This window comes from Mauremys mutica, chromosome 10 (assembly GCF_020497125.1).
Source record: "Mauremys mutica isolate MM-2020 ecotype Southern chromosome 10, ASM2049712v1, whole genome shotgun sequence".
Lineage (NCBI taxonomy): Eukaryota > Metazoa > Chordata > Testudines > Geoemydidae > Mauremys > Mauremys mutica.
In genome coordinates this window covers 80,247,109-80,391,287 of record NC_059081.1, presented here as the reverse complement: position 1 = coordinate 80,391,287, position 144,179 = coordinate 80,247,109, and the positions used below count along the sequence as shown (strand labels likewise).

General features: G+C 46.9%; 1 long non-coding RNA gene across 1 annotated transcript; it reads right to left on the bottom strand.

Annotated features, from left to right (window-relative positions):
• Positions 1 to 45,978: 45,978 nt before the first annotated feature.
• On the bottom strand, positions 45,979 to 137,393 carry LOC123378828. The gene is made up of 3 exons (XR_006582751.1): positions 137,338 to 137,393; positions 124,746 to 124,851; positions 45,979 to 46,135 (listed from the first exon to the last, which is right to left on the bottom strand). It is a non-coding gene; the product is annotated as an uncharacterized LOC123378828 (long non-coding RNA).
• Positions 137,394 to 144,179: the final 6,786 nt, after the last annotated feature.

Genomic DNA, 144,179 nt, shown 5'->3' with positions numbered 1-144,179 from the left:
CTAGCTTACTTCCAGGTCCCCATGGTGCCCGGTCATTCCCTAACTCTGGAAGCTCCAACAGAGACCAAGGCCCCATTGTGGTAGGTGCTGCACATACAGAGGGAGAGAGAGTCCCTGCTCCACAAATCTTCCAATCTAAACAGCGAGCTCGGACAAAGGAAGGATAGTCCCTGCTTTACAGATGGGGGAATGACGGCAAAGTAGAACCAACCCTTACTCTTCACGTAGTCCCATTAATTTCAATGGTCCTACTCATGGAGTGAGGCACTGCTCTCACTTAGCCTGCACTCATCACTTGGTGGCTTAGAGGCCCTTGAACTGAAGCATCTCCCATGGATTATAAAGTCAAGACCTGCCCTCTGCAAATATGGAGACTGCCTGCTGTACCTACTGCTGAGAGGAAGGCTGCTCCAGCAGCTAGGCCTCTGGCCTGAGACTCAGGAGCCTTGGTTCAGTTCCATGCTCTAACCACTAAGAAATACTACCTCCCCAAGCTGTTTCCATGCCAGAGGCTTCCCATTCTAACTCCTTCTAGCACAAATGCTGCCTTCCCACAATGTAGTCATCGCTCTCCCCATCTCTAGCTCCGTGTTAACAATGATGCATGCAACCCCAGCCATACTGGAGTTTTTAAATACCCTTGAGGACTCTTATTAACTCACGGTATTTTGTCACATCATGCAGTTTAACCGGCATGAGCACATCTAGTCTGAGAGCAGGATATCAGCTGTCTCCACTGCTGTCCAATTTGGGATCAGTGCCAGTTTTGGATGAATGTTCAGGTCGCTTCTTATTTGACTTGAGCTGTTTTATCCATCACTGCGACACAAAGCGACACCCCCTCGTCCATCTCCCTTCCCTGGCAGTCATTCTTCACTGTCTTGTCTGATTACTGTACGATAGCAATGAGCTCTCAGTCACCAGCAGTAACCTCACTACGACACAGTCAATTGTTCCTCTGGGAGCCACCGCTCCTCTGGAATGAAAGCATTTCACTGATCACATCTCTCACACACACACGCTAACACATTTCTGCTGAGTGAAGTCTTGTGTCATTGTTAGAGCTGCTCAGTGCTGCGTTACTAGCAAGGTACCAGCAGCAGGCCGGGAGGCGAGCACTGCAGGTGCTCCAGCAGTTCGGCTGCACAGGGTATGTCTACACAGCACACTAAGTCTGGTTCTGGACTTGTGAAATCGGTGTTTCCAAGCCAGTGTTTGAGCATCCACACTGCACTGTGAACCTGGGTTTACAGCTGCTGGACGCGGGTCTCACAGCCATGCTAATGTGTCCACACTTCACTACACAGACCTTCTGACTCAAGTTTGTGGATTGAGTGCGTCCACACTGTACAATGACAGGGTTTGGACCTGAATCACAGCAGGACTCAGCATCTGACCTACTCCCATTAGCAGGGTCCTAGGACCTGGGTTCTGAGTGCTTGCTGACCTGAGTCAGACTGATTTGTGTGTGGACAGAAAGGGAGTGGGGAGGTTGGGCTCAAACCTGAGTCAGCACCTGGGGTCAGTGTGCAGTGTAGACATATCCACAGGCGCTAGCCCTGATGGGTCCTATAACCACACAGACACAAGACTAAGAGAAAAGGTATTTTGTTAGGGTTGGCAGAAAAGGGAGAGGTTGGAAATGCCCTAGCACAGATGCTTAAAGGGTGCAAATTCAAAGTGAGTAACAGCGGTTCTTGTTTGGCCCCAGGGGGGAGCCCACTTGAGAGTCGGGGCTTTTCAGATTTAGTGCCTGGAGGCCCACTCAAGTCCGTCTCTATCCAAAGAGAATAGGAGTTGCAGGTTTACAGGCCAGGATCACTTGGTGGTGTCTCTCTCACTGCACTGCCTCTCTCCCCAGTCACTGCTGTTCCCCCATAAGTCCCACCCAGACCTGCCCTCAGCTGTAGTGTCCGGCAGTCACAGCCTGTTCCCAAGTGGCTCTGTACACGTCCCCTGGGTGTCCCTGGCTGCATCCAGCCTCTCCGCAGCTCCTGGCTCACCATGCCGCTGTTTCTTTCCAAACATGCCCGCTGGGTGAGGGTCTTTTCCAGGACTTGCTGCCTCCTCCTTTTCCCTGGCCAGGAGGACGGGGATACGGAGTGGGGAGGGGACCGATGGGGAATGTGGAAAGTCACAAGCCCTCCCAGCTGTCCGGGAAAGGCAGGGCGTGCTGTGAGACAAGAGCCTACCAAAGGAGCTGGCTATTTTATGTGCACAGTTTTCTCAGCTTGGCCTTCCCGGCAGTCCTTTGCGGCCCTCCTGCTCCCTGCAGGTCTCTCTCCCAGGCCTCCTGCCTGGGAGCTCAGGAGAGCTGCCAACTGCCCTTTCCCCAGCAGGCTCCCACCCCTGAGCTCAGGTTGCCCTTAGAGTCCCAGAAGGCCGAGTTCTAGTCACACGTGACACCTGGTATCGTTCCCTTCTCCAGGGGAGACGGAATAAGGCTGGCACAGGTACAGAGGAGCTCCAGCCCCCTTAAAGGGCCAGCTCACCCTGTGACAGAGGCAAGGGCCCTCACACCGTGTGTGTGATTTCAGCGGACAGAGAAGAAGTACAAACAAAGGATAAGAGATGGACTGCAACTAAAAATACGGTCGTGCAAAACTGCAGGATCACTTGGAAGCACAAAAGAAAGTCTCGGCGATTTCACTCGTTTTAATAAAATCACTAGAAACGACACGATCGGTATTGTAATGCTGCTCACTCTGCACTATGACAACACCCTGTTAAAGAGAAAGATCTGCTGACTGCTATATGCCTGCATAGCCTCTCTTTAAACAAAAGCCCCCCAGTGCAATGATTGTTTTGTTTCTGATATTTCCATGGCAAGGATTTGTAAACCTGTTAAAACTTCTAAAGAAATGAATAAATAGCTAAAGCAAATCAAGTCAAGGCATTTCCTAGGTCCTCCCTGTCTAGCGACATATCGTTTTAACTTGAAAACACACACACTGGCCTACATGGTCTACAGACACACACCCAAACGTGCCAGCTGCCCTGTTAAATGTGAGCATGCACAGTCAGGGTGCACGTGGCAACACGCTGTCTGTGGGTACAGATGGGATGCTGCCTTTCCAAAGGCTGGCCGTGGATGCTATGTTAGGGATGGCAGAGGGAGCTCAGGTTAATGTACCATAGATCTTCCCGGTCACAGAATCCATCTAAGTATTCAGACTACAAAATCATTTCGTTTTTAATACCTCTCTCTTGATTCTGACCAACAGTGAAATACTAGGTGGAAGGCAGTTCTCAGTGCTTCTGGTCTAAGTGAAAGCCCCATCAGTCCGAGGAGAGCCTTTTCTTAGGAGTTTTCCAGTCTGGTTTTGTCAACTCCAGGGTTGAAATGTTGGCCCCCAGAGATGTCCATGACAAAACTCCCACGGACTTCAATGAAGACCAGATTTCACCCCCTACGCCTCGGTAATCTGGCTCAGTATTCAAACCCTGAAGTGTTCATCGGAACCAAACCTTGAAATCTTCTGGGCTTTGCTCGTGACTTGTCTGTTCACACATGCGTAAGGGAATGCAATAAAAATGGACCTGTTAGGTTGTGCATGTCTAGTTTTATTAAACAAATGGGTCTCACTTGAATTTCCAGAGTCGGACAACCAAACTGCTGAATTTTCTCTAAAAAGAACAATTAATTGTGGCTTTGACTCTTCGCCAGAAACAAACCATCATGTGATGCCTGTGTATAGGGCTACTGCAGGGAAGGGCTGAATACACGGAAATGGAGAAGGGCTTTTCCAGCTGTATTAGAGTGAGGGAAGGAGTAGGTGGAAAGTAGATTCATTAGTAAACAAGGAGGGAAGTGAAGTTAATGGTGCAAAAATAGTGGAGATACTGAATCCCTTTTAAAAGAATGTCCTGGGGTAGGCAGAGAAATGAAGTTTAGACAATTAGGGAGCGACCACATGACGGAGAGCGAAAGTAAGGGGATATTTGCAAAATCTGAAGATACAGTATACAAATCCTCTAGGCCAGATGATAAGCAGTCCAGGCTGCCAAGGGCCTGATCCAAAGCCATCTGCAGTCAATGGAAAGACTCCTACTGGCTTCAATGGGCTCTGGATCAGGCCTCATGCAAGGAGTCCTCTCTGACTAACTCAGATCCCATAAAATAGGGTAACAAGTATTAAATCAGTCATAGGATTTAGAGCCATATTTCCTGGGGTTTTCAAAGTAGATTTCCCCACCTCCCCCCTTCAGGAAAATAGAGCAAACTGTACCCCATTCAACCCACCATGTGAGCAAGGGAGAAGTTTGCTCTACTGCTGTCCTGCACCAGCCCCCTGGCTAATCCGTCACCCCCATCCCACTTTGCGAAGCTGATGTGGGGCACATCTACGCTGCGAATTGAGGTGTAATCATAGCAGGGGTTTTAGCCTGTGGTAGCCAACCCAGTACAAGCTTCCGGGATCCTGGGTACGCGCTCTGGTTGTTGCCTCATGCCAGGGTCCATGCCCCGCTATTGTTTCCCGTAGTAGCTAGATTAAAGCAAGTGTGGGTTTGCCCACCTGTGCGCCAATTACACCTTACTTTGCGGTGGAGACGTACCCTTAGAGAAGACTAGAACCATAAGCTATGCACATTGAGGGGCTTGTAAGGGCTCGACCTTGTCAGTAGCCTCTTTCAACGGAGAAAATCACAGCTGTAGAAGATTTGCATTTTAGAAAAGCCTGCGATAACAGGCCCTTGGCATTCTAGTCACAAGCTGCATTCAAATCAGTTCCGATAGGAAAACCGTTGCACTCAGTGAAAAGAAAACATCTAAAGTACTTATCCAGCCCTCATTTCCTTGGTACCTGAGCATCTCATGATCTTTACTGTTTGTCCTCACAACACCTCTTATGAGATAGGGCAGTGCTATTATTACCCATGGTACAGATGGAGAACTGAGGCACAGAGAAACTAAGTCCTGGTCTACATTAAAAAGTTAGGTCGACCCAGCGACCATCCACAGAATAATCCACACCTGAGACATGTAGTTGAGCCGACTTAACCCCCTGCGTAGTCAGCACTCAAATTCTTCTGTCGATCTAGCTATCATCTCTGGGAGAAGCAGATTACCTAGGCCAACGGGAGAACCCCTCCTGGCAGTGTCTACACTGATGTGCTGCAGCTGTAGCGTTTCAATTGTCAACAAGCCCTGAGTGACTCGCCCAAGATCACATAGGAAGTGAACCTGTGTTTTCCAAGTCCTAGCCTGGCACTGGATCATGCTTCCTCACCAAGCTTCGTGATAAAGGCAAATTGAGTCAAACGGAGGTGTCTGGTGAGGTACTTCAGGGATCTGCATTAGGCCTGGTTTATTTAGCATCTTCCTTCAGTATCTAGAGGATCTGTTAATGAAAGGTGCAGGTGATCACTACGGTGGAAAGTGTTGCAAACAGCAGTGAGAACAGAGAAGAAGAAGTGTGATTCAGCTTGGAAAATGCAAGATGGGGGGTTCAGAACCCAGATTTACAACAGGAGGGAGAAATCTGGAAAGTGTGCAAGTTAGGGCCCAACCCTCCTCCACTGAAGTTAACAGGAGCTTTGCCAAGGATTTAAATGGGAGAGGGATCAGGTTTCTCAGAGTTAATATGCAGTGCTGTTGTAGCCATGTTGGTCCCAGGATATTGAAGAGACAAGGTGGGGAAGGTAATATCTTTTATTGGACCAACTTCTGCTGGCGAGACAGACAAGCTTGTCAGCTCTGTGTAGCTCAAAAGTTTCTCTCTCTCACCAACCAAAGTTGGTCCAATAAAAGATATTTCCTCACCCACCTTGTCTCTCAGAGTTAATAGTAGACAGCACAGGGGATATGTTTTCATGGCACCTTGCACCAATGAACCCTGTTCTTGGCTCAGGCATTTCCTGTGTATCTGTTGAACAGTTCTGTAAACAACACACCCGATGGGGAAAGGTCTGCCTGGAAGGCCATGGCTTCTGGCTGAACATCCCAAGCAGTGAGGATTCCAATTGCCCTTCGTTCACGTCCTCTTCTTGGAGGGTGAATGTTGTCACCTCCTTGGGGGCCATGGCAGGACATTCCCAGGGAATGAATCCTGTTTCACGCCAAGCCTTGTGATTTTGGGCTATTGCCTAGATGGACTCAGTGGTGACCCAGACTGGCAATGCCAACGTTCTTCACTGGAACAAAACACCCCCTGTGTGGAATTCCTCTAGTCTCATACTCTGTCACAGCTAAGCCAGCTATTCCCTTGCAACTGCCCCGCAGGGCACCTAAGCAAATTGGCTGTTTCTTGTGTTCCCTTTCATGCCTCGGTTCATTTGGCTGGCAGCATAAAAGCAAAGTGGATGAGGTAGTCGTAAGCCGTATTATCTCTGTCTTTGTTCTTTCTCCCCCTGCCCTGGCCAAGGTGAGCAGCAAACAAAAAGGTGGCGGGGGGGGGGGGAAGCAATAGGAATGAGTACAGCTTTTGTATACCCATTTCGACATGCAAAGCCTGCTAATAGTGTGCTCCTTGTCTCCCTCTAGTGGCTGATCCCTGTATATAGGTTTATTAGTCTACAGTCATTGATTTATAGCACTTGGGATCTTTAGCTCAGCCAGGCTCACACTTTTAGGTGCAGGGTTCAATTCCTGCTGCTGACAAGCCAGTCAGAGGCATTACATCATAGACACATGCACCGTGTACGTCTCTAAAAGAGGTTATCAAATACACATCTCAGCTGTACCCACCAGCCACACAGCCTCTGTTACTTGGCCAACATCTGGGAGACAGGAATCATCACGACCAGAAATGTTAAACCAACAAGCTGCCTGACTTTATAACAAGGTAAGCGCTGTCTCGTCACATTATTTCTGTTCTGCATCAAATATGAGTCATTGACAGATTCGGGCTAATCTATCACAGTGTAGTGCAATATGGCAGCCACCCAAAGGCTATTGCAATTCTGGGCTGCGCAGAGAGAGACATCAGCCCACGGAGCAGGGAAGCAATCATTTGTCTCCACGTGACTCCCGTGTAATTGCATCTGGATTGCATTGAGTTTGCGGCAGCTCATTCCCAGGAAGAACAGCAAGCCAGAAGGAGTTCAGAGGATTAACAACAAGGATCAGGGGTGTGGAGGGATTGATTTATGCGGCAGGATCCAAGAAGAGTTAACAAGGTCTAGCTGGGCCAAGTTATGATGAACGGAGGATATGATAACAGGCTGCAAGTATGTGAGTGCTGCAAATGTGATGACCATTAATGTGGTCGTGACCAAAGATTGAACCAGGGTTCTCGAGACCTAAAAGTATGAGCCGCAACAGACTGAGATAAAAGATTAATTGTTGTGGTGGGGAGCTGTCAGAGACCCAGATCATCTGTGGACTGGGCACAGAGCGGGATGCAAGCCACACACTGAACAGCAAGGAGGACGTCACCAGACAGGAATTAGTGTGGCACAGTGGGATGTAACTGAGAAAGGGAAACATAGGCTGAAAGAAGATGTTGCCTGTATCCCCGTGAGATGTATTTGTCTCTCAAGGGAACCCCACTGCTGTGCTTGGAAATGAGAGCTGGACAGAATATAATGACGACACATCAAAACGGACCAGATGCTCTCATAGGTCTTTTCTATCTCTAAGCTCTAGGGCTGTGAGGCAGCATCTCTCTCCTGATTGAACAAGGAGCCTGCAGAGGAGCAGCAGCCAATCCACAAGAGCAATCGTCACGCCTAGGTCTGCTGCTCAAACTCAACCTCAAGGCTGTCCGCTCCCGGCCATCGCCCTCCTTTTCACATCGTGCCACCCAGCATGGCTAGCCAGCAATAGGCCAGCAGCGCTCTGCTTTAAGCCGTTAATGTCAGTGAGGCTTGAAAGATAATAACAGTAAATGCTGTGCCGGGCTCCCCCTCTCCACAGCAACCGATTCAATTTGCAGCGTGATTCAGCAACGTATTGATTTAACTATCTGCCGACAAATGACCTCTCTCTGTGCCATGCATTTTAGCGGAGGGCTGCAGTCTTCAGCATTAATATTTTAATAGATTTATTGCTCCATTGCTTCAGCAGAGGGAGGGAGGGAGAGCGGGGCTTGGCCTGTGAAACAGCGTTCCGCAGAACAAGGCGCAGAGGCTGGGTGGTTAGACTTTGCAGCCGCAGACACTCGGCTTTCGGCATCAATCTCCAGCCCTCATCCCCATTTGCTCAGACGTGTCCCACCTCATCTCATGCTGGGCTCGAGCTCAGCTCCCTGGATAAAGGCCACCCATAGGACAGTGGGTGCACAGAGGGACCTGTCTGGGGCACCCAGCTCACACACACGCGGAGCAAAAGGGAGAGAGCACACTTCCCCAGAGCAGCCAGCACTGCATAGCATAGGGTGCCAGGTACTGCACATCCAGCTTTAGAAAGAGGAAAGCTTCTTCCCAACCTCTTCATCTTGTCAGAGATTGGGGTGGCATCAAGTGTCAAGCAATCATCTCAGAACTGGGTCTCTAGGCCTTCCACTGAGGTCTCAGGGATGGAGCAAACATCTAGGCATTCCTGTACGGCACAGAGGCTTATGTAGTTCCCAACTTTAAAAAAAGGGAAGAAGGAGGATCCGGGGAACTACAGGCCAGTCAGCCTCACCTCAGTCCCTGGAAAAATCATGGAGCAGGTCCTCAAGGAATCAATTCTGAAGCACTTAGAGGAGAGGAAAGTGATCAGGAACCATCAGAATGGATTCATTAAGGGCAAGTCATGCCTGACTAACCTAATTGCCTTCTATGAGGAGATAACTGGGTCTGTGGATGAGGGGAAAGCAGTGGATATGTTATTCCTTGACTTTAGCAAAGCTTTTGATACGGTCTCCCACAGTATTCTTGCCGGCAAGTTAAACCAGTATGGGCTGGATGAATGGACTATAAGGTGGATAGAAAGCTGGCTAGATCGTTGGGCTCAAGGGGTAGTGATCAATGGCTCCATGTCTAGTTGGCAGCCAGTATCAAGTGGAGTGCTCCAAAGGTCGGTCCTGGGGCCAGTTTTGTTCAATATCTTCATTAATGATCTGGAGGATGGCATGGACTGCACTCTCAGCAAGTTTGCAAATGACACTAAACTGGGAGGAGTGGTAGATACGTTGGAGGGTAGGGATAGGATACAGAGGGACTTGGACAAATTAGAGGATTGGGCCAAAAGAAACCTGATGAGGTTCAACAAGGACAAGTGCAGAGTCCTGCACTTAGGATGGAAGAATCCCATTCACTGTTACAGACTAGGGACTGAATGGCTAGGAAGCAGTTCTGCAGAAAAGGACCTAGAGGTTACAGTGGACGAGAAGCTGGGTATGAGTCAATAGTGTGCCCTTGTTGCCAAGAAAGCTAACGGCATTTTGGGCTGTATACGTAGGAGCATTGCCAGCAGATCGAGGGACGTGATCGTTCCCCTCTATTAGACATTGGTGAGGCCTCATCTGGAGTATTGTGTCCAGTTTTGGGCCCCACACTAGAAGACGGATGCGGAAAAATTGGAAAGAATCCAGCGGAGGGCAACAAAAAATGATTAGGGGGCTGGGGCACATGACTTATGAGGAGAGGCTGAGGGAACTGGGATTGTTTAGTCTGCAGAAGAGAAGAATAAGGGGGGATTTGATAGCTGCTTTCAACTACCTGAAAGGGGGTTCCAAAGAGGATGGGTCTAGACTGTTCTCAGTGGTAGCAGATGACAGAACAAGCAGTAATGGTCTCAAGTTGCAGTGAAGGAGGTTTAGGTTGGATATTAGGAAAAACTTTTTCACTAGGAGGTGGTGAAGCACTGGAATGGGTTACCTAGAGAGGTGGTGGAATCTCCTTTCTTAGAGGTTTTTAAGGTCAGGCTTGACAAAGCCCTGGCTGGGATGATTTAGTTGGGGATTGGTCCTGCTTTGAGCAGGGGTTTGGACTAGATGACCTCCTGAGGTCCCTTCCAACCCTGATATTCTATGATTCTAACCCTTACAGCTGGTGGATTTAGCATTACGCCCACCAAAATCAACAGCCAGGCACTGAACTCCAACCTGCTAAATAATTTCTCTGAGGCCATTGACATTAGTAACACACTAGTCAGTAACAAAAGCTCCTAGCCAGATCCTTTCCTTTCGCCTTAGCTGAAGTACCCCGAACCAATGGAACTGCATGGGGAAGAAATTGTGTGAGGATTTGGCCTGAGATTTGTAAGCTGCTGGATATTTTAGTGATGGAAGAGCTACAGCATGTTCCTCTCCAGCTACAACAGCTGAGTTACGTTCCGCTGAGGTGCATTCAGGGTTGGGCATTAATTGGGTTCCATGAATAATGTATTTGTATTAACCATACTTTAAATGACTTTAGTGGAGATTAAAGAGACTAGAGATGGGATTTTCAAAAGCACCTAAGAGATTTGGGAACACAAATCCCATCAACATGGCCCCTAAATTCTGTAGGGGCTTTGGAAAAGCCCACCCTCCGTTTGAAAGCACTGGTGACCAAATGCATCCATGAAACATGGCTAGCTGAGGCAGTGCACATTTACCCACAATGCCTCGTCGCTGTTCTGGAGAGAGCACCTCTAGGGTTCATAGTTAGCGCCGTACCCAGGACTGTTTAATCTTTGGTATTCACTTGCCCTTCGTGTGTTATCAGCCTCGCTAATCATGACGAAAGGGTTTTTAGAGGGATGCTTGCCGCCTTGGCACAGGGCCCAAGGCAGCCGATTCATTTCAGACAGAATCATAGAATATCAGGGTTGGAAGAGCCCTCAGGAGGTCATCTAGTCCAACCCCCTGCTCAAAGCAGGACCAATCCCCAAATAAATCATCCCAGCCAGGGCTTTGTCAAGCTTGACCGTAAAAACCTCTAAGGAAGGAGATTCCACTGCCTCCCTAGGTAACCCATTCCAGTGTTTCACCACCTCCTAGTGAAAAAGTTTTTCCTAATATCCAACCTAGACCTCCCCCTCTGCAACTTGAGATCATTGCTCCTTGTTCTGTCAGGCCACTGAACAGCTTGTAGATAGTGACTGAAAGTCGTAACTAACGTCCCGGGATGGATTTGATCCCGGAACATAGATCTGAAAAGCTCAGTACCCCATTACCAACACCAGAACCATCTAGCCTCCACAGTCAATTAGTACACATATTTTAAAATTCCAGTCAATTCTTTTTTGAGCCAAACACTATGCATGGTTATAACAAACAGGATTCTCGGAGGTTGATCTCCTTAGATGCAGCTGGAACTTGCATCCTGGAATTTAGTGAGATGTGGCTGTCCATCTTTTCAGCTGTATGTTACGCATTTGTTGCACACCTGCAGTGTATATGACCATGAGCCAGACCTTCAGCTGCTGTGAATCAAAGTAGCCTCACTGAAGTTTATTGCACCATGTTGATTTACACCAGCTGAGGGTCTGGCTTCATCCATGTTTCAAATATTACACTACTGCCTGTCTCTTGTGATTGGCCCACTGGGATAGCACATGAGAGATCATCTGTATTAAAAGCCAAAGTATATTTTCTATAGGTTCGAAAGGATTTTGTAATAAAATGAAATCTAGGCCTATGTAACCGAGAAGATACAGGTAGTTTTATCAATACATTCTGTGAGGCATCACGGGGGGAGTGAGCGTTTGTGGGTATCTATCCAAAGCCACTGTGCCTCAGTTTCTCTCTTTAATCACACAGATACCACATTTCAGAGTTCAGAACTGAATCACTCTTCCTGGGACCTCGTCTGTTCACTCTGTGAGTCATTGAAGAGAACGCTCTGTCCTGAGCTTCACTCCACCTCTGGTTCGACTCCTATCAAGTCAGTCAACTCCTGAAGTCCTCCACCCTCCTTTATTTCCCATAAGCAAGGAGCCACCACCAGCCCTTCCTCAGACCCTGCAGCCCCAGACTGGTCCTCCTCCCACATCCGTTGCCCACTGAGGGCTGGTTGCTTCCGATCTCCCTGCAGGCCTGGCCCTCAGGCACAGGATGTGGCTGTCCCATCGGCTAGGAGAGGAAGCTAAGCACAGGCCGGAGCCAGGACCAGGATGCCTTAATGGATCAGTGACAGGGAGAATGCCCTCAGCAATGCCTGCGCAAGCGCTGACTTTGGTGGGGTTGCACAGAGGTGAGGAAGGACAAACTTTGGCCAACCGAGTCCAACCAGAAGAGTCCACCCACAGACAAAACACCTGCTGCTGAATGGTCCTGATCCACAGTCACTGATGTCCATGACTGTCTCTCAAGCAACGGGGAGTCACTTCCATTCCACCCTCGTAAGCCAGCCCAACCATAAAACAGGACCACAAACCACTTTTTGGATCAAAGAAAGCGAGAGGCTGCTGGAATCTCATCATGACCCCACACTCTAAAAACCTGACAGGCCCTTTGCCAAATCTGAGGCCTGCTTTGTTTATTTATTTATGTTAATTCCTTCCTTCCCCTGGAACCATGTAGTCAGGTTTGAGGCTTTGCCATTGGACATTCCAGTCCTGGACCCATTCAGCCTGAATTTGCCCCAGCGATCAAGTATAATTTTTGCTGTAGAGAGCACCAAATGTGGGTTACACACAGTTTTGTGTCCAACCACAGCCGGGAATGCACAGCTCAATCACTTGTGAAAGTGTTTCCAGAAGAGGGTCCGTTCTGGACTAATGGAGTGGAGGGGTGTATAATGAGAATTGATTCTTTTAGAGTGAATCGACAGTTAGGAAACACGCTAGAGCTACAGAACTAACCCCAGGGCTCCAACGAGTGAGTCACTTTCTTCTTTTGTTGTACTGCAAATGTTGCTCTTTATTGACTCTACCTGTTAATCCCGTTTTCCTTTCTTGTGCGGAGCTGAAAGATTAAATGGCATGTGTCATCGCAAACAGCTCATTTAATGCAGTGGAAGTGTTCTCTCTCCTTGAGTCAGGTGCTCATTATGGCAACCCCTTTCTCTCATGTCAGGCTGGGGTTGCTGAGGGAGGCGGGGTGAGGCTTCACTGGTATTTTAACCAGTTGAACTAAGCATGGAAGGATTGCAGGAGAGTCCTCAGTGTCCAGCAAAAGAATGGGAAGCAGATACCTTTCCCAACTGGCCTGAGAGCCAAATGCTGTGTGCAGACAAAAGCTTGTCTCCTTCCTGGGTTTTGGCATTATTAATAAAATAGTCATAACACCACCCTACCTTTTCCTTATCACTTGTCATCGGTAGACGGTAGGCCTTGTTGGAGCCCCAGGCATAACTGAGCGTGAACCAGAGTAGGCCAGGCCTTGGCAAAATAACAACACACTAGAATCATAGAATCATAGAATTCAAGATCAGAAGGGACCATTATGATCATCTAGTCTGACCTCCTGCAAGATGCAGGCCACATAAGCCGATCCACCCACTCCTTTAGCAAGCGACCCCTGCCCCATGCTTCGGAGGAAGGCGAAAAACCTCCAGGGCCACTGCCAATCTACCCTGGAGGAAAATTCCTTCCCGACCCCAAGTATGGCGGTCAGCTGAACCCCGAGCATGCGGGCAAGACTCTCCAGCCATACCCCCTGGAAAAAGGTTAAGAATATCATATCATTGACCCATTGTACTATTTACCAGTGTGGCACTTAATTGACCTATTGACTAAGCCCGTTATCCTATCATACCATCTAGGTATTAGCTAACACCAAGTAAGCACATTCCTGACTGGAGAGGATGGTACAAGGACACCCAGAGGTCTCCAGTAACTACATAACCACATTCCCAAGAGATTGTGCAGGAACACATCGACCCCTCGTAAGATAGGGATGGGATGACAAGATAATGGATGAGGATGTTTGGTTCGAACTAGCAAGTACAAGGATAAAGGTGGTAATTAGGTGGTGGGTGGTGGAGTGTAATATGTAACTTGTTTATATCAATGTGTAAAAGGAGAAGACTTGGCTTAACAACAAAATCCTTGCTGATCTTAAAAAAAGCTTACAATAAGTGAAAGTTTGGAAAAATGACCAGGGAGGAGTATAAAAATATTGCTCAGGCATGCAGGTGTGAAATCAGGAAGGCCAAATCACACTTGGAGTTGCAGCTAGCAAGGGATGTTAAGAGTAACAAGAAGGGTTTCTATAGGTATGTTAGCAACAAGAATAAGGTCAAGAAAAGTGGGGGACCTCTACTGAATGGGGGAGGCAAACTAGTGACAGAGGATGTGAAAAATCTAATGTACTCAGTGCTTCCCCCCCCCCCCCCCCCCGTTTTCACGAATAAGGTCAGCTCTCAGATTACTGCACTGGGCAGCTCAGTATGGGGAGGAGGTGACCAGCCTTCTGTGGAAAAAGAAGTGGTTCGGGACTATTTAGAAAAGCTGGACGAGCACAAGTCTATGGGGCCGGATGCACTGCATCTGAGTACTAAAGGAGTTGGCAGATGCGATTGCAGAGCCAATGGCCATTATCTTTGAAAACTAATGGTGATTGGGGGAGGTCCCAGATGACTGAGAAAAGGCTAATGTAGTGCCCATCTTTAAAAAAGGGAAGGAGGAGGATCTGGGGAACTACAGGCCAGTCAGCCTCACCTCAGTCCCTGGAAAAATCATGGAGCAGGTCCTCAAGGAATCCATTTTGAAGCACTTCGAGGAGAGGAAAGTGATCAGGAACAGTCAGCATAGATTCACCAAGGGCAAGTCATGCCTGACTAACCTAATTGCCTTCTATGAGGAGACAACTGGGTCTGTGGATGAGGGGAAAGCAGTGGACATGATATATCTTGACTTTAGCAAAGCTTTTGATACGGTCTCCCACAGTATTCTGCCAGCAAGTTAAAGAAGTATGGGCTGGATGAATGGACTATAAGGTGGATAGAAAGCTGGCTAAATCGTTGGGCTCAAGGGGTAGTGATCAATGTCTAGATGGCAGCCAGTATCAAGTGGAGTGCCCCAAGGGTCGGTTCTGGGGCCAGTTTTGTTCAATATCTTCATTAATGATCTGGAGGATGGTGTGATGACACTAAACTGGGAGAAGTGGTAGATATGCTGGAGGGTAGGGATAGGATACAGAGGGACCTAGACAAATTAGAGGACTGGGCCAAAAGAAACCTGATGAGGTTCAACAAGAACAAGTGCAGAGTCCTGCACTTAGGATGGAAGAATCCCATTCACTGTTACAGACTAGGGACCGAGTGGCTAGGCAGCAGTTGTGCAGAAAAGGACCTAGGGGTTACAGTGGACAAGAAGCTGGATATAAGTCAACAGTGTGCCCTTGTTGCCAACAAGGCTAATGGCATTTTGGGCTGTCTAAGTAGGGGCATTGCCAGCAGATCGAGGGACATGATCATTCCCCTCTATTCGGCATTGTTGAGGCCTCATCTGGAGTACTGTGTCCAGTTTTGGGCCCCACACTACAAGAAGGATGTGGAAAAATTGGAAAGAGTCCAGCGGAGGGCAACAAAAATGATTAGGGGGCTGGAGCGGATGGCTTATGAGGAGAGGCTCAGTGAACTGGGATTTTTTAGTCTGTAGAAGATAGGAACAAAGGGAGACCTCCTGAGTTCCCTTCCAACCTGATATTCTATGATTCTAAGTCATAGGAGGGGCATTTTTGCCCAGCCGAAAGCACAGCATCTTGTTGCACTGACTGAGCTGGTATCATTGTCATGGGCATACCTGTGTTAGTGTACCTGTAACCACAGAACCAGAGCACTAGTACCGGGCTTTGTCGACAATAAACCCAGCCGAGCGCCTTTGCCACCGAACCGAGCCAGGGGCCTTTCTTTATGAGTAACACTGAGGTCTGCTGAATGAACGTGATGCACTTTCTGCTAGTACAGCTGATACCGGAGCCCTAACAGCAGCGGCACTGGCAACTGTGACAATGTAACCACCTCACCAACATTCCTCAGCACTTAACAGAGAGCTCAAGGCAGTTTACAAAGGAGTGCACTATCATTATTCCCATTGTACAGCTGGAGAAACTGAGGCACAGAGAGGGGAAATTCCTTGCCCAATATCATCCAGCAGGCCAGTTGCAGAGCCGGGAATAGAATCTAGGTCTCCTGAGAGCTGATCCAATGGTCTATCCGCTAGGACACACAATCACTGTCACTGCCCCGCCCCCCACGCTGTTGTATAGAGGTTTCCAACCAGTTAAAAAAAAAGCAGTAGCATCCCCATCACGTTATGGTTATAACGATGTCTGCCACATCACATGACAAGCCAGGAAATAATGCCAGAGACCAAGATTTTCCAAAGGGACTCCTAGTGAGTTTGCTTTCAGAGTGGTAGCCATATTAGTCTGTATCAGCAAAAAGAATGAGGAGTCCTTGTGGCACCTTAGAGACTAACAAATTTATTTAAGCATAAGCTTTCGTGGGTTCCAACCCACTTCATCGGATGCCTGAGTGTCTTGTTTCATGGATGATTTGCAACTCCTTAGACAGGCCTGAATTTCAGAGAGCCCTTTCTGAAACTCAGACCTTGTCAAGCTGGCAGGGTGGGCACCAGGGCCAATCAGAGCGGGGACCAGGAGGGCCATTTGTCCTGGGCCTCAAGCTTAAAGGGGGCCTCAGATTTAGACACTTGTTAATTTTCTGGCATTTGATAAGTTTCACATTTTGGCATTTGAGAAGTTTTGTTTTTATGCGCATCCCTATCGGACCAAAATGTGACACTCTCATCTTAGAGCTGCAAATTTAAGCAAATAAGAGATTTGATTTGGTAAAAGACATAATTTTTTGGTTAACTGATATAGATTTTGTCATAGTAAAGAGTTAAAAATGTTCATAAATATTAATAAAAATATATCAGTTCTGATGGCACAAGAGAAAACCATGATGAACGTGTCCTCTCAGATCAGCTGATTATATAAAGAAACCACTGCTAGTGGCTGGTGCTGGATTAATTGCGTGTTGAAAGGTGGAGAATTTTTACATTTTAGTGCCTTATTTTGTTTTCATGTGTTGTCATTTTTTATTTTTATTATGGCTGGGGGGGCCACAAAGGCTGGAAGTGGCCCTGGCCTCTCTGGACCTCTGAGAGGGCCTGGGGGGCACCCAGTGGACCACGACACAATCCAAGATTTGTCCAGCTTTTTTCAAGCACTCTTGAGGATATGTCTACACTGGCAGCGGAGGTGTAATTTCTAGCTCCAGTAGACAAACCCGGGCTCGTGTTTATAGAACGAAAGTGCTAAAACTAGCCGCGTAGTGGTGCAAGGAAGAGTGCGGGCAAACTGCCCCCAGTACGTGCCAAGGGTGCCAGGTGGGATTGTAGCTGGGATGGCTAGCCATTCCTGCCACCCTGCCACTGTGGCTACACTGCTGTTTTTAGCAGGCTAGTTCAATGAAAGCTAGCACAGGTAAAGTTACCCAAGCTGGAAGTGACGCCTCCAGCTTCAGTGTAGACGTATCGTCAGTCTCAAAAGTAAACCATCACCAGAGTGCTCTGGCGTCTGGATATCTGTAAATAGTTACTAGACCCGGTGCTGAGAAGTGGTACTCAGGAATATTTAGCATAGTTCCTGGGGTTGTAGGATTGATTAAACTCATGAAGAGCAGCACAAAGGAAGCGTTCTGCCGTGCACAACAGCATCTGCTCTCAATCTAGATTTTTGACTTATACGGAGCAAATGACTCCTGTGAATCCCTCAGTCTGAAAGGGCTCGCCCTGCAGAGAGCAGGAGGACGAAGGATTCAGCTGAGGCAAAAAGAGGAGCAAATGCTTGCAAGTTTTCCTAGAAGCAAGCAGCATTGCAGGGAAGCATGAGGCTGAGTCAATCTCCCACGCTGCTGCGTGTGGCTATGCTTACCGCACGGGTCTAAAAGAGGAAAGAGGGTTTAGAAACTAGTGTTTGTTCCAGAAAACCCTGTATTTGGAGCCTGCCCTACCTGATCTTTTCCCTTTAAAATTCACACTGTTGTGCGAAGGCTTTGGCCGTCTGAGTCACGGTGTCCCTGTGCAGTACTGCGTACAATACAACAGACATTTACTCTCCTCTCTTTTCAGTGGACTCGAAGGATAATTCTCTCCACTCTCATCCCTGTCCTGGGAAGCTCTGCTTTCCCAGCAAAACGTCTAATTCAGGATTCATGCTGGCTTAGCACAGCACAGAGGCCGCCTTGTGTGCCCCACATTACAAATAGCTCTTCACGGCGGATCAAGAGCCGTGTGAGACAAAGCTAATAACATCAAGGTAGCAACTCCCATTGGACACATCTACGGACTGTTCTGTTTATTTCGCGTGATTATTTCCACAAAGAAACGACATTTGTAAGCCCTTTGGTTTCAAGCCGGGTTAATGGCACGATTAGTAGGTTCTGAGAGTGTGTGTCTAATTCCGGATTCTTTCCTCCAGCTGTGCACAGCAGACTGTTAATGAGAAGTGGGTTTTCCTCCCCCACAATCTTGGTTTAGTTTTGTTTTTTGATTCACCAGCAACTTTATGATAGAAAAAAAACAGAATTAAATGATCATCGGATGCTGCTTCTTCAGGAGCTGTATCCAAGAGGTACCCACAGCCTGTCATTGCCCACTACTAAGACGTTATTTACCTCATAACGGCTCAGCGTTCAATAGGGAAGAAAGACATGTCAGAGGGATGTCTGCCTGTGATAGGGAGAAATGCGTCACTGTAGGAACTGCAGCCCATCTATTCCATCAGCACCAGATCAGCTAATTTAGACCACATGCATGCCGTGCAGAACCAACAGTCTGCACCCCTGCACAAGCTGAAACAGACAAATCCTGTCCTGCACATTCCACAAAGAGCATCAAGAGGTTACCACCATAGCGAGCAGGCAGGCACGGAAAGATGTTGCCTTCGACTGGGGATGTTTAGTCTGCGGAAGAGAAGAATGAGGGGGGATTTGATAGCTGCTTTCAACACCTGAAAGGGGGTTCCAAAGAGGATGGATCTAGACTGTTCTCATTGGTAGCAGATGTCAGAACAAGGAGTAATGGTCTCAAGTTGCAGTGAGGGAGGTTTAGGTTGGATATTAGGAAAAACTTTTTCACTAGGAGGGTGGTGAAGCACTGGAATGGGTTCCCTAGGGAGGTGGTGGAATCTCCTTCCTTAGAGGTTTTTAAAGTCAGCCTTGACAAAGCCCTGGCTGGGATGATTTGTTGGGGTTGGTCCTGCTTTGAGCAGGGGGTTGGACTAGATGACCTCCTGAAGTCCCTTCCAACCCTGATATTCTATGATTCTATGAACAGTGACCGCAGGCTCAGGCTCAGGGATACAACCCCCTTGTTGCTTGGGTTTTGTTCACATATGGGGCACCATTAGTACTGGGCTTGTAATGGTGAATAGAGTTGGGAGAGTGTGATGGGGTGTCCACCTCACACAAGGTAGAGCAGGTTAAATTAGGTTAATTAACCTGGTAGGCTGTTCCTGGAGGAGAGCCAGGGCTCGAAAGGCTGATGGAGCCCAGTACGGCAGAGGCAGGCTGAGCTTGTATAAAGCCAGAAAGCTCATAACAGAAGGTGGTGGCAGGGGAAGCAGTCTGCAGTCACTCCCTGGGAGAAGGGAGATGTGTTTGAGGCTATGGAGTTCAGTAGTCTCCCTGAGAAGGAAGATATCTGGGCTGGTAAACCCAGAGTGGGGACAGACTGGAAGACAGAGCAGAGAAGTAGGAAAGAGTCTAGGGAAATAGCTACCGGGTCTAGGAGCAAGCAGACCGTGGTTGCTCAACTTTGGGTCCCTGGACTGGAACCCAGAGTAGTGGGAGGGCTGAGATTGTGGTACTGGGCTTGGCCTTGTACTGGAAGTCTGTCTGGAGCAGATGAGGACAGCTGATCCAGCAGGACTTTAATACCTCGGAGGGGGAGGACTGCACAATGACCTGGCCAGAGGGCCCCCTCACAAAGAGGAGCATGCAGAGCCCCAGAGAACAAGTGGGGCCGCAGCAAGAGTGAGATGACAGAAGGGAGCATCAGACCTGGATGGAGCTAATCCCCAGAGCAGCCAGAAGTAGCAATGAGTAATAAGGTAATAATTGAGATATACCAATCTCCTAGAACTGGAAGGGACCTTGAAAGGTCATTGAGTCCACCCCCCTGCCTTCACTAGCAGGACCAATTTTTGCCCCAAGTGGCCCCCTCAAGGATTGAACTCACAACCCTGGGTTTAAGCAGGACAATGCTCAAACCACTGAGCTATCCCTGCCCCCCAAACCTAGTGATTGGAGGAAACTGTCTTCCCGTTCCCATCCAGCAAAATTTGTCAAGGTATCAAAAAGTTTTCCCAAACCAAATTGGGACAAAAAGTAAAAATCTCAAACTTTTGAACTAAAATGTTTAGTTTTGACTTTGACTTTGTTTAAAAACTGTTACTATAATTAGCTTAAGCTTCAAAATAGTTCTAAATTGGAAAGGCAGCTTAAGCTTCAAAATGAAAAATAGTTCTAAATTGGAAAGGCAGGATTTTTCATTTTGAAATTGTTGAGATGCTTCATTTGGACAATTTCATTTTTTAAAAAAGTTGAAAAGTGTCAACATTCATTCATTCCTGCAAAACATTTTTCAATGAACCAATGTTTTCCAATGAAAAAACATTCTGTCAAACTCCTGACCAGCTCTAGCAGTGAAAACTTCATATTAATTGTTCAGCAAATTCAAGACCACAGCTGAGTTCAGTTGGATGTGTTATGTTAATGACAACTTGCATGAGCAAAGTTTAGGTTGTATAAATGGTAAACAAAATGAATGACACAAGGCACCCAATGTTTGTTTCATGAACAATTTCACAATGGAATCTTTTGCATTTCAAGCAAAACTTTTCATTTGAAAAAAAATCCAAAAGGAAATTGTTTGACAAAGTTAGTTTTGCCAGGAAAAGCTATTCTTTTGCCCAAACTGGGAATAAAAGAGGAAGGGGAGCAATTCAGTAAGAACCATGTCCCCTTGACAGTGAAAACAAATTTTAAAATTCATCAAAGAATGTAAAACTCCAACCAAATTGATATTTTGCAAAAATTTCTATTTTAATCAAAGAGGTATTTCCCAGCAAAGAGTTTTTTTGATGGAGAATTTTCAGCAAGCTCTAATATGTGTCCTCTCTCCTAGAATTCCATATTGTTTGATGTTCACATCAGAGGACCTCAACGCTAGCAGAAGGAACAAAATTTAGGAAGAGACGAAAGCAGGCTTCAAACTAATAGCATTAAATGGATTATTAGCCATAGCTACATTAAAAAACCCTCTGAAAACCCCAATCAGAATTCCCTTGCCCGATATACTCCATTCAATGTGGTCCATTATCACCATACATGACTATAACAGTGACATCATGGGGTTGACAGCTACAATTAGTTTATTATTCTCTGTCAAGAGCTTCCACAGACATTAAAAGACCCTGGAGAAGAATGCTGCACTAGCCCATCCCCCTCCCAGTGCGGGATTATTCACTACCGTGTGTTTCCTAGTATTGGGTCTGTCATGGGGCGCTCTACTCGCTGCTTCATGGCTGGGCCCTCCAGCCAAGCCACGGTAGTTCTCCGGAAGGGGTGCATGTGTCCAAGTCTCCCAGGACCCACTGTCCCAGGCAGTCTTCCCTGTCTCTGCCCCTTAATAGGGTCACTTCCCCAGGGGCTGGGAGGGCAACCCAGACTTGCCCTCTATATTGGGTTCCAGCCCAGGGACCCTACCACAAGCAGTCAAGGTCTGCACAGTCCTACCCCTTGCTGCCGTATCTCTGGAGAGTGACAGCAGCCTCCCTCTCTGCAGCCCCCTTCTACTCTCCGCTACTGGGCTTTATACAGGCCGCTCCTGGTCCTGTCCAGCTGAGTTTCATCTCTATTTAGTCCTCCTTGTTCCCTGGCTCCTCCGAGTGCAACCTAGGCAGTTAACTGCCTTAACCCCTTCAGGCCTTGTGCGGGGCGGACACCCCATCACAGGGTCCCGGTCAGGTTTCCTTTGGGCTCCTCACCCTCTCAGCTTATTGTACGTGCCTCTTCTCTCGTCTTATACTTTGACTGTGAGCCCTTTGTGGCTGGGACCATCTCTCATTCTGAGTGCACTGGACCTCACACAGCAGTGTCCCAACACCCCATTGGAGTCTCTTGAGACTGCAGGAGCCACTAAAGTCCCCAGCAAAGGGGTATCCACCCCATTTGCAAGATCAGCTCAGCGTTGATTGATTTCCCCTTGCACTGCCCCAGCGCTCGCCCTGCAGGGTACAGCTGGAATGCCGGACAGCCTAGCAATCCTGGGTCAGTGCCCGGCGTAACTTAGAACAGCCCTGGGTCGCTGGCCACCCCTAGGATAGAGTAGAAGGAAGGAGGGAGCGGTGGAAGAGTGACATAACACCAATTTCTGCCACACTCATTGGATTCGATATGGAGCACAGCTAAGCTGGAAACAAGCGTCTGGCCCTGTTTCTCTGGCGCCTTCACTGCCCAATCCCTGTCCCCCATGTGTAATTCCTTCAGGGCTTAGTGCCTGGTTCCCTCCTCTTCCTTAGCTACCATCTCGGCTCGTGCTTCAAGTCTGCCTCAGCCCCAGGCAACACCACAGAGCATGCTGCGGGCAGAGGGAGGAGGTGCTGATTTTCTTACAAACTTAACGCACAGCATTGCTTTGCTGGGCTTGTGCAAGATTTCACTTGGCAGTTTAGAATCATAGGACTGGAAGGAACCGCGAGAGTTCTTCTAGTCTAGTCTCCTGCACTCATGGCAGGACTAATTATCTAGACCATCCCTGACAGGTGTCTGTCCAACCTGCTCTTAAAAATCTCCAATGATGGAGATTCCACAACCTCCCTGGGCAATTTATTCCAGTGCTTAACCAGTTAGGAAGTTTTTCCTAATGCCCAACCTAAACCGCCCTTGCTGCAATTTAAGCCCATTGCATCTTGCCCTATTCTTAGAGGTTAAGAAGAAGTTTTTCCTCCCTCCTCCTTGTAACAACCTTTTATGTACTTGAAAACTGTTATCATGTCCCCTCTCAGTCTTCTCTTTTCCAGACTAAACAAAGCCAATTTTTTTCAATCTTCCCTAACAGCTCATGTTTTCTAAACCTTTAATCATTTTTGTTGCTCTTCTCTGGACTTTCTCTAATTTGTCCACATCCTTCCTGAAATGTGGTGCCCAGGACTGGGCACAATACTCCAGATAAGGCCTAATTAGCGTGGAGGAGAGAGGAAGGATCACTTCACATGTCTTGATTGCACACTCCTGCTAATACATCCCAGAATGATGTTTGCTTTTGGGTTTCACAGAGCATCAAATGAAAAAACAAATCCCAGAGGAATGCAGTCTGCTGATTTAGATTGGCAAAACCCTTGCTAACTGAAGTGGCGATGGTTTGACACAGGCCTAGACAATGGTCTCAAGTTGCAGTGGGGGAGGTCTAGGTTGGATACTAGGAAACACTATTTCACTATGAGGGTGGTGAAGCACTGGAATGGGTTACCTAGGGAGGTGGTGGAATCGCCATCTTTGGAGGTTTTTAAGGTCAGGCTTGACAAAGCCCTGGCTGGGATGATTTAGTTGGGTTTGGTCCTGCTTTGAGCAGGGGGTTGGACTAGATGACCTCCTGAGGTCCCTTCCAACCCTGATATTCTATGATTCTTTGAGTGAGGTTTTGCTATAATCATTTACAAGTCCAGACAAAGGTTCTCTAACTGCAAGCTGCCATCTAACCACTGGTTCCAGAGACTGTCTGGAAGGGCACTGCACTAGCAGCTCGAGCTGGAAGTATTTGGTTTACACAGGAGAGAATTCCCATATGGGCACCAGAGCAACATGGACCCTGGCAACCCTTTTAATAGGTGCAACACGCAGTGCTCCCAGTCCCTGGCTGGCTCCAGCGGCTGGTGGGGTAGTGGGAGGATTCATGTCTGTAGACTCACTGCTGGTGCACTGCCTTGTGGCTGGCTTGTGTAGCAAGCTTTCCTTTTCTGGCTTCCCCAGCTGGCAACCTCTCTGGGCCTGCGGTGGTCTGCTCCTTTCTTGTGACTCATCTCTCCAGCTGGATCACATAAGGTCCCTCCCCTTTAGTGGTGTCGCTAGCCCAGCAGCTTCAGGCCAGGTCTGCAGCCCAATAGAGATATGAGTCTTTTCAAGTCCTTATCCCAGGGCTTTTGCATTACCTGTACCCATGAGGTGGTAGGAGAACCCAGGCCCTCCTGGCCCAGGGCCCCTCTAGTAACTGCTGCTTTCTCCTAGCAGCTTCCATCAGCAATGTGCTCAAGGCTTTTCCACCAGCACCTTCCTAGGCACATTCCTTTGTAGACCTCTGAAGGAAAACCCCTGTAGTCCAGGGAACAAAGTATATGGAAGAGTCCTGGGCCAGGTCCACCTGCCCCTAGGTAGGTTCTGGTGTCAAGGAAATTCCCACCCCCAGCCAGGCTGCCTTTCACGGGCTTCGAAGGAGAGGCTCTCTCTTCCTCCTCGTCAGCCCCAGCCGAGCTGGGCTTCCCCCTCTTAATCCCTCCCCTTCAGCCTGGCACCTCTTAAAGGCGAAGCAAGGTGGGACTAACTGAACCGCCAGGCTCTCCCTAACCCCTTCCCACCTCCTGCAGGGTTTGTACACCCCATCGCAGTGTTCCACACCCTAATTAAAATAGATAACAGCAACAGACACCCTCGGTACCTGTAAGCCCCCGTCCTCCCCGCTGCAGTATCCAAATACGTAGCCATCTTTAACCTGTCTAGAAAGAAAGAAAGAATTGGAGATATACCAATCTCCTAGAACTGGAAGGGACCTTGAAAGGTCATCAAGTCCAGCCCCCTGCCTTCACTAGCAGGACCAATTTTTGTCCCAGATCCCTAAGTGGCCCCCTCAAGGATTGAACTCACAAACCCTGGGTTTAGCAGGCCAATGCTCAAACCACTGAGCTATCCCTCCCCCCAGAATATATGAGATATACCTATCTCATAGACCTGGAAGGGACACTCAAAGGTCATTGAGTCCAGCCCCCTGCCTTCACTAGCAGGACCAAGTACTGAGTTTGCCCCAAATCCCTAAGTGGCCCCCTCAAGGACTGAACTCACAACCCTGGGTTTAGCAGACCAACACTCAAACCACTGAGCTATCCTTCCTTCCTTCTATCCTCGTAGCACCCATGTGAGGTACGGCAGCGTTGTCATCCCAGTGTGTTACACAGCGGGAACTGAGGCAGGGATATTAAGCGACCAGGGTCCCTTATGAAGTTTATGGCAAAGCAGAAACCTGAACTCAGATCTCCAAAGTTCCAGCCTAGAGCCCCAGCTCCTGGGCGATCCTTCCTCTCTCCTGGTCGTGTCGTGCCCCCAGAGCAGGAGCAACAGAGCTGGGAATGCACCAGTGCAAAAGAAACCAGAACGCAGCCAATTATCAGCAAAATACTCAGATCAACAATTCTCATTATGTATAGCGACAAAGTAGAACCCAGCTGGCTTTTCCTCGGAGCAGTAACAGGAACTTGTTTCTGGCATATGAGCAAGGAGCTAGGAGTCAGCAGGCACACACGGGGAGCAGCAGCTATCTGGTAAGAACAACATGTTCACACTCCCTTGCTGACTGGTCCCAAAGGCAAATTTCCCTTTCAGCTCCTCGTCTTTGCCACCCTAAATGCAGGCATGTGGTTCTGGGTGAGAGCAATCTCTTGCCTTCGCAGCATACAGCAGTTCTGCACTGCAAATTTTAGCATGTGAAACAGCAAAGGTGAGAACAGAGCGACCCTCAAAGAGCAACTGCTAACGGGAGAGGGCGGCAGGATGGTCTTGAGGTTCCAGAATGTAAAAGAATGAGGTTCAATTCCCAACGGATGCCACCGATTTCCTGTGTAACCCTAAGCAAGTCACTTAGGCCCCGATCCACAAAGGTATGTAGGCACCTAAATCCCACTTGTTTATTTAGGTGTCTAACTGCCATTGAAATACCTTTGATGATCTGGGCCTTCGTTTCCATGTGCCTCCGATCCCTAGCTGTAAAATAGAGAAATTCATCTTTCCTTTGTGTTCTTTGTTTAGCTTGCCAGCTCTTCAAAGCAGGGGTTGTTTCTTCCTATGTGTCTGCACAATGGAGCCCTGAGCTCAGCCCTACATACTGCTATGATCCAAACAAGTAATAATTACAGGCTTTCCACCAAGCATGCATGGAGCAGCAGCCCTGGACAGATATAGCCTATCAAGTGCACTTAATAAACTTTGGGGAAAGTGACAGAAAAGGCTCAAAGTTTATGAGAAAGAGTTGAGTTTTGCTAGAGAGGAACAAAAGGACATCAGCCATGCGGCGTCTCAGCAGAAGGCATGCAGAGAGGCTCCGAGAGAGCTCATTCCTGTTTTGTCTGTTTCTTTTAAAGCATGAGCACGCAGAGACGGAAATAACAGGAGACAGTCCGATCTCCCCGTTTTCATGTCACTTTAACAACGCTTTCTGCAGGCTACTGGACATCGCGGGTGGGCACGTGGAGCTGGGGCTTTCCTGTCAGAGGACGCAGTTTAGAAACCAAGGGCCTGATTCTCAGCTACTTCATTTCTGCCGTTGGCATAGAAAGAGAGCTGGAGAGAAGGCAGTTTTCAGCTACCTCTGTGATCCTCATATTCTGGGATAGGCTGAGCTTGCTGAATCCTGGTATAATTTAGAGGGGCTTGTTCAAACGTATGCCCCGTTTCTCCTCCCTGCAATGGGCCCTGGGAAGTACACACCAGCTCCCTGGTGAACAAGGGTTGCAGAATCTGGCTGTAAATAAATACAAATGCCTTAAAGGGAATGTGGAGTTTAATATGTCTGCGAGCCCACAATTAGCGGCTTCGCTAATTTAACATAATCTAACAGCAATAGCAATTTTCTTCCATTGCAATTGTGGCTGCTTTTACCAGAAAAGAGGCCTTGAAGCCCAGCTGCAAGAATTGTGCACTGTTAGGACTTAGTGCTTCCTGTCAGGCACTTGCAAAGCCTGAAGCCAGTAAGTCCTGTCTGTTTGCGTTAATAACAGCTTGCGGGTTTTTCCTCTTGTGAGGGCTTGCTGCACACGCCCAGAAGGAATACAAAAAACTTCCCTTTTCCTTCTTTCTTTCCTTAATTGTGACTAATAGGGTTTTTCACCCACTCATTTCCTGCTGTTGTACCACGCAGCTCTGTCATTTGTCTATTAGCGGGTAGCGCACGTGTGCTTTAAGGGCAGCTTATCGCCCTCGCTGCACGTGTGGGCACTATGCTCTCCTGTACTTGCAACCCATTTCACAGCTAGCAGCACAGGAGGAGAGAGAGCAGCCCATGCACGGTTGCTACTCCCCTTCCTTCACAGGTGGGCGGAGCCTTGCCCATCTCTCTTCTGACAGGCCAGCCAGCCAGCACAGTATGGACAGGAAGAAAACTGCACGGAGAAAATTGCTGGCAAGAGTTACTTCTGCCCCCACAAAGGAAGGATGGTCCAGGGGCTAGGGCATTAGCTTGGGACTCAGGAGATGTGACTGCAATTCCTTGCTCTGCCACAGACTTACTTGTTGTGACCTTCGGCAAGTCTACATTACAGAATTAAGTGGACGGAAGTTACGGTGATGTACAGCCACCACAGCAATTATGTCGCTTTTGTGCGTCCACACTGCGTGTTGTGTATCGGCGGCGAGTGTCCTCACCAGGAACACTTGCACCAATTTAACTGTCAGTGTGGGGCATTGTGGGACAGCTTCTGAAAGGCAGCAACAGTTGATGTAAGCAATGCAGTGTCCACACTGACATTAGGTCAACCTCACTACATCGACCTAAGTGCTACGCCTCTCGCGGAGGTGGAGTTATTAAGTTGGTGTAGTAAGCGACTTACATCGGTGGGTGCTGCATTTTAGTGTAGACGCTAACAGAGTTAGGTCGATGTAAGCTGCCTTATGTTGACCTAATCATAGAATCATAGAATTTGCTGTAGTGTAGACCAGGGCTTAGCCTCCCTGTGCCTCAGATCCCCATCTGTGCCCTGGGGATAACAGCCCTGCCCTGCCTCACAGGGGGGGTGTGAGAACAGACATAGTAAAGACTATGAAGTGCTCAGCTACAATGGCAATGAGGGTCATAAGTATCCAAGACCAAGCAAGTGAATCAAAGAGGCTGCAGGGACTATCCCTGCTCTGCTCTCACAGTTATGAACTACCCCTTAGTCAGGGAGGGTTGGAAGATGAATTGACCAGGCACATATGGGTGTGTTGTAACTGGATCCATTTCCTTCTGTTTAAATCCTTGCATGTTTAGCGTGGCTGAGGTTTCCATCTATTTCCCCCCTTCAGATTACACGGCTCTATTGCCATTACACAGCAAAGAAGCTGACCTAGCTCCCCTTACCTGGCATGGATGTTCAGAATATTCCCCTGGAAAGCAGAGAGATGCTTACTGAGATGTGCTCCTGACTCTCTTTTCAGTCAGTGGAACAGTTGTTCTGTTTACAAGAGCTTCAGTTTCATGGACTCATACGGTTGATGACAGAGCTTGGACATATTCTCCATACTCGAGCCCCACGTTCCCTCCAATTCCCTATCCGACCCCTGTCTGTGGATACTCTTCATACATGCTGCTGATCCAGCTAAGAGCTGTAACGAGAACTCCCGGTTCCCACCTTCCGGCGGTCTGGTGGCTCATTTATGGTGGGCAGCCATTGTCGTGGTTTTCTCCAGGAACTTCTGTAACCTAGTCAATGTGATAGATTTGCAGCTTGGGGAGTAAGGAAAGAAGCATTGAAAGCCCATTCCAGCTCCCAGTGATGTAAATGGAAAGATTCCCTGGAGCAGGCTCTCAAAGAGCTAACCCAGTGGCTATCTTGCTGGATATTACAAACATCTCCAGAGTTCATAGCCTAGCACTCTGGTCAATGGCAGCCATTGGACGATTAATGTCATTTGCAATGTTCAGGCAAGAATATACTTTTGGGGGGGGGGGGGTTGCTGCCCTATATAGGGTTTGCTGTAGTAGACAAAACCCCACAGCCTGTGCTGGGGGTGGGGTAACAATCTTTGCCATCAGTGTCAGACAGAAGCCTAAACGTTACAATTTTTCCAAAGTGGAAATCAACCCAGTTCAATGTCCTATGCATCCAAAGATGTATGTTCTGTGTTTGTGCAGCACCTAACACAATGGGGTCCTGGGCTCTGACTGGAGCTCCTAAGCACCAACACGATACAAACAATACATCACACTCACACTGCAAAGACACAGCATTTAGCACAATATGGTCACACCATTTTCTAGGTGTAGACAGAGGGGTTTTGTTTCTTTGCTTTCAAATGAGAGGCAGACTCATCTGAAACACACACACCTCTACACACATGCACACCGCTTTCCTCCCATCCTTAATGTGATATGATCTCTGGTAATGCCTGCCAGTGCTGCTCTGTGCATCAAGTAGAGGGTGCGACATTCTATACCTTGGGGAAGTGCCCTGTGCATATTCCTCATTATATATACTTGTGATATTGCATATAAAGCATGCCCTGCGAGGTATCACATGCTGTAAGTTGGGGAATCGGCCGGATATTAGCTCCCCAGAAACAACAGCAAGGAAAGTAACCAACATCCAGGTGGGTGTTGATCAATCATCAACAGCCATTGTCCAGCAAGGGAGCTACAATGCAATGACTTGCCTGCACAAGGCCACAACAGGGGGATTGCTCAACCTTGCCTGGTGACTCAGTGATGCCCCCCAGACATGCCTGGATTTGTGTTCTCCAAGCACATGGACTAAGGGTATAAAACAGAACACAAGGGCCCATTGCTTGGCCTTTTCTCACCTCCTTCACCATGTATGCTGCAAGCAACGAGGACCACTCAGAAGACAGAAGACTCCAACAGAGGAGACTGGCCCAGGTTTCAAGGGCGAAACCTGCTATGAACTGCAATATCCAATGGGGTGAGAAAAACTGCTTAATCCAGATGTTGCCCGGTCTAATAGGGTGGAGAGTTTAGACTGCATGCTTATATTTTATTTCTCTGGTAACTAACTCTGACTTTTTGCCTATCACTTAATATCTACTTTTTGTAGGCAATAACCTTGGAGGGGTTTGCTGCTTGTCACTAGCAAAGCATTGTGAGAGACAGCTCAGGCTGGAGCGTTAAGGGCGGGCAGTGGTCCCAGGCTGCACCCTGAGGATCCCGTCACTGAAGGGTCACTCCACCCCCCACCCCCACAGCCTGCTGTCTTGTGAGGCTGTGGCTTTACGGCCTGAATATACAGCAGCCAGTTAAGAATCTAAGTACTGTCATACTGAAGCCCTTTATAAAATCGGCATTACATTGGCTATCTTCCAGCCATCGGGTACAGAGGCTTGTTTCAGCGATCAGTTACACACTACACTTAGTAGTTCTGCAATTTCAGAGTAAGAGGCCTGGATCTCCAAATTTTTGGAGGGCCCCTCTGGCCCAGTTTCTAGGCTGGTGCTAAATTGGCCATAGTCAACGGAGGGATCATGCCAACTTCCAGCAGCTGAGTTACCCTAATCCTAACCCTTGACAGCCCACCATGAAGGAATCTCCACCTGTCTTGGCTCCCTGGGCCCCAACCAGGGCAGCACACCATTCTGCCACTGCACCAGCCTTGGTTTACAATTGCTCATTGTTCAGATGTTGTTTGCTATCCTCATTAGACAAAAGCGAACACCATGAATGTGTTGTACGGGTGTATGTGCCATGTGTAGCTGCAGTGTCATCATACATAAACACATGCAATACTGAGGGCTAGAATGTGATGCTTCTGACATACACCTGGGCAGGAGTAGATCCTGGAGACAAGGGCGGGGGCTTATGAAGGTATAACCTCTTACTACAAGGAGGAGATGAGGCTGAAGTCATCACGGTGCCTTTTCCCATCTGCTTTTCAGAATCTTGCTCCAATAGAAGTGAGCAGGCCCCAGTGCATGGGGCAAACAGAAGAGGGGAGGCAGCTTCTCTGATGATGTGTCACCCAGAACTGGCCTTCCCATATTGTAAATACACAGCAGGATCTAATGGTTAGACGGATTGGGGATGGGTCCTGATTTGAGCAGGGGGTTGGACTAGATGACCTCCTGAGGTCCCTTCCAACCTGATATTCTATGATTGTATGACAAATCTCAAATTACAAACCAAGATGTATGTAATAGCTTTTCTGTGATCTCAACACTGTGTTCTCTTTATATATGTATTGACATTTATATATGTATTTCATATGCAACCTATCAGAAAAAGTCTCTCAGGCCAGCTGTACACTAGGAAATTAAGTCAGTATAACTATGGCACTCGGGGGGGGGGGTGAAACACCCACACCACTGTGCAATGCAGTTAAAGCAACCTAACCCCAGTTATAGACAGTGCTGCGTCACCAGGAGAATTCTCCCATCAAGCTAGCTACCGCCTCTCATGGAGGTGGAGTACCTATGCCAATGGGAGAACCCCTGCCATCAGCATAAATATGTCTTCACCGAAGCACTGCAGCAGCACAGCTGCACCGTTTTAAGTGTAGCCCTGCCCTATCAAACACACAGCAAATAAATATTTTCCCCTACACGTTGTCTTTAAGGCAATCTGCAGCAATACAGGCTCAGACACTTCTGGCTGATCTTTTAACCAGAGGCCCAGAAGGGCAATCAATCATTTCCAGAGGTCCTACTTGGCGTGGGCTTTGCCAGACGCCTCTTTGTTTACACCATGAACAATGTAGCTGTCTGGAGTGACTGAAGAAAGGACCTTGGTCTCCTCTAGGTATAATTACAACCTTTGGGCTATATCTCTTGCTTCTGACACACCCCGGAAATTTGGGCTGGGAATAAGCAGAACGTGGGGACCTGGCAAGCTGGGGTCCAGCCTGGAGTCTGTAATTTTGTACTGGGGAGGAGATGCTAATTTGTCTGCTTTTTTTCATACCAAAAAAAAAAAAAGGCAGAGAGGCCTTTACGTGGTTTTAGTTAAAGCACACAGACAAGCCACAGCTTTCTCCCCCAGTGGATTTTTAAAAACCTTTCCTATGGGATTCCTTGAGCTGTGACATCTCGCTGAGATGTTGCCTCCAAGCAGCTGATGCAGCCTGTCAGCTCAGCACTGTTTGTTATTTTAAGAAGGAAATCCATAAATCGAGGTCTCCCTCAAGCCAGCTAAAACACGCACTGGCTGTAAGTATCATGTGCATTGGCCTTCATGCTAGTGTGAGACGGCCGCAGGTGCCCTGGGAGGCGAGATGCGCAGGAAGGTCTACAGTGCTGGATGCAGGTCAATAAAACAAGCTCTTCGGTCATTCAGCTCCCCCCCACCTCCCCCAAAGCAGCAGGTTCTCGACTGCTTCTGAGCAGGAGCCACTGAATAATAGGAATACCTAGCTCTATATAGCACTTTTAGGCTATTTAAGGAGGCTTTGTAACCAATTCCATACAGATAGGTTAGGCCACCTTAAAGTTTCCTAAAAATCAAGTTTCCTCTGCAGTTCCAACAGGTTTTGAACTCAGCTTATTTGAACCAGGCTTAAAACCAGTTAGTAGATTCCTCCAAAAGTCAACGTTTTTCACAGAAAACGATGACCCCGTGGCATTAGGATTTGTGATTCTGCTGTGTAGCCAGGGTCTAAATGACTAGGGAGGCTGTGAAATGCTAGGAATCAGCAGGCTGCTTTGCCTCAGCTTCCTGTACACACCCTTGCTAGCTGAGCACTGGCCTGGTCTAGCTGACCAGCTGGGCCAGAGTGTTTCCCAGAGAACTCTGCGCATCCCAAATTGATCATGGAAGGAGCTGGATACTTCCTTGAGAGGCACCTGTGACTAGCACTGGAAACAATGGGAGAACCCCAACAGGATCAGATGCCATCATTAGTCTAATCTGCAGCTAGGATTCTGGTGTTCAGGGTTTATTAAAATCATTTTTTAGTCCTGTATAGATGTCCAAAAATCAGGAGCTTGGGGTGGCCTCTTTGTATCTACAGTAAGGAGTAATGTATATTATATACAATAATCTCTCTGTTCCCTTGTGTGTGCTTTAACATGGCACTGTTCAAACAACACTACATTAAATCACCCTAGGGAACTTTTATTTCATATCAGCTGGGTCTACCCAGAACAATTAATGAGCAAGACGTTTAGTGCGCTTTAGAAATCACACCCCATTAGTGTGCATTACTGCTTTGTGTAGACAAGCGCTTAGATACAAATAACCATTTCCAGTGTTTTTCCATTATTCATTGGCTAGACACGGATTTCTTTCTTTCTTTATTTGATAACAGGGGTTTTTTAATCAGTGCTTACGAGTTACAACCAAAAATCAGAACCCCTCTCTGCAGCACAAATGTGATGAAGTTACTCACCCACACTCGAGAGCTCCATTCTCAACCCCACATGTCCCAAGCCTGAGGCCAAAGGGCTGGATTAATTTAGAGGGGATTGTGGGGTGAGAGACACTGATAGGCCCTACAGTGAGTATTAAAGAGGTACAAGTTTAATAGGTATGCCTTCCATGAGGATGAAGTCAGTAAAGCCAGAGATGATTTTGGTATAGCTGGAAGAGTGCCTCAGAAAAGTATGCGATCATCTCATTCAGGAGAAGAATCGTCAACACTTTTCCCCTGGATTGGATCGATGAAAGGGGGGGAAATCAAACTTTAAATAGAATTGGTTTGAATAACTGGCTCTTCTGCCTGCTAAAAATCTGAAACAACTAAATAGCTGGTCTGATAATTAAAATAATGCTATAATAAGAATTCATAAATACCAAAATGTGCTATTAACTACATATGCTGTGTGCTAGTTCACTAAAAATTACAGAAACTCAGTGTGACGTTGGACTCCATAATGTTTTATGGAAATATGCTTACAAGTGTGAATATGATGCAACTGGAATACGCTTTATGCAAAAGGTCTCTTGTAAGGTATCATTACAAAGCTTCGGATCTACTGAGTGTGTTCATTCCATTTGTTTGCAGATATTATTTCTATGTCTGGAGCTAGGAGAATAAGATATAAACTTGTATTACTGATGCAAACATATTAAGTGGAAGCCATTAAGAGTGCTTCAGAATCAATGACTTGTAAATGGCTCTGTTTACTTGTAAGCCTTCCTGTATATGTAGGTGCCAGCCACTGGGTAATGAAGTCTTACAGGGACATGTGAACATGTCACATTATATTGGAATCCATCTTAAACTTGGTGCTTTTCCATTTAGAAGGAGGGGTGGGAACCCAGAGGGCAACAAAAGATTCCCGCCTTGTGCCAAAGATATAAAAGGGGGTGGAAGAGAACAAAGGGGGCTGCCAGTCATGAGAAATCCCCTACTTACCACCTGAGCTGGCGCTAACAAGGACTGTGCCGGGGAAAGGATTGGGCCCAGACTAGGGAGGAGCCTAGTCTGTGAAAGAAGCTTATTGGAACATTTCTACGGGTGAGATTTACCTGTATTCTGTTTCTCAACGTATTAGGCTTAGACGTGCATGTTTTGTTTTATTTTGCTTGGTGACTTACTTTGTTCTGTCTGTTATTACTTAATTCCTACTTTTTATACTTAATAAAATCACTCTTGTTTATTAATTAACCCAGAGTAAGTGATTCATACCTGGGGGAGCAAAGAGCTGTGCATCTCTCTCTATCCGTGTTATAGAGGGCGGACAATTCATGAGTTTACCCTGTATAAGCTTAATGGAGAGTAAAATGAATTTATTTGGGGTTTGGATCCCATTGGGAGCTGGGTGTCTGGGTGCTGGAGACAGGAGAACTTGCTGAGCTGTTTTCAGTTAAGTCTGCAGCTTTGGGGGCGCGGTTCAGACCCTGGGTCTGGGTTGCAGCAGACTTGAGTGTCTGGCTCAACAAGACAGGGTTCTGGAGGCCCAAACTGACAGAGAAAATGGGCTCAGAGGTAGTTTCAGCACATCAGGTGACAGTCCCAAGGGGGTCTCTGTGACCGAACCCGTCACATTCAGTCATTATCTTTAGGGATAGTTGTTGCATTTCTATGATGACGAAGGCATGTGAAGTGCAGTTTTTAAATTACATTTTGCCCATTAACTGACACTTTGCCTCAGGGCCGCCCGGGGGGGGGCAAGTGGGGCAATTTGCCCCAGGCCCCAGGCCCAGCAGGGGCCCCCACGAGAGTTTTTCAGGGCCCCTGGAGCAGGGTCCTTCACTCGCTCCGGGGGCCCCAGAAAACTCTCGCGGGGCCCGGGCCCCCAGAGCTTCTTCGCTCCCGGTCTTCGCTGGCGGGGGGGTCCTTCCGCTCCGGGATAGAAGGACCCCCGCACCGCCGAATTACCGCCGAAGCGGGACCCGCCGCCGGAGTGCCCCGAAGACCCGCGGTGGAGGCTGCACTTCGGCGGCGGGTCCCGCTTCGGCGGTAATTCGGCAGAGGGGGGTCCCCGCCGTGGGTCTTTGGGGCACTTTGGCGTCGGGTCCCGGAACGGAAGGACCCCCCGCCGACTTACCGCCAAAGTGGGGCCCCCCGCCGCCGAAGACCCCGGGCCCCCAGAATCCTCTGGGCGGCCCTGCTTTGCCTCCTGTTACAACCGCACAGTAGAATTTCCTTTCATTTTTACTAAGCAATAAGATTCTGTTCATCCCTCTTAGCCAAAGCACACTCTTCTGGGTCAGTAGCTGCAGATCAGAAGGACCCACAGGGTTCAGAATCACTGAAACAAAGCTTGTCTGTCACCTTCCCTGGAATTCTGGCCTGGGACAATAGCTTTTTGTGTCTTAAAAAAAAAGTAAGCCACTGTCCTTGCTCCCAGCCTAATCTGTGGCAGAACATTGAATCCAAGCTCAGAAGGGGTTCAGAGGTGAAGGTTTTATACTTAAGTGGTTTGGTTTCTGAACTAGAAGTTATGGCAGTGCTAGTTTACAGCTGCTGCCTTTTTGCTTCCATTCCTGCAGACGCATCCATAAAACCATCCCAAGTTGTGAACTCCTTTGATCTTAAACAGTTTCCTTGACACTCTGATCGTCTCTGACATGTTAATAAGCAGAATGTACCACCAGTGTGATCCACAAGCCTTCTGTAAATAGAAATGTTCTCTTTAGTTTGTTTAATATTTCATCACTGACCATGCTGCCTGAAGCCACTAAAGCAGGACTGTTTTTAAGCGGGTGCCAAAAATGTACTCCTCCAGTTCTCTCAATCCCCAGTCCTGCTCCATATACACGAGTAGTCCCCTGCATGTCAGGGGAACTGCTCCCATGCATAATGGGGACGTGAGACTGACAGGTTTGGGGATTGCTTTAACAGCTTGGTACATGACACCAAGAAATATCTTATTGGGTGGGAGGGGCTATATATGCCATGGATGGACCTCTTTGAATTTGCACAACAGCAGAGTCCACACACTGCCAAATCACATAGGGACTCCAGGTTAAAGATCAGGTTCCATGTGATGAGGGAATAGCATTCACCTTTGATTGCCTCACCCAACCTCCAAAGATTTGTCTACACTAGAAAAAGGTGTCACAGTTACAATGAGAGATAGCGACCCATTGTTACAGTTTCAGAGTAACTGCATCCATTTCCTCCTCTTCCCCTCATGGTCCCATCTAGGAGTGCTCAGTCAGGTCTCCAGCATCACCTATCTCTGGGCTGGGACCTTGTCCCACTCCCTTCTGACTGGGTGTTTTAAGGCTGCACAGCTCCCTGTCTTACACTTTGATATCCTCAGCACGCCAGTCTGCCTAGCAGCCAGCGCCTGTGCTCTGCTTTCTCTTCTAAGGGAAATGTGCAGCGTATTGCAACCAGTTACAAGCTCTTTCTAAGCTAGCACATTTATTCTTAAGGTAAAAGCTTTATAGAGAAAACATGTAAAAACAAAGTTCTTATTCGCATGCTAAAAGCTCACCATGGGTCACCCATCTATCTAATGGGGCGGTAACAGGTCAAGGTCTTTTCAACCCTTGCACAAGGGGTGGGGCCTCTTGGACAGAAGGTTCTGTCCACTTGCTGGTTCAGAAAGGCGGCCCTGAGTTAGTTTAAATATAGGCATTTTATGCCAAAAGCCCTTTCTTTGTCTGCTGGTCTCTGAAAACTTGGTTTGAGCCAGTATCTTCAGGCCTCCTTGGAGAGGTTTACAATCTGAGTGATTTACCTTAATCACCTCCCCTCCACAAACACACACAGTTTTTGGTTCCTGGAGAAGCTGTGGTACCCCCCCCCCACCCCAGTGTTGCAATCCCTGGCCCACAGTGATACATAAACTTAATACTATATGGTCCCCAAAGATATTGCATGGGATTTGCAATATCTGTCATAAAGCGATATCATTTTTACAATGAGCTATAGCTATCATAATGGCTATCTTGTAAACGCCTAATGTAAACATGGTAGCCTTGATGTAGTGGTTCCCTTGGGAAAGGTGGAGCAGGAGGAGAAGGTCTAGAAGCCACATTGGCCAATTACATCAAGGTAAAACTACCACTTGCCTTGTTTCCAAGAGGACTTTACAACAAGATGGCTCACGTTGCTTTCTCATTGTAGATGACATCTTTTTCCTAGCACAGATACAGCCTAAGCCATCTCCCAGGACGTTTTCCAATATTCCAAACTCCTGAATGGCTTCAGACAGACTTCTTACACCCATCTGCCATGAAAGGGTTCATGCCCTGTCTCTAGGCAAGTGCTTGAGTCAGGATGTAATACTCATCATGGAAGTGTGGGATGAACAACAGCAAAGATGGACCTGTTTCTAAACCAACTTGATGGCATCAGATAGTGGAACGCACAGGCCAGTTTTTCCTAAAGTGCTCGGTGAGATTTTGCAGCCAAAGTTCATCTAGACCTAGTTGGTCTTTCAGGTAGAAGAGGGCCTCCTAGTGCCACTAACAACACGCCAGCACTGCTTCAATCAAAACTAAGTAATGAGATGAAGAGATTGCATTTGAGAGGATGCCAGATTCATGCCCTTCCCAGAATGCTTTGCTCTGAGGAGATTGACTGGCTCTACTCAGTTAGAAGGAAACCACATTTGTACCAACACCCTGAGTTCATGTTTCGGTTAAGGACACATTTCTCAGGGCTTGTTTTCACGTGTTTTTTAATCATTATTTATTTTCAGAACTTAAAAGACTCTTTTGCCCCAATATTGTCATAGGACTCCACCTCCGGGGTCCACAGAAAACAGGAAGAATGAGTCTGGCTCTTAAGTCCCTTTTTCTTTATGGCTCTTTCCACAACTGGGGCTATGCTAGAGTGAGCTGTCATCAGGCATTAAGAAGTTTCTTTCTCCAGTAAGTTGTGTTGTTCTGGGGATGGGAAATATCAGACCTTACATAGCTCACTGGTTCAAGACTGAGTAACTCATGACGTGCAAAATTCAACTCACCCTTAATTATGGGTCTGTATTATAGGGGACTGTGCCTTTAAGGGCTGAGCTTCTGCAGGAGATCACATTGTTGGAATTGGTCAGAGAATAAAGCAGACCTCATTCAAGCCCTTTATTCACCAAGTGATCACTGAACACCACATGGACCAGCTCTTCCATAATGAAACACCAGTCCTGGTACAATATCTTGGGGCATCCTATCATTTGCTCTGATGAAAACTGACCACTTGTTTGTACTCTTAGCCCATTTCTGAGCCAGAGAGTACTGTTCTTTTCAGTCCATGACTACTTAGCTTCCTTAATAGTGTTCCAGGAGCTAGTGATCTGTTTTTACTTTGTATTTTTTGCACAACATAAACTTACTTTCTTGCATACTGAAAGGTAAATTGATGTCCTTATAGTCCACCGAGTTCTGAAACTGTCACTGTGTCTTCTCCTCCTATGCAGGTGGAGAAGATAATTTAAAAGTGGTCCTTATTTTGATCTGGCGTATAACAACGCCCCAACTGTTCAGGGGTTTCCCACCAAGGAAGTCAAAAGCACTTGGCAGGCAATAATGAACTAAGCTTCTCAGCTGAGGGGCTCAGTGAGTTCCCAAGGTCCCACACATCAAACCTGTGCTGGAGTAGGGTTTGGAGTCCAGGGCTCCTGATAGAGAGGCCTGTGCTTTAGCCACTATGCCTTGCTTCCAGCTCATTTATATGTCCCAGAGAATTACATGCTTTGGAGCTGTAAAAGCTCCAAGACCCGCCCCCCCCATCTGGCACAGAGTCCTGTTACACACACAGTCCTGTTACACGCACTTACTCCCAAGGTATGCAAAGTGCAGAATCATAAGCCCCGCTTATTAATTTAGATGTACTTCCAGTTAGCTGTGCTTCTTTGCCCGCTGCATTGGTTTATTGTACATTTTGTTATGAAAGGCTCCAGGGGCTCTTACACAGAGGGCACTATGTCAGATGGAGTGCAGCGAAGACACACACGACTCATAGTCCATTAGGTGTACAGGAGCAAAAGGCATGCCTGAGGCAGCCTGGCCTAATGGATAGGGCACTGCACTGGAAACCTGGGTTCTAGGCCCTTGTGAGACCCTGAACAAGTCACCCCTCCTCCCCCACCCCCTGGGGATATCTACACGGCAAAAACTTTGCATGGACTAGCCTAGTCAAGGTATCTTAAATCCTGCCAGCAGATGGGTAACAATGCCAGTGAAGACAGCGCAGCATGGCCTGCAGTGTGAGTAGTACAAGCCCTGCACAGACTCTGGTACGTGCTCGGCTCACGAGCCCCTACTGCACTGTCTTCCGTGCTGGTACCCGTGTTCGTTGGACTCGAGCCAGGCTAGCCCAGGCGCTGCTTTTGCTGCGTAGCTAGTCCCTCCAGGCTGCTGTTTCCCTTCTCTCCCTTTGTCTAGTTAGATTATAAACTCGTCAGGGCAGGACTGTCTTTCACTGTGTGCACAGCTCCTAGCACAGAAGGGGCCTGACCTTGCTGGGAGACCCTGGCGGCTACAGAAATGGTATTAATAATGAGCTTTGTAGTGTCTTTCCCTGTCCCTCACTCAGATTTTCCTACCTATCCCCTCTCTCCACCTGCCTTGGACCATACAGCATAGTCTTATCAAATTCTTCGCAGGAAACTAACACTCTCCTCTTCCTCCTAACTTCCCCAGCTGTAGCAAAAATAAGGCTCACTTGTTTTCCTTGACTGTTTGGGCTAAGCATAACCCCCCTGTTCACCCTCCCCTCTCATAATACACATCAATAGAAAGGACAGAGGCAAAGCCCTGCGGTGCCCAAGCCAGTTTTATTGGCTAACATGAAACACCGAGGGGCTTTCTCTGCATTCCCGCTCCAGCAGGTTGGAACAAAAAGAGCTTTGTATTTGCGCTTGGTGTCTTATTTTTAATGAAGGCGTGTTTGTACTTGTACCGCAGTCAGGGGACTAGCAAAGAATTGCTGTCAAGCTAATGCAAGAGAAGGGGGTGGGCAAGGCTCCCCCTCCTGTGCTGAGCTTCAGATTAATAAGTAAACAGCAACTGTTCAATGTGTGGCACACTAGAGAGCTCCAAGCTGAACTGGCAATGAAGAAGAACCTCCCCTAGGCCCCTGCTAGAAAGGCTGTATTGAAATACAGCAGCACTGTAGGAGTTAGCATGGATCTAGACCCAGAGCTTCCCAGTCGGCACCAGAGAAGGTTGATCTTCACTAGAAACTTTTGCTGGTTTAGTAGTGTCAGGGAGGGGCGGGTTGTTTTATTTATTTATTTAGCAAAAACCCTAATGTAGGCTCAGGCCTGGTATACACTTAGAAATCAGATTAATTTAGCGGTGTCACTCAGGGCTGTGAAAACCTGGGCACCCTTAGCACCACAGTTAGGTCAACCTAACCCCCTGTAGACACAGCTGTATTCGTCCATCGACCTGGTTACCACCTCTCGGAGCGGTGGATTAACTACATCAATGGAAAACCACCTTCCATCCATGTAGAAAGGATCTGCACTATGGCCGTACAGTGCGGCTGTGCCAATGTAAGTGCTGGTCGTGTAGATGTAGTCTCAGGTCTGGTCTACACTGGAGGGGTGGGGGGAATCGATCTAAGTTACGCAACTTCAGCTACGTTATTCACGTAGCTGAAGTCGACGTAGTTAGATCTACTCACCGTGGTGTCTTCGCTGGGGTGAGTCTATGGCTGATGCTTCCCCATCGATTCTGCCTGCACCTCTTGCTCCGGTGGAGTATCAGAGTCGATGGGAGAGCACTCGGCGGTCGATTTATCGCATCTAGACTAGACGGGATAAATCGACCCACGCTGGCTCAATCGCTGCCCATCGATGCTGCAGGTAATGTAGACAAGCCCTCAGTTATACCAACAAAAACATGCTTTAGGCAGTATAGCTTATTTCGATTGAGGAAACTGTATGAGCTATAACAGCCAAAACATAGACTCATAGACTCATAGACTTTAAGGTCAGAAGGGACCATTATGATCATCTAGTCTGACCTCCTGCACAATGCAGGCCACAGAATCTCACCCATCCACTTCTATAACAAACCCCTAGCCTATGTCTGAGTTATTGAAGTCCCCAAATTGCGGTTTGAAGACCTCAAGCTGCAGAGAATCCTCCAGCAAGTGACCCGTGCCCCATGCTGCAGAGGAAGGCGAAAAACCAACATATTTCTGCCAGTATAAAAGGTCTCTATTAGGATGGTTTGCCTGTATAGCTATTCCAACAAACCTGTCAAACAATTAAAAAGGCTGTCAAACAATTAAAAAAAAACCCTCAATTATGAGATTAAAAGAATAGTTTGATTAATCACCATTTTAAGTGCACTGTTAAACAATAATAGAATGCCAATTTAAATTCAGCATGGAAGCATGTCCACTTGACTGGTGGTTGAAGCATGAAGAGGCACATGAATATTTAGCATATCTGGCACAGTGCCCTGTGAACGCCTGTGGCCACTTTCAGGTGACATTGTAAACAAAAAGTGGGCAGTATTATCTCCTGTAAATGTAAACAAACTTGTTTGTCTTGGCGATTGGCAGAACAAGAAGTAGGACTGACTGGACTTGTAGGCTCTATAGTTTTATATTGTTTTGTTTTTGAATGCAGTTGTGTAAAAATAATAATTCCACATTTGTGAATTGCACTTTCACGATAAAGAGATTGCACTACAGTATTTGTATCAGGTGAATTGAAAAATACAATTTCTTTTTTTTTTACAAAGCAAATATTTGTATTTTTTATTACAAAGTGAGCACTGTACACTTTGTATTCTGTGTTGTAAATGAAATCAATATATTTCAAACTGTAGAAAAACATCCAGAAATATTTGTAATAAATTGAAATAGGTATTCTATTATTGTTTAGCCATCTGATTAAAACTTTGATTAATCATGAATATTTTTTAATCTAGTTAATTTGTTTTGCATGAATCACCTAGGACATGGGACTGGGATTTGGGAAAGTTGGGTGTGATTTCTGTCTCTGTCTCTGAGGAAAGTCATTTCATCAGTAAAATGGGGATAATCCATCGTTTGTCCTGTCTATTGGAGATAGTTAAAAAACAAAAACATCCCACTGCATGTCCCGAAGAGCTTCCTGTTAGGAACAGACCTGATTTTTAGAGGGGTTTTGCACCTATATCTAAATCAAAAGAAGCTGTGAGTGGCAGCTACACATATTGGACACTGCGTACACTGCCCTGATCTTGATTTTGTGCCGCTCCGTCCCACTGTAACTAATGATTAGGTTAGAAGCTTATTCACACACACTTCTCTCTCCAACTCCTAAGGAACTTTGCAGCTCCCCTCCGAGTTAGGGGGCGGGATTAGTCTTGTGCCACAAGCCAAAATCCCTCCTTTCCTGGACTTTGCAAAGGCTGCAGCTATCTTCTTCTGGACCCAGCCCAGAGGAACGTCTATGAAAAAAAATCAGTCATTCATTTACCATAACCATATCAAGATGACTCACTATCAGAAGTGGTTGAGAGCCTCTTATGACCTGAGTTTGCTTTACTGACTGCTGACGTGTTTCATTTCCAAGTTCATAGGCTTGGCAGGAGAATACTGAGTGTGCAGTAAAACACTGAAAAGTTACAAACACACTAGATGAGTAACCACAAATCTAGCCAGATGGTGCAGTCACTCTGGGCCGTGCAGTCTTTAGTCATAAGTTACACTTCTGTATTCTTTAAATGGGGCCCTAAAGATGCATTTAGACTTTGAATATAGCATCTTTTGTACTTTAAATGCAATATAATCACTGAAAATCATGTGTGATGGATTGAAGACTTGCCAAGTTGATATTGGTCTCTGTTAAACTATGGTTGATCATTCTGAACAATAGAGTGGAGGTAAAAGTCAAAACTGAGGCAATCACAATAGGTTCTGTAACCGCAGAATTTGCCCTAGACTGAAAGTCAAAAGACTCCCATTGGCTTAAAACACCTTTAGATCAGGCCCCATGACCATGCTGGTGCTTGTGGTTAGCAGTGCCAGAAAGGGAAATTACACCTATTTGCCAGGAAATACCACTACCTGCTGGTTAAAGACTTTAAGTGGAGGTGGTCCCTGCAAATCAGGCAAGAAAACCCACTCACCACAGCTCTACTCCAGAATTGGTTAATGAGCTCTTACTTTATTATTCGCAGGTAATCTCCAGGAATTAACTCATTTACTGTTCATCTACAGGTGCCCTCTTTACCCTGCCTAGCACAGGAGAGTCCTACTACAGATCCCACTCTCAGGGCTTGTCAACACTACCACGCAGGGTCGATCTAAGATATGCAGCTCCAGCTACATGAATAGTGTAGCTGAAGTCGACATACTTAGATCTACTTACTGCGGTGTCTTCGCTGCGGTAAGTCGACAGCTGAGGCTCTCCCATTGACTCCGCTTGTGCTCCTCGTTCTGGTGGAGTACTGGAGTCGACGGGAGAGCATTCAGCGGTCGATTTATTGCATCCATACGAGACATGACAAATCAACCCCCGCTGGATCAATTGCTGCCCGCCGACCCGGCAGGTAGTGTAGACAAGCCCTCAGAAGCTTCTGACTCCTATGTCCTCTTAATTTGGTCTCATAACCACCTTTATCTAGTATCCTGATCTCCTGCTATCCCCAATAGACTAGTCTCTTATCATGCATCTGGCACCGCCAGCCAAGTCCTGGGAAAACCTACCGCCAACCGGCAAACCTCAACTTGACCTTCCAATGTTCCATACAGACCTTCTATACAAATTCCCAGCAACCAAACGGGCCTTTACAGAATCCTCAGATATTAAATCAACATCCCATGTCCAATCACAGGTTTTACTTCCCACAACCCCACCCCTGGAATAGCATTAACTCACCCCGTTCCCCAACATTCCCCACCACCTTGTAATTGGAGGACAAGGGACATATTAGGCCCTTGCTACAGAATATAGGGCCAGTGTGCTGGCATCCACTGATCCTAGCCTATGATACAGCACTGCCAACTGACTCCTGTAACTTCCTCATCCCAGACTACACAGGTGCCTCCAGGGCCAGGGCCAGGTCCAGGCACCAGCAAAACAAGCATGTGCTTGGGGAGGCACATTTCTAGGGGTGACATTCTGGAGCCGGCCATCATAGGTGCCGACTCCGGGGCATGGGGAACAAGGGCCCCCACCGCCCCAGCTCGCCGCCCCAGCTCGCCTCTGCTCTGCCTCCGCCTGCTCCGCCGAGCGCGCTGCCACCACTTCTCTTCTCCCCACTCCCTCCCAGGCTTGCTGTGCGTGGAACAGCTGTTTTGCGCAGCAAGTCTGGGAGGGAGGAGAAGCCAAGCAGCAGGCGCTCGGGGAGGCGGTGGAGTGGAGGTGAGCTGGAGTGGGGAACGGTTCCTCTACCCCTCCTTACTTCCTGCACCTCACCACCCTAGCTCACCTCCGCTCCGCCTGCTCCCCTGAACGCGCCACTGCTCCGCTGCTCCGCCCTCCCTTGCCTGAGAGGGAGTGGGGAGAAGCAGAGCGGCCGCACACCGGGGGAAGCAGGTGGAGCGGAGATGAGCTAGGGTGGGAGGTCAGGGGGCCCCCAGGAAGCAATGGGGGGGAAATGCTGCACGCCCAGGGGAGGAGGCGGGGCTGGGGATTTGGGGAAGGGGTTCAGAAGGGGTGGAGTTGGGGAGGGGCCGGGGGACAGGAAAAAAAAAGGGGGGGGCAGCCAAAAATTTTTTTGCTTGGGGCGGCAAAAATCCTAGAGCCGGCCCTGGGTGCCTCCCTTACATGACATACTTTGCCTGACTATGAGCATCACAGTTATGCACACAGATGAACGGACACCTATGGTTGCATGACAAGTGTGTTCAGCAGTTGCTGACAGAGCACAGCTTCCAAGCCCTGGAACAAGTGTGCTCCAGAATCGTAAATAAAGACCCTAGGTCTTCCCTGTCCACCCAGCATGAATCACAGTTACTGTTACTCAGAGACTCGGTTTTTAAGGTCAGAAGGGACCATTGTGATCATCTAGTCTGACCTCCTGCATTTTGCAGGCCACAGAACCTCATCCACCCAACTCCTGTAATAGACCCATAACCTCTGGCTGAGTTACTGAAGTTGTCAAATCATGGTTTAAAAACTTCAAGTTACAGGGAATCCACCATTTACACTAATTTAAACCTGCAAGTGACCCTCGGCACCCTCCCCATTTCATGTCCCATTGCCTGTCATTGGAGAGATCTGTGACTCCTAGCAGCCTTAGTTCTTCCTAGGAGGACACTTTCCCATGCTAGATGGTGATAACTTTGGCAGGCACCATTGAGGAACACCTGAGCCAGATAAGAGGACTCGGGATGACATGTTCACTGAGGCCAGCGTTTCCTTGAGCCATGGGAACTCACTACCTTCTGCACTCACACTCGTCTTCAAAATCTGCTCATTCCCAAGAGTAAATCCTTTGGTCTGATAGGAGCAGCCCAATTATCTGCCACTTTCTGTGCCCCAAGATAAGTCCCTCTTCCTTCTTAGATACGGCAAGATCTAGCATGTTATTTATCAGTTTTCATAACTATACGAAACACTGTCAGATCTTGCATCAGGTGTCTCTGAGTAATATATAAGCCAAGCTGATGATAATTATAGAAGCAAGTGTTTCCTTGGCTCATGTATTTTGTAATCACTGGGGACTTGTTTAAATTATCTGGACTCAAAAACCATAACTGTGGGCCGCAAGCCAGTCCCTCAGCAGCAAATCAGTCAGTTCCTGATCTCCTAGCCTTGATTTAACCTGCAGCTGCAACTTTGCCTCCCATGGAAATGACATGTACCACAGTGGAACCAGTCATCCGTTCTGCTCGGCAGCACTTTATTGAACCAAGATCAAGTGCCCTTCCACTGCAAGCACCACAAATGGCAATAATTTTATTTAGTGCGGGATACAGACAGAGATAAATGAACTGTGAGCGAATATGCTTCTTGACTGCAGGAAGCTGCTCTCAATTTGCTCCTTAATATATTCCTGTCAAACTGAGGGGGGTTGCAGGATCTCCGGATAGTCCATGATAAGAAGACTCTGTCCTCCTCTTGTTCTGTCCTGAAAAAAGGAGAGGTGTGACCTTAAACTTAGCTGCTTTTTTTTGCACACCCCAAACTTCCAGATAATTGTGAGTTGGGGTGTGCAAAGAACACAGGTGCAAGGCCAGATCCCACACCCATTGAATTCTATGGAGAGACTCCTGTTTTTAGTGGAGCTTGACTCAGGTTCTTGGGCTACAATGGAGAATAACTAAGGGATAAGAGAGAATGTCCGGCAACTAATGGCTAATTATCTGTTTCCTAAGAGTGGCATCTACTTGGCAATAGAATCAGGCTCTAAGAGAGGTGATGGAAGCTCCCTCATTTGTGTGCAGTTGACTAGACAAGGCAGACACACCTGCACAGGCCCTGAGGATGCATATGACCTGGTACTGTAGGGCTCTACTTTCTAGGATGTTTTTTATTTTATATTTTTTTTTATGGAAAAAATATCCGAGCACGGTGAGTGAGGCCCTCACTGTTGACAGAACACTATGGACAGAGGAGGGAATTTTGGCACTGACTGAATCATTACTAGTGTATATTGCAGTTAGTGTGTGTGTGTGTTTTGCACTGCAGCTACCATATGAGATGCAAAAGGAGGTGAGCCTGTGATTGTTGAACCTATAGGGCCACATGAGTCTGCAGCATGTGTGTTTGCTGCTGGAGGAACCCCATTATATTCCGGTGAATCTCCCTCTCCATTTCCTGCTAGGACTCCTGGGCCTTTCTCTGTCTGTCCTTTCCTTCTCCCGGCTGTCTGCAATGTTCATCCTCCAGGTCCTCTGTTCATGGTGTGATGCAGCACTGGCTTGCAGAATCTAGCTAGTTCTGCAGGCTCAGACACACTGGGGTAGGGACATAGGAATGCCCAGATGGTCTTACCATAGGAAAGAGAGCTGAGATGACTGTGACACCTTTCTACAGTATCTTATTTGAGGCTCACAATATTATTCTTGGCCAGCTGTACCTCAGTGACACGGTCTCCTCACTGCCTACTCAGATAGACTAAAGCAAATACCTTTGGTCACTGAGTACCCAGTCATACCAACCCATTCTCCTGTCTGACTAAAATTCCAGGGGCTATCACCAAACACGCTGCTCGTGGCCACATGGTGGCCTGCTCGATAAAAAGGTGGAAGCTGAAGCCGCAACTGATCTTGTAAAATACTGAGCTGATGTTAATTGACGAGATCAGGTAGCGAGCTAAGAAATGCAGCAGTGCTGTGTCCAAGTGCGTCAGTTAGTAGGGTTTGTCCGTCCTCTAGTGGTTCAAGTGAATTCTGTCTGGGGTTTAGGTCTCCCATTTGTCCTGTGGGAGGGTCCATGGCATATCTGTGTGAAGTCTACGCAGAGAGGCCAAGACCTGCACGGAGACTGCACGATGTTCTCGCATGGCTAGAGCACCCAATCCAGAAGGAAGGAACTTAAAAGGGAGCCAGACAACTCAGATGGAGACAGACGGGGGAACAGAGCAGATCTACCCTGAAAGCACCTGAGCAGAGCTGCCACACAAGCCTCTGCTCTGGAGGAAGGGACTATCAGCTGAGCCCAGCTGGGCTGGAGGTTCACCTACCCGTCTGCCCCTCCCCCACTTGCTATCTTATGTTGGACTTGAGACTGTGGAGAGGGGTGGATGGTAGGAAGTGGCCCCAGGAGGCAGTCTTGAGGTGAGCCCTAGTGTCAGACGTTGTTTGCCTCTCCTAGGGACTTGGGCTGGAGCCCAGTGGAGGCCCCAGGCCCCCTTACCAAATACCCTTGCCATATAGAAACCTCACTTCCGCCCCTCCCAGAAGTAAAGAGAAGACAGAGGGGCTCAAAGCCTCATGGCAAGGACGAGCCGCCTACAGGGGCCAGGAGACAGAATGAGGGAACTCTCCTGTCATAAGGACGCAGGGCCCTGCACAGTTCATTGGACACTGCTACACTGAAGCGGGGGGCAGCTAAATTGGTGACCATCTGCAGGGATGAGTTGCCACCCACCCAAAGGCAGGCCATTCCAGTACCAGGGACTGAGAGGAGGAACCTGAGGGCCCAGTGACCTAAGCACTAGGCAGTGCCACCAGTAAGCCTGACCACATTTGATAGGCCCTTAAAAAGAAGATTTTTGGTGGGGGAGAACTTTAACACATACACACTCACTCCCCACCATCACCATAGCTGCAGGAGAAGATTTTTGCCAGGACACCAGACCTTGGTCCATGAGAGATCCTGCTTTGTCTTCTCCTCCCTTGTGAGCTCCTTCCTGCCCCACTATCTTCCTTCTGTCCTACCTCTCTCGGCTTTTCACCAGATCAATTGTACTGCCTGGGGAGATGAGATGGCCCATCCAGCACTGCCTGGCCTGTGAAGGACCAGTGAAGGACAGGAACCTGGCCAGACTCCGTGACTCACCAGCCGCCCAGGATCTGGAGAACAACAAAAGCTGTATTTTCCCCACCTTTACTATCTTCTCTCCTTTCTCCCTTCTGCACTTCTGTGTTTTGTCTAGAACAGGAAAGTGGCTATCCTTCCCAACTCTGAATCGAACCGCAGAACTAACCCTTTCCTCCCCACCAAGAAAGACTCGACTCAATAAGAGACTTTAACCAAGAGTCCCTGCTTCCAGAGAGGGACTTTGATAGGTTTTGATTGTTTGTTTTGCATAAAGCATCAATGTCAGTTTCAATGCTCTTGACCTCGTTTTGATTCTCTTCCTCTTTTGTGTTTCAATCAATACGTTGCTAATATTTGGCATGGATTTTATGTACTAAGCAGGCTGAGGTCTCTGCGTATCAAACCCCAGACCTTGTTTAACACTGTTTAATGGTAGACAGTGACTGGGTTATGTTAACACCTTAAGCCCACATATTATATCTACATGAACACAACAGAGACTAGGTTATTAGATAGATTAAGAACAAGTTACTGTGCCCATTGTGCTATATCATTAGCACTTTCTTTTTACAGTTTTTTCTAAAAGCAAGAAGTTCATACTAAAAAAGGAACAGACATCAAATGTTATAGTAACCTTCTGCTTATCCCTGTCAAATGAGATTGGCTCAGCCTTGTTACATTTACAAAAGGAGTGAACCACAAGACTATTTTGTCATTTCCTTGGGTGGAACTCTAAAGATCTGGGTTCAGTTCCTGGTTCTGTCACAGGCTCCCTATGTGAAGCAGGGTAAGTCAATAAATCTATCAGTTCTTCATCTGTAAAAGGAGGAAAATACTCCCTTTAACCTGCCCTCCGCCTGGACTTGTCTGTTTGGGGCACAGACTCTCTCTCACACTATATGTATAGAACCAGGGCCGGCTTTAGGAAGTGCAGGGCCCAATGCGAACATTTTCGGCAGGGGGTGCGGCAGGGGCTGGCTGCGGGCAGGGGGTGCAGCCCACCCTGTATGGTGAGTGCCCCCTCCTCCACCAGGGTAGCAGCAGCGGCCCAGGGCTCTGCTGCTTCCACCGCTCTGGCCCTGTAAATTGCCCCCTGGGGAAGCCGGGCCGCCGCGGTACAGCGCACCAGCTCTTGCTGGCACACCTTACTGGGGCTTGGGCGCGGGGCCCTCTGAGGGGCGGGGCCTGATTCAGGGGAATTGGTTGAATTGGCCTAAAGCCGGCCCTGTATAGAACCTAGCACAATGGGGCCCTGATCTCATTTAGGGCCACTAGGTGCTACTAGGGAATATGAGTCATTCACAAAAAGTGTTAAGATAACGGATGTCGTATAGTCCACAGCATTTCATCCCAGACCGTAGGGTTCCTCTTTGTCTCAAACCTTCATTTCTTGTTTAGTGGAAAGAGTCCCCTTCCCTCATTGACTAGTGGGTCCTGCTCTCAGTTGGGGTCTCTAGAGGCTACTGCCACATAGAATCACTAAGTCAAACCTTTGGTAAAAAGGGATAAAATGTTAGGTGGTGACTCGTGACAATATCCCAGTTCAAACAGCCTTGAGGGCAGGGGCTGCCTGTATAGCACCTCAGACACGGTGGGTACTACTGTATTGCTACTGAAGTGTGTCGAACCTCGTACATTGGGCAGAGCAGCACCAGACGGCATCAACAGCTGGCTGTTGGGATTCCAATTGGCCATATTATCTTGGTTAAGAGAAATTCTAGCAGAGGAGACAAAGACTAGGTGTACACTTAAGAGCTTTGCTGGCATATCTATCACACTCCCTATCACCCCCCAACCGGCATGGCTATGCAGACATGGATGCAGTTGTCCCAGCACAAAAGCCCTCTCGTCAGTGTAGCTTATTTCATTCAGGGATATAAGCTGCACCTCCACTAGGAGGGTTTGCTGCTGTAGCTCCTAGCAAACCCTGGCTAGTGTAGACAAGACCCAGCTGCTTTGCTGGGTTAGCTATGCCAGTGTAGTTAAAGCGACAGAAGCAACTGGGAGTGGATGTAGCTATGCTGCTGCAAGAGTGCTTATATGAGATCAGCTTATTTCTGTTTGAGGTGAACTAAGACCACAGCCACCAGACCGCCTTTGGCTGGCAGCGCGGTATCAGTCATGGCTGTGAAGGGGACAATCCCTGACGGACACAGCTGGGCCAGCAAAAGCCACCAGGGTGGGCACAGTTAACCTGCCACCGTTGCCTTTTTATCATTATTATTTGTGTTACTGGGACCCCATTGTGCCGGGTGCTGTACAGACACTGAACAAGATGGGAGTTTACAATCGAAATAAAGAACACGAGACAATGGCTGGATACAGACAGACAGGGCAGTGCAAGGAAACAATGAGACGGTACTGGTCAGCTGTCGTGCACAGAGTGGTGTCTGCACACAAGCAGCTAACTTGTCACATTTTTGTAGCCATCATGGCAAGGAGAGTTTTGAGGAGGGATCTGAAGGTGGACAGGGAATAAGCTCTGTCCACACGAGGCACTATGCCCGTAAAGAACTCTTAGCGTAGACCTGGCATACCTGTGAAATGCATTATGCTGGTACAACTGTGTCCAATCTAGGGCTTTTACTGGTCAATAAAAATCCTCCCACACCTCCAAACAGAATTATGCTAGTAAACTAACTAAATCTGGACTGCAATGGAAGGCTTCAGTGCGTGTCATCACTGAAGTTTGCATTGTGTCCCAGGGCAAAAAGGCAAAAGCGATAGATGCTGTGCTTTGCAACGAGGGAAAAGAATGTCAAAAGGCCCAAAACAGCTTTAAAATGATTAACTGAAGTAGGCTGTTTAACGCAGTCTCAGTCTGACTCTGGTCCCAAGCAAGCCTAGAAGTAGAGTTTACCACCTGTCCCTGTGAATGAACCCTGCTGGGTTCAGCCGCCTCTAGCACACACCATGGAAAACTGCCATGACTTGACCCCGCAGTTGGCATTCCCGACAGTGACAGACCGAATGAGGTGGCCCCTCCATGCTCAGGGTGTAAAATACACTCAGAGAACGGTGGAGGGGAACTCGTTGCTGCTCGTGCTACAATCTGGGGAGCAAGTTCACTCGCTCGCACTGTCCATACTTCACTTTCTGCATGTACTGGATTCACTTGCCAATGCACACGTTAATGAGACTGAAGTGCAGCTCCACGGCAGCAGCTGCGCCGCAGGGATGGTGCGCTAGGATAATGCGTCAGCCTGACCTGTGTCCAATGTACGTTACGCCGAAAGGAGTATACGAAGCATCTCCACATTTTGGCAGCTGCAGAGGCTTTTAGAAGAGGGGAGTCAACTAGAAATGTTCCTCCCAGGCAGAGAACAGCTGCCAGCATGTCTCAGACGTCTGTAGTCTCATCCAGCCAAATCCAAGGTCAACTGAGTGCCTCTGAAAGGTGCCAGCACGCCAGAGGTTCTTTGTGATCTCTGTGCTTTGATGGGTACAGGCAATGGCAGTGAAAGCTTCCCTGTGCTATCCTTTGTATCTCAATCTTCCCGGACTGTCTCAGCAAGACAAACTCAACTCCATGGCCATTCAATCCTTCATTTTACTGCTGCCAAGTAGTGTGGTGGCTGTTCTGATACACATCCTCCTGGAAAACGGACAGACTGGTGACTCACTTCATCGGATCTCTGGAAACCTTTCAGCTGGCTGGCCCAGCTGTAGCAGGGTCTAAGACAGAAGCAAAGATTCTTGCTTCTACTGAAGCATTAACAATCTCAATCAAGGGACGTACTTCCCACCCATGATCTTCTTGCCCCAGCAGGAAGGACGGGTCCGACTTGCAGACAGTGGGTATCATCTCCCTCGGTCTGTCTAATGCTTCCTGTGGCAAGAATGGGGTAAACCTGAGGAATAAGAGTTGGCCCGTTCATGGAATCTGGTGTCCCACCTCTTTAGTGGTAACCAGCTAAGTTAGTATCAGAGGGGTAGCCGTGTTAGTCTGGATCTGTAAAAGCAGCAAAGAGTCCCGTGGCACCTTATAGACTAACAGACGTATTGGAGCATGAGCTTTTGTGGGTGAATACCCACTTCAACCATCAGCCAAACCAGATTGCTGGCAGGGTGGTGAATAGGCACCCTGATTTCAAGGCTTTGCAAGTTAATAACTACTCTCATTGGAGGAGTTATTAACTCTATGGAGTCTGGGTATATTCTTAGTTCAGCTTGACACCTCTTTCTGGAGTCTCAGACCCAGCTCACAGGACACAAGTGTACCAGAAAATGACTAGTTAAAGAGCTGAAGGAAGAGAGTGGACTCCTCCCCCCCATCCCCGCAAAGCCTGCATCACAGAACAGTATTTCTTCAGGGTCTGCGCACGGCTCACACACTAAGAACACGCTTGTAACACGAGCAGCACTGTGTTGTTATTTGACACTAAGGTGATAGCATCTGGAAGCTGACTAGATTGGGTTCCCAGCATGCTGGGTGCCATACAGATGGATAACCAAAGCCCTTGCCTCAAATTACTTTATGACTAATTTTGGAGTGGTACGGTTGACTATAAACTAGCTTGCGTCCACAAATGAGTTACAGGCTTGGTTAAAAGTTGTAGCATAAGCAAGCCCTAAAGTCAAGCATATAAAGACAAGTCTGCGGATACTTAGCTGTGTGTAGACTTGCAGTGGTACTAACCGATTCCTAAAGTCAACAGCACATGCTTCTCCTTGCCTTTAACACAACATGTGTTTTGCTTTGTTTTCCCCGATTATTTACTGCTGGATCCTCTTTCGGAGGCTTGTTTCTAAAGTTTTTAAGAAGAGTTCATTCCACAGGTGAAACGGTTCTAACTAGATTCTGGCTGATTTATTCTGGTCTTCATGCAATTATAGAAGACAGTAGAGCGTCTTTTGAGTGAATTAGTGGCTACATGGCTTGTGACACCGCACTGGTAATATTAATTTCATAAAGAAAACTGGGTTCCCATGTGAAAGAGAGTATGTAACGGGCTCTGAAAGAATAAAGGCAGTGGTACCAGTGACTCCACAATGGGTATTTTGTAACCATATGGTCCCCAGACCATTTACATCTGTTTCCTAATTAGTTGTCTGAAACAACATTTTCTTTGAAGACTGTTCACAGGAAGGAGGTAATTGCTTCAAAGCCACCAGAACAAGTCAGTCAAATATTCAGCTACATGAAGCTTGAAGTTGGGGAAAAACATCCTATTTGAGAGAGCCTGGCAGAGCTCACGATGCAACATGTGAATGACTAGAACACGCCAGCCTGAGGGGGATTTTAAATAGCTATGTATTTAAACCTGCTACTCTATTGTTCTGCAGCCAAGAATGCAAAATCGGAAGAACTACTTTAAAAAAAGGCTGTAGCCTCTGGGCCAAGCCAGCTGTGCTTAGTGCAGAACCTGAGGGGTGAGGAAGTGGGGAGAGGGCTGATGCCACCACTGAGGCTGTCCAATTCTGGGACTAGTTTGGCAACTGATCCAATTGCCACAGCCCCAGAGATGTTTTGGCCCCACCTCTTGTCCTAGGAGCCACACCTACTGTGCTTCAGAGAATGGACTGCCTCCATACTGAAGAAGTTTTTAGGATGCGGGCTCCATAACCCTGGGCGAGGGGACACCGACAGGAATTAGGACATCAGCTCTCATGGATCCCCAAAGCAAGAGAGCAAGCTTAGGAGGGGGTCATGACTTGAGAGGATGGGGAAATAGGCTGGTACAATGTGACTTGCTGGCTGGTAGGGTCTATTCCCTCTAGAGCTTCACCAGAGGTTGCCTGCCACTACCAGCTTCTGCAGACACCCATGAAGGTTTTTGCTTATCACCACTACAGCTTGTCTTCCATGAGTCAGTTCTTCTGGTGTTTCTAGCCCAATTCTGCAGTTCAAGAATGGTGTGGCTAGTTGGATCAAACTTCCTGATTGTAAGATGCTCTTCTGGATCTAGGACATTTGACTAGCCATGCACCAGTATCAGGTTCTGTCCACGAGAATACACTCCTGACTGCAACCTAGTGCAGACTTGGAGAGCTGTATCTCCAGCGCATGCAGTCCAATGCATAAAGGATTGACTGTTACAGCTCAGCACGTCAGCCACCAGCTAAAGCATCCTTCCTAACAGTCTCTTGCAAGACCTTTCCCAAGTGATGCATTCAGACCTAAGAACCAAGTGGTGCCTTCTGTGGCAGTAGGAATTGGTTTCCACTGCAAAGGGGTGAGGAGAGCTGCCCCACTATATCTGCCTATGATGCAGAAGACATCCATGGGAGCTAGCAGCATTACAAGATAGAAAATGCCTGCACATTCTTTAACTGGAAATAGATTTCTCTGTGTGGCAAATCCTGCAGCCACCATGTCTAGTATATCAGGGATGCCAGCCTCTGACATACAGTAAAATATGAATTTAAAATCTATGCAAATTTACCAGCCCCTGCATAGAATTATTCTACCCTGTGACTGACTAGTGCCAAATGCTGACAAGAGTAAGGTGCCATTTCATCCCTGGAGGTGAACTAAGGCAGGATAATTTAATTGCTGCCTGCATATGATTTACTGTGTTGTTAGTGTTTGTGCTAAATCATTAATAGAGGCTAATGCTGAACTCCATCTCCCTTTCGCTCGACAGCTGATGGGAAGACGGGAACATTTCAGCCCTTCTGGAGAGTGTTTTTCCACTTCAGTTTATCCTGACAAATCTGGTTCAGTTGCATGGGGCTGTTACTTTGTACCCAAAACATGTGCATGTACTTTCAAAGGGATGAGGCGGATTGGTGAATTATCTTTTAAAATGATGCTGATCCACAGAGTCTGCAAATATATTAAGGTACCGCTTTGGGCTCAATCCTGCAGTCCTTGCTCAGGCAGAACTCCCCTCTAGAGTCAAAGGGATAAGGACTGTTACCACGTCTTGCTGAGGATGGCCCCAATCTTACAAACAGAGGGTACGTCTACAGTACGAAATTAATTCAAATGTATTCTATTTGAATTTTTGGAAGCGATTTTATACATTCGGTATTGTGTCCCCCCCACTAAAGCACATGAATTTGGCAGAGTGCGTCCACAGTATTGAGGCTTGCATCGAATGTCGCAGCATACGAGCCTCTACTACATGAGCTAAAAGCCACATGGTCCTTAGCTAAGGCTGTAGCTGACTCAATCTCTGAGTGGTCTCGGTGCCACTAGATGGGACAGAGCACTACACCACCTTACTCTCACAGTTATTGTGGAGCACACAATAAGCAGCAATTACAGTTGGAATATTGGTTGTGCTGAGATCTAACCGAGTCAGTAAACTGCGCCAGCGCCCTTTCAAACATCCAAAAGCACATTCTACCACCATTCTGCACTGGGAGCTTAACCCACAATTCCACTGGCCGGCAGGGACTGCAGGAACTGTGGGATAGCTTCCCACAGTGCACCGCTCCGACATTCCAGAGCACTACACCCAGGAGGTGTGTGGGTTACAGAAGCATCTTACTCTAGCAATGGTTCCATTGATCTCAATGACCTGCCTCTCAGAGGAAGCTACTGTTCTGCTTGTGCGAATATTGGAAACAGGCCCAAAGGATGCAGGATCAGGCCTTACACGGAACTTTGGGTTTTTTAAACTACTAAGAAGCACTGATCCATTCAGATATCAGAGAGAGGGGCTGAAAAACTGAGCACTGGCATGATCAGCTATCCACAGCTCAGCTTCCTGTTTCCAATTGTAAGGTTTAACTGGGACCGGGGAGAGCACTGCCCATCAGCACAAGCATTGACAGCCTGGCCCCAGAGGTTATAGCTACTCCCAGTGAAGACAATGGAACCCTTAGGGAGTAAAGTACTATCGAAGCCAATGGAACGCTCCCCCCAGCCTCTTCCTTCCACTGAGAAGAGATGGTCCAATGCAGCTCCTCCAGAGCACCGCCTACACTCAGGCTTTTGGGAGATTTCTTACTGTTGGCACTGAAAGCAGAGGCCTTTCAGCAGTGCCTCTGCCATAATAAGGGCACTGCAGCCATGAGGCTAGCGCTACAGAGACAAAAGCCAAGTCCCATCTGGCCAGCTGCAGAGACAGCTCCTGAGCACCAGGAGCATCCACACTCACATAAATGTAGCAAACACCCTACTTCCCTGCAGAGCCAGATGGAAGCTTAGTGAGGACACTTGTGAGCATATAGGATTTCAAACACAATTGTGTGTGTTTCATTTGTTTGGGGGTGGGGAACCATCATAATTTCCAAACAAAACATACGAGGATTCCCTCCAAAAAATCCTTTGCTTCCAAGAATTCAAGAAAAATTCACTTTCTACATTCTCCAACCCTGTTTTTCCAAAGGAACAGGGCAAAGCCACCCCCCAAACATATTTTTTTTAAATGTTGGTATAAATGATAATAATGGGACATTTGAAGTAAAATATTAGTTGAAAAGTTTCCTGTAAGTAATCACATTTTGAGCAAAATAGTAGAGCTTGAGCTAAATTTGGAATTTTCGTCGCACAGGCAATTCCATTTCAACATCAGTTTTTGTCCCAAATTGGGACAAAACATTGAAATTCCAAAAGTTTTCACAGAATAGAAATTCCAGAAAATTTCAGTTCAGAAATGTTGAAGTATTTCATTCACATTATTGATCATTCAGACACTTCATCATTCCCAAAATAGTGTTTTGGTTTGGTTTACTGAATGACCCCGAAATGCTTCAATTTGAGTCAATTCAATATTAAACTGCATTTTCTCCATAGTGGTGCATTGACTTATGGGAGCTATAGTTTGAAAGCCTGAAGCCCCCATACTCGTCTATGGGCCAGACTCTCTCTCCAGGCTACATCTCCTATAATTAGGCTTGGAAATATATTTTTATTGGTAAAAGTCGGGAAACATTGTTTTCACCAAACACACATAAACCGATGAAAAAGTATTTCCATCGATAATCAAAATTTACAGATAGGCAAAGCAAGGAAAATGCTGCCTGAGAGCTTATCATTTGGTTTAAGGATATTTACTTTGTATATTTTGATATGTGATTTTGATTATGACTTTATAAAGCTTTAACTTTTTTTAATCTCACCAGCTGTCATTATATAATCTGACCTTCCCTCCATAATTCTGTACAACTGTGACATTTTAAACTGATAAAAATCTTTTAAAATTGATATTATCCATCCAAATTATATTAAAAAAAATAATAGAAAAACCCCATTTCGTCCAGACCCTACCTATAATACTCCAAAGCCACATAATTTCCCAAAATGCAGCATGCAACTTTTAGGACAATCTGCACTGCAACAGTGAAACCGATAAACCTAAAAAACCCCTAAATTTTCCACAATTTGATCTTTCATGTCTCACTGACAGATTTTGATCTTTCATATACCTGTAAAAACGGATGTAAATCAGAAGTCGGAGGAGGATGAACTATAACATGAAGATCTGACCTCACATATTTGTAAGACAGGAAATAACTTGGGGTTAGATTCCAGTTGCTGATATGCAGGCAACCCTAAAAGCTAAATGTTACTCTCCGTGAGCTCAGCACAGCCTGTTTGAATGCCACTTCCTGTGTGCAAGTACATCTTATCTGTTTCTTGCTCTCTGAGTTACACTAATTTAAATCACCTTTCTCCAAACTGACTCCTTTTAAAGTCTCATGCAGTAGGTCTTCCCATGTGAATCAGGGTTGGGAGTTGTGTTGTGCATTTGTATATACGTACTCATGCCCTGACCAGCAGCGTATTATCGCCTAGGCCAGTGGTTCCCAATGCAGTGCCTGGGGGCTCTGTGTGCGCCCGTGTACTGGCCGGTGGATAAGCATCCGCTGAAATGCTGCCGAATAGCTGCTGATTTTTGGTGTTCAATGACTAGGGCTGCTAGGAGCTACGGTAATACAAATAATAAGAGTGCTGACACAACCTTAGCTACAGCATCACGATCAGCAGCACTGTGAAATATTTACGTAGGTCTGCAGTGTTGCTGAAGCTTTGTTGGGGCCAGAATATGAGAGAGATATGGTGGGGGAGGTAATATAGCTTTGTGTAGCTTGAAAGCTTGTTTCTTTCAACCAACAGAAGTCGGCCCAATAAAAGATATTACCTCCCCCGCCTTGTCTCTCTCCTATCACGTAGATAATCATTTTCCACAGGCAGCTCTTTGGTTGCTTAAATAAAGCTGAACTAAGCAAAGCTTTCATTCAGGCAGGAAACCAGAGTGCTAATTTTCAGAAGAATTTTACTCACATGGGATGTTGGAAAATGTTCAAAGCCCAACTGAAACGACAAAGTACCGAGTGGACGTGACACAAAGTGCAAAAGCACAAATTCAGCCAGAAATGTCCTGCCAAGTGAGAGAACCCCTCTTGCTGGATGGATTTTGAGAAAGGCTCACATTTAAGATGCTGGCTTGAGGGGTGGGTAACAATGGAAGGAGATCATGCTCACTCATAATGGAAACTATGCTAAGCAACCTCTACCCACACCTGTTCCAGAAAGAAGGTGGGCAGGGGAGAGAGACAAGGCTCAAAAGTCTAAATCTGTCTATAGACCCTAGTCACACATGCCTACAAGCCAGAGCAAGCGTTGGTGACTAGGGCTTTGATGTAATCAAAAGTCACGTCAAGACAGTTGCTGATCACAACAAGCCCTCTGGACGCAAGATCCCATAGGATGGCAAGTCTGCTGGGTTCATTTTCCTCTGGGTTTAGCCACTTTTCAGACCAACATGTAACAGATAGCGACAGTCCTAACTGGGAGGCATTTGTTTCTGTGTTAGAACAAGCGTAGCTAGAAAATCTTTGTGCCTGTAGTCTAATGCAGTGGTTCTCAAACTAGGGCCGCCGCTTGTTCAGGGTAAGCACCCTGGCGGGCCAGGCCAGTTTGTTTACCTGCCGCATCCGCAGGTTCGGCCGATCGCGGCTCCCGCTGGCCGCGGTTCGCCACTCCAGGCCAACAGGGGCTGCAGGAAGCGGCGCGAGCCGAGGGACGTGCTGGCTGTGGATGCAACAGGTAAACAAACCAGCCCAGCCCGCCAGAGGCTTTCCCTCAACAAACAGCGGCCCTAGTTTGAGAACCACTGGTCTAAAGGCCTGTTGACAACATACCTTGATATTCAGTTGTTAGCTGAAGTTCGCTCACCCACAAAACAATAGAGTTTGGTGTTGCCACTGTCTTAACATCAGCTGGGATTTTGTTTACACCATTGGCATTTTGATTAAGTCAATTCCCCAGAGACCTCTTCCACAAGCCCAGGCAGCTTTTGTTGCAGTTACAGTCACACTTACCAGGAAATTAAAAGTGTAGCTGATCTGCTGCTTCAGAGACAGATCCTGGACTACGAACATAGTGGGAGGTTGCCTGCTGACATCAGTGTGAGCATGAGCAGATCTAAGCAGTGCCTGTCTGCAGGAGCTACCAGACAGGTCTCCATCTTATTCTGGTTTTTTATCTTAGTTGTGGAGCCAGGAGTAGGGCTCCACAATCTATTGGCTGTCAATTAATAAAATCCTGAGAATGCTGGGCTGGTTCTCTTTGTCTGGGCATCAAAGTTAATTCAATCTAGTTCCTGGTGGACATATCAACACCCCATACACCACCACAGACTGTAAGTTAGTTGTCTGTCCTTGGAGAGGCTAACCATGCTACGGATTGAATGGGCACAGAGACAGCTTTACCCAGTTAGATGGCTGAGTTGTCTAAAGCAGCTGGAATTTACCCCCTGTAGTAATCTGATGGTTTCACCTGAATCAGAATAAGGATACTTCTGTTCGCAGCGTTTTTGCCTCTCACCATGAGGGTAACAACTGTTTCTTGCAGTTTGGCGGGTTACATTTCAGTCAAATAGAGAGGCAGCTTCTCGTTAGCCTCCCCCAGAGAAGGAAGTTGTAAAAAGCCCCTGGTGTTTTTCCATTAAAGTCAATAACCAACTGTGAAAGGGTGTATGGGAAAAGTGGGCTACCCCTTGTAGGGACAGCCTGGGCTGGTGCCTACAGCCCCAGGAGACCCAGCCCATGGGCTGAGCTATTTCAACGCAGGAACAGGAAGCTATACGGAGAGTAGAAGCCAAGCAGGCTGCAGTGGCTGGCAGCTGCTTTCTCAGGCCCCAGGAGACAAGCTGCCACAGAGACTTTGGGGTGGGCCGAAGGTTTGGGAGCCCTGAACCAGGGTCCTGATTAATTGTTTGTTGCAATAATTCCTGTCCTGAAACTTGATTTAAAAAGAGGACATGTTATTTGGTTGATTTGTACTGGCTTCTTCTTGCCTGTGCTGTTGAAGTGACCTGTGGCTGTCCCCGAGTTTAGATGGGGCATATCTTACAGCACCAGGCTGGGCCACCAGGGGGTGCCCAGGGACACCATAGACTTCTCTAGTGCAGGGTCCAGGCCTAAAAACTCCGGGGGAATCTCCTTTCATGGTGATCTACAGGGTTAGAAGGAGACTGACGAATATAAACGGTGTCCATGACATTTCTGGTATTTGATCGGAAGCAGGAAAGAGCACAGATCTAAAACCTCTCGGAATGATAATCCCCACAGCAATGAAGCAGGAAATAAGAAGTAAGTTCAGCCATTACAAATCACGTGGCTTGTGTGACTACCCTGTAATTTCCCCACCACTGAACATACTCTCACCCAAAGGTGGTTCTAAATTGCACTGTATGCTAGCATGATTCAGTGGTTCTGCTTCTCTGGGACTACTAAGTGCTTTTCAGTTACAAAACACAGCGGGCGAATGCAAAATTTCTAAAAACCCTGAAGGGCGGAGGGGCAGGACTCAGGAGCATTCCATGAACTTTACAGAAGTCTGTATGAAGGAACAGCATCACAGTAAAAGTGGAAAGCAAAATAATTTAAACTTGAGTAATTGCTCATGCGTGTTTGTTTCTTCTTGCTTCTTGAATGGGAATGCCACGGCATTGCTTTAGGAGGACAACTGATGTTGCTTTGCTCTACAAGCAAAAGAAAAGAAAAGCAGTTGTCAATGATTTGGAGGAAGAAACATTCCCTTCCCCCACATACTAGGGCTTCGTTTACACAGGGAAGTTATTCCAGAATAAGGTAGGGTATTGCACTTCAGATTCACACCCATTCCACAGTAACTCTTGCGGGGACACTTTTTCCAGAACAAGAGTCCCTTTTTCCACTTTAGCTTACTCCACTTGAAGCGTTGCAGTGGATTCTACATCACCGGAGATATTTAAACCAAGAATGGATGTTTTTCTAAGAGAGGTGCTTCAAACAGGAATTCATTCAGGGAAGTCCTATGGCCGGTGTCAGAAGATGATCACAGTGGCCTTAGAGTCTATAAATCTATTCTGGAATACAGCTGTGCACACAGGGAGTGGTTGTGGAACAGCTATTGCAGTCAATTTCCCTGTGTAAGCAAGTCCAAGGTATCCTTTTCCTTTTAGAAAGGCAGCAAGGAAGAGTTGATGACAGTCTCTGGGAGTTAGGGTATGTGATAAGGTGTTCCACCCCACACTCGCTCTGAAAGGGTTAACTGAGGCCCAATGGGACGATTAACATAACAGGCTGCAAATGGGGAAAATTAAGGCTAAGAGGAAAGCCCCGATGAGGGGAAAGTCACCGCCCTAATGTTGGGGTGGGGTTTATAAAGACGGGAAGTCGGAGCAGATAGGCGGCTGCAGGGAGGTAGGCAGCAGCCACTGCCTGGGAGAAGGGAATTTTGAGGCTGGCAAACCCAGGGAAGGGGGGAGAGCCTAAAGGTAAGGAAAGGGCTCGGGGAAAAGGCAGCAAGGTTCAAGATGGCGCAGACCTGGGCTGCTGACTAGCAGGTCCCTGAGCTAGAACCCATGAAGAGGTTCTGGGTCACCCTGCCAGCCACTGGAGAAGTGGCACCAAGGGGCAGTGAACGGGGAGGCTGCCTGAGACTGCTAGCGAGGAAAGACTGATACTGCAGAAGGGGGAAACATGCCTAGTGACCTGGCCAGAAGGCCAACTCATGAAGAAGGAGTTGCAGAGACAGGGAGAGTGGCAGTAGGGCGAGCAGCAAGCAGCAGGAGAGGGTCTCGGATCTGGAAGGAGCTAATCCCCAGAGCAGCCAGGATGAGGTGTCACCTGCGGTGAGTGGACTCCGTGACACCGCCCCACCATCATCTTAGGGTGCAGGCCACAGTCCACTGTTGGCAGAGTTTTTGGATAATCTCTTCCCCCCCTTTTACTTCTCATCATTGCAGCAGATCCGTACCAGTTGGCAATGGGCACAGCATCGGATTCAGTGGAGGTGGATGCTGCATATAATGAAGAGGCAAAGCTTACCTAACTGCTGCAAGCCCATGCATCTGCACTGCCACTCCTCCACACTGGGAGACAGGAGGGGGATGATTTCCCATGTACCCCCCTCTACATATGCCTCACGGGGTGAAGCCCACTTCCCCAAGCCATGCACAGAGGGCAGGCTTACTTTAACCGCTAGCCCCCTTTCAAAGGAAGCCTGTCTGTACCGAGGCCGGATTTAGTACAAGTGAAGCATACTCCTGTCAGCACAAAGGATTTCTTCAGGCACAAAGAACTGGGCTCACCATGAAACGCAGCCTTACTGTCCGGAGGAATTTTAGCACTGAAAATATTGCCCTGTGCCATGGCCAGAACCAAATCAGAACAAGCTGTTTCCCATTACGTTTAAAAATATCAGTGCCTGATGCATAATGTTGTCTTGTCTGCAGCTCTTTTTAGCACCAACCAGGGAGTCACGCTGGGAACCAAATGCAAAGGGCAGATAAATAGCACTTTGCAAGATTATAACTGTATTCCCTAACAAACAGCTACACTGGGGTTTTTCTTCTCTGTAATTAACCAAAAGGACCTAGGAGAAATAGAGACGGACTATCACTGGGCAAAACCCCCATTCATTCCATGAATTACGCTTCTTTAAAACATCCCACAGAAAAAAGGGATGTCAGACCTCCTGGAGAATGAAGGGAAGAGTCACTTCCTTTTCTGAGCGATCTTGAATATTTTAATTGCGATCAGACTGAGCTAATTAAGACTCCTAATTAGGATATTGCAAGACTGTAATTTGCACAGTGATTTTTTAAAATGACTTCTCCAATGTGTCTCGCTGATTAATGTTCTTTGTGTTCCGTATTTATGGATTCTAAATGCCTCCGTTTTTAGGCTGAATAACGCAGGCATACCACCCCCCCCCTCAAAGCTTCTCTCAGGAGAGCGCAAGGGGGACTCACAAGGTTACTGAATTGGACTACACAGTACAAGCACCTGGATGTTAAAAAGCATTACCAGAGCTGGGAAGTGCTGGTTAATAGCAGGGCTTGCATCAGTTCTGAAGGAATATTAGGAAGAAGGGAACCTGACCTTGTAAGTCATCGATAAATATCTCCTGCTCAGTAATTGTCTGTGGAGCGAGCAATTGGTACGAGGCCCTTCAGGGTCCATAAGCCATTTATTGAAATTGCAAATATTAATGGGCCAGAGCCCCCGCGTGATTTCAATGGCGCTCCATTGATTTACGTGAGCTGAGATTGCCCTGAAATGCATAGACCCAGCAACTAAAGCTCAGAAAAGCCTGCAGCTGCTGATTTGCAGGCTTGGAGCCCTTCGCTGCGAAAGGAACAGAATTAAAAAAGCCTGTTATTTCCCAGGGAAGGGTCCCTCCATGCCAAATGGATACATCAGTCGATTAGTCAAGAGAACTGAAATCTGCACCAGGACCCGAGATTATTAACAGCTGCAGTACAGGCTGCTGACGTAGCTTGTGCTTTGACACGTTGCAAGAGACCCCAAGGAGTTCAGAGTGATTCACGGCAGTCCCGGCCTCAGGAGCAGGAAAGGCTGGGTTTGTTTTTAAACTTCTCAAGATGTTCCAAGGTGCAATAGTTTGGGAAAACCCTAAGACAGACCCCGCACTGTGATCAGGGCCGGCTCTGGCTTTTTTGCCGTCCCAAGCAAAAAAAACAAACAAACCAACCTGCGGGGCGACCGGAGCCAGGGTGCAAACTTTCGGCTAGCGGGACTCCCTGCGCTGCAGACGTGCCCCGGGCAGTGGAGTGCGCACCCCGGCTAGCGGGGGGAGGGGGAGGGAGTGGGGGGGAGAGAAAGAAGGGGCGGCCAGGGCTTCCTTCAGCCAGGGCGCTCACCACTCGGCCCCTCCTGACACGCCGCCTGCCGGGAGGGCTCTGCGCTGCTCCGGTCGGCAGGGAGGGAAGGATGCGGGCTGCCGGATTGCTGCAGACCTGGCACTGGCGGGAGCAGACGGATCGCGCAGCCAGCTCCCAGCAGGGCGCTCCCCTCCTCCGCACCACCGCCCCCTACAGAGTGGCCAGAGCAGCGAACAAAAAAATAAAAAGGGTGGCCGTGCCGTCCTAGGAGTGGGCGGAAGCCGCCCCTTAGAATCTGCCGCCCCAAGCACGAGCTTGTTTGGCTGGTGCCTGGAGCCGGCCCTGACTGTGATGGACAGGGCAGGGGAGGCAGGGAAAGAGCCTCTTCCCCCTCCACTCCAAACAGCAGGGCAGGATCTCTCCTGGGCCATACAGAGAAGGGAGACTGGCTACTCTGTAGCCAGCCATGGCCCAGGGCATATGGGCATCTTAAAAGCAAAGAGAATTCCTAGCCTAGGGCTCCATCTGCCCCACCGGGAAGTACCCTGCCTAACGGGCATTCTAGCTGGGGAGGCAGTCAGCTCTCGTGGAAAGGACTCTGGCTTGGGGAGCAGGGAACCTGGGCCCTGTTCGCAACTCTGCCGCTGACCTTGAGTAAACCGTTTCCTCTTTCTGCCCTCCCTACCCTTTGTCTTCTCAAGACTTGCCTCTTTGGGGCAGGTCTCGTGTATTCCCATGTGTTTGTGTAGTGGCTAAGGCCTTGTCTACACTACAAGACTATTTCGAATCTACTTAAGTCGAATTTGTGGATTCGACCTTATGAAGTCAAATTTGTGGATCCACAGTAAATACACTAATTCGAATTTCTGAGTCCACAGTAACGGGGCCAGCGTCGACTTTGGAAGCGGGGCACTGGGGGAAGCTATCCCACAGTTCCCGCAGTCCCCGCTGCCCATTGGAATGCTGGGTAGAGCCCCCAATGCCTGCTGGGGGGAAAAATGTGTCGAGGGTGGTTTTGGGTAACTGTCATCATAGAACCATCACTCACGCCCTCCCTCCCTGAAAGCTCCGGCGGGAAATCTGTTCGCGCCCTTCTCTGGTCGGTTACAGCTCGGACGCCACAGCACTGCGAGCATGGAGCCCACTGCGATCATCGCTGCACTTATGGCCGTTGTCAACTCCTCGCACCTTATCGTCCACCTCTTCCACAGTCAGCTGCTGAGAAATCGGGCGAGGAGGCTCCGGCAGCGCGGTGAGGACAGGAATTCACAGAGTGGCGCAGACCTCTCACAAAGCAGGGTACGCCGTGCCGTGGAGATCATGGTGGCAATGGGTCAAGTTCATGGTGTGGAACGGCGATTCTGGGCCCGGGAAACAAGCACGGACTGGTGGGACCGCATAGTGCTGCAGGTCTGGGATGAATCACAGTGGCTGCGAAACTTCAGGATGCGTAAGGGCACTTTCCTTGAACTCTGTGACTTGCTGTCCCCTGCCCTGAAGCGCCAGGACACCCGGATGCGAGCAGCCCTGAGTGTGCAGAAGCGAGTGGCCATAGCCCTCTGGAAACTTGCAACGCCAGACAGCTACCGGTCAGTAGTGAACCACTTTGGCGTGGGCAAATCTACCGTGGGGGTTGCTGTGATTGAAGTAGCCCACGCAATCGTTGAGCAACTGCTCTCAAAAGTAGTGACTCTCGGAAACGTCCAGGACATCATAGATGGCTTCACCGCGATGGGATTCCCAAACTGTGGTGGGGCTATAGATGGGACTCACATCCCTATCCTGGGACCGGCCCACCAGGCCAGCGAGTACATTAACCGAAAGGGCTACTTTTCTATGGTGCTGCAAGCACTGGTGGACCATAGGGGACGGTTTACCAACATCTTCATTGGGTGGGCGGGCAAGGTTCATGACGCGCGTGTGTTCAGGAACTCTGGTCTGTTTAGACGCCTCCAGGCAGGAACTTTCTTCCCGGCCCACAAAGTAACGGTTGGGGATGTGCAGATGCCTACAGTGATCCTCGGGGACCCAGCCTACCCGCTAATGCCCTGGCTCATGAAGCCCTATACAGGCGCCTTGGACAGAGAGAAGGAACTCTTCAACTACCGGCTGAGCAAGTGCAGAATGGTGGTGGAGTGTGCTTTCGGACGTCTCAAGGGGAGATGGCGGAGCTTACTGACTCGCTCGGACATCAGCGAAAAGAATATTCCCGTAGTTATTGCTGCTTGCTGTGTGCTCCACAATCTCTGTGAGAGCAATGGCGAGACCTTTTTGTCCGGATGGGAGGTTGAGGCAAATCGCCTGGCTGCAGTTTACGCTCAGCCAGACACCCGTGCCGAGAGAATATCCCAGCGGGAAGCGCTGTGTATCCGGGAGGCTTTGAAAGCTAGTTTCCTCGGAGAGCAGGGTAACCTTTGACTCTCCACTTGCTTTCAATAGAAACTGACCCTGGGCCTGTGTCTGTATGTGTCGATTTCGATCTGCGGTTACATACCCCGTTCTCCAAGTTTCCCCCACTTCCAAAGCACGTTTTAAATACAATTAATTGTTACACTCATTATTAATAAATCTTTGTTTTACTTTGCATTTCTGTTCAGTTGTTGAAACATGGACGCATACTGTGCTGGGCACGGTGTGCACTGATGTACAGACCGCTTGTTCCATAGAGGAATGACATCCTCCTGCTCCTACATAGGTCTTTGGGGTGCGGGACGGTTGCAAGTGGTTGTGCATCAAAGGGGGATTGCAGGAAGGGGTGGGTTTGCAGGAAGGGGCGAGTGGTGCCTTCTTTGGATAGGGGTTTGGATGACGGCAGTGGGCTGCGGGTTTGGGCGTAGGAAGGGGTGAGGGTGTGGGGAAGGGTGAGTATCTGTCCGTGGATGAGGGCTCTTGCTGGGGCTCAGGGCAGCGGAGAGGCTCGTTGCTACGGTGGAAGTGCATGGTAAGGGCAGCGTGCCTTAACATTAAGGGGGTGGCAGGTGCTAGGACCCTGGACAAGCATACACATCACAGAATGACCCGGGGCAGCATACACCACACAGAGTGACCCTGGTGCCTACTGACTGCAGTGTGTGTGTGCCCTGCAGTTGATCATGCCCCCAAGTCTGTACCCTGGTAATGTAGCCTATATCGTGCAATTATAAATCCCCTCCCCCCCCCATACACAAAGAAATCCTCTGACACGAAAGACGTGACCGAAACAGTGAATAACAGCAAACAGCTTTTAATAATCTAATACACAGTGGGGGGATGAAACTTGGATTTGGGACTGGGTGAGCCTGTAAGGGAAGCACTTCTACAAATGTATAGCGTGAGAGGTGTGTGGTACATTAGCGCTATGCAGTGGTGCAATGACAGTTCTCACGGCCCCTACCGCCCCTCCGTCTTGTACTTTTGGGTGAGGGGGGGGGCAGGACTTCTTGGCGGGGGAGGGCGGTTGCAGATACACTGCAGGGGGGCTCTGTCCTCCTGCCTGCGGTCCTGCAGAACATCAACAAGGCGCCGGAGCGTGTCCGTTTGCTCCCTCATTAGCCCAAGCAGCGTTTGAGTCGCCTGCTGGTCTTCCTGCCGCCACCTATCCTCCCGTTCGATGTGTGTGCGATGCTGTTGACATAGGGTCTCCCTCCACTGTGTCTGCTCTGCCGCCTCGGCTCTGGAGGAAGCCATCAGTTCCGCGAACATCTCGTCCCTAGTCTTTTTCTTTCGCCGCCTAATCTGCGCCAGCCTCTGCGAGGGGGATGCCGGGGCAGTCCGGGAAAGAGCCGAAGCTGTGTGATGGGAAAAGTAACTGATTTCCTTGAACAGATACATGTTTGCGAACAGTGAACACAGTCTAGTCAGTTTCTCTGAACAAGACCATACAGGGCAACAAGTCTCACGAGATCTCGGGACAAGTTCGAGATTTCGGAATACGCTCTCATTGGCTGCGGCATTGCACAGGAGAGCGGACAAGTGGGGAGAGACAGCTGAATCCGTCTAGCAGACAGTCCTGGTAAGCCTTACAGTACATTCTGCTTATCAGTTAATGGATAGCTGTGCCCTCCCGCTAAAGGCAATCTGGAAATCATATACTCTGACCCTTTTCCAGCCACTCCCGCCAGTGCACAGGAAAGATCAATGTATGCTTTTCCTATGTGGCCTACAACACGTGGCTGTTAAGCGAGGGTCATTGTTATGCAAAGTAAAAGTCAACCATTCACAACAGTAACAATACACTAATTGCCCTAATTAGATGCAGCATTTCATGAACGAGATCACCCTGATGCGGGTCCCTCGGAGTCACAAAGAGCGGATGCTAAGGGAAGCCCTGCAGAGACCAGGACCATATGCGGCCATGCTTGTAGAGGCGATGATTCCCATCTACATAAGGATGTCCTGGCGCGGAAGAGTGTGCTTCCACGGAGCACCCAACAAGGCACCTCTCCCCAGGAACCTGCTGCGGAGGCTTTTCGAGGACCTAAATGAGACCTTTCTTGAATTGTCCCTGGAGGATTATTGTTCAATCCCTATATGTGTGGACCTACTTTTCATATAGTTTTTCACTGAAAATTTTATATATAGTATTTCTATTTTTTATACCTGTTTTATAAAAAATAAATGTTTACATGTTTCTAGCACTTACCGCCTAATCCTTCCCCTGATTCAGAGTCCGGGTTAACGGCCGGGGAGGGTTGGTAGGGGATCTCTGTGAGGGTGATGAAGAGATCCTGGCTGTCAGGGAAAGCGGTTTTGTGTTCGCTGTCGCCTGCGCCGTCCTCCACAGACCCTTCCTCATCTTCCACATCGGCGAACATCGAGGAGGAACTGTCCAGGTTCACTATGCCATCCACTGAGTCCACGGTCACTGGTGGGGCAGTGGTGGCAGACCCACCTAGAATGGCATGCAGTGCCTCGTAGAAGCGGCATGTCTGGGGCTGGGCTCTGGAGCGTCCGTTTGCCGCTCTGACTTTTTGGTAGCCTTGTCTCAGGTCCTTGATTTTCATGCGGCACTGCATTGCATCCCGGCTGTATCCTTTCTCTATCATTGCTTTGGAGACCTTCTCGAAGGTCTTTGCATTCCGCTTGCTGGAGCGCAGCTCCGACAGCACAGACTCCTCGCCCCACACACCGATCAGATCCAGGACTTCCCGGTCTGTCCATGCTGGGGACCTCTTTCTATTCTTGGATTGGCCGGACTCCTCTGCTGGAGAGCTCTGCATCGTTGCAGGTGCTGCGGAGCTCGCCCCGATGTCCAGCCAGGACGTCAGATTCAAAGTGCCCAGACAGGAAAATGAATTCAAATTTTCCCGGGTCATTTCCTGTGTGGCTGGTCAGAGAATCCAAGCTCGGACTGCTGTCCAGAGCGTCAACAGAGTGGTGCACTGTGGGATAGCTCCCGGAGCTACTAAGTTCGATTTGCATCCACACCTAGCCTAATTCGAGCTAGCCATGTCGAATTTAGCGTTACTCCACCTGCCGGGGTGGAGTACCAAATTCGAACTAAAGAGCCCTCTAGTTCGAATTAAATGGCTTCCTGGTGTGGACGGTTGAGCGGTTAGTTCGAATTAACGCTGCTAAATTCGAATTAAAGTCCTAGTGTAGACCAGGCCTAATACAATGAGGTCCTGAGCTCAGCAGAGACCTCCAGGTGTGACCTTATACTTCGTGCTCAATTGTCTACTTCCTCTGTGTGGAGCGCAGGAGTAACTCCTCTTTCCCCAGATTAGCGCAGGTGTCGGCCTACAAATCTTGCAAATATCTGGCAATACATGAAGCAATGATCACACACATTGATATCCCGAAGGCTCCTCCCTTCCACCCCTGCCATGCTCCTGCTGGTCCCTGAGAGCACTCCCCTCCCTCCAAAAAGGAGCTGCTCCCGTGAACGGACGAGGAAGCTGTGAAATATTGCATATCCACTCCTGGAGCTGGAATGTGGCCAGGAGTGCTGATCATATTCCATGCACCCTCAGCCAAGATCTGTGGGCATGAACTCCTCCCACCCACCCCATTGTTTACAGTGGAGTCAGGCCAGAAGTTCACAAGCTGGGCTGCCTTGATTATCACTTCAAAAGTTTTTTCTCTTACTTAATTGGCCTCTCAGAGTTGGTAAGACAACTCCCACCTTTTCATGCTCTCTGTATGTATATATATCTCCTCACTATATGTTCCATTCTATGCATCCGAAGAAGTGGACTGTAGCCCACGAAAGCTTATGCTCAAATAAATTTGTTAGTCTCTAAGGTGCCACAAGTACTCCTGTTCTTTTTGTGGATACAGACTAACACGGCTGCTACTCTGAAACTAATTATTGATGACATGTAGCACCTAGGAACCCTAGCAAGGGCCCACAATGTGCTAGGGGCTTACAAACAGAATAAAAAGACAGTCCCTGCAGGAAGCGTTCTTTGAGCAGCTGCCAAACTTTTCAAGCAACATCTACTGTTTATCTTGGGTTAGAGGATAAAATGCATGCTGGCCACATTAACCAGGACAGGATTGTCTTGAGCATCATTTGTAGCACTTGTCGCACTGGGTCAGACCATTGGTCCAGCTAGCTGTGTGCCAATGGCCAGAACCACATGACCGAGTAGGAAGTGCAAGCTACCTAGCTGCAACTGTTCTAGGTTAATCTGCCCTCAGGGAGCTCCTCAACCCAAACCAACTCCCAGGGGTTAGGAAATCACCCAAAGCTAGAGGGTTTTGACCCTTTCCAACACTTGTGCAGAGTAACAATAGCAAGGGTTGGTAAAAGATAACTATGTGGATAGAGAGAACATCCAATCTTCCTGGAACACTGCCTCTTTTCAGTCTTGGCTTACCTTGGGGCAGTGAGTGCTACAAGCTAATTCTGCATTAAGACCACAGGAAGCACTGCTTTTTAGTATGACAGGCAGCAAATTTAAACATTGCAGAGTGTCCCTTTGTTTCTGTATTATAAGGAAGGATGAGTCAGGGCCTGATTTGCATTCCCACTGTTGTTCATTTTGCATTATATCAACTTTCTTTGGCATGTAAAAAAAAAGCCTTCAGAGACAGACAGACACACACACACACACACACACACACACACGAAAAATGTCATTATCTCTTGGTCCAAATCATTGTCTTTGTTAAAAGCTTTTCCCCCTGATTTGATCTGAAGGGGTGGGAGGAATGAAGAAGAGATTTTCATTTGTGAGCAAAATGAAACACAGATTGAAAGACTCCTTAAGGAGAGCTAGATTCACACGGTCAGATTAAATCAAGTGCCTGCACAAAATGAGGTTTGGCCTCAATTGTTGAAATGCTGCATTTCATCCAGCAACTGGGAAGAGCTCTTGACAGAAAGCAATGCATCAAGCTCATTACTGCTGAGCTACTGAAACTGTCCGCTCACTGTGCAACACCCCGATGACGGGTGAAACAAAGACGACCGCATGCAGATCTTTGTAGGAATGAAAGCCAGGCTTGTATTTGGACACATTGGGCTCCATCCTCCACAGCTGTTAATCAGTAGCATTGTCCTGATTGACATCAGCTGTGAAAGCATCTCTTGGCGCTGTGACTGTGGAGAAACTCACACGTACAGTCACTGCTGGACGGCGTTGCTCTGTTCCCTTAAGCAATATCTTCTGAGGTCCACAGGTAAATATGGATCCTTCAAACATCAATAGCTTTAAAAAACCCCAAACGATATGATTTAGAATTTTCAGTGTCCAGATTCATGTGTCAACTAATGCCATTTCATAATACCCCTACAAAGGACGCTGGGGACAAAAACTGAACCAATCAAGTATCAGAGGGGTAGCCGTGTTAGTCTGGTTCTGTAGAAGCAGCAAAGAATCCTGTGGCACCTTATAGACTAACAGACGTTTTGCAGCATGAGCTTTCGTGGGTGAATACCCACTTCTTCGGATGCAAGTGGTGGAAATTTCCTGGGGCAGGTATATATAAGCAAGCAAGAAGCAAGCTACCTCGTTATCTCTAGCTTGCTTCTTGCTTGCTTATATATACCTGCCCCAGGAAATTTCCACCACTTGCATCCGAAGAAGTGGGTATTCACCCACGAAAGCTCATGCTGCAAAACGTCTGTTAGTCTATAAGGTGCCACAGGATTCTTTGCTGCTTCTACTGAACCAATCAAGTGATTTGTTATCCAATTTGTTGGTCAAGATGGTTTTTAACCTGAACTTATTTCGTTTGTTAAAAAGACGGTTTGAGTCAGTTTCAGGCGTTGAGTTGCTCATAAGCTGTAATTTCAAAACTAAATGGTTAAATAACCACTCCTACAATGAGTCGCTAAGTCACATGGTAGTATTGCTGCTCCCTGCCACACTTTATGCAGCAACAATCAGAAGACAAATGCTGTGTTTAGAATAGCCTTTCCTGCAGAATAGCCTGTCTCCACATGCAACTAAGTTACCTGAGCATGTATGAACAAAACACACACACACACTTATTCTTCAGCCGTGAATAATGACGAGCATGATGCAAGCAAGCTGCTATTTCAAACCTTCATGCTGTTCAGCGATATTCACCCAGGTCTAGGAAGACAGTCTTTCCATATACACAAATATAAATCCCTGCCACTTTATCAAAATGAACACCTCCCGGTATTAATGGCATTGTCGGGGATGCTATGTGCTAATGGAGTGTTCCCCCTAAGCACCAGGGTGCTAGCGATCTAGTCCACACCATCGGCTTTCAGATAGGGAATACTGAATGCCAAGAGCAGCTGACTGTTCATGCTGAATAGTATGTCACTGTAACCTTGTTTTCCAAAGCCTGGGGTGAAGTGCACTGTGGGATCAATGCTAAGCACGTTCTCTTCCTGAAGCTATAAATGTGAATCATTTCTCCATTATCATGGGCTGAGGGAAGCGAATGCTCTACACAGGATTTACGTCCACAGATCTCTGCACCAGAAAGTCTCGCTGCACAACGAGCTGCAAGAGCAGAGGCTGGGAAGAGCTGGCATTTGTTTTCTGAAGGGACACGGGTTATGGCTGGGTTTTGCGTGTATCCGTCCTCCTCAAGCTCTGCTATCGGGACTAAGATTTGGAAAGGGACAGGGGAAATCTGGAGAAGGGGGCTAAAGCCTTTAGGATGTAGGCAGCCATTTTAGCTGCTTGAAAAAGGACTATCTCCGTCCATGCAGCTGTGTTCATTCAGTACTGTTCACCTTGGTTAAGATGGTTTTAAACATTTACTGTAGATGGGATTTCACCCACATAGCAAGTGCAGCAAAAATGCCCCCCCAAAAAGCAGCATTCCTGGCAAATTAATTTCAAATGCATTTTTTCAAACACCCACTTTTTAAAAGTTTTGTCATCTCCACCCACTGCTCCTTCTGCCTCCCCACCAAATGCAACAGAGTGAGTGTCTAGGGCCCCCGTACACACACTTCCCTTCCCCCACTTAATAACTGGAAGACAGTACAATAATAAGACAGTAAAAATCATAATACCTCTATATAAATCCCTGGTACACCCACACCTTGAATATCTTATGTAGTTCTGGTCATCCCAGTTCAAAAAAAGGAATATTAGAATTGGAAAAGGTACAGAGAAGAGCAGCAAAAATGATTAGGGGTGTGGAACAGCTTCCCTATAAGGAGATATTAAAAAGACTGGGACAATTCAGCTTAGAAAAGAGCTGAATAATGGGGAAAATGATCAAGGTCTATAAAATCATGATTGGTGTGGAGAAAGTGAAGAAGGAAGTGTTATTTACCCCTTCACATAACACAAGAACTAGGGGTCACCCAATGAAATTAGTAGGCAGCAGGTGTCAAACAAACAAAACGAAGTACTCCACACAACACGCAGTCAGCCTGTGGAACTCACTGCCATGGTTTGTTATGAAGACCAAAACTATAACTGGGTTCAAAAAAGAATTAGATAAGTTCATGGAGGATAGGTCCATCAATGGCTATTAGCCAAGATGGTCAGGGACCCACCCCATGCTCTGGGTGTCCCAAAACCTCCAACTGCCAGAAGCTGGGATTTGACAACAGGGAATGAATCATTCAAAATTGGCCTGTTCTGTTCATTCTGGCTCTGGCCATGGTTGGAATTCAGGGTACTGGGCTAGATGACCCTTTGATCTGACCCAGTATGGCCGTTCTTATGTACTTCTCCATCTTTCAAAAAGTTGCAGCGTGGCAAAAATACAAAATTAAAGTTTTCCTTTTGCTACCAGCTTTTTTCCTCAAGCTGGAGATATCTGGAAGCATTAGGGTAGGGGGAAAAAACACAAAAAACAGCCATAGGGACCCACTAAATTGCACCAGTGGAAAATTAGATAGGAAAGGTGTGTGGGGGGGGAACTAAGCAGAAAAACATGAAGACTTTTCCCTTGATTTTTGTTTTGTTGCATTTTTGAAAATCCCCATACAAAAATGCCAAGCTATGTTTTCCTGCAGAAAGTCATTTTCAAGGAAACACTTTTTTCAGTGGGAAAATTTTTCGCTTGAAAAATTCCAGCCCAGCTCCAAGATAATTATTGCTATGTGCAATCATCTATGCTACAGGCCCTGTAGTGAGAGAAGTGAACAAGTGCTTTAACTGTGCAAATGAAGAAACCTTTCAATGCCAAAGAAGTGCCCAAGAGAGATGCTGCCATCTGCCTATTGAGAAAGTTTGCCAGCAACTTGGAACTGGCAGTACGGACGGGGGATAAAATGGGAATGAAAATATCGACTTCTTACTGCTACCTTTGGGTTTTCTCAAACCCACCGAGGAGGAGCAATCAGTTTAAAAGTATCATCAGATTTTCTGTACTGTAGCCCCCCTCTAACTTCCAGATCCTAGATCGGAGGGGCGGCTCTATGTATTTTGCCGCCCCACGCATGGCAGTCAGATGGCTTTCAGCGGCGCACCTGTGGGAGGTCCTCTGGTAACATGGATTCGGCGGCATGTTCATGGCGACCGGCAGGCCTCCCCCCACGGTTTGCCGCCCCAGGCACGCGCTTGGTGCGCTGGAGCCGCCCCTGCTAGATAGAGTGCTCCAAACCCAGGTATTCCTGGTTTTTTGCCTTGTCCTCACATTCCAGTTCTGCTTTTCCACATTTCCCAATACTTCTGCGAAGAAGTCACGTCAGCTATTCCGTATACAATTAATAAGCCGGCGTCATTACTACAGGAACTGCTTTTGAAGCCAATGGTTACATGAAAGAAGGATACTAGAAGAGAGAGTGTGTAACTGACACAGTTAGAAGACACTAACTTTTTTGGGGGGGGGTAACTCAGAACATGCAGCTCTCCACTTGGTAGTTTAACTACTCCCCTTCCCTACGAGGGACACCCCTTGTTCAGAGTTCCCCCCTCTCATACTGGAGACTGTTTACACCCCCCCCCAGCTAACGGTGTTCTTTATGCACTTTTAAGGCCCATAGAATAGGTCAGGCAGCGCACACGAGGTATCATTTTCTCATGAATAAGTTCTGGGTTTAGTACATGATGAGTCACTCTGCAAAGTTCTCATCTGTCACCAGCTACTGGGCTGACAGCAACCGATGCTCGTTGTTGATTGCAGTGATTATACTAAGGAAACAAGCTTAATTTCAGACCATGTCCTATATTTCAGATGTAGTTTTTCTTTCAGCATAAGCGAATATAATACGGTTCGCTTTCACATGTCAGTTATGAAACCTTATGTAAAGCCAAGTACTCAGCAGTAAAACTGATGTGTTGAAATTTGTATTTGCAGCCCCGGAATCAGTTCAAGAGTCGTCTATATTTATTGGCTGCAAATGTGTCTGAAATTTACATCCAACTGTTGAGTCCCCAGGGCAGTTGACAAGCCTTGTATTAGCTTAGGACTAATATATACCATTTGTCAAAGTCAGTGGGGGAAAAGTGACTTTTCTACCTTCAGCTGAAGAACACTTGGGTTAAATTTCCTTTATTTGTCTGCTCTGGCTGAATTAGTTTTGCACGAATGGAAAATTTGTAGCTATCAGCAGAAGAAAGAACACAAAATCTGAGTGAATAAGTACCTTTAATGTCTACAGAAAAGAACACTGCTTCTTGGGGTCTTAAAGCTTCTGTTCTGTACAGATGTTGCTGTTTAGAAATGAGTGAACCAGTTCAGAAAAAAAGCAATTTAGAACCTTTGCTGGAAGTTGTGATAGCCCCTTTTTTCAAAGCTAAAAAGGCCAAACAAATACTTACCCTCTTAGTTTTCATTTCTGTGTACCTCTACGTGTGCAGGTTCTGGATGGGACTGAAAGCAGAGGTGCCAGGAGACAGGCTATTGTGATATGAAAGGATGGATGGTGCTGAAAGAAATTGGGAACAGCCAGAGAACTAGGTCTTAGGTGTTCTATGAGACCTCCCAAGAATGTTGTGAAGATTAGTTCAATAATGGGTGAGATTTACCCCTTTACTGCAGGCTTCCACAAGGTCCATGCACTAGTGGGCTAAAGTGGGATGTAGATGGCACATTATTGTTCTTGTTCAAGGTTTCTGCACCGGGGTTCAATTTCCCTCTGAAACCTGTAAACGTTGAGAACCTTGGTTGAAAAGTGCAACAGAATATGTCGATTTATACTATTTGCAGTTCAACTAAAAGATGTGGGGTTGGAGGATTTCTCCCTCACTATGCAGGCAAGACTAGTGGAAAGCCAAAATTTCATTTCATATCTCAGGTGTCTCAGCATTCCTCTAATGTTTGTCTTTCTAATATCCTGGGACCGACAGAGCGACAACGGCGGCGCATTCAGCATTCCACCACTTCTTACAAAACCTATTTCCCACAAAGACTGCACTAACCTCCATAAACCATGGCAACTAGTCATGAGCAAACATCCAGAAGTTGGGCTGGAGAGTAGAACGGAGAGTGTGGAGGCTGAAATACCCAGACCTCTTGGGTCTAACAAAGGAGAAGTGGTCAGAACAGCTTCACAGCAGGGCATGTTCCTGTGCTTTTTAGCACAGGGCTGAGGCCCATAAACTGTGGAATGAGTTAAGTGTAATTCATGACAGGTTTTCAAGGAGAAAGAAGAAGTGGCCTCACCACTTCTTGGCAGCTAAGTGCGCCCAACTGGATGGACAACTCACTGTGTTATTTTGACACACATCAGTGAGACTAAGACATGGGGAAGTAAATGAAAAGTAGCTGTAGTGTAGGGTGACCAGATGTCCAGATTTTATAGGGACAGTCCCGATATTTGGGGCTTTGTCTTATATAGGTGTCAGTTACCGCCCACCCCCATCCCGATTTTTCACCCTTGCTATCTGGTAACCCTACTGTAGTGCAATATCACTGTCTAAGGGCAGTGTGACGAAATACTTCCTTTTGTTTGCTTTAAACCTGCTGCCTATTAATTTCATTGGGTGACCCCTAGTTCTTCTGTTATGAGGAGGTGTAAATCAGGAATTGTTATTTACTGTCTCCACTCCATCATAATCCTCGATCATTTGCTCCACTGGTTTGTTAATCTCATTGTTAAGGTACAAATATTTATTTCTAGTCTAAATATAGGAAGGCCAGAACAGGTTGTGCTGGTGGGGAGAGCGGCACTATCTGTGAAAGAAAGCATAGAATCAAATTAATACAGGCGAGTCTCATCTTACGCTGGGGTTATGTTCCGCTGTCAGCACGTAAAGCGAAAATCGAGTATAGTCAAAATTACATTGAGTGTAATGGCGGGCGGAATTGCCCGCACTACAGGTACAGTATTTAAATTGTTATTTTTGTTGGTTTGTTTTTTGTTTTTGCCGACTACACAAAGCTGAATTTGCGCAAGTTAAATGCGCGTAAGATGAGACTCGCCTGCACCTATTTGGGCCTTTGAAAAACTCCCCTGTGGAGTGTCAACAAGAATTGAGTGTGAAATGCAACAAACTCTTCTCATGTCTTACTTTCATTCCACCCAAACCAAACCTCATTATTCTCTCACGTTGCAGCTACTAGCACAAGCACTCATTTTTCATCTCCAGAGCGGCGACATATTATCTTTACATAAAGAATGACAAAGGAAGTCTATTACTTTAATGACTTGTTGAAAAATAGTTAAACATGCCCTTGACTATCCAACGGATGTATTATGCAAGTTGTCTACCAGTTTGAGCATTACTTTTATCTGTGAACTTATTAAAGTGCTCTCTTATCTCCTCCACTCCAGATTGTTTTTAATTCCACTTCAGTAATATTGCTGAAGAAGTTTGCATGAAGAGAAAGCTTAGCAAGGGCTTTTCCAAGTCACCATACAGAGTGAGCTCTATTTCCAGTAATGTTCATCCATTTAAGTAAGAAATGAGGTTGCAGCTAATCCCTGGTGTGACCTGCAGAACTGTTGCTATATCTCAATAGGACTAAATCTTTCAGGGTGAAGTCCAGCACTCCACAGATGGCCAACACCGTGCCTCTGCACCATTTAAATCTCACTTAAAGCCTTACAATTTTGAGGAGTAGGGCAGAACACTCAGGCTGAACCTCTCCACAGGGGAGAATTTGCCCCTACAGTCCATATTCAGACAAGGTAAGGATTCATCTCATCGTAATCTTGCTAAGTAGTAATTTAAAAGATTTAATCATTCATTTTGTCAGTAATTTTCTGTGCTTCACATCCTCTGTGGTCACAATAATCCTTTTGTTGTCGTGGCAGCTGCCCTTCTGGCTGCCTAGTGCAGGACTACATCATGTTAAGGGTACAAATAGTATAGGAAGAATATCTCAAGAGATGTGGATGGCACGATTCTTCGTAGAAAGCCAGTAGCACATAACACTGACAGGGAGACAGCATACAAGAGTAAGGTGGTGACCCTTTGGAACTATTTCAAGTAATGTGCTATGGAAACATGTGATCACGAGTGGTGATGAATTGGGACGCAAGCTCAAAACAACAGATAGGATATGACAGGAGTGTCTGAGCACCTCACAATCCAATGCATCTGTCTCACCACACCCCTGTGGTGTACAGAAGTGCCTTATCCCCATCTTACAGATGGGGAAATGAGGGACAGAGAGACTTGCCGACAGTAGACCCAGATTCAATCCCCTGCTCCACCAGAGGCTTCCTAAGAACCAGTTTAGTCCCCTAACCATTGGAACAACCTTCCTCTCAAGTCTTCTCCAAATAACTAGTCATTAGGCATCTCTGTAGGCGAAGAAAGCACCCGAGCATCAGGTGTAGAGCAGCTCTGCAGACACTGCCAGGCTAACAGCTGAAGCAGCAGTTTATGGTCTTTCAACTCCTACCCCCTCTACAGGTGGGGAGGACTCAACCAATTAGAGGAGTCATATGGAGGCAGATCCCCAATGAAGAAGCGGTGACAGAGAAATTGATGACAATGTAAGTCTGTCCTATTGACCAGCAACCTTGATTTGAATACATGCACCCAGTATTTCAATCCATTGGTTTAACCATGCATCAGAAGTGGAGGTACTGTACATTAGGATGAAGACAGTCATTGATCCAGATATACCCGGTTTTTATTTGTTTATGATCTACGAGCAGCACACACTCAAAGCATTCACAGGCAGTGTATTTAACAGCAAGTAAGTATGATTAACTCATCTATACAGCAAGAGTTATGATTTCCAATACTTGGCATTATTTATATATATCATGTGATTGTAATGTCCAATCAAGACTACTCTAGAAAAAGCGTTCAGCTCATCCTTTCAGGAAACAAAGTTTAATATGTCAAACTGCTAAACTCACATTTGCAAATTCATAGTTTATTGCCCACAAATATTCCTTAGTATGTGCTTAAAGATTTGCCATTTCCACAGACAGACATGGCTGGCAGTAAACTCATTTGCAACAACATGACACTGGGACATAATCAGAGCCTGGCTGGATTTATTTTATTTGCGTGTAACCCTTCTGCCACAAGGGAAATTAGTTTTTGTAAAAACAAGGAGTACTTGTGGCACCTTAGAGACTAACAAATTGATTTAGTTTCTGTAGTGACCCATCCACTCCCAGTCTCTATTCAGGCCTAATTTGATGGTGTCCAGTTTGCACTTTACAAAAACTAATTTCCCTTGCTAAATACGCACACCTTCTTGTCAACTGTTTCAAGTGGGCTACCTTGTTTCCATTGGCCTCATTACCACTACAAAAGTGATTTCCACTCCTTCTTGTCAACTGTTGAGAATTGCCTACTTCCAACTTAAATTGAATTGGCTCGTTAGCACTCCCCGTCCCCCCCCCCCCCCCGGTGGTAAGGCAACTCCCATCTTTTCATATGCTGTGTATTTATACCTCCCTACTGTATGTTCTACTCCATGCATCTGATGAAGTTGGTTTTAGCCCATGAAAGCTTATGCCCAAATAAATGTGTTAGTTTCTAAGGTGCCACAAGGACTTCTTATTGTTTTTGCTGATACAGACTAACACGGCTACCACTCAAACCTTTCATTCTTAAATCTATCACCTCTTCCAGGGTAGAAACACCATGAGGGCAAAGCAAGCTCCCTTATCACTACAGTCTGTTTTTATATTGGAACTCAAATTCAACTCTGGCAGAAGCAGGTGAAACTGCGCCATTACCCCAGGACTGAAGTTGGCCCCATAACTTGTTTCTTCACCCAGGCAGCATTCACTTTATGTAACATATGCTGTAATTCTCCATCTGGACATGACTGCTATTTATCCTCCCTGCTGTGGAATTTTATGGGGCCATTGCTTTGAGCTGTAGCAATGTAAACCAAACAAGTTTAGCTAGCGCAGATTTCAACTGGGAGAGTTCCTTAGGGTAGTTCAACTGATCTTCCAGTCCTTTATTTTAACCTTCATATTTAATTAAAAGCAATCAGCATTAGTGCAATGTTAATTCTTCACAGATCAGCACTTGTAGCTCGTGGAAACCCACATCCCTGAGAAATATAGCTAGGCTGAACTAACCCCTGGTGCAGACAGTGCTAAGTTGATGGAAGAATTCTTCCATCGAATTAGCTACCACCTCCCAGGGAGTGGATGATCTACACTGGTAGGAGACCCCCTCCCAATGGCATAGGTAGTGTCTACACTGAAATGCTACAGTAGCACAGCTGCAATGTTGTAGTAATGTAAGTGTAAACATACCCTAGTAATTCCTTAGTTCTTTCCCCCATATCTATCAGACTCAGGATTGCTATTTGAATTACGCTAGTCCAAAATCCAAATTAGGCAAGATTTAGTTTTGTACCAATGGTGGCCTTTCTAGAACAGAAAGTCTAGCCTCTGGTGACCCTGCAGGCCTGGAAGTAGGTGCTTTATTCCAATGGAAGAAAAAGAGATTCTCAAATTCCTAAGGGTTCAAGAAACATTTGCGTCTAGCACGGTAACATCCAGAGATTTCTGTATAACTGGCATATACGAGGCATGTGGTCTGCTGTGTATCTAGTTGAGATATCCTACATAACTCATTTTAATTGCTCTGGGGTTGGATTGTTAGAATTCTCCATTGAGCTCCCTGTGCCTGTACAATGTTAGGTGTCAGATTTAGGACTTGATTTTTGCAGACAGCCCATTTCAAAGAGGCCCTTCTGACTCAAATTCAATTACTCTGAACCAGGCAGTGCCCATCACCTGGAGGATGAAATCAGCAAAGGTTTAAACTAAGGGGGATTAGAAATTTCTAAGATTTATCAGGAAGCCCCATTAAGCTCATTATTTACTGTCAAAGTCTTCAGGCAGCTTGCAGCCCGTTCTAAATATAGAGCCACTTAATGCTTTTCTTAAATCCAAGGAATTCAGAACGGGAAATGAAAATGACACAGACCTACAGTAGTGATGAAGGACTTCATCAAAGCTATTTTAAAACTAAGCCTCTGCACCTGAATGCACAAAGAGTAGCCAAGATTCCATAGGGAAGAGATAGTTAATCAATGGAGAGCAAGGGCTCCAGTACGGGTAATCTATTTTTTGTCAAGGGCCAAATTCCTTGGTCAAGGTATAATCAAGGTCCAGACTCCAGAGAAAAAACAAAAAAAAAACAATGAGAACAGTAAGTAAATACAAAGATTTCATGGTCCATTCAAAAGTGTCTGGCGATACAGATTTGGCCCCCTAGTGACTACCTCGGACTACACTATTGTACTGCAAGAACATTCAACATTGCAACAAGATCAGCAGTTCTTCTGTTTGGCTCTGGAAGACACCGGACAAGATGTGTTCTCAGGAGGATCCCACATTTGTTAGCTGTTATCGGGAATGTCAATATGACTTATGCCCCGAATGCAACGTGAGTTTCTGAAGTTTCTAAATTCCCTGTCAAGGTCACTAGTGATCTGATTGTTACAAGGGCTGAGAAGTCAACGGGAGATGCAGCAGCTCTTCACCTTTGATAACCAGAGATAGGTGGGGGCTGATGTTTGTTTAGGATTTCAATAGATTATACTTCATTTTTCATGACAATGGTCAAGCACAGTGCAATCTCTAGTAGCTGTATACATGCCTTTCCCTTGACTCCCAGTACTCTGTACTGAAAAGGCCTTCCGCTGTATCTGTTAGAACTTAATCAGATAATTACCATTACAGACTTGGAAGGATCTGATATAGTACAGATTCATAGAAACAACTATACTGAATCAGAGCAGCTGTTCATCTTGGCCAGAGTCCTATCACCAACAAAGGGTATGTCTACACTACCCGCCGGATTGATGGGTTGTGATCGATTTATCGGGGATCGATATATCGTGACTTGTCTAGACGTGATATATTGATCCCCAAACACACTCCCGTCAACTCCGGAACTCCACCAGGGTGAGTGGCGGTAGCGGAGTCGACAGGGGAGCCGTGGCCGTCGATCCCATGCCATGAGGACGGGAGGTAAGTCAAAATAAGATACATTGACTTCAGCTACGCTACTCCCCTAGCTGATGTTGTTACATTGACCCCCGCCCCCCAGTGTAGACCAGACCAAAGACTTGTACCAGATATTTCAGACAAAGGAGCAAGAAGCCTTGCAGTAGAGTGCTATGGAAATCTTTGCCCCTCTTAAGCCCCTATAGGTATGTGACTTAAGTCCCACACATGTAGGTTTACATCCCTTCCAAAACCCCGATTTTTTAATATTTACAATAATAGGATATTCTTGTTATTCACAAAGCTAATCCCTTTCTGAATCCTGCTAAGCTCTAGCTGTCAAAGATAGCTTGTAGCAATAAATTCCCCCTGCTAGTTATGTTGTGTGATTAAAAAAAATAAATCATCAGTATTGAATTTACCATCTTTTCAATTTCATTTCATGTCTCCTTAGTCTTGTAGTATGAGAAAAGGTTATCAGAGACTCCTATTCACCCTTTCTGTCCCTTCATTATTCTATAGGCTTCCATCATGTCTCCTTTTTTCACCTAAGGTAAATAATCCCACTCTTTGATTAGAGGCATGGTAAAAGCTCACAATAAATTCACGGGCTGAACTAAAAAAATCTGTGGAAAAAAATGTTTCATGTCAAACAAAGCAATGCATTTGATCTGAAGTCAATTTTGGTGGGGGGCTGTTTTGTTTTTTAGGGGGTCATTTCAAAAACAAGTTGAACCATTTTATTTAGACTTTCAATAACTTTTTTTTTTTGGGCCAAAGCTATTTGCTGAATGCATTAATTGTTTCAGTCAACCAGAAACTGCATAATACGACAAATAAACCATTTGCCCAAAATTCTGCCCACATCTACTCAATATAGTATTCTTACCAGGATTCTTTGAACTCTGCTGTATCCTTCTGAGACAGGGTGACCAGAGTTTACAAGGACTCCACGCGAGACTAAGAGGATTGTTTTGTTTAAGAGAATTATAATATTCTCTGCATTATTCTCCATCCCACTCTTGTATGCATCCTAAGGACTTGTTTACACAGGGGAATTGACCAGAATAGTTATTGCAGAATAAATTGTTCCAGAATAGCTCCCCATGTGGGCGCCCTAGTCTGGTATAAAAAGCAATTTTATTCCACAATACTTACTGCACTTTAGAAGTAAATGTAGCTAAACCCAATTAAGGCCACGTTTATTCCAAATAGTGCCCTCACAAGGGCTTCATCCAGTTCAACTAAACTGGTTTAAATTCACACCATTAGTTAATCTGGATTAATTTTCCTGAGCAGACAAGGCCTAATATTCTTGGCTCACTGTGCAGCAGTGGTTAAGAAGCAGAGGCCTTCACTGAGCTGCTACCAGAGATTCCCAGGTTCCCCTTATCTTGATATAGGCCATTTAGAGCCTATTAAAGTGCATGAGTAAATCATAGAATCATAATTCAAATGAATCCCTCCTAGGGACATTACATTTCCCTCACTGAATTTCATCTGCCATCACGTTACCCATTCACCTAGTTTACTCTAAAACTGGATCCTTGGGCATGTCTTGGATGTGGCAAGGCTGAGAAAATATACAATTTTGCTGCATGCAATTTATTTTCCAATTGCAAAAACCATGTTGCTCTTATTAAAAAGGAGCTGTTTTGAGAGAGAAGGAGTTGGGTGGAAGAGGATTGATAAGTAAACACTTTGACTGTCTTCAGGTTCAGCACTGAGAGTTCTATTCCAAATGCAAACTGAGAAAGTGGCAGTTAATTTCACCAAGGAACAGGAGCTCAAGAATCAACTTGCAACCCTTACACCTGTAGGTTATGATTAGCCACAAAGTTAGTTCCATTAAAGCTAGAAAGTCTATCTGGGTGAGTAAGTGCTCCTCAGCTCCTGCCCCAGACCAGGAGGGTGAAATAACAACGTTCCCAAAAAAGGCAGAAGAACATTCACTGGCCTAAAAAACAAAATAAAAACAAACTAACAGCTACCAAATTAGAAACCAGGCCCACCTAAAAAGACATAGGAGTTGGTTTAGAAGGCAAGAGTCAATGACTGTGGCATTAAAATTAGAGGCTTGCAAAAGACAATCCTAGTTCAACCTCAGGTAGCAGCTAGGGAAAAATTCCTTTTGACCTCTTTCATATGAAAGAACAGGAGTCCTTGTGGCACCTTAGAGACTAACAAATTTATTTGAGCATAAGCTTTCGTGGGCTACAGCCCACTTCATCGAATACATAGAATGGAACATATAAGAAGAGTGTAGCCCACGAAAGCTTATGCTCAAATAAATTTGTTAGTCTCTAAGGTGCCACAAGTACTCCTGTTCTTTTTGCGGATACAGACTAACATGGCTGCTACCTGAAACCTTTCATATGAAAGGGTTCAAAAAAGCCTTGAATGGTCTTCGCGCCTGCATACAGTTTACTACACAAACCAAAACAAAGAGGCCCTCCCACTGAAAACAGTTTTGTGCAAGCAAAATAAAACCACAGGATCAAAAACATAAAGCTTGGTACCATAGCACAGACAAAGGAAGTCACAGGGTCTGTGCAAGTTAGCTGGGCTGCAGCCATGCAGATACGGATAAACCAGAAATATTGCAATTTCTAGAATACGGACACATTTAAAGAGGAGGCTCATATCCTGCTAGAACAGCTTCTCCACCCATCAGAACAGCTCCTGCTGTCAAGTTATAAGCAATGCCCTTTCATCATTTCCTCATCAAAGCAGCACATCATGCCCTACCTATTTCCAAATTCAGCATCAATCAAGAAGATCGTTTAAACAATCTCTAAAATTGTGTCTACAGTCCCAGAGGAGAAACCGCAGAAAACAACCCCAGGTGTAATCAAAATTAGCTAGCTTGGGACTATTTCCTGAGGAAGAACTGAGGGTACGTCTACACTACAAGACTATTTCGATTCATCTTAATTCGAATTTGTGGAATCGACCTAATGTAGTCGAAGTTGTGTATCCACAATAAATACAGTAATTCGACTGTGTGAGTCCACAGTAACAGGCGAAGCGTCGACTTTTGAAGCGGTGCACTGTGGGAAGCTATCCCACAGTTCTCGCACTCCCTGCCGCCCATCGGAATGCTGGGATTTCCCACGAATGCATGCTGGGGGGGGGGAAACTGTGTCGAGGGTGGTTTTGGGTAACTGTCATCATTCAACCGTCACTCCCGCCGGCGGGAAATCCGTTCGCGCACTTTTCCTGTTATAAGTGACAGCGCGGACGCCACAGCACTCCACTGCGACCATGGAGCCCGCTGCGATCCTCGCTGCACTTATGGCCGTTGTCAACTCCTCGCACCTTATCGAACACCTCTTCCACAGTGAGATGTTGAGAACTCGGTCGAGAAGGCAACGGCAGCGTGGTGAGGACATGAAGTCTCAGAGTGGCATAGACCTCTCAGAAAGCACGGTACGCCACGCCGTGGAGATCATGGTGGCAATGGGTCATGTTCATGCTATGGGACGTCGATTCTGGGCCCGGGAAACAAGCACGGACTGGTGGGACCGCATAGTGCTGCAGGTCTGGGATGAATCACAGTGGCTGCGAAACTTCAGGATGCGTAAGGGCACTTTCCTTGAACTGTGTGACTTGCTGTCCCCTGCTCTGACGCGCAAGGACACCCGGATGCGAGCAGCCCTGACTGTGCAGAAGCGAGTGGCCATAGCCCTCTGGAAACTTGCAACGCCAGACAGCTACCGTTCAGTAGCGAACCACTTTGGCGTGGGCAAATCTACCGTGGGGCTTGCTGTGATGCAAGTAGCCAACGCAATCGTTGATCTCCTGCTCTCGAAGGTGGTGACTCTGGGAAACGTCCAGGTCGTCATAGATGGCTTCGCCGCAATGGGATTCCCAAACTGCGGTGGGGCTATAGATGGGACTCACATTCCTATCCTGGGACCAGCCCACCAGGCCAGCCAGTATATAAACCGCAAGGGCTACTTTTCCATGGTGCTGCAAGCACTCATGGACCATAGGGGACGGTTTACCAACATCAACGTCGGGTGGCCGGGCAAGGTTCATGACGCGCGTGTGTTCAAGAACTCTGGTCTGTTTAGACGCCTGCAGGAAGGTAGTTTCTTCCCAGACTACAAAATAAATGTTGGGGATGTGCAGATGCCTACAGTGATCCTCGGGGACCCAGCCTACCCGCTAATGCCCTGGCTCATGAAGCCCTATACAGGCGCCTTGGACACTGACAAGGAACTCTTCAACTACCGGCTGAGCAAGTGCAGAATGGTGGTGGAGTGTGCTTTCGGACGTCTGAAGGGGAGATGGAGGAGCTTACTGACTCGCTCGGATCTCAGCGAAAACAATATCCCCATTGTCATTGCAGCTTGCTGTGTGCTCCACAATCTGTGTGAGAGCAAGGGGGAGACGTTTATGGCGGGATGGGAGCTTGAGGCGCATCGTCTGGCTGCTGATTATGCTCAGCCAGACAGCCGTGCGATTAGAAGAGCACAGCGGGAAGCGCTGTGCATCCGGGAGGCTTTGAAAGGCAGGTTCCTCAGCGAGCAGGGTAACCTGTGACTATTAACTTTGTGTATAGAGAAGCGGAACCTGCCCCTGTTTCTTTACCCAGTTTCTGTTGACTCTCCTCTACAGTTTCATATCCCGTTCACCCCGTTTGCCCCCTTCCAACACACGTGTACAAATAAAGTTAATAGAGCATTGTTCAGCAACAACCTTCTCTGGACTACTGACTTCGCGTGAAAGGGTTGACACAGGGACGGTGACTGTGCTGGGTTGGGTGTGCAGTGATGTAGAGACCGCTTCTAGACTATAGGACTGATAGGCTCCTGCTCGTACAGCGGTCTCTGTGGTGAGGACTGGTACAGGTGCGTGTGCAGGAATGGGTGAGGGGTGCAGGCTTTGCGACGGAGTTTGAGTGCAGGCTCTGGGCTGGGGGTTGGGGGCGTAGGAAGGTGTGAGTGGTGTGTGATAATGGGGAGGAGGTGTAGGGGGTAGCGGGATGGGGGCTGATGGTTTGATGCATTGTAGAGGCTCAGGGCTACGATAGAAGGGCAGGGTGAGGGCAACCTGACTTGCCACTTGTGGATGGCATGCTCAATGACCCTGGGGCAGCAGACAGCATTTCTGCGGGTAGCCTCTCTACTGTGAGACAGGGACGCGGCACGGCGGGGGGGGGTGAGACGACACGCCGGGGGAGGGGTGGCAGGTGGGGGCTGGTACCTGCTCCAGGCAGGGAATTGACGGGGCTGGGGGAGACCCGCGTGGGACAGGGCACGATCCAGGCATGGCCGGTGGAGAGACCCACCTGCAAATATACCTGGCGCAGGGCACCTTCCGCCTATGAGCAGAACATGAAAATCACCCCACAGACTGACCAGGGTGACTAGAGGCTGCACTCTGTGAGTGACCAGCTGTTGATCTTGCCCCCATATCTGTACCACTATTAACGGTGAAAGTCCTGTGCAATTCCCAAACCATTCTCCCCCCTTCACGGAAAGTATTCTGCAAAGAAACCTGACGGGAAAAGAAATTACCAAAAAATAAAAACTTTTTATAATGAACAGCACATTAAGGGAAGGACTTCTCAAAAGTAAGGTACTGAGAGCGTTTTGTAAGTTTAGCACTCTGCTGTGGTGCAGTAACATTTTTCACGGTCCCTGGTGCCCCTTCCTCTAGTCATTTTGGGTGATGGTGGGATTGGACTTTGCGGCGGGGGGCGGCGGTCACAGATGCAGTGAAGGGGAGCTCCGTCCTCCTTCCTGCGGTGCTGCAGAACATCGACAAGGCACCTGGATCAGGTAGGGATACAGTTGCACCTGTGTGATGGGAAAAAGTGAATTCCATAGAGAGATATTTTTGGTCAAAAAAGAAGCAAAGTCTTCTCAGTGTGTGTGAACAAGAGCAAGCACAGCACCTCTCTCATGAGCACTCACTCGGGGAAAGTTTGATTTCTCTGGGTTCGCTTTCATTGCCTGTGGTATTGCACTGCAGACCAGAGAAGCGGGGCAGGAAAGAAGAATCCATGGAGCGGCCAGGCATGGTAAGCCTAGTTTTTTTTGCAGCTTTAAGTTGCATCTGCAGCACTGTCCTCCTGCTGCAGGCAAACATGAAAGCAGAATCGGTGCCCCTGTTGCAGCCCCTCGCGGCCGTTCCCTGTTAGAGATCCCTGTATTCTCCCACTCTGCAGCCTTCTACACGTGGCTGTACAGTGACGGGGTTCTTGTTATGCAAAGGAACAGTTAAGCACAACCATTACTAATGGTAGACAAATTACTCTAATTACATGCAGGAGTCTGCGCGCGACATCACACTGAGGAGAGTGTCACGGAGAGAGAGAGCGCGCATGCTGGAGGAAAGCCAACACAACCCTGGGGCCTATGCTGCCATGCTCGTGAAGGCGCTGGTCCCCGAGTTCCAGCTGAGAGCGTTGCATGGAAAAGTGTGCTTCCTCGGGGCACCCAATAAGCAAGCCCTGCCCAGGAACCTCATGCAGAGGCTTGGCGATTACCTCCTGGAGAGCTTCCTGGAGATGTCAGAGGAAGATGACAGTTCCATCCACCTGTACATAGACCTTGTGTTCGCCTAGTTGTTTTCCCAGTTTATTTAAAAAATAAATGTTAACATGTTTGAAGCAGTTACCGATTGATCCTTCTCCTGAATCAGGGTCCGTGGTAACGGGTGGGGAGTGTTGGTAGGGGATCTCATTGACGGTGACGAAGAGATCCTGGGTGTCGGGGAAATCTGTGTTGTAAGCGCTGTTGACTGCCTCGTCCTCTTAAACTTTCCCGTATGCGAACATCTCCGAGGAACAGTCTGTCGACAGTATCCCATCCTCTCAGTCCACGGTCACTGGTGGGGCAGTGGTGGCAGACCCACCGAGAATGGCATGCAGTGCCTCGTAGAAGCGGCATGTCTAGGGCTGGGCTCCGGAGCGTCCGTTTGCCGCTCTGAGTTTCTGGTAGCCTTCTCTCAGCTCCTTGACTTTCACGCGGCACTGCGTTGTATCCCGGCTGTATCCTCTGTCTGTCATGGCTTTGGAGACCTTCTCGAAGGTCTTTGCATTCCGTTTGCTGGAGCGCAGCTCCGAAAGCACAGACTCATCGCCCCACACAGCAATCAGATCCGAGACTTCCCGGTCAGTCCATGCTGGGGCCCTCTTTGTAGTGTGAGATTGCCTGGACTCCTCTGCTGGAGAACTCTGCATCGTTGCCGGTGCTGCTGAGCTCGCCCCGATGAGCAACCAGGACATGGGATTCAAACTGTCCAGACAGGAAAAGGAATTCAAATTTTCCAGGGGCATTGACTGTGTGGCTGGTCAGAGCATCCAAGCTCGGACTGGCGTCCAGAGCGTCAGCAGAGTGTTGCACTCTGGGATAGCTCCCGGAGCTACTAAGATCGATTCGCATCCACACCTAGCCTAATTCGACATAGCCATGTCGAATTTAGCGCTACTCCCCTTGTCGAGGTGGAGTACCGAAGTCGAACTAAAGAGCCCTCTATGTCGAATTAAATGGCTTCCTGGTGTGGACGGGTGCACGCTTAATTCGATTTAACGCTGCTAAATTCGATTTAAAGTGCTAGTGTGGACCAGCCCTGAGGCTGGCTCATGTTGAGTCAAGCACATGCAAAGCCCCCTGTGGGGGAATTCCCCCAATTCACAGAGCCTCTGTGCCCAGCCCAAAGCCGTCATCACCAGTTTTGTTCCTGTTCCAGTTCAGGTACAGGGCTTGGTGGAGGGGGGGTGTTCAGGGCAGCACTGCCCTACAGAAGTTCGGTACCCCAGCCGTGGTCTACTGCAGGGGTGCGTGCGTCTCACTCTGTCCATCATGTGGTGTAGTCAGCACCTTAGTGACCCCTCTCACCAACGGGGTGGTTTCGCCTTCTGGCTAAGCACATACACTCCTCACCTAACAGCGCCACAGGAGTCCACAGGAACAAGTCCAGCAAGTCCAGACTGGTCTGGGCAGTTCACTTGCACTCTGTTTCCCTGGGGTCATGTAGCAAGAGCAACAGAAGCAATGAAATGCGGAGTAAATGACCACCTCCCCTAGGGTTACAAGCCCCTCCCCTGCATGCTGGTGGTAGAGCCCCAAACCCAGCCCCCTAGCTCCCTGATTCCTGAGGGAACCTCTGCAGGTTTCCAGGATTGGATACGTCCTCTGCTGAGGGACCCAGAAGCCACTTCTGCTCCTTCAGTGCAGAGACCCCTGACAAGTCTTGCCTTTCCCTTGGTCTCTCAAATCCTTGCTGGAGACACCCCTCTGGCAGTTGCCAGGTCTCCCCCTCACCAGAGAGCACCAGTGCCCATCTTACCCCCCCAGGAGTCTGTTGGTTATGAAGACAGAGAGCCTTTTCACACCCCTGCACCCTTTCCCACCTTTCCTTGCTGCCCCCTACAACCCCCATGGTTCTTCTGGTCCAAAAACAGAGTCAGACCAGGCTGGGCCAGATGCCAAATGCTCTTAACGGACCACACCACCCCGCAGTCACCACTCCACGGCCACTAGAGCAAAAACACTACTTAGGGCTCTCACCTAACGGAAACAAGCCAACCCCCACCAGTGCTAAACTGGACAGGAGGCCGTTGGCATCACCTAGATATTGTGTTGGCATCTGTGCCCAGGCAGGGAATTAATCTGGCCTCAGGTGTTTGCTATTAATGTTCCACCCCTTTGGCTTCCCAGCTACACATGCAAGGCTGTGCATTCTGGTGGGTGGGGGCTGTGGTCCAGACATCGGAGCAGCCAAACTCACATGCAGCTGGAAGCCTGCCATGACAGCCACGGGAGGCTAACCGTATACAGCAAGAGTAAGCTCCACATGTCACTTAAGACAAGAGTAGCAAAGGTGTGGATTTTTATTTCTCCATCCAAGCACAACCCCTTTATGCTTTTATCCTAGAGAACATGCACTTTTTAATATAGTTTCTTGACTCTCGTTTGCGCTGGCGAGTTCAACAAAAGTTTCCCTGTTGATATACCCAAAGCAAGACTCCAGCCATTAGTGAGCAGCTAGCTTAGGTAGTAACGCAGCTTGCTAACAGACAGTGAACACAAGTCCGGGGGTGTGAGCTGCAAGCCGGATTGCTTTCTTCACTCAAAACTTGAAACCTGCTGTTCAAGGAACCCTGGCTCAAAGCTAAAAAGCTGCTGACAATCTCCAGCAACAGTAGACCATAGAGAGGGATCCCATCAAATTTCACAATGCAGGGCCCAGGATCTCACTCATGAATGCCCCTACCAGCTGGCTTCACAGCAGAACAGTAGCTTTGAAGGGGGTCGGATGAGGATTTTACAGCTAGTACCAATATTGTGTGTTCAAGTTCCAGGGGGAACGAAGGAATATGAGGATTATGGGCTCGGACTAAGTTTCACAGTGTTTGTAATTTTCACCACAGGTTGTGTAATGTCTTTAACAATGGCTTAACATTATGGGTCTACACTAAAAGGAGATCTGGGAGAAATCCTGGCCCCATTGAAATCAAGTCCCAGCTCTATGGGGCACAGAGCTGGATCCTCCAAACTAAAATCTCACCATAGTTGAATATGTAGCACCAGTGCCAATTGTATTAGGCTGTTCAGGCAAAGTAGGCACTGAGTGACAGCTGCACATATCTATATAGCTGCCCATGCCTGCTCCCTAGGCAGGGGGCAGTCTGTGAACATGACCCTCTTGTCCCAAGGAAGTTGAGGAAATCATGGCCTGCAGGACACCCCAGATCCACAGCAGGACAGCCCGCCTCCCGCCCACCCAAATCCAACCCACCCATCACTGGCTGATCATTCTAAGGGAGCCATCGGCCAAGGCAGGTGGGGACCCACTGAGACAAAGCACACTCCACACACTGGGGAGTTGATGGCCAAGAACATATATGCCCTTCCCCCACTGAGTACTCCCCACCATGGCTGGGCTATTTTTTTAAGGAGAGGGATCAGCTGCGATCCCCTCTCCCCTGTTACAGTAGCTGCAGAACTGTTACTGCAGGCCTCCGTGAGCAGTAGCCTATGGCTGTCCTGTGTGAGACACAGGGGACCAGGATCCATGACAGAATATTTTGAGGAGGGAAAAGGAAGGGCACCATCATGGAGCGAGTATGCAGCCCCACCCTTCAGGATCATTCAGACTGATGCAGAGCTGCCATATGCAAACAGGAGAGAACTGAGTAACTGCACCAGGCAGAGGATTCAGTCTCCCAAGTACCACCCCACCTCCCCTTCCACAGAGAGTGGGTTGATGGCATCTCACAACTACTAGAAACACCCTAGGCAGTTTTCACACATGAGGGGCTATAAATCAAGGAGAGACTGGATCATACTATGGCTATTTCTGGAAGCATTACCTCCATAACACAGGCTGGAAGATTTGACACCTTTGTCTTTTCACAGGCATTAAATCTCATCTGTATCTAGGAGGAGATGCCTTCACAAAACCATCAGGTCAACACACGTCATTCGTGGCTTTGTTTTCTTAGTGTTACCTGCTTTAGAAAGTATCATTGTCATCTACTCCTGAACTCTCTCAGGAGGAAAGAAAGTGTATGACGAAGACTTGCAATGAACGCTGCCTGCACATCACTTACGGGGGAGAGGGTTCTTGTAGGGTTTGTTTGGAGATGTCACTCAGATGCATAAATCAGTTAAAATATTCAATTTCAGGATACTTCGTGTCACTGATAAACACCCTTAACCTTGTGACCCTCTGCCTGTGCAAGATCAAGGACTAGCAGTGTGCACTGAAGTTTTATCCTCCTGTTCCTGGCAGGTCCCACTAGCACTGAAAACCCAGTTGCCTGGTTTAAAGAAAGCCACAGCCTTTCACACCACTGTGCCACAATCCTAACTGGGCTCCTAGGGAGGTTCACTCTCCACCCCCACCCATCCACCTCTGTGCTAAAAATCCCAAACAAGGCTGCTGCACATTGCCAGTTCTGCTGCCAACCCCGTCCAGTAGGTACTGGGCTGAAAGCCACAATTTGCTTGAGGGTGCTTTGGAAGAAGACAACATCAAGACACCAGATGCCCGTTTCACCCTCTCTTTGGAAGAAGAGGGCATGTTCCTGGGGAGGACAAGGTGAAAAGGACTTCTGCTGCTTTGTTTACTGGGCTGGCCAAGTCACCTTGTTATCAGTGCGTAATAATTTAACGAGACTACACAGCAAAGTGAATGTGTTACTTTGTGATTATTGCTGCTCTGTGGACACCTTCAGGACCATAATTTTAATTATCTTTTAGGATGCCTAGAGCTTTGAGTGCTCACTGTTTCAATCTAAAGAAATAAAACACACCAAACAAATAACTCATTTCATATATTGCAGGCCACCATGTTCTGAAGTCAGCTGGCCAGTGAGGAAAGGGTCTACATCCCACTGGGCAGACACTGTGCCCTATGTGATACCAGGGGTGGAACGTAAGCTGCCTGTCTTCACTTTCAAAGTCCTTAACTATATACTCCATTGGGACCCAATGCACCCTGTATTCATACCCTACATGCCACTGTAATAATCTTGGCACAAAATATGTCTTGTGAGGTACCATTTAAAAACTAACTCCTCACTGGTCAATAATATCACAGTGTGTGTCACATTATATGTAAAGTTATGAACGTCAGTTGAAACGTGACTGAAACGTGTTTAACAGACAAGTCTGGGGAGGGGCTAAACCTGTTTCTCAAAGACGAAGGATAAGCTGAAGCCTGTAGCCAGGTATCAAAGTTAATGGGCAATTGCCTGTCAAGCAGCCATTCTTTCTCAAGAAAGGGAGTTAGGGATCTGTATTTTAGCAAACAACCTGGAGCCTCTTTCACCACAAGACTTCATGTCTCCATCCTCACACTGGGAAGGAACTTTATCTAGGGGTAACCCTCAGGAAAATGCCTTTCAAAGGGAGATTGGACTATAAAGTGAGGGGCAAAACCATCCCAGGCTCTCTATTTTTTCACCTTCTCCCTCTCTCCGAAGATGAGGTTACTAGTGGAGTTCCTCAGGGATCGGTTTTGGGACCAATCTTATTTAATCTTTTTATTACTGACCTTGGCACAAAAAGTGGGTATGTGCTAATAAAGTTTGTGGATGATACAAAGCTGGGAGGTATTTCCAATACAGAGAAGGACCGGGATATCATACAGGAAGATCTGGATGACCTTGTAAACTGGAGTAATAGTAATAGGATGAAATTTAATAGTGAAAAGTGCAAGGTCATGCATTTAGGGATTAATAACAAGAATTATTATAAGATGGGGATGCATGAGTTGAAAATAATGGAGGAGGACCTTGGAGTATTGGTTGACCACAGGATGACTATGAGCCGCCAATGTGATATGGCCGTGAAAAATGCTAATGCGGTCTTGGGATGCATCAGGCGAGGTATTTCCAGTAAAGATAAGGAGGTGTTAGTACCCTTATACAGGGCACTGGTGAGACCTCATCTGGAATACTGTGTGCAGTTCTGGTCTCCCATGTTTAAGAAGGATAAATTCAAACTGGAACAGGTACAGAGAAGGGCTACTAGGATGATCTGAGGAATAGAAAACCTGTCTTATGAAAAGAGACTGAAAGAGCTTGGCTTGTTTAGCCTAACCAAAAGAAGGTTGAGGGGAGATATGATAGCTCTCTATAAATAAAATCAGAGGGATAAATACCAGGGAGGGAGAGGAATTATTTAATCTTAGTACTAATGTGGACACAAGAACAAATGGATATAAACTGGTCATCAGGAAGTTTAGACTTGAAATTAGATGAAGGTTTGTAACCATCAGAGGAGTGAAGTTCTAGAACCACCTTCCAAGGGGAGCAGTGGGGGCAAAAGACACATCTGGCTTCAAGACTAAGCTTGATAGGTTTATGGAGGGGATGGTATAATGGGATAGCCTAATTTTGGCAATTAATTGGTGTTTGACTATTAGCGGTAAATATGCCCAATGGCCTGTGATGGGATGTGAGTTACTACAGAGCGTTCTTTCCTTGGTGTCTGGCTGGTGAATCTTGCTCACATGCTCAGGGTTTAGCTGATCACCATATCTGGGATCAGGGAGGAATTTTCCTCCTGGGCAGATTGGCAGAGACCCTGGGGTTTTTTCGCCTTCCTCTGCAGCATGGGGCACGGGTCACTTGCTAGAAGATTTTCTGCACCTTGAAGTCTTTAAACCATGATTTCAGGACTTCAATGGTTCAGACATAGGTTTGATGCAGGAGTGGGTGGGTGAGATTCTGTGGCCTGCTTTGTGCAGGAGGTCAGACTAGATGATCACAATGATGCCTTCTGACCTTAAAGTCTATGATTCTATGACAAAGAAACCAGCCTTTTGACTTTGGGAGTGATCCTGACATCAAAATTTGGTTAGCCCCATTGCTGGGAACATGTGATAAGGATTGTACCTTGAACCAAGTCTAGTTTGTCACTTTTTAGCTACTAGAAAGCATTTCACCTTTATTTCTCTTGTAGCCATTTCTGTCTTTAATGCCTTGTACTCACTTAAAACCTCTCCTTGTAGTTAAATACACATTTATTTTTTTTTAAATCAAAACTAATCCAGTGTTGTGTTTAAAGTGACCTGTTTGGTAACTTCAGTTAGAAAGCAAAGTGTTGTATATTAATCAAATGGCAATGGACACCTAATATCTGAGCTGCTCAGGAGAGAGCTGGACAGTGCAGGACACATGTTTTTGGGAAAATATGGGACTGGGAATTTGTTGGGGTCACACTGCAGGCAGTAACCAAGGCTGCTAGGAGCCAGAGTTTGGCTGGAGTGGTGCTGGCTGGCTGGTTATTGGGTCAGAGTTGCTCCCAGGGCTGCAGCAGCACACAGAGACTCGGAATATGACCTGCAGGCTGTCTGTGAGCAGCCTACTTGGGAGCTACAACAGGAAAACATTGTGAGGCACCCAAGGCTGCAGGGTGGGTGGTGACCTAGCCCCTCAGTGGTCTGGACTGCACCCCAGAATATGACACCCAACCTACAGGTCATCTCTCATTTGTTACTGAGATGTCAACTCCCACCCCTGATTAACCCACGTCATCAGCTTCCACCACCCATTTGTTATATTTTCAAATCAGCACCTTTGTGTGGGAGGAACTTCCCATACCCATCCTCCTCCTTCAAACTCTCCCTGGCCCTAAAGCCTGCACAAAATGGACAACAGTTAGGCTGCTGGTGTGCTGAAACCACTGCCCATTGGCTGTCTATTAGTGGCTCTTCGCTTTCTTGCACTCCTCCACCAGTCTGCATCCACCCACTGTCTCTTGTCCTCCATTGCAAGCTCTTTGGGGGCAGGGACCATCGCTTAGTGCTGTGTTTGAGCCTAGCCCCGCGACGTCCTAGCCAACAACCGAGGCAACTAGGTGCTGTGGTAAGATAAATAAAATATGCAGCCACTTTGACCCAGGACTCTTGGTGCCAACTGGCAGAGGCATGGGGGTGCACAGGGAGCCCCAGGGCAACTATGAGCATAGTAATTCACTAAGAGGTGGCATGCATGTACATACAGACAACTCCTTAAGTATAGATACGCAGTATCTAAAAATTATGTTCTTAAGATCTTGGAGGTAAGGCAGATAACATGGTGTCTCAGCCCTCTGGAAAGCATCAGAATCAGGACCCCGGGATGAAGAAGATTTGGTCCTCAGTACAGTCCTCCTAATCCTGCCTTTCATTTCATCAGGAGGCTCTTTTAGGGCCGGTTTCCCCATGTGAGCACAGACCCCCAGTGCCTGGAACCTATAGGCAGTGAAGTCACAGGTACAACTTCAAGGAGGGCTGCTTGGACTCAGCCTGTTGGCCCTGCACAGGTGACGCCACTGGCTCAGTTCAAGCTTACCGGCGTATATCGTTTTACTCCCATGACACTCTCAAAAGCCAATTGAGAGTTTCACTGCAATTATTTGGCAAATCATTTAAATAAATGACTACATGTGATCGGCTTGGGGAGAGTTAGCTCCAGAAGGTGAAATTCTAATATATTTGCTCTGAACTAATCACCCAGCTACCCCCCACTTCCATTACCATTCAAGTCCTAGGGACTATAATTATACACTTGCACTTTGGAAACAAATTATTCAGCATAAACTAGAGCTGACGTTAAGAGAAAAGTTAGAAGCATCAAAATGGAGAACAAAGAGCTAGAGATGCAAAAACATCAATAAAAGATGAAGCATATCAGATGCCCGAAAAATAATTGGTGGGTTCTCTGGATCATCAAGGCTTGAAGGGAGGTCATTGATGAGAAACTGAATGATTTCTTTTCATCAGTCTTCACCATTGAGAACATTGGGGAAATTCCTACCCCAGATGTGATCTTTTCGATTTGCAAAGATGAAGTACTCTCAGAGATGGAGGTGACAGAAGGAAAGGTGCTGGAGCAATAACAATAATATCCAGAGCTATCAAACTGGCAGTACAATTCTGTGGAAGGGACATTAAAACTCTTGCTCCCGGCCTTATTCCAATCTCTATTAAAGATCAAGATGAGGCCAATGTAGGGGCGGATTATCCCAAGTCTGCTACTGCAAGGTCCTTACATCTTCCTTCAAAGCAGGTGGTGCTGTCACAGATGAGACATTGGGCAATGTGGGTCTCCACTGTAATCCAGTCTGGCCTTTTTGCATTATGTAATTTACTTGTGTAGTTACTTTTAATACCATCTTTATTAGCCCTTGGCACTAATGAGTGCAGTATGCAAGATTTGCAGGTTTATGGTTTTTTGAAAGTGTCCAGCAGTTACTGGGAGTTAAATAGAATCTGTCAATCAGATTTCTAAATGGATGTCGCTTCAATAAAAGTGTAAGAAGAAATAAATCAGGCTTCAACTAGGCAAAAATATAAAAAAAATATGTTTGGGGTGGCTTTTGGGCAAGGAAGATTGGCAGCAACACAGACACTGTACAGACTGAGCCAGTCAATGGCACAGATTCAACAGGGGTGGATGGCAGAACAGTTTGTGTCACTCTTGAGAGCGGGACAGAGGGTGCTGGCCAGCAGCTATGCGAAATTCCCAGTTCTGTCAGCCAGCCCCTTAAGTTCTCACTTTGGCAGGAATGTTTTGAAAGCTTCAGCACGGCCCTGCCACATTCTATCAAGGCTTCACGCAGGGTCCAAAGTAGCGTCATGACTGATCTAGTAAGTCCAGAAGCACTGGAGATGGGTTTCGACTGACACACATGCTCTGTTAAGCATCACGTCAGAATACTACTGAACTGGAGAGAGTTGAAATCAGGATTTGAACTTTCCCTGAAGTTCAGGGACCGTAATCAGACCCATTGGAGTTTGTGTTGCATAATTCTGGATTAAATCCCAGGGCTATTGACTTCAGTGGGACTCCAATTTCACCCTTTGGATCCAAATCCACATATGGAGTTTGTATCCAGGGCATTTTTTTTGTGCTTCTATCAAAGGAGAGTTTATCTGCCTCTCAGCTCCAGATCTATTTATGGTTCTAGCTTTCTTAAGGGACTGAGATTTGGGGAGCCCAAAGCTAACGTGATGTTGAAAAATAACTTAATTCACAGCTCTACTGCTCCAGTGCAGACCAGTCAATTCAAGCAGGGGGTCCTATAACCACCAAGTTTCACTGTGCCCACAATTCAGAAGGATGTTGATAAACTGGAGAGTGTTCAGAGAAGAGCCGCAAGAATGATTAAAGGATTAGAAAACCAGCCTTACAGTGATGAGCTAAATGGATTGAGGTCTTTGAGCCTAACAAAGAGAAGGTGAAGGGGGGACTTGGTTAGTCTGTAACTGGGTTTTCATAGTGAGCGTCCCTGAACTATGAAAAAATGATTGCGCCTCCCCATAGCCAGGGCCGGGTGGGGCTCCCACTGTCTCCTTTATCCCCTCGCCTCACCTTGTGTGTGCACACAGCCCTTTTGCACGAGCCCCATCCACTCAGGGCTGACAGCCCCAGCTCTGAGGGGGCGGAAATAGCAGCACGCTGCACACACCTCCTTTGACACATTCCTGTGCCTCCCCAGGGAGGAGTGCCCCACCGTTTGAGAAGTGCTGGTCTATAAGCATCTACATGGGGCACAAGTATTTAACAGTGGGCTCTTCAGTCCAGCCGAGAAAGGTATAACCTGATCCAATGGTTGGAAGTTGAAGCAAGACAAATTCAGATGAAAATATGGTGCATGTTTTTAAATGGTGAAAGTAATCAGCCATCGGAACAAGTTACCAAGGGTTGCAGTGGATTCGTTGTCACTGACAGATTTTAAATCAAGAGTGGATGTTTTTCTAAAAGATCTGTCCAAGGAATGTTTTTGGGAAGTTCTCTGGCCTGTGTCATACAAGAGGTCAGACTAGATGATCACAACGGTCCCTTCTGGCCTTGGAATGTATACACTTACGACTATGATTGTCGATGGGCGTCCTTCCGGTGCACGAGATTAATTCTCTCTGTAGGGTACTTCCACTGAAACACAGCATTCGTTCCCCCAGTGCATTAACAGCAGGCCAGGAAGAATCACTTGTTTCTTCTTTAGCGCCTACCATCAAGAGGTGCACATTAGCAGGCAGTTCCCACTTGAAGGTCACATCCATTTCACCCAGCTGCAAAATGGGTACGTGCTCCATCAGGTTAGGGAGTCAAAGGCAGTCAGATGAAATGCTGGCTGCACCACACCCTTGTCCACTGCTGGCTGTGAAACTGACAGGTCTTAATCATGTCAACACAATTAGCCCTGGGCTCATGGGAATTAACTTTCGACCCTGCGGGCTGCCCCACTCCTATGATGTGCTGCTATATTTAGGGAACTTAGTATCAACACAAAGGCAAATCCATTTTCTTCCGGTGTTCATGCAGGATTGCACTTACTTGAAGGTTGCTGCCTGCATTCTGAATTTCAGTTACCGGGTCAGTTGGGATTGTATGTCTGGGGACTGTTTGAGCCTTTGCTCCCTGGATCATCCTTGATCAGTCTCCATCAGCCTTGTGATCACCCTCCCCTGTGTTATTAACGAGGGGGTAGGGCTGATCTAGGAGAGAAGGTCTTAAAATCCAGAGGCTAAGTGACAAGGGACCACAAACACTGGAGCTTGTAAGAGGGAGTCATAATATAATCGCTACGGTTAGGAAGGGCCACATTGCCGGTGGCAACGCTGCTTCTGTCTCCTCCACCTGCATCCAGATTGACAACCTGAACAACCTTGGGGAGGTCTAGGTTGGATATTAGGAAGCACTATTTCACTAGGAGGGTGGTTAAGCACTGGAACGGGCTACCTAGGGAGGTGGTGGAATCTCCTTCCTTAGAGGTTTCTAAGGTCAGGCTTGACAAAGCCCTGGCTGGGATGATTTAGTTGGGGTTGGTCCTGCTTTGAGCAGGGGGTTGGACTATATGACCTCAAGGTCTCTTCCAACCCTAATCTTCTAAGATTCTATGAACCTAACCATGGATACCTCCACCCAGATCCTGGTGTGGCTGTTTCAGAGGCTGTGGCCGGCATTTGCCACTCACAGAAAGCCAGGCTGGGGAGACCATCCAGTGTGAAAGGTGCCTGCTGATCAGGGGCGGCTCTACAAATTTGGCCGCTCCAAGCAGTCATGCCCGGGAGGCGCCCCCGAGCCGCGGGAGCAGCGGACCTCTCGCGGGCATGACTGCGGAGGGTCCGCTGGTCGCGCGGCTCGGCTGGACCTCCCGCAGCTGCGGGCGGTTCGCTGGTCTGGTGGCTCCGGTTGAGCTGCCGCAGGCATGCCTGCGGGAGGTCCAGCCGAGCCGCGCAACCACCGAACCGTCCGCAGTCATGCCTGCGGCAGGTCCGCTGCTCCCGGGGCTCCGGTGGACCTCCCGCAGGCATGACTGCGGGAGGTCCAGCCGAGCCGCGCGACCACCGAACCGTCCGCAGTCATGCCTGCGGGAGGTCCACTGGAGCCGCCGGCCGAGTGTCCCCTCCGCAGTCATGCCTGCGGCAGGTCCGCTGCTCCCGGGGCTCCGGTGGACCTCCCGCAGGCATGACTGCGGCAGGTCCGCCGGCCCAGCCTGCCGCCCCCCCGGGAAAGGGCCGCCCCAGGCGGGTGCTTGCCCCGCTGGGCTCTGGAGCCGGCCCTGCTGCTGATGGAATCTCTCAGGAAACAGGTGGGAGAGCTACAGGAGGAGGTGGCTAGGCTGAGGAGCATCCATACCCACGAGGAATTCCTTGAGAGTATTCATATGGTGACATCCAAGGCTGAGGAAGTGATCCAGCTAGAGAGGATTTCTGTCGCACCACTAGGGGAGGAAGATAGGTCTCTGCCACAAGGAGGACACTGGCTGCTGGTTACTTCTGGCAGCAGGCAGCACTCCACCCCTACTACCAATCCACCCACTATGGTGATGGAAAACCAATATACTGCCCGGGCAACAAGCAATGAGGAATCACCTCCAAAAGGTGGAGGAGGAGAAGCCATGTACCCTCAAAGCTGGGAGGATTGCAGCCACCACTGCCAGGAGGAAACATAGGGTAGTGGTTGTTGGTGACTCTCTTCTGAGGGGGACGGAGACACCCATCTGTCACCCTGACATGGCATCCTGGGAGGTATGCTGCCTGACAGGGGCCCCTATCAGAGATGTTACAGAGGGATTGTCGAAGACCATCTGGCCCTCTGACTATTACCCCATGCTACTCATCCATGTGGGCACTAATGATACTGCAAGGTATGACCCTCAGCAGATAAGAAGTGACTACAGGGCTCTGGGAGTAAGGCTGAGGGAGTTGGGAGTGCAGGTGGTGTTCTCTTCAATCCTTCCAGTCAAGGGTAGGGGCCCAGGCTGACACAGATAATGTTGCCAGGACGGCTTTGGCTTCCTTGACCATGGGATGCTGTTCCAGGAAGAAGGACTGCTAAGCACAGATGGGCTCCACCTATTGAGGAAGGGGAAGAGCATATTTGGATACAGACTGGCTAACCTAGTGGGAAGGCTTTAAACTAGGTTCGATGGGGCAGATGACAAAAGCCCACAGGTAAGTCAAAAACATGGAGACCTGAGAGAAAGGTCGGAATCAGGGGAGGTGGGGTGGGGGGAGCATGGGCCGTTATAGCAGGGATAAGGGTGAGACAAGAGAGAACATGGGGGGGGGGAATCAAATCAGTATCTTAGATGTCTGTACACTACTGCAAGACGTATGGGGAATAAGCAGGAATAACTCAAAATGCTAGTAAATCAACTACTATTACATAGTTGACATTACAGAGACTTGTTGGGATAATACGCATGACTGGAATATTGGTATAGAAGGGTACAGCTTGCTCAGGAAGGACAGGCAGGGAAAAAAGGGAGGAGGTGTTGCCTTATGTATTGAAAATGTAGGCACTTGGACTGAGGTTGAGATTGAAATAGGAGAGACTTGTTGAAAGTCTCTGGGTAAGGATAAAATGGGTAAAAAACAAGGGTGATGTCATGGTAGGGGTCTACTACAGACCACCTAGCCAGGAAGAAGAGGTGGATGAGGCTTTTAAAAAAAATAACTAACAAAATCGTCCAAAGCGCAGGACTTGGTGGTGATGGGGGACTTCAGCTACCCAGACATTTGTTGGAAAAAACAACACAGCAGGGCACAGATTATCCAACAAGTTCTTGGAAGGTATTGGAGACCATTTTTTTTATTTAAGAAGGTGGAGAAAGCTACTGGGGAGAGGCTGTTCTAGATTTGATTTTGACAAATAGGAAGAACTGGTTGAGAATTTGAAAGTGGAAGGCATCTTGGGTAGAAGTGATCTCATGAAATGATTGAGTTCATGATTCTAAGGAATGGTAGGAGGGAGAACAACAAAATAAAGACAATGGATTTCAAGAAGGCAGACTTTAGCAAACTCAGGGAGTTGATAGGTAAGATCCCATGGGAAGCAAGTCTAAGGGGAAAAACAATTGGCCGTTTTTCAGAGAGACATTATTAAGGGCACAAGAGTAAACTATTCCACTGTGAAGGAAAGATAGGAAGTATGCAAGAGACCACCCTTGCTTAACCAGGAGATCTTCAATGATCTAAAAATCAAAAAGTCCTACAAAAAAGTGGAAACTAGGTCCAATTACAAAGGATGAATATAAACAAACACCACAATTATATAGGGACAAAATTAGAAAGGCCAAGGAACAAAATGAGATCAAAACTAGCTAGAGACATAAACAGTAACAAGAAAACATCCTACAAATACATTAGGAGCAAGAGGAAGACCAAGGACAAGATAGGCTCATTACTCAATGAGCGGGGGAAATAACAGAAAATGTGGAAATGGCAGAAGTGCTTAATGACTTCTTTGTTTCAGTTTTCACCAAGAAGGTTGGTGGTGATTGGATGTCTAACCGTGAATGTCAGTGAAAATGAGGTAGGATCAGAGGCTAAAATAGTAAAACAAGAAGTTAAAAATTAAACAAGTTAGACGACTTCAAGTCACCAGGGCCTGACTAAATGCACTCTAGAATACTCAAGGAGCTGACTGAGGAGATATCTGAGCCATTAGCAATTATTTTGGAAAAGTCATGGAAGACGGGAGAGATTCCAGTTGACTGGAAAATATAGTGCCAATCTATAAAAAGGGAAATAAGGACAACCCAGGGAATTACAAACCAGTCAGCTTAACTTCTGTACCCGGAAAGATAATGGAGCAAATAATTAAGCAATCAGTTTTCAAACATCTAGAAGATAATAAGATGATAAGTAACAGTTAGCATGGATTTGTTAAGAACAAATCGTGTCAGACCAACCTGATAGCTTTCTTTGACACGATAACAAGCCTCGTGGATAGGGGGGAAGTGGTAGACATGGTTTATCTTGACTTTAGTAAAGCTTTTGATACTGTCTCACATGACCCTCTCAAAAATAAACTAGGAAAATGCAACCTAGATAGAGCTACTATACAGTGGGTGCAAAACTGGTTAGAAAACTGCTCCCAGAGAGTAGTTATCAGTGGTTCATAGTCATGCTGGAAGGACATAATGAATGGGGTCCCGCAGGGATCAGTTCTGGGTCCAGTTCTGTTCAATATCTTCATCAATGATTTAGATAATGGTATAGAGAGTACACTTATAAAGTTTGCAGACGACACCAAGCTGCTTTGAAGAACAGAATTAAAATTCAGAATGATCTCAAACTGGAGAAATGGTCTGAAGTAAATAGGATGAAATTAAATAAGGACAAAGGCAAAGTAATTCATTTAGGAAGGAACAATCATACAAAATGGGAAATGACTGCCTAGGAAGGAGTACTGAAGAAAGGGATCTGGGGGTCATAGTGGACCACAAGCTAAATACGAGTCAACAGTGTAACACGGTTGCAAAAAAAGCAAACATAATTCTGGGATGTATTAGCAGGAGTGTTGTAAGCAAGACACAAGAAGTAATTCTTCCACTCTACTCTGATTAGGCCTCAACTGGAGTAGTGTGTCCGGTTTTGGGAGCCATATTTCAGGAAAGATGTGGACAAAATAGAGAAAGTCCAGAGAAGAGCAACAAAAATGATTAAAAGTCTAGAAAACCTGACCTATGAGGGAAGATTTAAAAAATTGGGCTTGTTTAGTCTGGAAAAGAGAAGACTGAGAGGGGACATGATCACAGTGTTCAAGTACATAAAAGGTTGTTAAAAGGAGCAGGGAGAAAAATTGTTCGTCTTAACTTCTGAGGATAGGACAAGAAGCGATGGTCTTAACTTGCAGCAAGGGAGGTTTAGGTTGGACATTAGAAAAAACTTACTAACTGTCCGGGTGGTTAAGCACTGGAATAAATGGCCTAGGGAGGTTGTGGAATGTCCGTCATTGGAGATTTTTAAGAGCAAGTTGGACAAACACCTGTCAGGGATGGTCTAGATAATACTTAGTTCTTCCATGAGTGCAGGGGACTGGACTAGATGACCTCTCGAGGTCCCTTCCAGTTCTACGATTCTACGAATGCCATACTAAAGTCAAGAGGAAGACCTCATTTTGCAACCGAGACATGCACATGCCATCAACAGGGAAGAGAACACCTTTCTTTGCTCATTTCCTGCGTCTTTCCCTACTTGTGATCCTGCAGTCTGGAGGAAAGCTGAAGTTTTAGCTTCCCTCCCCTCCCGCTCTAGGGCTATTGATTTAAAATAGCAAAAGATTAGAGCCCTGATAACTCTTTGCATGCATGTCGAGAAAGAGAAATTAGATAGGAATCTAATATCACCATCTTCCCCAGAGGCTCTTGTCTAGAGGCACCTTGTAGTCTATCATTGGCATTACAGTTCCACCTGCCAACTCCTACCAACGTGGTGCCCCATTCTGCTAGACACAATCCATACACAGAAAGCCCCAGCCCCAAAGAGCTTACAAGCTACATAGACAAGTTATGAAGGTGGGGGAAATCATCCCCTATTTACAGATGGAGAATTGAGGCACAGGGAGGCTAGGTAGCCTGCATAAGTTTACATAAGAAGTATCTGCCAGACCCAGGCACTGAACTCAGACCACCCAAGTCCCAGGCCACCACCTTAGCCACAAAACCGTCTTTCCTCCCATCTCATTACTCACAACTGTGAGCTCTGATTTGTATATGGCCGATTTTCCCCTCCAGAAATGATGCTCTGTGGGACAGATTGAAACTTAGACCTTCAATTCTGCATCTTCGATTGTCCATTCAAGCTATTCATAGAGAAAGAACTATCTAATTGCATGGTGTGCAACGGGCAAGGTGGGAGATCATTCTTTCAGCATGGAAAATTAAGGAAGGGCTGAAAGTTTGTTTCAGGCATCCCTGAGGAATACAGCAGTCGTGTGAGTAACGATTAATACAAATGAGAACATTGTACAGTAAGTTATGCCTGTCCAAATCCACTGGGCTTCTTTCCTCTTTAAATAAACATTCCAAAGTCTTTGACAGACAAGCTTTAAAAGGGACATTTGATTGCAGAGTAGTTGTTAGCTGCACAGAAGGAAGCCAGCCAAGGCAGACTCCAAGGCCAAATGACCTTCCTACACCGCATTGCAATTTCAACATAATCGGTCTTGTATCAGACATGCAAATCAGAGTGAAGACTGCTCTCTCCTGAGAGCTAGAAGAAAGCCTGAACTTTTCTAGATGAGGAAACTGAAAGGAATGGCAATATCTCCTGGAGACTCCCATAGGCTTAGGATATGTGTTTGAGTATGAGAGAGGTGTCTAATTGATTGGATGCCTGTGGAATAAAGACAAGGGACTGGCTTTGTACCAAAGGACACTATTTGAAGGGAAAGCAAATGCCTGCCAACAGAAGCCAGAGAAGGCACTTTTTGCCCTCACTACTTCCTGTGCCTCTCTGAGTGGCCCAGGGTCATAGGTCGCTTGTCGGGCGCATGCAAGCCATGGGCTAATATTGCAAGGCTGCCTCTATGATCTATGCCTACATTTCTAGTGGACTCCAGCCCACTGCTGCCAAGTTTTTGGGGCTGTGACCCTGTAAGGACACGCCCTTGTATGGATACTTATTCTCTATACCCCTTATATGAAGAACTATTAATGCTTCCTAGCCCCTCAAAAATTAGAAAAGCTACCCAGGTCTGTTTTTCCCAAAGTAGGATCCACCTAGTATTGATCTCCACCTAGAAAGTAAAGACAGGGAGAATTATTCGTACTGTGCCAGTCTATACTACAAACTTACATCAGTGTAACTACATCGCTCGGGCATGTGGATCCCTGAGTGACGCACTTATACTGACTGAACTCCAGTGTGGACAGCACTATGTCAATGTGAGAGCTTCTCTCATCGACACAGCTACCGCCTCTCGGGGTGGTGGAGTACCTACACCGACAGGACAAGCTCTCCTGTCAGTACAAGTAGCATCTTCACAGCTGCAGTGCTGTGACTGTTGACAAGTCCTGCTTGAGACTCTTTGCCTAAGGACCCACACATGAGCTAAGGTTAGGAGCTCCACTCTGCGAATAGAAACTAAGATGGCTAAATGATAGTATTGTTAATCACTCAGACAATGATCTCAAGTTACTTATGGATAAAACCTCTTTCTCCCTCGCAACCTAGCTAAAAAGAACCCCAAAAGGTTACCAAGTAGGTCAACACCCTACTTTTCTTTACGAAGTGGCCAATTGCACATTGAATGAATCAAGAGATGGGTGGACAAACTGCAAAGTAAACCAACCAGAGATCAAGAGGGTGAAGTTGGTTCCTTATCCCCAGTTCCTTATTTGGGGTAACCAACTTCAGCCTAGTCTAGAAAGAGCTTGACGGGAGACTCGGAAAACTGAAAGTCAAATAGGACAAAGCTGCCTGTTACCCCATAAAGTCCAGTTTACATGTTTTCACCCCAAATTATAACCTGTACAAGTGTTAACCTTATAAATCCAATATACCATGGATAATCTTTGTCCCGTCAGTAGGTCTTTCACACCAAATTAGAAGCTGCACATTTGTCTGTCTTGTGACTCAGATAAGCTGCCTCTCTATATGTGAATAATGTCTTCCGTTCTTTTGTAAGGCCTAAATGAAGTGAAATGCATATATACTATCAAAAAATGTATGGAGCATGCCCCTTAGATTTGGAAGATAAGGGATTTTGTTGGTTTTCATTGTGTTCAGGAGGCACACATTGCTTAAAAATGGGGAAATTCCAAGCATTAATTAGGGATAATACGGAAGAACAATCCTTGAAACGAAACCAAAAGCCTTTGATAAGAATAAGACTGAAAAAGTGTGTTATACTCTGACTTCCTCTACTGGATACCAGTGAATGCAGCAGAGAAACAAAGCTGAAATCCGAGCACTCAGTTGACAAGCGTACAATAGAAGTCAGAGAGTGGCCTCTCTCCAACAAGCCCTGGAATCAAGGTATATAAAACTGAGGTCAACATGTGGGACCTCACAGTTGACTGAACCCATGGAGAAGCTGCAGATTCCAGAAGTGCGAATGACACCCAGACCAGCTGTGTAGAAGAGACTCTTCCGCATCCCAGGGTTAACAAGATAAGAAGTGGGGAGATTTCATTTCAAAGATTGTATTTTTCTGTCTGTTCTTTAATAACTGAAGGTTAAGTTGTTGATTCTACACTCCTTAGTGAGACCTCAAGAACAATGTTTAGAGCAAAATAACACTCTGTGCATAGTCTCCTTTATAAGTCCAAGCAAATTGGCTTGAGAGAAATTTAAAACAATTGCTTTTGATAAATGATTTGGTGTGAAATGGACAAATTTAAACTAACAGTAGGGATCACACTCAAGTGCCTTTAAGACAGTGCATCCTCGATCCTTGGCAAAGCAACAGAAGTGTAATAAACATGTTAGCGATACTAGAGAGTTGCTAACTGTTATAAGTGTATGATGTAAACCTAGGGAATTTGTATTGTTATATGGGATAATCGCACTGCCTCAACCCTATGACACTTACTTGGGAGACTGTGTTCAGTACTTGCCTAGAACCTTGGTGGCGTTTACACTTGATTGATGAACTGGGAATTATATACTGATGTGGTTATGGGTGAATTAATACATTGTTGATTGGTTGACAATAGCCAACTGTCCTGATTTGAGAAATACAGTTCAAGGTAAAAACTGACCTGAAAAGAACCTAGCATTACATTCATAAGCTAGCAGTCCCTGAACTCATAGACTTTAAGGTCAGAAGGGACCATTATGATCATCTAGTCTGACCTCCTGCAAAACGCAGGCCACAAAATCTCACCCACCCATACCTGTAACAAACCCCTAACTTATATCTGAGTTATTGAAGTCCTCAAATCGTGGTTTAAAGACCTCAAGGTGCAGAGAATCCTCCAGCAAGTGACCCATGCTGCAGAGGAAGGCGAAAAACCTCCAGGGCCTCTGCCAATCTGCCCTGGAGGAAAATTCCTTCCCGACCCCAGATATGGCGATCAGCTAAACCCTGAGCATGTGGACAAGACTCACCAGCCAGCACCCAGGAAAGAATTCTCTGTAGTAACTCAGATCCCACCCGATCTAACATCCCATCACAGACCACTGGGCATATTTACCGGATTATCCTATTAGATTACATTCTAATATTTGCCAATTGGATAAGCATTATTGCCATCTAGTTGGTTAAATTCCAGCTTTAAAACTAACTGGCACCTCGGCCAGTTCATAACATTGGCCCTTTCCCGCTTACACTCAACACTGCTAGCGGTGACCGCGGCCACTCCAGTGCAGAGACAGCTTGGTCGTTGTCTCCCCCTAAGCAACAAGGGAACTTTGGGTGCTGACGTGAAGGAGCATGCACAGAGCTGCTGGCACTATCTGCCAAGGCATCTTCCTGACCAGGTCTGCACTAGCCCAGACCAGAGAATAAGATTCTCCTTAAGCGATCAGTCAAATCATTGCCCGCAAAGGGAATGTGGAGAACAAACTTTACATAAAGAGTGAAGGGGACAAGTTAATCAGATCTCTGGCTTGCTCTGAACAAGTTGAGTGTTGGAAAGGCTGGGTATCTGGGTAGAGCAGGGAAAGACCTAAATTTAATCCTATCCTTCATCTGGAACAAGATACGGGCAAGGCTGACCTGAAGCATAAGAATCTGTGTACCCCCTTGATTTCCCATGGAACGCTCTGTACAAAAACCTAGGCTCCAGTCAGGTAGACCATGCATGCTCCAGAGCTCAGACGACTTCAGTGGGACTTATGCAGATGTTAGTCATCCCCGCCCCTCCAACACACACATGGTTGCAGCCTGGTTCTTGTCAGAAGCTATGTGGCCTAGCAGATAGATCACTGGACTGGGGTCAGGAGACCTGGCTTCAGTTCCTGACTCAGCACTGCTTTGCTTCAGTTTCCCCATCTGTAAAATGGGGATGGTGATATAGACAGTCTTTTGAGATTAATGGAACAAAACGCTCCCTAGCTCTCAGTCATCACAGCCTAATCATGCTCCTATTGAGCTCGATGGCAAGATCTACAAGTCAGTGGTGTCTCAGTACGGCAACCATGGAACCTACTTCCATCATGTAGCTCAAATCCACCCTAGCTTCTATGTGCAAGAACTTCACTTCCCAGACAGGAAGCCCTTGATAAAGTGCTAGATGGCAGACAAGGAATTCACACTGTATTGGATCTAAACAGCTGCTCCTTCTCCTGTCCTTTGCTCACTGTGCACATCATCCCTCATAGGCCTGCTACTATCTCACGTGGATAACTGCTAGTACAATACAGATCTTCCCATAGATGGCCATACGATGAATGACGGCCTAAATTCACTCTTAAATGACAGGGTTCCTGACCACACTTAAAATTACTATCCAAGCGCATGGGAAAACTGCAGATTATCCAAGCTAGGACAATAATATGCCTTTTGTCATGTGATTTGCATATAGTGTATAGTCAGAACTAAGTTTTGGAAAATCGCAGCTCACGCTGAGAACCCTGAATCACCCCCAGCCAGTTCTGAATTTAAATAAAAAACCACAGTTCAACTGCATTGACTTCGATATGTCACACAAGGGACCAAATACAGCCCTGGCGTACATGTTTAACACTGAAAAATCACGCTGCCTAATTTTGTACCATTTTAGATATTTCTCTCTTACACACAATAAAATGTATGAAACCGATAACATAAGAACATAAGAACATAAGAACATAAGAACATAAGAAAGGCCATACCGGGTCAGACCAAAGGTCCATCTAGCCCAGTATCTGTCTACCGACAGTGGCCAATGCCAGGTGCCCCAGAGAGAGTGAACCTAACAGGCAATGATCAAGTGATCTCTCTCCTGCCATCCATCTCCATCCTCTGACGAACAGAGGCTAGGGACACCATTCCTTACCCATCCTGGCTAATAGCCATTTATGGACTTAGCCACCATGAATTTATCCAGTCCCCTTTTAAACATTGTTATAGTCCTAGCCTTCACAACCTCCTCAGGTAAGGAGTTCCACAAGTTGACTGTGCGCTGCGTGAAGAAGAACTTCCTTTTATTTGTTTTAAACCTGCTGCCTATTAATTTCATTTGGTGACCCCTAGTTCTTATATTATGTGAATAAGTAAATAACTTTTCCTTATCCACTTTCTCAACATCACTCATGATTTTATATACCTCTATCATGTCCCCCCTTAGTCTTCTCTTTTCCAAACTGAAGAGTCCTAGCCTCTTTAATCTTTCCTCATATGGGACCTTCTCTAAACCCCTAATCATTTTAGTTGCTCTTTTCTGAACCTTTTCTAGTGCTAGAATATCTTTTTTTGAGGTGAGGAGACCACATCTGTACACAGTATTCGAGATGTGGGCGTACCATGGATTTATATAAGGGCAATAATATATTCTCAGTCTTATTCTCTATCCCCTTTTTAATGATTCCTAACATCCTGTTTGCTTTTTTGACCGCCTCTGCACACTGCGTGGACATCTTCAGAGAACTATCCACGATAACTCCAAGATCTTTTTCCTGACTCGTTGTAGCTAAATTAGCCCCCATCATGTTGTATGTATAGTTGGGGTTATTTTTTCCAATGTGCATTACTTTACATTTATCCACATTAAATTTCATTTGCCATTTTGTTGCCCAATCACTTAGTTTTGTGAGATCTTTTTGAAGTTCTTCACAATCTGCTTTGGTCTTAACTATCTTGAGCAGTTTAGTATCATCTGCAAACTTTGCCACCTCACTGTTTACCCCTTTCTCCAGATCATTTATGAATAAATTGAATAGGATTGGTCCTAGGACTGACCCTTGGGGAACACCACTAGTTACCCCTCTCCATTCTGAGAATTTACCATTAATTCCTACCCTTTGTTCCCTGTCCTTTAACCAGTTCTCAATCCATGAAAGGACCTTTCCTTTTATCCCATGACAGCTTAATTTACGTAAGAGCCTTTGGTGAGGGACCTTGTCAAAGGCTTTCTGGAAATCTAAGTACACTATGTCCACCGGATCCCCCTTGTCCACATGTTTGTTGACCCCTTCAAAGAACTCTAATAGATTAGTAAGACACGATTTCCCTTTACAGAAACCATGTTGACTATTGCTCAAGAGTTTATGTTTTTCTATGTGTCTGACAATTTTATTCTTTACTATTGTTTCAACTAATTTGCCCGGTACCGACGTTAGACTTACCGGTCTGTAATTGCCGGGATCACCCCTAGAGCCCTTTTTAAATATTGGCGTTACATTAGCTAACTTCCAGTCATTGGGTACCGAAGCCGATTTAAAGGACAGGTTACAAACCTTAGTTAATAGTTCCGCAACTTCACATTTGAGTTCTTTCAGAACTCTTGGGTGAATGCCATCTGGTCCCGGTGACTTGTTAATGTTGAGTTTATCAATTAATTCCAAAACCTCCTCTACTGATACTTCAATCTGTGACAGTTCCTCAGATTTGTCACCTACAAACGCCAGCTCAGGTTTGGGAATCTCCCTAACATCCTCAGCCGTGAAGACTGAGGCAAAGAATCCATTTAGTTTCTCCGCAATGACTTTATCATCTTTAAGCGCTCCTTTTGTATTTTCATCATCAAGGGGCCCCACTGGTTGTTTAGCAGGCTTCCTGCTTCTGATGTACTTAAAAAACATTTTGTTATTACCTTTGGAGTTTTTGGCTAGCCGTTCTTCAAACTCCTCTTTGGCTTTTCTTATTACACTCTTGCACTTAAGTTGGCAGCGTTTGTGCTCCTTTCTATTTGCCTCACTAGGATTTGACTTCCACTTTTTAAAGGAAGTCTTTTTATCTTTCACTGCTTCTTTTACATGGTGGTTAAGCCACGGTGGCTCTTTTTTAGTTCTTTTACAGTTTTTCTTAATTTGGGGTATACATTGAAGTTGGGCCTCTATTATGGTGTCTTTAAAAAGGGCCCACGCAACTTGCAGGGATTTCACTTTAGTCAATGTACCTTTTAACTTTTGTCTAACTAACCCCCTCATTTTTGTATAGTTCCCCCTTTTGAAATTAAAGGCCACAGTGGTAGGCAGTTGGGATGTTCTTCCCACCACAGGGATGTTGAATGCTATTGTATTATGGTCACTATTTCCAAGCGGTCCTGCTATAGTTACCTCTTGGACCAGCTCCTGCGCTCCACTCAGGATTAAATCTAGAGTCGCCTCGCCCCTTGTGGGTTCCCGTACCAGCTGCTCCATGAAGCAGTCATTTAAAGTATCGAGAAATTTTATCTCTGCATTTCGTCCTGAAGTGAAATGTTCCCAGTCAATATGGGGATAATTGAAATCCCCCACTATTATTGGGTTCTTAATTTTGATAGCCTCTCTAATTTCCCTTAGCATTTCATCATCACTATTACTGTCCTGGTCAGGTGGTCGATAATAGATCCCTAATGTTATATTTTTACTAGAGCATGAAATTTCTATCCATAGAGACTCTATGGAACCTGTGGATTCGCTTAAGATTTTTACTTCATTTGAATCTACACTTTCTTTAACATATAGTGCCACTCCCCTGCACGGCCTGTTCTGTCCTTCCGATATATTTTGTACCCCGGAATGATTGTGTCCCATTGATTGCTCTCAGTCCACCAGGTTTCTGTGATGCCTATTATATCAATATCCTCCTTTATCACAAGGCACTCTAGTTCACCCATCTTATTATTTAGACTTCTGGCATTTGTGTACAAGCACTTTAAAAACTTGTCCCTGTTTATTAGCCTGCCTTTTTCTGATGTGCCAGATTCTTTTTTATGTGACTGTTCATCATCTGATCCGGCCCTTACATTATATTTCTCATTCCTCTGCTCCTGACTATAACCTGGAGATTCTCTATCATCAGACTCTCCCCTAAGAGAAGTCTGTGTCCGATCCACACGCTTCTCTGCAGCAGTCGGCTTTCCCCCATCACCTAGTTTAAAAACTGCTCTACAACCTTTTTAATGTTTAGCGCCAGCAGTCTGGTTCCACTTTGGTTTAGGTGGAGCCCATCTCTCCTGTATAGGCTCCTCCCATCCCAGAAGTTTCCCCAGTTCCTAATGAACGTGAACCCCTCCTCTCTACACCATCGTCTCATCCACGCATTGAGACTCTGAAGCTCTGCCTGCCTACCTGGCCCTGCGCGTGGAACTGGGAGCATTTCTGAAAATGCCACCATAGAGATCCTGGATTTCAGTCTCTTCCCTAGCAGCCTAAATTTGGCTTCCAGGACATCTCTCCTACCCTTCCCTATGTCATTGGTACCTACATGTACCACGACCACCGGCTCCTCCCCAGCACTACACATAAGTCTATCTAGATGCCTCGAGAGATCCGCAACCTTCGCACCAGGCAGGCAAGTCACCATACGGTTCTCCCGGTCATCACAGACCCAGCTATCTACATTTCTAATAATCGAATCTCCCATTACTAAAACCTGCCTTTTCCTAGAAACTGGAGTTCCCTCCCCCGGAGAGGCAACCTCAGTGCGAGAGGCAACCCCAGCACCATCTGGAAGGAGGGTCCCAACTACGGGAAGGTTTCCCTCTGCTCCCATTGCCTGCTCTACTTCCCTGGGCCCTTCTTCCTCCTCAACAGCACAGGTGCTGTCTAAGCGGAGGTGGGACAATTCTACAGTGTCCCGGAAAGCCTCATCAACATACCTCTCTGCCTCTCTCAGCTCCTCCAGTTCTGCCACCCTGGCCTCCAAAGTCTGTACATGGTCTCTGAGGGCCAGGAGCTCCTTGCACCGACTGCACACATACGCAACCCGCCCACAGGGCAGGTAATCATACATGCTACACTCAGTGCAATAAACTGGATAGCCCCCACTCTGCTGCTGGGCTTCTGCCTGCATTGTCTCCTAGTTAGTGAAAGGCTGGTTTACAGAAAGTAGTTTTGGAATGTAGTTTGGTTTATAGGTTTTAGGATTTTAGGGGGGGCTACAGGGAAGGGGTTATGGCCGGCGAGGGACTCCCGCTCCCTTCCCACTCCCCTTCTAAACTCCCTTGCGAAACTCCCTGTTAGCAGCCCCTGTTCTCAAAGCTCCCTGGTCGCTTGTGCGCGGCTTTATAAAGCCCTGGCCTGGCCTGAGTGAATGCCCCGCCCACTGATTAAGGCTCAGCCAATTACCAGAGGCTTCGAGCTTTCAAACCTGCCTCCAACTGCCAGCCAGAGCACACGGTCCCTCAAACAACCAAACAAACAAACAGACTGACAAACACAAGCTCAGCACACAGCAAGTAACCCCCAAACACAAACAAACACACACTACAGACAGTCACTTACCCCACAGATGCTGGATTAGCTCCTCCTTCACCTGGAGAACTCCCTTGCGAAACTCCCTGTTAGCAGCCCCTGTTAACTGCAGCCCCTGTTAACTGAGGCCATATAGCTTCATTTAGAAGCCATGGCTTTTGACGGTTATTAAATTTAATTGCTTCCCCTGCGGCTTTAAATCAAGGGCAGATTCTATTAAAAGTAATTACTTTCTCCTGCAGCTGGCATGGTGAAGTTACATGATAAAGGTTAATCTATTAAATGACGGCAGCTACTAAATGAGGGTAGATTTTATTAATAACTGCGTGGTGAAGGTAAGCCTACAATTTATGCATAAAATGTATATGGCACCTATCACCATGGCCCCTGGGGACCTTACAGCCTATTATTTTCTCAAGTGATCAGGGTGCAGGGATGCATTAAATAGCCACCAGCCCAAGGGCATTGATTTCCGGCTTGTACAGTTGTTTCGTGGTCACCCGATGGTACACGAATCCCTGTGCTCCAATTGCACCGTCCATTACTAGCCAGTCAGCATAGGAATTGGCAGAATCATTCAGGTCTGATGGGCTCTGTACTCGGCGTCTTTAAGCCCTTTGCTTTTTGGTTGCTTTTCCGCATTAGGTCTCTCGCGCAGGGAGGGAGAAGCAGAGGCAGCTGCCTCATGATAGGAGAAAGGAGCATATCAAACAGCAGAAAGGGAATTTGGGTTTTAAATATTTAATCTCCCATTCCAGTTCCCTTCCCTGTAGCTCAGCAGCCCTTTAGTCCCTGGCATTAACCATTTTTCTTGTGACAGCCTTGTCAACCTAGTGACCATCCCAGCCACCTTCAGATTCAGCGTGGAAATACAATGCAGGTATTCTAGGGGAAAGGGGCTTTGCTGTCATTTAGGACAGAGGAATTTGAAACAGGTAGTAAGAGGAAGAGCCAAAAGGTTTTAATCTCTTTAAATTAAACTTTCTGTAGTTTGCCAGCCCTTTGGGAGTTTTGCCATATCTTTCACTTAAGATCTGAATATTCAGTTACACACAGGGTTATACTCCCTCTTAGCCCTGCAGTAATGATCTCTCTCCCTTCAGCTTCAGTCCATTTGGGCTAAGATATTGTTACAATTGTCAATTCTGGTGATTTGATCACAAATCTCACTTTTCCTTTAAGCCCCAGCTTCTGGAGTCAAGTGATTATGGGTTGTTGGTTTTTTTAAACCATAAGCTGAGATTCTTGTATAAAGAGTCCATCTCTCCCAGTTATGGAGAAATGCTTGAACACTTAATTTGTAAATAGTCTCGGGATGTTTTAAATGCCTCAGTTAGCAATACAGGGGTTACTACCTTATAACCACCAGGCACGCTCATGTGGAGGCTACGTATATTAAACAGCCACACACCTCTAATTGAAGGAAGTTCCACATGTGTGTCATATATGGAGAGGGATGGAGGGAAGGAGCTTAACTTACACTAGCAGATCCGTATGTTAAGGGCAGGTTAGCCCCTCCATTTCTGTGAGTGGAGGGAGCCTGCATGGGGAAGGACTGGGCCAAGGGGAACATAAGGGGAAGTGCCAGCGCTGTGGTTTATCCCCCTTCCCTTGACCTGACTTTTGTTCTTCTGAAGGCACCCTGAGCTCAGCCAATTGGAAAGGAGCAGAACAACGGAGGGGGAGACGGGGGGGACAGCTACCATTTTCCCCTCCCAACTCCCTGCACAGAGGCCCCATACAAAATAATGCAAATGTTAGCACACAACACTGAGTCCTGCACCCCACACAAACACTCCTTCCCTTGATGCAGAGATTTGGGAAGGAGGGTGCTGCTCTGGAGGCTGGTGAACCACGCAGAGGTACAGGGCTCGTGCTGGTATCAGGGGATGCCAAGAGGAAGGAAGAGATGTGAACAGATCACGTAGTGTTCTTGGCACACAAAATAACTATTTCATACAACGGTAAGTGACCATATACTTGTCTAATCAAGGTAAATGCTTGGCCTTCCTGCCCCCACTGAAAATCTTGGGCGGCACTTCTGGGAGAATTCCAGGAAGGACTGCCTGTTTTCTGACACGCCCGGTCGTACAAGTTAATCGCATAACCCAGACAAACTGTTGAGTCTAGACAGTGATGGTCGTTCCCCTCTGAAGTCAGAGCTGCACCGCAGGGCTCTGTGCTGAAATCGTGTCGATCTAGGAGTTGAGAGTTCCAGTGTAAGGAAATCAAGAGCTGCAAAGTAAAGCCTAAGAGCAGGTAGAGATTTCTGCATAAAATTAAATGCTCTGCTGAGTAATTCACAAGCTGTTAGCCCTGAATGAGAGCCGGGTGTTGCTTTGGGCATCGTTCGGGGCAAAGCCATTCTGCAGTTCTCATACTCTCGTAAGATTTAGAGCAGAAAATGTGCACACTGGGCTAATAATGAAAGCCGTGAGCTTTCAAGAATTACATTCTGCACTCACGAGGCTCTGGGAAGAGAGCAAGGTAGAATGAGATGCGGCAGAGCTATGCTAATTCTGACCTCATGATTAAATTCATGGATACAGCAGATTTAAAGAGGATTGCAGAAAGAGAACGGATTTTAGAATGAGGATTAGAGCTTCTTTCTGGAATGGTGCTATAATCCAAAAAGAGCTGTTAAAAAAACCTCTCGTCTATACCCGGTGCTTAGTTCTTTTCACACCACCCCTTGATATGGGTTGTTGGCTTTTTGCAGAGGGAGCAAGTGGAGAAAAAAAATCAGAATTAAATACCTTGCTCCTCTATAGAACTGTTTTTAGGACATGACAAACTGAAATAGTCAAGCTTAATAAAAAAAGTCATTTCAGCATTGCACAGTCATGACTCCAACATTAAGGCTATAAATCATTTTTCAAGATAAGCTCCCCACCCTTTAAAAAAAAGACAGACAATTCTCATGCATAGTTTGCATCCAGAAGAGAAACTTGAGGCTCATCTTATACACAGACTTAGAATTTGTAATAACGTTGACAATCGGATCTAAAACTGTTTTTGCTTAACTCCACATGGAGAGGTTATGGGTGTTTAAGGGATTTAGGATCTCTGGAGTGCTTATGAACTCCATCTATGAGCCAAAACGCTATTTTTAGAGCACAATCTGCACCGGAGTTTGTATGCCAAAGTCTGCAGAGAAATTGGGCACCTGAGATATCTGCGGAGGAGAATTTAGTTGCAACATTGCAATTCAAAGTTGGTATGCAGAGAAGCTTATTGGGATGTGGAGAACTTTAACAAATAGCCTTAGTCTATTGGCCAGAAATCCCCATCCAGCTATCCACGTTGTCAGCATGAGCTGCAGGCCCCAGTAGCCCTCCTATATTCTGCCCCCCAACTCCCACAGTCACCACAAACAAGCCAGACTGGTCCTGTCTTTTTAATCTTCTCACCTTCCATGAGCTGCAGACACAGCATCTTGACCGTCATTCTATGAACAGTCGTGAGATTCAGCCCTCCCATTGTGCTACAGAGACACTCATCTCACCTTCCAAATAGGCTTGCTGCACAAGGGAAATGATGATCCAGTGGTTAAGGCAGTAAGCTGGGACTCAGGAGACCGGGGCTCAATTCCTTGCTGTGCCACAAACGTCTTGTGACACCTTGGACAAGCCACCTAGTTTGTGTGTCTCAGTTCCTGTTAGTATGCATTAACTCTGTCACTGAAGCACCTAGCAGCCCCAAGTCCCCAGTGTGCTAGGGGTGGTACGAACACAGAACAAAGACAGTCCCTGCCCCAAGAAGTCCAAGTGTAAAACAAGAGAGAGCTGCATACAGAGACAGGGAAATACAATGAGACAGCACAGGTCAGCGTGACAGGCTGTGGTCACTTCCCTTGCTCACAGGGTGTTAACAGGAAGTTACACTGAAGATGGTGAGGTACTCACATACTGTGCTGATGGGGACCATGTGTCTACCCAAAGTAGACAGATGCCCACAATGAACTGGAGAACCCAGGCTACCCCGGCCACTCTTACATACAGGTTAGGAACCCTGCTGCATTTACCTTAAACTCCCAGTCTGGCTACAGAAGCCTGGTCTCCATATACAGGCCGAGCCCTTAATTTAATTATTGGAGATATACCAATCTCCTAGAACTGGAAGGGACCTTGAAAGGTCATCAAGTCCAGCCCCCTGCCTTCACTAGCAGGACCAATTTTTGCCTCAGATCCCTAGGTGGCCCCCTCAAGGATTGAACTCACAACCCTGGGTTTAGCAGGCCAATGCTCAAACCACTGAGCTATCCCTCCCCCCATGTTGATAGCCCACATGCAGAGACTAAAATAGCATCCAACTCTAACCTCCTGTCATCGACCCCAGCAGTTCAGAGATGCCAGCTCCTCCCCCTGGCTGTCATCCTCTCACTCCACTACATACAGCAGATATGCAGCTGTATCTCCTTCCCCCAGTCCAGCCGGCACCAGTGCAGCTGCTAAGCGTGCTAGACAGCCAGCCAGAAAAACCTGAGGGTCATCTCACCCAACTCCTGGGGCTGCTTCTTCCATGCCTGGCTGCCACTCGTTAACTACCCTTCTCCCACCCCCCCAAAAGCCACACATTGCTCAAGCAGTGCACGTCACTATTCTCCCATTCAATCTCCATCTACCACTTATATGCCACTCCCGTCCCCTACCACAAGTGAACGTGGCTCCCAAAGAAGAGCAGTGATGGGAAATTCAGGAGTAGGGTGGAAATGTGATGCATCTGGGAACAAAGGATTATTTGTAATACATTCTGAGGGGCGAGGGTGTGAAAAGTTTGTCTATTTAATTATCACTTCAGTTTGAAAAAGACACTGCCTCCCTTGGGCCAAACAAAATAAAATGACATGTTCCTACATGGCTACAGTCATCTACAGCCAGCCCCTTCTGTAAGGTCAGTGGAAGATTAGCTATTCCCAGCCCCTGTAAGAAAAGGCGGTTATTTAGTTATTTCTGCAGTAGCCAAGCGAGAGCTGGAAAGGTGTTCTATTACTGTCAGCTTATCCACAGGGTCAAAAATAAATTCTCCCCCCCCTTGCTGGATAGAGTCACTAGAGAAAATGAAATTGGAATGGAAAGCTGGGGAGGCAGAGACATTCATTCAGACCAAGGCTGTCTGTCAAGGAAGGTCTGTTCCTATTAAGTGTTGCTCAGCTCCCTGTGGACCACTCAGAAAAGTGACTAGGCTTATCTGCAGATAGCAAGAGCATTTAGAGTACAGGCAGACAGCAGGTCTTGGGTTGCATATAAAGGTTTGCAAAGGTAAAAACATGCATAGAATTGATAGTTCTCTTACACCCCAGACAATCGTTCACAGCCAAACTAATCGCAGTTGCATGATGGATCAATCCTCAGAAACTGTTCTCTAGCAACCTCAGTAACAAAAGAGGTTATATGTGTGGCTTTGGATGAGTAAAAAACCACATGTAATTACACTGAAGAAAGACTAGCAATTTCTTTTCAATCCTCTATGGAGTTTAATCAGACATTCGGTAAACAAAGGAATCAGCCATAACAGTTCCAAACTAACTCCAGTATCATTCTGATGTTATTATTCCTGACATTGACGGGGTACATGTCACGCTCAGGACAGGATGTGGAGCTAAAGTTTCTAAACACCATTCATGATTGCTTCTTGGAGCAGCTAGTCCTGGAACCCACAAGAGGAGAGGCAATTCTTGATTTAGTCCTAAGTGGAGCACAAGAACTGGTCCAAGAGGTGAATATAGCTCAACCGCTCGGTAACGGTGACCATAATATAACAAAAATTTTACAACCTTTTGGGGGGAAATACGAAAGAAGCCCATCACAGTAGCATTTAACGTGAAAAGGGGGAACTACACAAATATGAGGAAGCTAGTTACATGGAATTTAAAAACAGTCACAAGAGAAAAATGCCTGCAAGCTGCATGGAAACTTAAAAACACCATAATAGAGGTTTAAATTAAATGTACACCTCAATTAAAAAAAATAGTAAGAGGACCCCAAAAAATGCCACCAGAGTCAACGAGGCAGTCAGAGGCAAAAAAATTGCCTCTCTTGAAAATTGGGTGTCAAATCCTACTGAGGAAAATAGAAAGGAACACTTGCCAGAGTTATGCAAGTATATATAATTTGGCAGGCCAAAAAAGAATTAGAAGAGCAACCAGCAAAAGACAAAAAAACAGCAAAAAAAATTTTAAGTACATCAGAAGCAGGAAACCTGCCACACAACCAGTGGGGCCACTGGACAATCGAGGTGCTAAAGGAACATTCAAGGAACACAAGCTCATTGTGAAGAAGCTAAATAAATTCTTTGCACCGGCCTTCATTGCAGAGGATGTGAGGGAGATTCCCACACCTGAGCCATTCTTTAGATGAGAAACCTGAGGAACTGTCCCAGATTGAGGTACAAATAGAGGAAGGTTTTGAATAAATTGTTTAAATTTAACAATAATTCACCAGGACCACATGGCATTCTCCCAAGAATTCTGAAGAAACTCAAATATGAAATGGTAGAACAGCTAACTGTGGCATGTAACCTATTACTTAAATCAGCTTCTGTACCAGATTACTGGAGGATAGCTAATGTGACACCCATTTTTAAAAACAAGACTCCAGAGGCTATCCTGGCAATTAGACCAGTAGTCTAACTTCAGTACCAAGCAAATTGGATGCAACTATACTAAGGAACAGAATTATCAGACTCATACACAAACACAATTTGTACGGGAAGAGTCAACACAGCTCTTGTAAAGGGAAATCATGCCTCACCAATCTATTAGAATTCTTTGGGATGGGGTCAAACATGTGGACAAGGGTGATCCAGTAGATATAGTGTACTTGGACTTTCAGAAAGTTTTTGACAAGGCCTCTCACCAAAGGCTCTTAAGTAAGCTCTCATGGGATAAGAGGGAAGGTCCTAACTGGCTAAAGGACAGGAAATAGAAGGTAGGAATAAATGGTCAGTTTTCACAACGGAGAGAGGTAAAGAATGGTGTCCCCCAGGGATGTGTATTGAGACCAGAGCTGTTCCACGTATTCATAAATGATCTGGAAATCAAGGAAGCAAAAATGCTGCTTGTCCACAGCTGTAGCAGACTTTTAAAAGAGAAACTGAGGCAACCTTTTCCAATGCACCAATACGTGTTTTGGTGTGAACCCACCTGTAAAACTAATGTTCAAATAGGGTTTTTAAAAAAAATTTACTTCATTGCTTTCTATAGCATGTATCACCATAGCAAATACCTGCTTTGAATTACAAAAGTTGAAAGCCACAAGTCATGCACTACTCATAAGCAATGGGCTAAAAACCAGAACTAGCATAATTGTTACTGGCTAAACAGACCAGCAGTTAAGCAAGATAAAGAGCAACAAGGTATCGAGCAGGCCGTATCTATGTAGTTTCTAGTTCACTGCTGCGGTATGTTGAAGATTACGTGTGTACCCAAAGAAGGCCAGTAAAGCAGACATGTTGCTTGTTTACGATTGTAGCAGATTTGTAAAGGAGAAACTAATGTAACCTTTTCAAATGCATGAACTGTGCACTTGAGATTCAAAAATACAGTTTTCTTAGAAGTCTGCTGCCTTTCTGGAAGTTTTACCCTGAATTTCAAACTTGCACTCTCAAAAGAAAGCAAATGTGCACCAAGCTGAACTGGCTAAGTAAATATGTGAGAATGCAGGGACACGTGTGTTTTTACAGTGAATCACACTTACATTTTAATTGCAATGTTATGGAAAGCTGCCTGAAAGAAAGTCTATGGAGGCAATAGCCTAGGGAGAGCTTTTCCTGCAAGGCACTAAAGTTTTCTTGCACAACTCTTACATGCTTATTATATTATGAGTTGCAGCTGAAGACTGGAAAAGCAAACAGCTATTGAAGCATCAATTCTGCAGCATTTGATTAAAGTTACTCTTGCAAGGTGGAAGAAAAAAAGCTAATTTGTGTTTCAGTTAATACCAAGCATAGCCATTGTTTGGAATGGCCACAGGTACGTGCTAGTAACTAGAATGCCTTAAGGCTTGGAATCGCTGATTTGCTGTTTATTGCAAACAGCAATTAAATTCTGTGAAAAGAGCTCTGGAGCACATGGCATCTCATCCCTCTATGGCTGGGTGGAGAAAGTGAAGCCTATGGACAAAGCCATGTTGCAGTTCAGTTCCTCCAGGTTAGCGTGTAATTGCATTAGAAAGCGAGATGCACATGAGCTGTTTGCAATTGAGAAAAATGTAGATGAACCCCAGAAGAACAGTAAAATTAATTTATGAGTAGCCTGGATCAGAAAGCAGAAGTCTAGTAGAATTTTTCATAGAACTGCATCGTAGTCTCATTCCTTGATTTTGAGTGCTTCGTATAGCAGTACCACTCCACCTTTGAGTAAGAGTATATAGGACACAGACTATCACTGTGATATTACTTTAACGTCTTAAACACATCCACTCATCCTTCAGATAGCAGTTAGGGGAAGTTAAGCTAGACAACAAGCATTGCTTTCACTGTTCATTTAGGAAGGCAGCAGCCTCAGTGTTCAGTCCACTTACCCAGCCCAGAAAGTGTCAGGACTTGAGCGTGACTCCATCTCCTCCAGGGTGTTGGAGATGTTCTCTTGACTAACTTAAGCCTTGCACCTTCCATGGATCAAAGAACCTACATCTGAAGAGAGAAAAGCCTGTATCAAGATTTATGGTAAACTGATCCTGATGTCTCAGGCTTTAAGAGATGTTCCATTTTAAGGGAATCAAGTGTAAGAAAGCTTGATGCCACTCAAAGTGAAGAGCCGGTTCCAGCACACTGTTCCATCTCTTGTTTTTAGGAGCACTTGAAGGCTTTTGGAAGGGCCAGTCTGTTAGCCGGCCCAATAAACTCCTCAAGGACCCTGCCAGCCATTAGTCCACCGTGCATGTCATACCTGGCATGCGTCAGTTCCCAACCCCCCAGAAGAACGTTCTCCTGCAGCATCCGGCTCCTATCACTGGACACTCAGAAATTACCAAGTCCACTGTCTCCAACGAGACACTGTACACACCAGTCTGTGGGCTCAGCTGCGGAGTCACACTTCAATATATTGCACAGTGATGAACTTATTCTGGGTTTTACTATTAGTTTATTAATAAAGAACAGAGAATCAAGTGATACTAAGGAAGCCAAACAGAAACAGAAAATGATTACAATTAATAACAAAATCATAACACATTGTCTAGTGACTAAAATTTGTTAACAGGCTATACCCTTGTCTAAGGCAATTTCTCACCAAAAGCCTCCTCTCAGCATCACAAGGCCAACTGGGCCAAGATCCAGTTTTCATGGATACAGATAACTGCTGCTCTTTTTGCTCCCTCAGTGACAGATAACCTCTTCCTATAGCTTCTAGTCAACCTTGGAAATGTCCCCACTGAAGTACAGCCCCAGACAAATACCTCTCCCCTGCTGTTTGTTCGTCAGGTGCAGATGCCATGGTGTCCTTCTAATCCTTCCATTAACTTGCTTTCCCAGTTGACTTAATATGGAAATGAAATTCCCATTATGTCTGGCTAATGCTGCTCCATTTACAGTCCAGACCTAGGCAGACAGGCCCATCAACATCCCATTGTCTGGGAAACCTTTGTGCCTGGTTTTCAGTATAAACATATATCACACAGCCATCATGACAACCAGCATGATAGAAATTCTCATTGGATACCTTACATGACATTCTGTGTTAGGTGTAGTGAGTTGGTCAGTCGCTGTTATGACAGTGACCCCTTTGCCAGTAGACAATGAGGTGCTCTTAGGTCACCATACGGTACCTTTACTATCTTGCAAGGGGTTTTTTGAGCAGAGACTTATGGTCCTTCTGAACGCACAGAGGAATTCCCAGCGGAACTGTCCGAAGTACTCTGAAAAAACTCACCAATTCAGTCACCACAACTGTAACATGATATTAAAAGCAAATGAAAAGCCTCCTAAGCTTATGTACCTGGCAAAATTTAAGAATTAAATACACCCTTGTACACTAGCACCAAGCTCCCACAAATGTCTGTCTGCATCAGCAAGGTACAAGCAGATATGAGGCTGGATCCATCCTAAGAACACAGTTGACACCATAGCACTGTCTGCTAAGTGACATCTTCAGATGCTCTAGAGTTACCACTAGAAACCTCGGCAGAGTGTTAGAGCCCTCTTTCTCAGTTACTGTCTGTGCCAAATACCTAGAAGAGTGACATACTTCTCACTCTTATTTAATCTGAGTCCCGGCATGCTAGTAATTTACACACTACATTAGTGTAGCATAATCCCATAGTTAATGGCAATGTAAGGCTTGAACACTGTCTCCGTCTTTGGATGCAAATCTCCTAAGCCACGTGGAGCAGGGAGGAGGCCTCCTCCACAACTACGTAAGCTCCAGCTAACAGAGCTGCCCAGCATTTTTCCAGAAGAAAACTTCATATTAGAGTTGGTCAAAAATGATAATAGAAGAGAACTAGAGGATCTTTGCTGGATGTACTATGGGAATGCGGCTTTTGTTGAGAAATTTGGGGTGAGGGATTGCCTAGACTAGGGGATAAGGAAGTATAGATATACTAGATAGAGGCATTCTAGGAGCTGGGCATGCTGATCCTGCTAACACTTATCCCTAGAGGTACTATGAGCAGATACCAAGTGTGAAAAATCAGGACACTTTCAGGGGAGTGGGGCAGGGGGTGGATTATATAAGACAAAGCTCCTAAATTCGGGATGGTCCCAATACTATCCGGAGGTCTGGTCACCCTATGAGAGTCATGCTAGGCACATGACTATCAAAGACTGTTCTTGTGTGCCAAACTGTACGCATGTGTAAGTATTTGCAGGATTGGGACCTGCTTTTTCTCATGCAGCACCCAGAAAAGTTTTCCCTCTGGTTCACACCGCTGCTGGCTTCTAAGCCATGCAAAGCAGCAGAGTGCATGCGTGCGCACACCCCTTTTTGACATGGCTTGCTCCAAGTGAACATGCTGAGAGGCTTGTCCCACTTTTAGCCTCCAGACCTTACTGCATGTGATTACAAGTCCCTAAAGATAAAGGCTTCATATTGGAGCACTGCAGTCACTGACAGGACAGTTGAGCAAAACTCTCATATACTCCTGGAGTCATAATAGCCTGAGAAAAGCAGCTTTGATAAAATAGCAGTACTGAATTTTCTAGCACAGAAATAAAATAAGTGAAGGGTCTGGAGTACATACCCACCGAATGCACAGAAAGCCTGGAGAGATGCGCTTGGGAGTTACCGGATTAAACCTCTGGCATTTCCCTTGGCTTCAAAATATTTGTGCCTTGAAAAGTGGCAGCTAGTTTTATAGGAAAAGGGGAAGAGTCAATGGAGAGAACACCACCAAATATGAGCCCCAGGAGGATACAGGATGGGTTGCAGAGGATTGCAAAGGCGAATACGAAATGAGAGGACTTGTAGCAAGAGGGAACAGGGGATAGACTGGAGAATCGCACTGTCACCAGGAAAAGGCAGGTCTACATGATTGGAGACTCCTTATTGAGAAGAACAGGCAGGTCTGTAACTAGAGCTGATCCGGAGAACAGAAGGGTGTGCTCTCTGACGGGTGCTAAGATACGGGATGTGGACCTGAGGCTGCAGAGTATCCTAATAGGAGTGGGAAAGAATCCACTGATTGTCCTTCATGTGGGAAACAAATTATACGTTCCAGCGAGAATCCAGCTGTATCAAGGGAGACTATGCCAGGCTGGGGAAAATGCTTAAGGAAATTGAGGTTCAGGTGATCTTCAGTGGGATTCTGCCTGTTCTTAGGGAAGGGCAACAAAGGTGTGACAAGATTATGACGATCAACAGATGGCTCAGGCAGTGGTGCTATAAAGAGGACTTTGGGATGCATGGCCACTGGAAGGCATTCATGGACAGAGGACTGTTCTCTTGGGGTGGACTTCACCTGAGTAAGGAGCGAAATAAACTTCTAGGATGGAGGCTGGCAGAACTGATTAAGAGAGCTTCAAACTAGGAATTTGGGGGAGATGGCTGGGAGATGTCCAGGTAATCTCTACGCTGGATTTTAACATTGAGAAGGAAGAAAACAAAGTAAGAAAGGATACAGCCGTGGGTAGGACAAGGGACATAAAGGCGGAAGGGTAGTGTAGATACCAGTCTAATAGGTGATACTGGTGGTAGAATGTCTGTGCCTAATCGGGTAAAGAATGTGAGCGAAGCCAAACAGCAAAAACTAAGATGTTTGTATGCTAATGTGAGAAGCCTAGGTAACAAAATGAAGGAACTAGAGCTACCGGTGCAGGAAGTGAAACCGGATATTATAGGGATAACAGAAACATGGCGGAATAGTAGTCATGACTGGAGTACAGGTATTGAAGGGTATGTGCTGTTTAGGAAAGACAGAAATAAAGGCAAAGGTGGTGGAGTAGCATTGTATATCAATGATGAGGTAAACTGTAAAGAAATTAGAAGGGATGGAATGGATAAGACAGAGTCTGTCTGGGCAAAAAATCACATTGGGAAAGAAAGCTACTAGAGCCTCCCCTGAGACAGTGCTTGGGGTGTGCTACAGACCGCCGGGATCTGATCTGGGTGTGGATAGAGACCTCTTCAATGTTTTTAATGAAGTAAACACTAATGGGAATTGTGTGATCATGGGAGACTTTAAACTTCCCAGATATAGTCTGGAGGACAAGTGCTAGTAATAATAATAGGGCTCAGATTTTCCTGGATGTGATGGCTGATGGATACCTTCACCAAGTAGTTGCTGAACCAACAAGAGGAGATGCCATTTTAGATTTGGTTTTGGTGAGTAGTGAGGACCTCATAGAAGAAATGGTTGTAGGGGACAACCTTGGTTCAAGCGATCATGAGCTAATTTAGTTCAAACTAAATGGAAGGATAAACAAAAATAGATCTGTGACTAGGGTTTTTGATTTCAAAAGGGCTAACTTAAAAAAAATTAAGGAAATTAGTTAGGAATGTGGATTGGACTGAAGAACTTGGGGATCTAAAGGCGGAAGAGGCCTGGAATTACTTCAAGTCAAAGTTGCAGAAACTATCAGAAGCCTGCATCCCAAGAAAGGGGAAAAAATTCATAGGCAGGAGTTGTGGACCAAACTGGATGAGCAAGCATCTCAGAGAGATGATTAAGAAAAAGCAGAAAGCCTACAGGGAGTGGAAGATAGGAGGGATCAGCAAGGAAAGCTACCCTATTGAGGTCAGATCATGTAGGGATAAAGTGAGAAAGGCCAAAAGCCATGTAGAGTTGGACTTGCAAAGGGAATTAAAACCAATTGTTAAAGGTTCTATAGCCATATAAATAAGAAGAAAACAAAGAAAGAAGTAGTGGGACCGCTAAACCCTGAGGATGGAGTGGAGGTTAAGGATAATCTATAGAAGCAGCAAAGAATCCTGTGGCACCTTATAGACTAACAGACGTTTTGCAGCATGAGCTTTCGTGGGTGAATATCCACTTCTTCAGATGCAAGTACCCACTGCTTCTACAGAACCAGCCTAACACGGCTACCCCTCTGATACTTGACACCATGAAGGATAATCTAGGCATGGCCCAAAATCTAAACAAATACTTTGCCTCAGTCTTTAATGAGGAGCTTAGGGATAACAAATGGGAATGAGGATATGGAGGTAGATATTACCACATCCGAGGTAGACGCCAAACTCGAACAGCTTAATGGGACTAAATTGGGAGGCCCAGATAATCTTCATCCAAGAATATTAAAGGAACTGGCACATGAAATTGCAAGTCCATTAGCAAAAATGTGTAATGAATCTGTAATCTCAGGGGTTGTATCATATGACTGGAGAATTGCTAACATACTTTCTATTTTTAAGAAGGGGGCGGGGCGGAAAGTGATCCAGGTAACTACAGGCTTCTTAGTTTGACATCTGTAGTATGCAAGGTCTTGGAAAAAGATTTTGAAGGGGAAAATAGTTAAGGACATTGAGGTCAATGGTAATTGGGACAAAATACAATATGGTTTTACAAAAGGTAGATCGTGCCAAACCAACCTGAGCTCCTTCTTTGAGAAGGTAACAGATTTTTTAGACAAAGGAAACAGTGGAACTAATTTACCTCGATTTCAGTAAGACATTTGATATGGTTCCACATGGGGAATTATTAGCTAAATTGGAAAAGATGGGGATCAATATGAAAACTGAAAGGTGGATAAGGAACTGGTTAAAGGGAAGACTACAATTGGTCATACTGAGAGGTGAACTGTCAGGCTGGAGGGAGGTTACAAGACAAAACCAAAAAAGCTAATATACAGGACTGGGTAGGAAATGTTTTTCCCATCCTGCAAGAATTATCCAAAAACATTCCTACCCCAAATTATACAAAAAAGTCAAAATCTCTAAAACATTCATGAACAAGAAAAAAAATCAAAACTTTTTTGGACTGGATCAGTCAAAATGTTCTGTCCTGCTGATTCCCTCCCCCCCCCCACTTAGTTTACTAACCAAAACATTAAAATTGGATTTGAATGAAAAGCCAAATGATTTTTTTTCCATTTAGGAAAAGTCAGAATGGGATATTTTAACAGCTTGAATTTTTTTTTAAACCAAACAGGAAGTTTGTCAAAACAGGCCTGTACCCAAGAACAGTTTCAGTTTTGACAAAACTGATTAGTTGAAAGATTTCCAAACAGCACTAACAAAAGCTATGTATGGGCATTATACATAGCTCAACAGAATGAATTCATTGTCATAAGATACATACTGAAAGCAATACACAGTCCCCAATATACAAGTGACACCCCAGCTCCACTACCACTCTGCTCCCCCAGCCCTTAGAGAGCTCCAGGACACGCAGATTGTATGGTGGGTTAATGATGTGGACAATGGAGTGGGATTGCACTTGGTGTATGCATACAGAATGTGCCCCATAATATCTGCACACACTCAACTCCTATGGCAGTAATTGGAAATTGCATGCAGGAAACGAGCCCTGCATGCCTGCAGTAGGCTCAATAAAAACATTCCCACTACATGCAGCGGGGTGCAGTTTTCATGAAAAAATTAAAGCCTCCTTAGACATTAATTAATATGCAAATGTGTCAGTTTTGGGAGTAAAAATGGGGAGGGGGCTGAAGTGTGCTTTCCCATATCAAATCTCATGGTGATGCACTCTTCCTACATGTCATCTAAATATGGCAAACACTCAATTGGACTACTAGTACATTAAAAATAGAATATCTTTGAAAGGGCACAGCTCCTCTGAAGATTATGTTGAAGATTAAAAACCCTGCTCTTGCTTGACATATCTGAACGGCTAGTCAGATCGTGACTCTTCCTTTGTACCAGTGAAAGTCCGAGTCCCCCTTTTCTCCTCTTTACGGCTTCATTAACATTCTACTAGTTCTCCCAGGAGCCAGTGTTAATGATTTAGAACTGTTATGGGCTCTCTTACATGTTACTCATTAGTACGAGTTTAGACCCAAAGCCCCTCACTGTTATGCTCAGTGGCTTATTCACCCAGGTGAACATTCCTGCCGCAGTCTATGGGACAATAAATTACTAGTGCTGCTAAGCATTCCTGGAGCCCACTCAGTCACTTGGATCACTGACCCTGCCAGCAATGAGACAACCCTTCCCCCAAAACACTTGTCTTTCTAAGAATCACTGCCTTGACAGGTTTCCCTTGTGACAGCTTTAGATATTCCAAGGCTCTAGGTTTTCCTAGTTGTCTCAGATATTTCAGTGATCTGACATGCCATAGTTCAAACCCTAGTACTCATAAAAACACAGCTGAGCTAGTGATGTTTTACAGAGCTCAGCAAGAGTAATGGGCTCCTGTTTAATGAATTCTCTTGCTAGTCCATTTCTGTAAGAAAGGTCAGTCTTTCACCTTCCTTCTGCCATCTCATTTCCCTAAACCTCCAGCCCTATGATCCAACTTTCCATCTCCAGCCCACTGCTTTCCATCTCTATGCTTTTGTGGTCTTCCCCATCATCCCATAGGACAGTAGTATCTCAGGGGGCATCCTTTCCCAGACAGACAAAATTCTCTCCAACTTGACAAACAGGTAGAAGGTTTTTTGGTGCTAATTAGGTTGGTGCAGTGATTTTCAACCTTTTTCATTTGCAGACCCCTAAAAATTTCAAATGGAGGTGCAGACCCCTTTGGAAATCATAGGCATAGTCTGTGGACCTCTATCGGTCAATGGACTGCAGGTTGAAGACACTAAGCCAGTGGCTTTTGGTTCAGTCACCACAGGGAACTGATTTCATATCACAGATCTTAACTCCTCTGTTTGACCTCAGAATAGTCCAACCTGGTCTCAATGTATCTCTGCAAATATCAGTATAACTGTCCATTCAACCTCTTATCAATTTCTTCTTATACAGATGTCGACCTCTTGGTCAGGATGCAAACAAACAATCTCAAAGATGCTCCAGAGAGCTTCTAGCACAAGGCAGCTGCCTTTGGCTACGGATTTCTCAGGAAAACACAGAAATCCAGAGTGTCAGCGCAGAAGTTATGATACAAGCCACCTGTGCTTCTGGACAAGCCCTGGAAGTGGTGAATGACTTCATCTGTCTAGGCAGCAAATTGTCATATGGGCACAGACAATCAGACAGCCTAAGAACAACTGGTTTAGCAGCCTCAGCTGTGAAGGGCCTGCATAGGGTGTAGAGCCAAAAAAAGGTGAAACTATATACAAGAACATGGATTTATCAAGCCTGTGTACTTCCAGTCCTCTTCTATGGAGCCAGAACATGGACACTGCTTGAACAAGACATCAGGAGACTGGAGGCATGTCATGTGCCTTGCCAGCTGCAATTACTGGTTTGACTTTTTCAGGATGGACCATTGATAACTGGCCTTGAGAGGACTGAAGTCATCCTTGGCCACCACCAGCTGGCCCTTTTCGGTCACGTTGCCCACCTAGGATACAGTCTCCGCACATCAAGCCCTGAAGGTTAGACTTGAGGTCAGGAGGGGATACTGCCAGCTCAGAGACTGGCAATGGTCATGCATTCACCTGCAATTAACCTAGTTGCATCTGATCACTAGTAACGCTGTGGAGCTCTTAGACACCTGGAATAAAGCCATGCAGTGTCGTCATGGACGCTCAGCACTACAGACCTACTCTGCCTACGTGTATTGTTGTTGGTCTTGACTGTCCATAGTTCTACTATCTTTCTGTTCTGTGTTTGTACCGTGCCTAGCACACTGAGATCCTCTTGTGAGACCGGGACTGCTAAAGGCTACAATGATATACATCTACCACCACATTATACTGTTAAAGTTGTCCATTTCCTATTCACATTTCAAAGCCCACCTATTGTTTTAGTTTTATTGCTCTCCAAAACATTTGCTGAATACGTGTGAGCTGGAAGATTCTGTGGCTGGCAAAACTGTTCCATAATCTTGTGTTAACAGCTCTGTGGGACTCATTCACAGCCCCTGATTCAGGCTCAGAGATAGCGCAGAGCTTGGGGTAGCATGGGGGAGGTTTTTAGTATGTAGTTGTTAAGGCAAACTGTTCCTGGGAATGCAGGATTTGAGCCAGACAACTCATTGACAAAGCCCAGTTTCTGGGCAAGTGGTGAAGAGAGCAACAAGGCTGAAACCACAATATTTCAGCGAATCCATCCAAAAACAACCCCAAAATTCTTAGTGACATAATTTATCCAATCTTCTAAGCTGCTGACCCTCCTCTGCCTCTTTCACTGTCTTGTTTTCTCTGTGTTATTTGTGGGTATGAAGAAAGCAAGCTTTAGGGCAGCTGTGAGCGAAAGTATTATGCAAGTCTGCAACAAATCAGTGCTACAATGCTAGGTGTGCATCATGACTATTTCATTGGGACAGCTGAGGAGAGAGAAGAGACAGCTACTGCTTTATCCTAGACTTCCCATGGACCTGCAGCCCAGTAAACTGGATTGGGGGGCCTACGTTAAGCAGTTCTGAGCAAAGGCTTACCCCCAGGTCCACACAGTGGATGCCACCATGGAGTCCTGATCCTGACTGGGACCTGTGGTCACTGCCACAGTTCAAGGTTAGCTGCCCCTTTGACCCTTCTCAGGGATGTCTACACAGCAAAAAAAGATGCATTCTTAACATGGGTTGGCTAACTCTGGTTAAAATAGCAGTGAAGATGTGGCAACCAGGTTTAGCAGCCTGAATTCAACCCCATGCTCCCCTATAGGCTTTAACTTCAACTGCTAAGCTAAGATGCCCTGTCCTCACCAGTATTTTAACCCAAGGCAAGACCGCATCTTTTTTTGGCACCTAAATGTACCCTCTTAGCCTCTCAGAGAGCAACCGCTCCAGGGGGCATCTGCATCCCTCAGTCCCTGCATCTATCCCCTACTGACGCTCAGAGCTCAGGTTTCTATCTAGTTCCAAGCTCTTTCTTTGCCTGTGCCTGGCACCTGGTCAAACTGGTTTACCAGCCCCACCAGAGGTAACGCAGCAGAGGGAACTCTGGGGTCTGCTGAGGACCTCTCATTGGGGATGCTATCCCTTTCCTGGCTGGAATTAACCCCTTGTGACCATGTAACAAACAGAACAGTAAGGCCAACAGATAAGAACATAATATTCATAAGATACTACAGACATCTTGCGTCACAGCAGGCGGTTAGCTAACACTACCAACCACCGCCACCCCAGTGGCACATGCGCTCCACTGTAGTAGTTTAGCATACGTTCATTAGAGTTTGCCAGAAGGGACAATCACATCTAGTCTGATCCCCTGCATTTCACCAGCCACTAGCACCACCCAGCCTCCTCCACACCAAGGCCGACTCCCAGAGCCAGGCTAGGAGACTAGATTGTTGTGTGCCACAGGCAGAAAACAGGAAGGACCCAAGGCACCTGCAATGGGAGGAAATTGATAAAGTGAGAGACACCCAGACAGTCCTGGCATGGGACTTCCTCATGAAGCAGTAGCCACATCTGCTGCCATGGCTATTCATAAACACAAGGGCAGGGGCCCATTCTGAACTCCTTACTAGTGCTGTTTGAAAGGTGGTAATTTGTTACATTGATCATGCTCTGAACTTATTTGATAGAAGCTGGAACTGGATGACACGGGATGGATCACTCTGCTCTGTTCACTCCTGAAGCAACTGGTACCAGCCACAGTCAGAAGACAGGCTACTGGACTAGATTCCTGGCCAAGTGTATTTCTTAACCAAGTCTTAATGAGAGATTGCCCTAGTGAGGGATGCAGAAGAGAGCCCCTACACAACTGCCTATCTCAGACAATACTGAGCTGCTAAAGAACTAGCTTCCAAGTTTCACAGGAGAGTTGACTCTTGCAGGGCTGGTTGGTTTTGAACATGGGTTTTAGGAATTTAGAGACCTATTACTGAATTCACACCCTCTTTGTTTTGTTCATTCCCTCTCCATATTTTATGGCTATTAACCCTAAAACCAAGAAAGGGAGTCTTAGATTCTGTGCCACCCTCTGACTTGTGTGACACTGAAAGAACCTGTTCAATACAGTGGCCTCGGGTGAGTGCACAAGTTCCTTTGATACCGGCTGCCTGGCCATTCCTTGATTTTGTCCTTCCCAAGATGGCTTCCCCACCTAGCAAGGCAACTCAGCCCCCCCAGCCAAACCAAGAGTCCCTCCCTTCTGGGGATGTTCAAGCACAGTCAAGCCTTCTCCCCACAGAACAGGAAGGTGGCAGATAATGCTTTTCCGCTTGGTGGCAGGGGTGTCTGCACACCCCTTGCCAAACATACAGGGGAATCTGTGCCCTTCCTTTACTACAGGATCTAGCTAAAGGACCTCCAGCAGAGAGCCCAGCTAGATAGGCTGACTCGCCTGCCTCCTCATCCTGCCTCTTGGCCTCTCCACACCCTTCTTCAGCTTCTCCCCAGAAAGCCTCCTGTAACAGAGCTCCCTCACTGCTAGGTGCCCATGCACGGTGCGGCACAGCACAGCTGCTCTCTCACTGGGTTAACACCCCCTGTCAACAATCACTGCAGCGGTTTTTCCTTCCAGTGACTCAGCCCCCCAGCCAGGGCCCCAAGGCCACCTTTGTCCAAACGGAAAGGCCCAAAAATGTCTTTAACAGAAACAAAAATCATTCCCCCTCTCAGGCTGTCTTCAGCTCCGCCTGTAATCCCCTTGCTAAGCTTGTATGCCTCCTTCTCTGGGGCCAGTGGGAACCTTGTCCTGCCTGCTACTGAATAGCTACCTCTGCTCCTTTACATGTGCTGCAGTTTTCCCTAGGCCACTTTCTACCCTGCTGCTCCACTTCTTCTAAGCCTGCCTCCCAGCTGGGCTTTATCACCGCTTGAGCATAGCCCTTATTACTGGGCAGGGGCAGCTCTAGGCACCAGCAAACCAAGCTGTTGCCTAGGGCGGCCAAATCTAGGGGGCGGCAGGCTGGGCCGGTGGACCTGCCGCAGTCATGCCTGCGGGAGGTCCACCGGAGCCGCGGACGAGCGGACCTGCCGCAGGCATGACTGCGGAGGGGGCGCTCGTCCCGCGGCTCGGCTGGACCTCCCGCAGGCATGACTGCGGCAGCTCAAGCGGAGCCGCCGGACCCGCGAACCGTCCGCAGCCGTGCCCGCGGGAGGTCCGCTCGTCCCGGGGCTCCGGTGGACCTGCCGCGGGAGCTCAACCGGAGCCGCGGGAAGAGGGGACCCGCCGCGGGACCGAGGAAGGGCGGCGCAGCACACCGCGCTGCTTGGGGCAGCCTATTTTCTAGAGCCGCCCCTGTTACTGGGGCCACCTGCTGCTCTTTGTGGAGAATGTGCCTGACTCTCCCCAGGTGAGGCTTATTTTACAATCAGGCTGGGTTAGGCCCAGGCTCTCCAGCCTCTGGGGCAAGCCAGCCCATTACACCCAGGATACTGCAACAATTTGTATAGTGGGGGTGCTGAGAGCCATTGAGTCAAACTGTAAACCTTGTATATAATGGAAACCACTTCAAGCCAGGGGGTGCAGCAGCACCCCTAGTTCCAGTACCTATAATTCCACCCCATCAGGAGTCCATTTCTCCCTCTCATTTTCCTAAGATTTCCTCAGGCAAACCTCTCAGGGGCTCTACTCCTGTCCCCTGCTCCACAGGGAGCCTTCCTGCCCCCCAGCCTACTGCTGTCTTTCCCCAGCACTCCCACAACTGAGTGGAAGGGTGCCCGTTTTCATTGTCCTGCCCCTCTCCCCAGCAGGCCTTACCTGGGATGAAGACCATGCACGGGTGAGCAGCTGAACTAAGCCAAAGCCTTCTTGAGGCCCCACTCACCCTGTGATGCCCCAGTACTGGCTTTTTATACTCAAGTCTAACTTCTTCCAGACAGCGCTTTCGGTAAGTGTGGATGGGGACTGACATAGACTCTTATTCCTGTTTTGTGCCCAAAAGCCCATATATAACCATCCCACACATCCCAGAAATACCCAAGAAATCTGAGCTAGGTACCAAGCACCAGTGTGTCTCAAGGTTACCCGGGTCCTGAAAGCAATTCTGAACATATTTTCTAAATGCTAATGAGTCTCTCTCACCAACAAAAGTTGACAATGGGCTGGTGGTGTTAGGGAGCTGACACCCAGCTAAGCACCAGCAAGACTCCCTCACCCTGGAGGCAGGGGGACAAGGTGATTCACAGCCGTAGGCGCCAACTCCATGGGTGCTCCAGGAAAAAAATTAGTGGGTGCTTAGCACCCAAAGCCAGCTCCCCTCCTGCCCCCCAGTACCTCCCGTCCGCTGGCAGCCCTGCTGATCAAGAACTCTCCCTCCCTCCGTGATCAGCTGTTCTGCAGCCTGCAGGAGATGCTGGGGAAGAGGGGGGATGGGGCATGCTTAGGGGAGGGGGCGAAACTGGGTGGGAAGAGGCAGGGCAGGTGTGGGGCCTTGAGAGGATGGGTGGGATGGAGCAGGGGCTTGAGAGAAGGGATGGGGTGGGGTGTGGCCTGGGGCAGAGTGGGGGCAGAAGAGGCAGGGTGGGAAGGGGTCGGGTGGGGGCAGGGCCTGAGGTGGAGTGGGGGGTTGAGTACCCCCGGGACCCGGAGGAAGCCGGCGCCTGTGCTCACAGCCCTGGATACCCTAAGAACTGTCACACATACTGCTGTGTAGGATGAATCTGCTTGGCCATTCCTGGATGCAATTCGAATACTAGACTGAGCTCTTTTCTTCCGACTAAAGCACTGAAAGCGCTTCTCTTTCCCTTAGCCATATTTATAGCCGAAGGAGGAAATGAGAAGCTGTAGTTACTGTCACCGCATATCATTCAGCTGAAGTGACCCAGCCCAAAGTCAGAGCTGAGCATTGTGCCTTGATGTGGCCGCTGCAGCCCTCTCCATGTCCTGTCGTTTTATTGCTCGCCACTTAGTGCAGTATGCCAGGGTGGAGGTTGCGTGACCTTGCATTCCTTACGCATTGACGAGGGGTTCCCTCTTCCTTTGAGAAGGATGCTCTCTAATGCAGTGGTCCCCAACGCGGTGCCCGCGGGCGCCATGGTGCCCACCGGGGAATTTATGTGCGCTCGCCTAGTGCCCAGCAGGGGAGAGAAGCCACTGCCCCGCGCCTGCTGTGGACAGAGTACTCGGGGCTGTGAGCGCCGGTGTTCTCTGTCCTCGCGGCTTCTCTCCAGCTTCTCTCTGGATTCATATATTATGTAATATTAAATATGGTGTTTTTTGTATTATTTAATGTACAAATACAAAATAAGCCTTGAAAAATTGTTGGCACCCGCCCAGACTCTTCTGAAAACATGAATGTGCTACTGGCCACAAAAAGGTTGGGGACCACTGCTCTAATGCAACCAGCAGCTAGGGATTCCGGGTGGAGGAAGGCTGCTTTTCCAGTAGTTGGGAGTTTTCCTTTCTCAGGCTGCCGCCATGAGCTCCCACTTACAAGAACCTTTATTTCTGTTAGGAAAATGAAAGAAGAAACAAGGGCAGGGTCTCCACAAGCACATATATAATGTGCCTGATCCACCTCACCCTTTGTTATTGGCGTTACACTGGTGAAATGCCATTTGCTTCAATAGCACTGCTCTTAATTTGCACTAGTGTAAATCAGGCACATCGGGCCTGTGTGTGTGTTTATCTTCTCTGCTGCCTTGGTGGCTGCCTTGCAGACAATAGGCCTACCCCAACGGTGAGCAGAATGACTACAGAGTAGATGTCCCAGGCCAGTCCTCTCTTGAAGGGGACAATTCTTGAACCTGGCTGTGGCCATGGAAGGCAGAAACAATGTAGTTCCATTGGATTTCGCAGGGGAGTGGCTGATTTGAAAGCCCCACACAGGGTGTTTGTAACTCAGCTCTCCCTTGTGTCCAGTTCCTAGGGTGCATGTCCATAAACAAACAGATTTGGGGGCAGCGTCAGGGTGAGTAAAAGGAGCCGCAGGGGTGAAGGGACCACTTCACCCTCAGGGCTTGGTAAAGTTGCTGTATTCCAAGCAGCGATGCATAGACATGTTCTTCTGTGGCTCTTTAAAAAAAAAAAGATTTAAAAATGCAATCTGTGAAGGGTTTGAGCCCTTTGAAGCATCCCCTGATGTGCTGGGCTGCCACTGAGTCAGCCTAGTCTGCCAGCCTGGGTCCCCTTTACCTGGCCTTGCTGGGTTAGGCTCACAAGCCTCTTCCAGCCAAGCACACAGGCAGGGCCACACCCACTGCACAGAGACAGGGATCCGCTCTGGAAAGATTCAGCCTCAGGGGCTTGTCCCAACACCCTGGTGCCCGCGCCCTTTAACGGGCACAAACCCAAAGGTTTTATGAAATTCGCCCCCTCCCTCAATGTGGAGGGAGATAGGCACAACTTCTTGCCCCCCTAGTTAAAACTTTCACAAACTGGGTTGTATTATAAACAAGAAGTTTGTTAACTACAAAAGGTGGATTTTAAGTGACTATAAGAGATGACAGACAGAACAAAGTAGATTACTGCCCAAATAAAGCAAAATACGCAAGCGAAGCTCAATATGCTTAAGAAACAGGTTACAAAATGTAAATTCTTACCCTAAATGTTATTTTAGGCGGGTTGCAAAGTTTCTGTGGTTCGGAGTTCCAGTGATATAGCTTTTCAGGCTGGACCCCTCTCTCGGTCTGGACTCCCCCGCTGCCTTCCCCTCAGGTGGCTTTAGCAGGCTTTCTTCTTGGGCAGACAGGCCAGGGAGAGGAGGAATCCTGTTTGCCTTCCTCCCCACCTTTAATTAGGATTTACATAAGGTGGGAATCCTTTGTTTCCCAAACTTGACCCCCCCCAGACAGATTTTTGCCCCAAATGGCCCGCTCAAGGGCTGAACTCCCAGCTCTGGGTTTAGCAGGCCAATGCTCAAACCACTGAGCTATTCCTTCCCCCAAGAAAACTGAAGCAGGAGACTCGGAGTTCTATCCCTGCTACTGCTGCAAACACACCCCTCAGGCTTGCCAAGAATCTCCATTAGCAATGTAGGGTCTGATGCAGTCCCGGTCCATCTAAGAGAAGGCAGTGATAACACCACCTAGTTCTTTACAACAAGTGCTAAAGAGAGACATCCCACCCTCCTGCCCACCTGTTCAGAGACCAAGGTGCTGCTGGTTATAGATGAGAATAAGTAAAATGCTGAGGGAGTCTTTTGTTTCCCTCTTTTTATTCCCTACTTTCCCTCCTCCTATCTGACTCTTTCTGTCCATCTACCTTGCTCCCTAGGGTGGCTTCAAAGTTTAGTTTCCAGCATAATAGGTTGGTGAAGGTGCTTCCCCACCCCCGCCCCGGACGTAGGCCAGTAAAAGCCCCAGTGTAGGTGCAGTGATGCTGGCATGATGGCACCTTATACCAGGATGGCTTATTTTGGATCCCTCACTAGTCTAAGCACTTTTATCCTGGGGTATAATTGCATCCAAATGAGGGGGGTTTTGCCAGCTAGTCAGCTGGCAAAGAATAAGTGCAAGTTAGGCCTGGGTGTCTGTCTCTTCAAAACACAGAAACTTCTTCATCCCTGCTTCTTTCTTGCTTTGGTAATGCCCCATTCTGCTGATTTCCTCCCTGCTGCTCATTCCTTCTCTGCATTGCAATGGTAAGCAGAGGCCCCATGGTCCTAGTTCTGTGCGGAGAGCTAGACCACACACGGGCCCCGCCCCAACGAGTGTACCCTGTAAGGAGGTGTGCGACATACAGAGGCCCGGGAAGAGGGAGGCAACAGCACCTATAAAATGTTTCCATACAGAGAAGCCATCTGTGCCTCTCACCCCCTATAGCTGAGCCCTCCCCAGATCTGGCCCTGCCCACCCCCATCCACTAGGTCCATTTAACCCACTCCCTGCTCACAAGACATACAGGCGCAGCCTCCCCTCCCCCCCGCACTGTCCTTCAAGGAGGGAACCACAGGGAACCTCACCCCACCCCATTTCTGCTTATGTGCAAATTGTGATGTGCAGCGGCTGCCAAGCAGCACCACACCCCTGATGCCTCGAGGCTCTTTGGCAGGAGGAATTGGCAGCCTAGCCCCACCTCCACCCCTACAGCCACCTTGCTGCAGCGAAGAGCCTCCCAGGCCCCCTCCCTGGCTCCGCCAGCAGCAGCATTGAGCTCTGCCTGGCTGCTAACCAGCCCCATCAACATGGTTTGCTGGAGGCCAGGACTTGTCAAATACAGTTCTGGTGTCTGCATTGTAAAAAGGGTGTTGACAAACTTGGAGAAGGTACAGAAAAAGCCACATAAATTATCTGAGGGCTGGAGAAAAATGCCTTCCAGTGAGCAACTCAGAGAGCTCAAGCTGTTTAGCTAATCAAAAACATGATCAAGGACTGACTTGATTACAGTGTCAAATTCTCTTCCCAAGGGGAAAACCCCAGGGTACTAACGGGCTCTCTCACCTAGAGGAGAGGCGCAGAACTAGGACAAATGACCGGAAGCTGAACAGTGGCAATACGGCACACATTTGTAACAGTGAGAGTGTGGTTAACCACTGCAACAAACGACTAAGGGAAGTAGTGAGCTCTCCACCTCCCGGTGTCCTCCAATCTGGGTGCCTTTTGCCGTAGGCATGTACAAGCTGCTGGGCTCAATACGGGTGAAATTTTCTGGCCTCTGATCTACAGCGGTCAGACTAGAATGATGAGCTAATAGTTCCTCTGGCCTTCATCTATAAAATCCCCTCAAACTGGGCTCCCTTTCCTCTCCCAAGGCTGCCCGGCAGCAGCACGGAGGTAATGCCTACAGAGCACACTGCCATAGCATGCCTGGTGGTACAACCCCTTGCCCCCTTCCACCCAGCAGAGTTATATTTGTTCCCCTGCAGGGCGGAGCCTCCATAGCTGCGAGGGATAAGGTAGGGTTTGTTTTTTAAGGACCAGGGATATCTAGTTATTACATTAATTTTCTTGTCCTTGTAACTGGTCCCATCCCACAGGATGTGACAGGCTTTATAAAGCTGGTGAAATGAAGTCGTTTGCAAAGGCTGCTGTGCTACAAGCAACAGCAAGTCCATACTGAAAAGAAAGAGCTACACTAAAGGACAACCATCTGCGTTGAGCTTCATGTATGCCAGGAAGTGTGATTAACGCCGCCCTGACAGCTCCTCTTCTGTCTGCTGTCATCAGTCTGTATATGTTCCAAAGTCTGCCTGTGGCACTAAGAACAGATGTCTCTAGCCTGTGCAAATGCTTGCATGAAACTTCAAGATGATATTGTAACTTTCATACCCTAACTGCAACAAAGGAAGGGATCTTTGTAAAACCATTTTATAAATTCCCTTCCATGTGTTTTCATAATAATAAAAAATTCCCACATCGCAGGCCCCTTATACCAAACCAGACCAAGACTTAGGTTATTACTAGCAAATTGCGCAGACACCAACTTGACACAAAGATCTCTCTGCCCTAAGTTGCAGCATCCTCCCGTTTCTTTGAGCTAATTTAGAGTTGGCTTCAGCAGAACTGGTTCTGCAGAAGTTGAAATGGGTCTGGCATATGGAAAGCAATATATTTCTTGGGCACAGCTTCAGCTACTCAGGAGTTTTCAGTTGGATCATTCTTTAGAAATTCCATTTGTGAGGGGCAGTTATTCCAGGAATAACAGGGGGAGTGACAGATAGAAAAATGCCTTCCTAACAAGAGTTCCTACTGATAACCCTGTTTTCAGAGGCCTGAGTTTTTCTGCAGCTGACTCAGACAATGTTGCAAGGATAAAACAGAGCACACAGGTCAGTCCTGAGCTGCTAAGAAGTGTCTGATTAGTATCCACTCAAAGAGTGAGGTGCTCTTTGGTACCACTGTGTTGTATCCCTCATAAATCACTACTGCAAGCATTCAGCAAATGAGTTTTGCTTGAATGAAGACTGTGCTCTTTACAAGTACTTTATTTGCACATAACCAGACATTATTGTTCATGGACAAGATTATTGGTTCATTACTTCCTATTTGCCATTCCTTTTTCTCCCCCTTCATTTCAGTCATGCAATCAGGGAAGCAGGAACAATACCATGTAGCAGCCATAGATGCTAAGCATATGTATTGATGCTTTGACACATTTGTGAAGAAACTAGTATAATATTATCCCCCGTTTGAAGATGGGAAAACTGAGGCACACATTAAAATGACTTGCCCACGCTCATACAGCAAGCTAGTGGCACAGCCAGGATTAGAGTCCAGCTGTCCTCTCCACTTACTTATTTCTAATTTACTATTGGGAATTGCACACCAAAGAGCAGTGAGTTAAGTGAGCTTTACCTTATCAGTATTTGCTGCAGAGCTTCTGTGTATATATGACAATAGAAATCATGAATAAGCCCTGATGCGAAGCAAAGGCTAAATCCACTGGACTTTTTTTCTTTTTTGCCAGCCATGTTCACACATCACCTATGCATGCCCACACAAAGGTATCTCCGTACCCTTTGAAACAGTCACATTCTGAAGGAAGAAGCCTAATACAACTTGAATATAAATCTGAGGTAAAAGTTTAATGTCTGAAGTTTTAGCATTAGTCTGAGTGTATTTTGTTACCAAGCAAAACAATTAGCTCAAGCGTGTAATTGCTTATTGCTGCCAGTAGTTAATTAGTATCAAATTAGTGATGTGTGTTTAATGCTATGTATA